At 33.3% G+C, this 144,179-nt stretch overlaps 6 protein-coding genes, 1 long non-coding RNA gene and 2 other non-coding genes across 13 annotated transcripts; 5 read left to right on the top strand and 4 right to left on the bottom strand.

Annotated features, from left to right (window-relative positions):
* Positions 1-6,873: 6,873 nt before the first annotated feature.
* LOC128187058 (uncharacterized) lies at positions 6,874-9,652 on the bottom strand. 2 transcript variants are annotated; one of them, XR_008244026.1, is made up of 4 exons: positions 8,928-9,652; positions 8,608-8,682; positions 8,195-8,329; positions 6,874-8,075 (listed from the first exon to the last, which is right to left on the bottom strand). It is a non-coding gene; the product is annotated as an uncharacterized LOC128187058 (long non-coding RNA). The 2 variants fall into 2 exon arrangements; XR_008244027.1 differs by having other exon boundaries at positions 8,222-8,329.
* Positions 9,653-13,945: 4,293 nt separating this feature from the next.
* LOC128187057 (A disintegrin and metalloproteinase with thrombospondin motifs 18-like) lies at positions 13,946-45,028 on the top strand. Its single transcript, XM_052857137.1, has 24 exons — positions 13,946-14,972; positions 30,284-30,335; positions 33,509-33,819; positions 35,409-35,568; positions 35,824-36,011; positions 36,115-36,198; positions 36,514-36,673; positions 36,895-37,000; positions 37,400-37,537; positions 37,940-38,093; positions 38,227-38,325; positions 38,603-38,751; positions 39,158-39,221; positions 39,325-39,436; positions 39,556-39,686; positions 39,772-39,895; positions 40,418-40,662; positions 40,892-41,021; positions 41,160-41,286; positions 41,661-41,868; positions 42,344-42,535; positions 42,643-42,843; positions 43,263-43,407; positions 43,563-45,028. The coding sequence occupies exons 1-24, from the start codon at positions 14,940-14,942 to the stop codon at positions 43,673-43,675; spliced, it is 3,426 nt and encodes a 1,141-aa protein (XP_052713097.1). The 5' UTR covers positions 13,946-14,939; the 3' UTR covers positions 43,676-45,028.
* Positions 44,328-51,641, bottom strand: LOC128187054 (kelch domain-containing protein 4-like). Its single transcript, XM_052857135.1, has 12 exons — positions 51,463-51,641; positions 50,654-50,745; positions 50,140-50,218; positions 49,690-49,788; positions 49,156-49,292; positions 48,754-48,846; positions 48,215-48,441; positions 47,910-48,055; positions 47,458-47,549; positions 46,684-47,173; positions 46,511-46,577; positions 44,328-46,129 (listed from the first exon to the last, which is right to left on the bottom strand). Exons 1-12 carry the CDS (start codon positions 51,571-51,573, stop codon positions 45,912-45,914), a joined length of 1,851 nt encoding a protein of 616 aa, XP_052713095.1. The 5' UTR covers positions 51,574-51,641; the 3' UTR covers positions 44,328-45,911.
* Positions 51,642-55,999, top strand: LOC128187056 (SRR1-like protein). Its single transcript, XM_052857136.1, has 8 exons — positions 51,642-51,869; positions 52,071-52,111; positions 53,185-53,273; positions 53,482-53,583; positions 53,742-53,840; positions 54,181-54,332; positions 54,749-54,794; positions 55,298-55,999. Exons 1-8 carry the CDS (start codon positions 51,730-51,732, stop codon positions 55,478-55,480), a joined length of 852 nt encoding a protein of 283 aa, XP_052713096.1. The 5' UTR covers positions 51,642-51,729; the 3' UTR covers positions 55,481-55,999.
* A 21,681-nt stretch (positions 56,000-77,680) lies between these two features.
* LOC128190676 (zinc finger CCHC domain-containing protein 2-like) lies at positions 77,681-98,323 on the top strand. 2 transcript variants are annotated; one of them, XM_052862807.1, is made up of 14 exons: positions 77,681-78,359; positions 83,553-83,610; positions 84,986-85,044; positions 85,477-85,548; positions 86,444-86,519; positions 87,033-87,081; positions 87,292-87,425; positions 88,014-88,076; positions 91,213-91,273; positions 91,803-91,959; positions 92,428-92,510; positions 92,737-92,999; positions 93,285-94,379; positions 94,590-98,323. In XM_052862807.1, exons 1-14 carry the CDS (start codon positions 77,859-77,861, stop codon positions 94,622-94,624), a joined length of 2,706 nt encoding a protein of 901 aa, XP_052718767.1. In that variant the 5' UTR covers positions 77,681-77,858; the 3' UTR covers positions 94,625-98,323. The 2 variants fall into 2 exon arrangements, with proteins under 2 accessions (XP_052718767.1, XP_052718768.1); XM_052862808.1 differs by having other exon boundaries at positions 77,683-78,359; positions 91,216-91,273.
* A 1,171-nt stretch (positions 98,324-99,494) lies between these two features.
* LOC128190675 (NEDD4-like E3 ubiquitin-protein ligase WWP1) lies at positions 99,495-128,532 on the bottom strand. 3 transcript variants are annotated; one of them, XM_052862804.1, is made up of 21 exons: positions 128,423-128,532; positions 123,863-123,943; positions 115,744-115,891; positions 115,377-115,501; positions 114,909-115,043; positions 114,154-114,180; positions 112,880-113,014; positions 112,437-112,608; positions 109,776-109,871; positions 109,386-109,618; positions 108,879-108,963; positions 107,639-107,767; positions 104,536-104,689; positions 104,220-104,308; positions 103,626-103,785; positions 103,328-103,461; positions 102,858-102,998; positions 102,405-102,525; positions 102,110-102,214; positions 101,808-101,904; positions 99,495-101,582 (listed from the first exon to the last, which is right to left on the bottom strand). In XM_052862804.1, exons 1-21 carry the CDS (start codon positions 128,508-128,510, stop codon positions 101,410-101,412), a joined length of 2,628 nt encoding a protein of 875 aa, XP_052718764.1. In that variant the 5' UTR covers positions 128,511-128,532; the 3' UTR covers positions 99,495-101,409. The 3 variants fall into 3 exon arrangements, with proteins under 3 accessions (XP_052718764.1, XP_052718765.1, XP_052718766.1); XM_052862805.1 differs by having other exon boundaries at positions 112,437-112,599; XM_052862806.1 differs by lacking the exon at positions 114,154-114,180.
* Trnat-cgu (transfer RNA threonine (anticodon CGU)) lies at positions 105,221-105,293 on the bottom strand. Its single transcript has one exon. It is a non-coding gene; the product is annotated as a tRNA-Thr (tRNA).
* Trnat-ugu (transfer RNA threonine (anticodon UGU)) lies at positions 105,599-105,671 on the top strand. Its single transcript has one exon. It is a non-coding gene; the product is annotated as a tRNA-Thr (tRNA).
* Positions 128,533-128,891: 359 nt separating the features above from the next.
* Positions 128,892-139,982, top strand: LOC128189592 (RNA-binding protein NOB1-like). The gene is made up of 8 exons (XM_052861251.1): positions 128,892-128,991; positions 129,128-129,260; positions 131,749-131,882; positions 136,855-136,923; positions 137,901-138,446; positions 138,683-138,780; positions 138,989-139,130; positions 139,722-139,982. The coding sequence occupies exons 1-8, from the start codon at positions 128,905-128,907 to the stop codon at positions 139,965-139,967; spliced, it is 1,455 nt and encodes a 484-aa protein (XP_052717211.1). The 5' UTR covers positions 128,892-128,904; the 3' UTR covers positions 139,968-139,982.
* Positions 139,983-144,179: the final 4,197 nt, after the last annotated feature.

The following is a 144,179-nucleotide window of genomic DNA, read 5'->3' as shown; positions in this document are numbered from 1 at the left end:
ATAAGGATTTTCTGGGCTCTGCAGAATTTCAATATAATGAAGTAATTTGGCAGATAATTTCTAAACTGCATTTGCTGCAATTTACCAGATACAAAAGTTCATTGATTGAAATAGAGACAAATTGTTTTGGTGAAAAAAAAACCCCTTTTAAAAACCCATCATTTCATGTGCGTGCTAGCATGAAAGTGAAATTCATAACATAACTTAAAGACAAGTCATATGGTTTTTTTTTTATTATGGTAAGTGGTAGTATGTAATTTCAAATCATGAAAGTTAATAGGGGAGAAACTCGCTTTAATTTAGAATATTAACATTAGCAGAGTCCAGTAATTTTTTTTATAAAATAAAAAGAAATTGGGCATGCATTCTGTGTATGTAAAATGGATTTAGGCTCTAGCTTGGTCATTTATTCTGATACCCCTTTCCTATGTTCTCCAGTTTAGATGGAGCATGCATTCAAATATTTGCTGCAAGATTATAATTGTAAGATTTAAGTCAAGGGGAGCTATGTTTTGAAATCTGAGAATTAAATGGTGGCAAGAATAGAAAAAAAAAGCTGAGAAAGTTTTAATTCGTTCTTACACAGGATTTTTTAAATGTTTCTGCTTCATAAATTTCCATAAGAGGGTCTTTTATTCTAAATTCTAAATCATAACACCTCAATTGCCTGGAAAAGAATGAACCTGGGAAAAATATTTTTGGACTTGGGTCAATATTTCCCCTAAAGGTGTTGGAAAAATATTTGAAATAAACTTTAACATGTATGGTATATGATGAACTTGGAATACAGAAGTAAGAACTAGAGCAGAGCTCGTGGCAAAGCCACGAGTAGGTCTTCCGTTGTTGCTGCGGGTTGAAAATATGTGTGATATGGTGTCAAACGATTATAATGACTAAACTTTCAGTTCTGCTTTTGTTATAAAAATGTGTTGTGATTGAAAAACTGAAAAAAGAAAGGAAGAAAATGGTTTAGGAAAACTATTTGTCGAACACAGTTTGTGTAATCGTTTCAAAAGTTCTTTAAAAAATGAGATGTTTAATGGCGAGTTAAATTTTCAAAGGGTAGCAAGCATTGTTATAAACAGTATGTACTCATGATTCATATCAGGAATTGTATTTTTTTAAACCGAACCTGCCTACAAAACACGTAACCTTTTCTATTGGATAACTTCTTTATTTAAATCTTTCTAAATTTTTGAAGACTATGTGCAAGTTGTAGAATTATTACGTGCTGACAAAATTTAGTAATTAGTCAAGATTGATGGCTTCCCTGAACTTTTCTACAGGGAAATGTGTGTCGTCCGATATTATTTAATGATACGAGTAGACTTGGACATTCAAAATAATATATAATCAGCTAAAGAAAAAGATCAGCGGGAGAATTTATGCAAAAGCGAGCATCTAAATTTTACACCAGATGGTGCTGTTTCATAGAGACACCGCTATGTAACGTGAATTAAATAACCTTATTAACAAAAATGAATATTACTTTTCTCGACAATGTAATAATATGCAAAATCTTTATTTTTATGTCAGTGGGTTGACTAAATAAATTGAAAAAAAAACTTCAATTGCGCTTGCGTAAATTGGAATTCTGGGAAGGAATTAGACAGTCCGTGTAAGAGAAATTCGAAGAAGTTATGAAACTGGTCAGTTTCTAGATCAAACTGCGCATTGATGTATTAAAGGACTATCATGGGTAACGTCTGTACCCGCGGTCCGGAATCTGTATATGCAGTCATACATTGTATGTACATCGATACACCTTTACCTCCCCACCTTCAGCCATACAAATTAGGGTGCAACTTTCATATACACATGCATAGTATTATAGTTCTGGAAACTATTTATCTTGTATTTTAATATATTGGGTATTCATTATTCAGCTAAAATTAGTATTCCACTGGCTGTAGCTAACCTTGTAAGTAAGTTAAGTTGCATTACAACCTCATAATACACAACTTCAATTAAAAGTTTTTTTTTTTTAAATCAATTTTCATACAATTAGCAATAAATAAAATCCCCAATAACTCACATCTATCTCACTTAAGTGTACCTTTGAGAAGCGCATATATATCTGGGAGGCAGATATGTCGCCATATTATAGTCTGCAAGTCAAGTGAATTATCATGGTCTTTAAAAGAAATAAGAAATCTGTCGACACTTGGAGTACTTTGATGATTTCTATGGCGATCGACTGCATTGCATAATGTAGTCGTACTTCCCAAGAAAAAAATTTCCTTTGACTTCAAACTTTTGATTATAATACATGATGAATTATTCTGTTCATAACTATAGAAGTTTAGCGTGTTTAACGGGTTAATTTATTAGCCAAATTCTCAGGTTACGATTTTACATCTTCAATGTGAAGATGATTGACTTCGAATAATAGTCTTTTTGTTTATAAAAGCACCCTTCCAACTGTTACTCAATTACATATGTTCTGAGAATCTTCGGTCGCACGTGGGGATTGAATTAACACAGACTGACCGAATTAACAAACGGGTGGGAAAATGAAACACGTTGAGGAGAAAATGTTACACATAAGAAAAAGTCACCAAAAATGATTTTCGACAGTTCTGGGGATCTTTTCGGCAATTTAAAAAAAAATCCAGCGCGAGCACTTGTCAGCGGGGCGGGAGGAGGGGGGACGCAGCAATGAGTTCGCTTCCACACTGAAACGAACAACCATGTAGAAAAGACTACAGAGCGATTAATATGTGACCGATAGAACCTAATCTTAAGTTGTTTAAAACTCATGTGAATATTCTTAAAATAATCATCAAATGCCTCAATTCTGGACAATTCAGGACATTATTTTATCGTGCTAGCACCTACCGCAAACATGTAACATGGAACTTTGATTATAATTTGATTTGATTTTTAAACTACCTTGTACGCTATCGTATAATTAAATCAATGCTTAATCAACTGTACAAGTAAAATAAATTTATCTTTTCATCTTAAACCTATATAATAGTTGAAAACACAATAAAATATAGTTCTGTCCGTGCAAAATATGAAACATGAACGCGTGATAAGGTACGTATAGAAGAACACGAGCCGACCGCGGATCACTTGTGCAGTCGCGCTGGATCTCCCCGGCCATGTGCGAGGGATGATCATCATTTAATATTTGTGGGAGGGGGGGGGGTTTAAATTTTTTTAGATATACAAACCAACCATTAATTTATGTCTGACGATGTTTCCGATTTGGAGTAATATCGTTCATTAATATTCACTTACACTCAAATTTTTAATAAGATAAATACTGGATGGACAAACTTTTATAACTTAAATTTAAAACAGTTCTTGTATTTACGGCTATATAAACTCTAACACGTTCATATTCATCTAAGTGTGCGTCGCGGTGTGCGAAACTTGTGTATTAGATAACCGCTAACCGCTAGGTAGTGCAGCCGTGGCTGATCTCCTCGACCGTGGATGAAGGATAGTTTACGTAAAGTTACAACGCACAGACACGCACAGCTCAGAACCCAGGAAGATTTGAAAATTTGCAGTATAATGACCATATTCTATCAAATAGAAGTTCTTTATTTTAAACTTGAAACCCACAATTGATCTATGTCTGATATTGCTTTAGATTGAAAATGACATAGCTTTTATTAATTAACTGAACGATTTCTGAAATGACACCTAATCGTTTAGTCCATAAGCTTTTATGTGTAATTAAAACTAAAACAATTCTTGAGTTTGCGGCTAAATAAACTCATATTTGAGAGACGCAACTCTCGTGTATTAAATAACCGCTGACCGCTAGCTAGGTAGCCCAGCCGCGACCATGGTTACCGATTTTCTCGGCTGCGGGCGAGGGAGAGTTTCGTTAACTTGGCCAAATTGCCGCGGGTACTGGTCAACACGTATTACTTTTTACCCTCATATTATGCAATATCCGAACACAAAAACAGTTTTATGAGATCAATAAAGTCACAAACAACATTTTTTGCAGCGACGCCCATATCGAAAAATTTACCGTTTTAGAGTTATGAGGCAAATACTTTTAAGGGATCTAGACCCCTCATTTTAGGGGCTAGCCCCTTTTTTATGGTATCAAATGAAAGCTCTTAATATTCTGCACAACTTTTGTTCTATATGTGACTAGAAAAAAATTACAACTAAAAAGTTATTGAGCAAAGATATAAGCAAAATTTAACATTTTTTGAAACATAAATTTCGATCTAATTTTTTAAGAAGTAAACGTGGGTTAATCAAACATGTAAAACTAGGAGGACAACGTTCAAGATGTGTACATTAAAGATTTGTAAATTAAAACTACTTGCTACGGATCAACTCGGAGCCTTTGCAGGTACACGAGACCCACTAAAAAAATATTCAAAGGGGAATAACTCAAAACTGGAAGTAGCGATTTCACAATCTTTTGTGCTATAGTAAGCTATTGTTATTTCCAATAAACCCTGAAAATTTGAATAAAATCTAACGACAAACAAGCGAGATATTACAGTTTAAAGAAACGTCTAGAAGAAAAAGAAGAAGAAAAATAATAATGAAGAATTTCCAACAGAATCAGTACAAGGTCTTCCGTTGGAAACGGAAGACCTTAATTAAGGAACAATTGCTGTTGTGAATGACCGACATTTTACACTGGTCAGTGAAATATAACAAAGTGCTGTTATTTGTTTATTTAAATTCCTTTAAACCCATTTTTTGCCAATATCTTTTCATGAAATATTTGGCACTTAAGGAAGAGACAGGTCATTAAATATGTAGAAGTGCAAAATAATTATGTGTATGTAGTTTTAATTGTGAAGTCATGTTGGATGAATGTAGTTGTGGAAGGTCACAGAGTTTTATTAAAAACTGAATGAATGTAATTAAACAAATTCCCGATTTCATAATCAGATAAGCTTTAAACATAAAAATTTATGAACTGTGTTATAGGGGAATCTTAAATAGAATCCAAGTCATAATATTCTACAACAGGGTTATGAATTTTTCAATATTTGCATGACCATACACTTAGGTGAAATTTAAGATGGTTGAAGTCTGGAGGAAATTCATATGACCAACAGTGGCGTCCACTGAAAAATCCATAAGCTATATTGAAAGAGGTGGGAAAAAAGCAATATATTTTTATGAATATTTTTTTTTTCAGGTAACATGAGATTCATTTAGTGTGGATCCTTGGCGTGGATATGTAGGGTCACTCTTAAGAGATCCAGGAGGTAAAAAGTAGATCGGAGGTCACAGGAGGTCAACAGCGTCCCCATAAATGTCCATCTAATAAGGTAAAGCTATCTTCAGGTGTAAAAACGTGGCACCCAATCACTCAGCCATTGTGTTCATTCATGGACATGCATCGCTACATTATGTTTACCCTTTAGTATTAAGTCAGACATGGAGTGCTGTGTGTACTGTAATTCTGTTTATAAACCACCCCATCTGAATTGACAGAGGAAAAAAAATCTGTTAACTACTTGATATTTTATTTTGTCATATCGTATGACTTATTGGGTTACATCGTAAACCAAGTTTTTTCAAAAATTCATGAGAGGTATTGGGTGTAAATTTGTATTTTTGGGTTAAATGCATTACTATTATTATTATTTTTCCTGCTCATCCTCTTCATATTAAAATATTTCTGTGTCATGACTTGGATAAAATTCATCTTGATAGGACAAACTAACATAGACATGCTAAGTCTAAGTAAATGCACATCAATGAAGCCCCCGGTGACTTGCAGAATGGAGTCGAGTATCAAGAGAATGAATGCACGATCTAGTTAATGAGATCAAAGGAACACAAGACAATGCATCTAGTTTCTCATGCCAAGCCCATCTATACTGGAGATCTGCAGACTTCTGTCTTGTTTATTGGTGTTTAGTTCCAGTGGGTAATGTACGATGTTTAGCTCACCTGGTTCAGACTCAGTGCAAAAGGTTTACAGTTCCAAATAATAGAATTAATTGCCCATTTTAAATAGGTATTGATGTGTTTATTTTTCGAGGACAACTATCCCTCTGCCCCTCTTGTGACATTGTATACCATCTTAATTTTATTTTGCTTTTTGAATATTTTTTATAAAAATTGAAGAGAGATTAGAATTACTGGTAATTTGCTTTGAATTTAAAATGGTTTTTACCTCAAGTTATAAAACTTTTAACCCATAACACAAGTTGCAATATATTCAGATAATGAAGATCATAACCACTTTCGAGAAAATGGCTTAATTATGATGTCATTTTGGATGAAATGCTACATCTATGACATAGTTTAACACAGTTTCCTTTATTCCATCGCACAGAATTAAGGTGGTATAGGACACCTGTCAATATTAATGTGGATACATGCATTAATACATTATATTCAAAATACTTTCCCCATACCAAAAAAAAGCACTAAAAAGTTATACCTATGAGCCCTTAAAAAAGTTACAAAAAAGTCATAACTAAGTTAGCACAATTTGGAACCATCTGATCAATTATGGTTCCAAATTAGCATCAAAAAGTTATACCTATATTGTAACTTTTTGCTTAAGTACAAAAAAGTCATAACTAGAGTGTAACTATTGACAATTTATTTTTTTCATAAAAATAAATAGGTATAAAAAAGTTATCAAAAAGTTATAATAAAGTTATCATTTAGGTACAAAAAAGTTACAAATTAAAGTTACAGAAAAGTTATCATTTAGGTACAAAAAAGTTATACATATAGGTGTAGAAAAGTTATCATTTAGGTACAGAAAAGTTACAAATTAAAGTTACAGAAAAGTTATCATTTAGGTACAAAAAAGTTATACATATAGGTATAGAAAAGTTATCATTTAGGTACAGAAAAGTTATAGATGTAGGTACAGAAAAGTTATACCGGTACATATAGTTACAGAAAAGTTATCATTTAGGTACAGAAAAGTTATAGATGTAGGTACAGAAAAGTTATACATATAGTTACAGAAAAGTTATACATATAGTTACAGAAAAGTTATCATTTAGGTACAGAAAAGTTATAGATGTAGGTACAGAAAAGTTATACATAAAGTTACAGAAAAGTTATTGTTTAGGTACAGAAAAGTTATAGATGTAGGTACAAAAAAGTTATCATTTAGGTACAGAAAAGTTACACAGAAAAATTACAGATGTAGGCAAAAAATATCTATCTGTATCATAAACTTCAGATAAAAAAAAAAACCAGGTACATGTACAGGTGTTATACTGATGTCCCTAATGTTGACATGAACTTTTCATCAAATTGTTTTTGCTCTTGAATAGGAATTTAAAATCATATCTGTTCATGTGAGTAGAAGAACACAAGTCAATGTTTTTGTTAATAAATATGTTTACTGAATTATATTTCCATCTAATGAGTATGCTTTCCTCCATTTCTTATGGAAACTTATAGTTAACGCCTTGTTAAACGATTGTTCGAAACCTACAATGACCTTAGAAAAATCACTGAAATAATCAGGATATCAATGCAGACTCACATTCCCATTGAAGACAATTTGGCTGTTTCTTTTAGCTAACGTACTGATGCACATTAAAAATAATATAGTAAATTTAACTTACTCTTTACAAACAATTTATTAATTTGTTAAAAGAAAAATGTAAATATAAACAATATAATGCTCTCTTTGACGATTCATGCAGGTAATGAAGGGAGCAATGATTGCAGAAAAAATTTACATAACTCGCTAATGCGGGTAATGTATTTTTTCTGCAATGTCGCTACATTCATATCCCGCATATGTCACCAAAGAAAGCATTTTATTGTTTACATAATAATCTCAAATCATTACAGACCCTATATGCAAGTTTTTTAAATAAAGCAATAATCTAACATAAAAGCATTTGGGATTACATGTGTGTCTAATGTTCTTGCTAAATTTGAATAGAAAGTTTGAAAAACATTATTTTGTAAACCAAAATTTGACCAAAACCTTCATAAAGCATGTTTTAGGTTAAATTCCTAACATATACTAGCATGATTTTGTTCCAAACATACTAGTATGATTTTTAAAACAGTCCTGGTTCTAGATGATACCAATGACCTGCAGTAATTTATCAGCAAACAACTGGATCTGTTTCTTGAATCTGTTCCTAAAATGTATAAAAAAGAATGTTTCATTATGGCAATTTCTTACTACATGTACTTTCATTGTAACTGTTAAAACCTTGACAACTACCTTATACTTAAAACAGAAAATTTTATAGCATACCAAGTTGAATATATATGTGACCACCACCTGGCAGATGAAAACTGGTTTCTGTTTACATGGCTGCATGTATTTCTATGGGAACGGTTGCTCTTGCATCTGATCTCTTTCATAGTATTATCCTCGTCCTCCATTAATCTAAAAGAAGGCAATAATATTTAAAACATGATACTGTTTGACAATTTTCAATATATGTAGCATAAATTATTATTAAATATCAGTAAAACTTTTCAATTCTCTGTTGACCTGGTACCCCCCCCCCCCTCCCCTCTAAAAAAAAAAGTCAACATTGATACAGCAGTTGCCATTATATTCTCAGATTTTTAATAATTCATTTACTAAAAGATATACATAATATATGGTTAAAAATTTAAAATCTGTATATCTTTACTTGATAAACACAGTCACACACTTACTTTTTTCATCTTGAATTAATGATGTATCTTCAATCTGGTGTACAGTCTGCTAGCTGGACTTGGTTGGGATTTTTTCTGCAATACAATGATACTCTTTTTAAAAGAGTCGGCCATAATTTGATTACATATAGAATGTACATCACTAGATATACATGGCTGCATAGGCTTTGATATAGATGATAAAATCATGCACTTCTTATTAGAATTCTAGAAATATTCCAAATGTAATTCATTTCTAAGTGCAAAGCAATAATATAGAAATTGAGATAAGCAAACACAAATGAATTATTCAAAATGACTTGTTTGTATATCAGACTTACCCTGAATGGAAATGGTCATCCACAACTAAAGCCATATCATCCAGGTCTTAAGCATGTCTATCTTTATGAAACCACTGCTTGCAGTTTCATTACTACATACAACACGCTGTGATTCTGCATATTTCTTGAAAAAATCAGGAAAATCTTCACAACAACTCCTGTCTTCTTTGCCCATTTCAAAATTTGATGGCGGAATGGCAATTGTCCAATCAGAATTCACGGAAGTCAAAGTTTGAAATTTTGGCCAATCACGATACAGCCAAGATTAATACCGGGATAAATCTTTAAAATTTATTTTGGTTAAAAAACAATATTATTTACTTAATATTATCTAAAGAATTCTGCATTTAATTGAAACAAATTTTAGTAATATTTTCTTTCCTTACAACCTGTTAGTTTATTAACCGATCATCAAAACTTGGCATTTCCGGTCTCAAGAGCCGCCATTTTGAATAATATGAGGGAATTTTAAAAACTAAATCAATTTAAATACCAATGCATTTTTACAATTGATGAATATGTAAAACCAAAAATTATAACACTTTTTTTAAATAAAACATGTTTCCCAAAGTTTATTACACAGTCCTTATAGCTATATATGCTGTTATAAATTACGATGAGAGATAGGCTAGTACTGGGAAAACATACAGATGAAAATAGCAGTACTGTTCTTTGTTAACAGCATGTCTATTAATCAAATATGTGAATAAATATGATGAACCCATCTCATAATAACAAACAATGCAACAACCCTCCCCAGCCCCCCCCCCCTTTTCTTCGCATGCATTCGATGTCGTGGGAAAATTCTGAATCTACTGTATTCCTTTATTCATGGGGTAGGCCATGAAAAGTTGGAAAAATTTTCAGTGATAATATAAAGTTGATGCTACCCCTTAGTATTTAACAGTGTTTAAACGAAATCGTAATATGTCTAATGATGTTCAAGAGACAGATAACAAAATAATGCTTGCAGGAGCAAAATAAAAAATGTCTGCTGGTCAAAACACACACATCAACTTTTTTTCTTAAACAAACATCAGTGTCATCACAGCACGGACTAATCATGACCTCTTTAGACACCCTTTACTGTTAACCTGGGATGTGTGTGCGTTCAGGCGGAAAGTGATTTCCTGTTTCTGCCTTATAAAAACAATAAAATTTTGGACAGGTGTTTGTGTTGCAATTGATGGACTGGATTCCCGTTATAATGGTTATGTCATTGTTTTCAAACAAATCTTAGTGATTTTACTACCCAGTGTGTGATCAACCTACATCTACCCCCCCCCCCCCCCCCCCCCCCACACACACACACTTATCGTGATTTTATAAAAAAAAAAAAAAAAAAAAAAAAAACAAAGTTATAACGATAGTTTATATTAGTTTTTAGATTTATTGTGATAAAAGTCTACTTTAGACTTGAACCTCTTGGATAAGATACACTTAAATTTTTAGTGTAAAAATGACAAAGTCCAAACACATTCACAAATCGACTAAGTTCAATGTAGGTACATTTTAGTTATACTGAAAAGTTTTTAAGTTCAATGTAGGTACATTTCAGTTATACTGAACATTTTCTAAGTTCAATGTAGGTACATTTCAGTTATACTGAAAAGTTTCTAAGTTCAATGTAGGTACATTTTAGTTATACTGAAAAGTTTCTAAGTTCAATGTAGGTACATTTTAGTTATACTGAAAAGTTTCTAAGTTCAATGTAGGTACATTTTAGTTATACTAAGAAATTTCTAAGTTCCATGTAGGTACATTTTAGTTATAGGGCAAAAAGTTTAAGTCCAATCTAGGTACAAAAAAGTTATAACTTTTATGTGCCTAAATCTTAGGTACATAAAAGTTACACTTTAGTTACAGAAAAGTTATGACTAAGTGTAACTTTTTTTTGTATGGGTCACCATTTTAGAATATTTTTAAAATTTTACAATGTGTTTTAAAAAAAAATAAAAAAATTATTTAAAGTTCAAGCAGTATTCGAACTCATGACTTAAAACTTTTGTGGTTAACACTCTTAATCTTTGTGCTACACTGTCATGTTACAAATTTGAGAAAGAAAAAAAATGTGAAATATTTTATTTCAATATTTATTTCGATAGGAAGAATGTCATAATATTGAGATGTCCCATACACACTTAATACAACCCTTATTACCTGTTTATAATTTTGCTTAAACATGCTGACATTTGGCACCATGGACAGTACAATTTTCTCCGATAGATGCTTCTAGTAGTATTAAGCAAGAAAGTGTGTTTCTTACCTAACGCTACCCCTAATGAGCCATCAAAATGACTGCCAATAGATGTGTTAACACCTAATTAGCCTAACGACTTTTCCACTTGTTTTAAATGCACTTGATGCACCTTGCCCACCTTCATGCAAGAATTTAAACCTTAGTAAGCAATTTTCTTCTTCAACAATGACTGAGTTTGATTGTTAATGAAGAGTGGTTCTTTTTGGGAATGTTAGCATTTCTTTACTTTTTCAAATTAATGTTACGTACACCAGTATACCGGTATATATGGTTACACGGTATTGAGTTTCTGTTTTCAAACTGTGGCTTACCGGGTAATTAATAATTATATCAATTGAAAATTGGTAGCAGTTATTTTCATATATATACTGGTACCATACATAAATGCATGAACCTGTTTATGATGTATATAACATTTATTTGATGATGTACAATTCTTTGCCAAAATCCAAGATTTAATTAGTATGCTAGAGATATCAAAGTCATAAGCATTTACATACATCCAAGAAAAATAAATAACTCCCAATTGGTCTCTATTATTTCTTGATGTGCAAGATTCAGAGTACAGCTATTGGGATAATCTGTGGTTTGATATCTACAAGCAGGAGTTGATGAAAACATCACTCTACGCGGGAACGCAACTATGTATGAACGTGTACAACTGATCTAAGATATATTGATATGAGAAATTAACGTTAACTGGCGGAAGGCATGTACATATGTACATGTGATTCACCCTCAAGTTAACACCCTTACCCCCTTTTCCCCAACCAACAGCTCGTGGCATTTGGGTCAAGGTCATTGTAATCTTAAGGACATTTGTTTGCTAATTTTGGAATGGGGGGGGGGGGGGGGTTTATGTAAAGATATTGGTAAAAAATCATGATAGTTTAAATCTGATTATTTTTTTTTTATCATATGACCATCAAAAGAGTGTAAGATAATCTTATAAATTTAGATATTGTGAATGTTCCATACAGTATCAAACTTATATGACTACAGATATGGTAAGCATATGCTTACAACAACTGGGCTAAATAAATAAATTGTTTTGAAAATAGCAAAATTATAAACTCAGCATTTTTTGTTTAAGTTTATTTTGAATGAAAATGTTTCTCAAAATGGAGTTACCCCATTTTTTTTTTTTAATTAAATGCTAAATTTTTCTTTAGAAAGGATTTTAAATTGTGCAGTATACAAAAGAGAAAGGAAAATTATATACATGATTTAAATGATGTTGGATAATTTATGGTTGCATCCAGTTTTAAAAAAGTACAGTATATATTACATGAAAGATTATTATACCGGTAGTTAAGAGGGAAGGGAAAGCTAGCTTACTTGAAATTTTGGGTGTCTTTAGATGTAAGCATCACTGCAGGGTAAAATTAAATGTGCCGTAATTTTCGGTTTTTCGATCGGTATAGAAGCTACCTGCATGCATCTTGGAATTAAACGTTGTCGAGAACATGATCAAAATTGCAGGTGTCCTTGTTAGGTTTGCTCGATTACAATCACTCACATCTTGTTTCTTGCTGCACTTTTTTTTATATAATGATTATGGTCTACCTAGATATGAAGGTTGAATTTTGATGTAACTTCAAGAAAAATAGAGAGAAGAGAGAGAGAGAAGAGAAATGCACCTGCTCACAACTTAGCCAAAAAAAGGTATAAAGATCTTTACCCTTCATTGTAATTGCAAGGTGGAGGAATTCAGGTGCAACATGGGAGATGAAATGATAAACTGATTTTCTGTTTTAGACTGATTTTTAACTAATTATTGCCCAACTTGAATCACGATATGTACGTGTTCAAGAACACTTGATCATTTGTGCAACCAGCCATATTGCAAGTCTGAATTACTGTCAGATACAATATATACCTTATTGCTTAGCAGATGAGATAAATGATTTGTCTTTAAAAGTTAAATTATTATCAAAAAAATATGACACTCAAATTAGTTTTTATCTATGAAACTATATAGAGGGTGTTACTTCCAATGATCAAACGATTAATAGATCTTAATGAAACATAAAACCTTCACACTTTGTCTGGTTTTTAGTGTAAATTAATAGGTATTTGCAATAATTACAAATATGCATAATTTTTTTTTCAGAGTTAAAATTTTTTTTTAGAGCATTTTAAATACATTTTAAACGTTTTTACATAATGATATATTCTACATGTGAAAGGTAGTTTAGTACATAAAATATGTCTACTCTCCCAGATCGCTTGTAGTGTGACAATGGACATCGAGATTTCTGTCGGACATTTTGAGAACAACCCATTTAGAACATGTTCTTGCTAACATAATTAGGTTCTCACAATTGCAGAAAAATATTTTGTAAATTGTGGCACTCAGAATAACGGGGCAATAATGTGCAATAAATTCCTCACTAAAGTGTATTATTCATTGAGAAGTTTGGAGATGAATAACAATGAATGCATTGGATGTCATTAGGATTAAAATGCATCAAATTTTAACCTGTTTAAATAACACAACATATATCCCTCTCTGCCTCGTATTTGAAAACTGCATTTGTGAAGCAATTTTTATTATTCAGTCGTGACAGAAATTTCTCTTGAGAGATATTTTCCTACCCTAAAAGAATAATAAAACTGTTTAAATCTTGTCTTTTCTCATAAAAAAAAATATTTTTTAAGGAGAGAAATAGATAATGGTAAAACTCAAAGGTAACACCCCAATTATTGAACATGGCTTGGAAATTGCAAGGTCTGCATTTCTCTAGCTCTGCTCAGCTTTCAAAATTGAGTGCACATGGTTTTTGTATATATGTATTATGAAGTTCTATACTCCTCAAGGTATGTGTATTAGTATAGTCTGAGTATCACAGAGAGCAAAGGTATTTTTTGTTATAGCTTCTCTGGCCCTTTAATAATTTTGACACTGTTATCAAATTTCTGTGGTATAAGCTACCTGTTGTTAGCCGATTCCTGATTGGCTGATGGCCTTTTACTATAATGCACACTTCTGGTGTATAGTATGAATTTGTTACATTTTGGACTACTTAAACTCTTGATTTTTCTTGTTGACTTATTAAACCTGCTGATTTGGGTGTTTGATTGTGACAAATTTAAGTGGGAATTATTTACATGATTATTTAATCCAGCAAACATTTTATGAAGTGCTGTAATAGTTTGTTTGTTCATATAGTAGGAGATGTATATGTGATGCTGCAGTTTTTACATTTGCTGAAGGAGGCTTATTTTTGATTGATGTTAAGACAGAGTTTGGAGCAGTTGTTTTAATGATTTGGTGATAAAAGAGTGAAAGAGATGCATTGGCAAATACCAAAATAATATGACAGAGGGCATGAAATTTGAAGAAAGTTTTCAGAATTGCAGAGATTAAAAAGTTGTCATTTTTTTTAATGGATGAAGAATTCTGAAGTTCGCCTGGCAGGTTATGATAAACATTAAGAGAGAGAGAGTGAGAGCCCTCTGAGAAATAGATGTATGCCAGAAATTAAATGTAGCCAAACACTTCTTACTGACAAAACGATTTCATTCATATCATGAGTAATTAATTGTAATTCAAGGTATGATACGAGAAACATTTGCAAAAAAACTCAGCATTTCAAACGAAAGAAAAACTGCAATAGAGAGAAAAGCTTGATAGAAAAAAAGAGAGGGGAATCTTGAAATCATAAAAACCAGATCAGAAAAATGTGAAGAGAAGATGTTGAAGATAATGTTTATACTATGAATGGATTATATGAGACTTGAATGAAACAATGATCATTGCAAGTGTGTGGAGTTTCTGCTATGTAAGTATATTCTTCTTATTTCCCCCTTTATTTTGCCTGCGTGTTAAATATTGCAATAGCTATCATGCACCGACAGAAGATAAAGTTGCATGTTTTATCTGATAGTAATGTTGTTAAGTATCTCGTAAAATATGTCACCTGATTTTCCAAGACTTCGTGAACCTTGTCAAGTCTGTTTCAAAGAACTCCGTAAAACGATTTAATTGTATTGCATCAACGGTGTACGAAAAAATTTTCTGTCTCCAAAACGGAGAGGACTGTTTAAAAGTTTAAGGTGACACAGATGTGACAAGTTTGTTTTAAATCTGTTCATTAAATTTTGTGCAAGATATTGGTGTAACAGTGTGCTTTCTCCTCCAGATAAGATGAGATATTGGTAATCCTTTGATCCCTGGTCTCCAAATCTAAAGATATTATAGTCATATTATTCCAGGGTAAATAGCAGTGTCAAGGTCGATGGGTTGTTAATTGGAATCCAACCATTTGATAGCCTTGCATGATCCTTAGACTTTTTATTGTGGAATTTAATTATCTTTACACTCAAGTTAATTGGTTTTCACAATTGTGTGTTCTTTTTTTTTTACCTTTATATGTTTGGCTTTGCAACATTTATGGAAACCTTGTGTAACTGTGAATGAAAACTTTTTGTTTTCTTTTTTCTGTCTTGCATGTATTCTCAACAATATAACAATACAACAATACAATATGATGACCCCTTTGATATGGAAATCTTATAATAACTTACAACTTAGTGTTAATTTATTAAAATTCATCTTTTCGGACCATGCATGATTGTTCTTTTAAAATTAGATTACATGGTACCAGCTAAAAATTATGAACTTTTTAAATTATTTTTAAAATATGATTTATGATAAATCAATTTGATAAAAATACTTTATTAGGTTGTTTTTTTTTATTTCAAAATTTATATAAAGTTTTTGTACAATTTTTGGGGACATCATATTTTTTATTAACAGTATATTATGCATGTACAATTGGTACTGGTTTTACAAGCATGACTAAACTACCAGTAGTGAGTTGAGTAAATAACCAATGGTTTTAAGTTTCATATTTTGAAATAACAATAAAGGTTATGCCATTTGACCTTTGAAGTTTGAAATTTTATGATGATATACATTTAATATTGCACTGTTAACTGGATACCATGCATACTTGTGCCTTTTATTCAACTTTTTAACAGACAAACTTGCAGCTACTGGTATACTTAGAAATGATAAGAAAAATTTGTATACCTAAAGAGAATGAAAATTTAGAACCTTTACATACATTTAATAAGGCTTTTACTATAATCTTGCATGGCAACTTAATTATGTAGCATGGTAGTATATTTACATGCTATTTTGCATTAAAAGACGATTTATAATGGAAAAAAGTAGCTAGTCTGAATGGTGCCATCCAAAATGTGCCTTAATGCAGTATTTGGGAGATTTGTCATTTGAAGTGGTTTAGAGTAAGCTTGTTTTATTGACCCAAAGAACCAAAGAAATCATACATTATAAGTTCACTAACTTAATTGTCTCCTTGATGGGCATTAGATGTAATTCTCTATGGATTTATTGTGTAGGTTTTATCCAAAAGAGGGGGGTGAAAGTGTCAATAGTTTGGATGATGTGTGGATTGGTTTTTGGGGGATTTGGATCATAAGAGTGGATTGGTTACAGTTTAGTTTGGTTGCAGTGTGATTTGGATGTAATGTGGTTTGGATTTAGTGTGGATTTGCTTCAGGTTGTGGAATGATGGGTTGTAGTGTGGATTTGGTGCAATGTGGATTGGTTGCAATGTGGATTTGGTGCAATATGGATTGGTTGCGAATTTGTTGCTGTGTGAATGTGTTGCAGTATGTTTTAGCTGTAGTGTGGGTTAGTTGCAGCCTAAATTGTTTGCAATATGGATAGGTTGCAAAGTGAATTGGTTGGTTGCTGTGAGTTGGTATGAATTAGCTACATTGTGGATTGGTTGCTGTGAGTGAGTATGAATTAGCTACATTGTGGATTGGTTGCATTGTATTTTACAAATACATACCAAAGTCCCCTCTTCACCTTTTCTGTCAGAATATATCATTCATATCTACAGACTGTAATCATGAACACTCATTCATTGAGAAAGTAAAAACATGTCCCAAAGAAGCTCAATGTGGAGACAATTAACACAATAGTGCTACTGTCTAACCAGTATCCACCAGAGAAACTTAATGTCAATACACACAATCCAGTGCCCTGTCAGGTCTGTCAATAACATAGGGTCTGAAGTACCATCCAAAACACAAAGTAGGGATCACACATTCAGGGACATTTAATGGAGAGATGAATGCAATATTTTACATTTATAACTCAGTCTGTAGATATAGAGACTTTAACTTGTATTTTCTTAACTTTTGAAGACACACAGCACAATTTGATATCTATGAATTATTATTAATTTGTAGTTTATATTAATAAGAATTGCAAAATAAAAATCTGATACATTAATGCTGGTTTTTTGTGCATTAACTGCTTTGAATTCATCCTAATCTACCCTTAAATCATAAGGTCAACAGAAAAGTGTATCATATTTCATTATTAATGCTTTGTCAGAGATCCATGTTTGAAGTTGCATTAGCAAAGAAATTAAAATGTTTGGCTGGGCAAGGAATTGAACTTAGGACCACAGTTTTCAAGTCTTCAACCACTGAGCTGTTCATGCCAATATCCATGATCCATTTATATAACCAAAACTACCTCATTATGATAGGGATTAATACATGTAAACCATGAAAAACAGATGTCACGATGATTTGGTTTTATTAATGTTAATCATATTTAATTCTGTTGATTAACCATTATTTTGTCACAGCATATCATTAGGATGTAATTTTGATAGGAATGTTGAATAAAGGTCAAGGTTATAGAAAAAAAAAATACTGAAATGGCATTCAAGAGTGAAGGGTGAAGGTCATATACATTTTTTGACAAAGTATATAAAGGGTCATGATCAGATGCAATTTATATGCACGTTAAACATTACACAAAAAAGGATTGTGTTCCTTGATGTATAGTACATGCAGCTTGTATTGCTTGTCTCAGCTTCATGCAAATACAAAGATATGTCACTTCCTTGCGTAATTCATCAATGCAGTAATTCATGGCATGAATGGGATGCTTCAGTGCAGAATATTGGAAACATAAACTGAAGAGTTTTTGCTATATAACAGATATTTTATGATATTCTAACAGCAAAGCAATTGGCATCTCTTGAAATGCTGAAAATTCCTCATATTTACACATAACACAATTAACAGGTGACTGATGCTGCAGGTTGCAGCAGCTTTGCAGCATGAATCTATATTGTAGTTCCTTAAACTTATGCAGTTCTACAAGCCTCAAATAAACTTCCTCAACAAAGCAGTAGGTAGTCCATAAATGTCAGCGTTTGAATTTTGTGAGCTTTTCCTTTCATTGGCACTTCATCATGACCCCTTCTTTACCAGATCATTGTCCAAACACACACGTTGGTTAGGGGGGTCTGTGAAACAATACACAGCAAGGTTGTGGCCAGGTGGTATTGTTTTATAGGGGAATTCCTTGGTGTGGTTTAGTCTTTCGGGAGGCTTTATTTACATCTCCTTGATTACAATGACGGAGACAACAATAAGGTTGCGTGCAGTGCTCCACAATTTTGGCAACTTGTCGGAATTTGTTGGAGGTAAATTTTCAAGACTTTGTTTTATCTTTCAAGGAAAAGTTTCCCATGTTGAATGAGGGCCTTTGGTTTGCATCATCGTTTTGCTGACTAGGAATTTTATTACATGTATTAAAGTTATTGTTATTGTTTGTTATGGCTGGTATTTATCATCAGTTATAGATATTTTCAGTGTTTTCTGTAAAATTGGATTGCTTTTAATATATTAAAGAAATTACAAGTCAATGGGTATTGGTTGATGAGTTTCATTGTTTTTAACTATACTTACACTGTCAATTTCTTTTGTTTGTCTATATAAGTATCCTAGGGAATGAAAACAAATTTCTATTATAAATTACTGTGATCTATGGGGTTTTTTTTATTTTGACAAATTAAATTTGTATTTGATATCATATGCGGGCCTCTTTAGTTAAGAATGGATATTGCAAATAAGAATATAAGAATGTTGAAGGAAATAGATAAAGTTCTTTATTACAAATCTATGGAATCTATGTGGTAAATTGATTTTTAAAAATTTATGTTGGCTTAGCTAATGCTGCACAAAGGCAGTCTGAAAAGTACTGTTAACTGTGAATTAAAGGTTTCTTACAATCTTTGGGTGCTGAAATTCAGGCCCAATGATACCACAGCGGTTGCTACATGTATCTCTGATAGCATTTTATATTTTTTTAAAAGGTTATTTTAATGTTTAATGTATTTGATTACTTTCTTCTCTAATGAATGAGGTTCAGTTGGGAAGGATGATCGCCAATTTTGATAACTTTTGTCATGCAGTATATTTTAATCAAATTCATGTGCATTCGGTCTTGTGTTCACTTCAGGTTTTTTTTGGCTTAAAAGTTAAAAGTTTTACAAAAATGTCAAAATAATTAATGAAATTTCTTTACATTGTAAAATTTATAGACTGGATCATTTATCTTGTAAAACAGAACAGGCTTGTGTTTTTGGGTGGCCTATAGCACTTCACACAATAAAGAAGTTCTTCAAGACATCTTTTATCTTTTTGTTAAACATACCTGCCACCCATAGAGCATTTATGCCATGGTTAAAATGCAATTGGTGTAATTGTAAATTAACTCCGTATATCTGATAATCAACAAATTTATATATGACCCCTGTCACAAACGAGATGCGCATCGACCCTTGTGTGACAACCACAGATGCAAACTCTATACGACATGCATTCTTGTTTGCAGTGTCTGAGATACTTAATAAAAACTTTTTATTGCACTTTAAAGGGGTTTTTGTCTACAAAAATGTTTCAGCCTTACACATAATCAATCATATTCTACTGGTTTTTTTGTAAGAGAGCATACAACAAAAAATAAGATGTTGCACAGATAACCTATAAAGGGGCCACCATTATTTTTCCATTGTACTGAGCTCATTGTATGCAATTAGCATTTTTTGCAGTTGACAGGGAAAATTTAATTTATCTAACTGAACATCATAGCTGTCTGACAATCTGCAGGTGTTGCTCAAGAGGCCTGTATAGCTCAACCTAAGATAAACGTTTCACAATGTGTGTTCATTAGATTAGAACAAAATATTGTATACATGTCATAAAATAACTAATGAAGTGTGAGAACAAGTTAACCGTGTTTATATTCATGGGAAACAAAGTACACTAACCTGGAGTGCTTTTAATAATTAGGAAATTGTAATGGTTTGTTTTGAAAAAATAATAAAAAAGTTGAAGAAAAAATTTAAACATTTTTTGCTCTTCTTTATATACTGATATTACAAGAGGCACTTCAAAATAAAAGATAAAAATAAGCATGCTAAATGTAATTATAGACAAAACTTGGTTATACATTGCATGCAGAGTATTGTGAAGGTGAGCTAAAATGTGCCACAGTGGCCGAGTCTGGGGGTGGTGGTCCGCGGCTGTCAGAACTGTCAGATGGAGGCACGCATTCATTCCCTTATCATTGTTACACAAAACTGGCTTTTATTGCTTTGACAAAATCACACAATATTTTATAGATGGGATTCATTTCAAATTATTTTAATTTAATGCAGGGGTTGTAATAAAATGCGTTTTAGCAGATTATTTTTTGAAGTCAGATTTTTTAATGTAATATATATAAAATATCCCGCAGTGCAAGGGGCTTTGGATTAGTTTACCTACATGCAAACAGTATTATGCCTTTGTGCAATATTAGTTTCTGCAGACAGGAAGTTGGATTATTATTGCAAAGCTGTGTTCTTTGATAAGGTGCGTCTGCACAATGCATATTCTTCTGTTATGAGGTGTTGTTCGAGATGAACTTCGAGTACAATTTTCTTTAGAGATACAATAGAGTGCTTTCAATGGTGCCTAATTCTCAGAAATTTTTTGGGGATAATAATTTGTAGTGTTTGTCTGCGATCACTGCACAAGCAAACTTGAAAATATTTCAGTTCAGAGAGGAATCCTTCAAATACGCTCTTCAGTTAAACTCTTAGATATCATAGCTACATGCATGAATTTATATTTTGAATTGAAAGTAAGCTTTACTGATATCAATTCAACTGTTCTCAAAAGTAAAATAACTTCAAATATTTTCCCCAGACAAATCCATGTCTAATTTTGATCATTGTCTGTGATACCATTCAATTTCCATTGCTCCCACAATGCATGTATTTGTATAATGGATCAGACATTTGCGCCATTTTTAGAGCAAAAATTAAGTTCAATTAAACCTTATCATTTTGTTGACATATAATTTTAATTTTTTTTCCATTGCAACCACAACTATTCATAAACTAATTATATCTTGAATGAGATTATTTAGTACCAGGATTAAGAGATTTTAAAGTTATAGGTAAAGTTTTTGTTTTGAAAGTAAATCTGTCTGCTAGTCATTTCAAATTTAGTTTAAGATTTCTTAATTCCATTGAAAAAGTTTGTGACTCGCATATATTTGGACATGGAATGAAAACTGCAGGCACCATTGTATGTGGCTAATGTGTCATTTTAGAAGCCAGAGGGGACAAAAATCAAAGTAATATTTTTTACTTGATTAACTTCAACCATGTTAAATTAATAAGATTAGCATTTTAATACAAGTGCATTCTCAATCCCCTATTTAACTTGATTGTTTAGTGAAATTCAGGGGAGAATAAAAATGGTATTGTTTGATTTGTAAATCTTCTAAACTTTTGGTGAACTTTTTGAAAAATTACTCCCTCTAAAGGTTGTGTGTGTGGCTGCACCCCCTGACTCTTACACTGGTCTGCTTGTCACAAACCAAAGACATCACATGAATTGATTTGCCTCAGAAAGATTTCACTGAACAAATATAAAAGTTTACATTTTTCTGTAAAATAACAAATGTTCACTTCATAACAGGCATTATTGCATAAATTATTTACAGAAAACAGGTCATTGTGAAGCTGTTTGCTACCGATCTTCTTTGATTACAAATACTCTTGCTTTGTTATTTGTTAATATACCAGTAAATCATAGAATCATATTTTTCCTTTGAGCCTTTACATATTTGAATTAATTGGCTTTCATGTGAGATGATTGCAACAAGGGTATTTTTCTGTGAAGTTCTCTCCATCATGGACTTTCCACACATTGTAGTGTCTTTTGGTTTGTCTTTTTGTTGGTGACAACTTTAATGACATTTAGGTCGTATACCTGTCAGGTGAGGGTGGTTGAGAGGGGTCCCTGGCACCGTCTTTTTATCCTAATTCTCTTTTGTTCCTATCAAGAAATTATTATGGTCTTTTTCGCACAGGGGCTGAGTTTTAATGGACTCGGTGTCCATTCTTATAAAGGCTTTTGATGCCGGTGTGTGGACATTTCCGGATGAAAGTTAATGTGAGATTCTGTTGATTATTGTAAATGTTTGATGTATAAACACATCTCTTAATCTCCTTTAATCATTTACAGGTAAATAAAAGCCAACTCTTAAATGCAGATAAAATCATTTCCAGTTACTGGTATTAGTACCGAGTTGCATGGTGCAAACACCTTTTGCACAAGTGCTTGAACAGCTAGATGAAAAATGCAGGTTTTCATTTTTTCTGTATATTTAAATTATAAGACTCGATCCATAAAAAATCTTGATTGATAAGTTACACATTTTTGGATATATAATGAATGTGTATACTTAAGGAGGATTGATATCATATATAAATGTAAATTGCCTTGTTAACAAATTAGGTTTAAGAGAAACTGAGTTATAAGGTTTCAAACATTAATTTTTATGACAAAAACCTTTTAAACACATATGGGCAAAACTTGGAGGATTGAGCTCAGTTGGTCTAACATATGGAAATGAAGTATGTTCACCTGTGACTTATAAAAACATTTATCTGAAACGATTAAGTGATTTTCACTAAACTTTGCATATAGATATTTGTTGAAAAAATAATGATTTCACAGGTGTGTTTGGCGTTTGTATTTAAATTCAGCCACATTTCTGATTTATTGTGGACTGTAATTTCTAATATTTTACAGCGTTTTTGTCGTCACTTTCAAATCTAGAAACTTGATATTTCCGAACCAACTTGTAGGCAGATTTGCCCATTTATTTTGTTTCATTAAACACTGATGATTTTTTTTGAGATATATAAAAACATGGTGACTGTAACAATAGAAGGTATCCGATATGCAGGTATTACCTGACTTAACCTCCTTCTAGAAAATTAATCAAAAAATTGAAAGGTGGCCATTTTTCATTCAGTTGGAGAGTAATATGAAAACCTCAAATTAAAAAGGAAAGCCGTCATGATTAATGTGCAATAATTTGATCTGCTCATTGATGAAAATTGGGTTAAAATCGTAGTCCTGGGTATTGAATTTCACGGATGGTCTCTCGAACGTTGATACCTGGGTGAGAATATCTTCTATAAATTGATGATAAGCTTTTCTCAATAGGTAGATACGTTTAATTCATAGACATATCAAATCCCGATTTATGAATGGCAAAGTTTTACATATTGCTGGTAAGTTGTCATTTACAGAAACCCACTTCTCAACAAAAATTTTACCTTTCTTATTGCAGCAGATTTTTTTTTTGCTTGCAAGACCCATCAGTTGAAAAATTTTGATCAATGGTTTCTTGTTTTTGCTAATAATTTTCCCATCTTTTATATTACGAAAAAAGCTAATATAAATAAGATGTAATTTTTAGAAATATTCTGAAATGAATACAGTATTAATTAAGCAGTTGACAAAATAATTTCTCTGTTCATCAAAGCAAGGTGTACTTTTAGAAAAGGCGTCTTTAACAGTTTGACAAACCTCTTTGGTTGTCATTCAGTAATTTTGTTCATTTTACACTGCGAGCGCGGGGATGAGGGGGAAATCTCCATCCCCTGTAGTTCAGAGCTTGAGTCGTCCTTAACATGACATATGTCACTGCAGATGTATTAATGTGGGATAGATGTCATGAAGGTGTTCAGGTGAAGTGGGAGACCACTTGTTAGGCTGCAAGATGGTGATGATGGTTCCAGGCGACAGAAAATCCACAAAATTATATCAGTGAAATTTTACGGATCTGTCAGATAAACTTTTTAATAGAATCAGATTCTAATTAAACCTTCAATTGTTGGGTTTAATTCTTGTACAAGACTCTTTGTGGTACATTAAAGCTGATGAATCAGAAATGTAAATTCATTAATATTGTGAGTATATATTTATAACAAAATCTAGGTTTTGTATTTTCTTGGTAGGGATCGTATAATGTGAGTTAGAAATAGATTGATTTCTGTAAGGGAGAATGTGTTTTTTATTGATAGATTAGTTTAAGTGAGGAATAAGTAACAGTAAAAAACTTAAAATTTGGTATAAATATGGCCTTTTAATGGAAAATTTGCACCTTAATATACCAGTACATAATTCTCAGCAATGAGGGTCACAGACAGAGAAAAGTGTGTAGAGTTTTTTGACATCAAATTGCCCATCATTCCCTCTTCACTGGAAAAATTATAATATATATGCCAAGTGTCCCAGGGATAAAAATTATAAAGAACCCAGTGCCCCAGTGACACAAGGAAAATAGATGTGTGTCTGAAACATCTGCTTCACCGTCTGCTTGTGTGGTCAATTACATATGTATGATAGGTTCAAGTTGTGTCATGAAAAAGATATGGTGATGAGTTTTTGTGAAAAATTGAAAACTTGATGTTGCACTTGGTTGGAAGTTTTGAAGGGGAAGAATCCCCCCTACAGATTTTTTTTCTCTGTCCATGCAGAGAGAGAGAGAGAGAGAGAGAGAGAGAGAGAGCATTGAACCTAATAAAATCACCTCCAGGAAAATACCTATATCTCTGTAATGTAGTTAAACGTATGTCTTAATTCAACTAATTAATAAGTTTATGAGTTTTAAGTTAGTAGATATGTGGAAATTCAGCAGTAAATGGTCTGGATTTTGATGCAGTTTTTGAAGAATTCTACCCGAAGAACAACTTTGCATTGTGTATTCCATTTTTGTATTTTACTTCTATTTAAATTATCCAAATCTCAGTTCTTTTCCTTTTAATTAACATTAAATATTCCCTCTAAATCTTAGCAGAACCTTTTAGTACATACTGGTATTTTATCATTCCATGTAAAAAAGAATATACACAGCAAGTGATATTAATCTATTTTTAAAATTGCAAATGATGGATCCTTCAGAGTTATAACTACCTCATAAATCCATGTTCACAATATTGACCCTCGTGTGGACTCTGTTTGACCCGTGTTGAGGACAAAGTTAAAATGGACTTCTCTGGTCAAATAACGATGTTTACTTGGCTAAAATATAGGAGCTCTTATACCATTGCTTGTATTCTTTTGATGACAGCCATTAATTTTAAGCAAAAAATCCTTTCCGGGACAAAAATTTATACCGGGCGATCAAGGAGCTCATCCTTGTGTTTGTCTGTCTAGATAAACCCAGAGGTCAGCTAGGGGAGAGGACTGGACTAGCGTACATGTACCGTCTGGTATGGATATAAGTTCAGATTCTTCAAAAAGAAAGGCACTATTGTTCTGGCTTGTGGATGCATTACAAGTACTAGTATTTGAAACTGAATAGCAAATACATACAGTTAAAAGTAGATGGTAATGAAATTGATTTAATTAGCAAAAGATATTTGAAAACTTTTGTGTGAAATCTGAATCCCCAAAAGTATAACATATAAGGAAAAAGTAAGGCACTTTGCAGTGTACCTTAAATTAATCCATAGTAGATATGGGTTATATATTATCCAACAAAAGGTTCAAAAACTGGATGTTAAATGTACTGCCTTATACATTATTTAATTAAGTCTTATTGAAGACAAGACACACTACACCGCCTTATGGACAAAGTGCATTCGGTTATTATATACCGGTATACATGTATCCTGTTACAGATGAGCAGATTCTAGTCCATTGTAGATGGTGTCCAGTGCCTTGCATTGACATTGCTTTGGAATCCACTAGGCAGAATTAATTCAGTGAATTGTCTCCCTTTCATAGACTGATAAACTTTTAAGATGAATTCAGTTCCAAAGAGGATGCTTGCTCAGTGTAACTATTCTCAAAATTTAAAATAATAATTGATGCGCTTTGAGCTTTGATATCGAAAAAGAATGAAAGATGGAAGATAGCAGTTTTAAGTTATATTACTTTGTTCTCAGAAAAAAGGGGCAGAGATGGGGGAGTGCATTTTTTTTTTCAGTCAAGCCCATTTCTTAGCTAAAATTGTTATGGTGTACCAAAGACCATAAACTGTTTTCAGGGAAGTTGCAGTAACTACATGTAAGAAGATAAAAAGGAATTTCTGTAAGAAAGAGGATTTATTAAGTTATTTATAAATGCATGTATATAAGTGCACCTCCACAGATTTGGGGGTTGGGAGTCTTGTAATTGTCTGTGTAACATGGCAGGGTATCAGAAGTAATTTTATCAGTATGGTGTAGAAATGTTGTTTTAACTGAGTTCTTTAAACATGTATCCTCCATTAAAACAAACACAGGCAGTGGGTTAATGTCCCCCCGAGCTGTGAAAGCTCACTCCTGGGGGCTGGTTCCTTTGACACCTCGGATGTGTTGTTAAATAAATTCTTCAGATAAACAAAAACATTGGCACGTGGCACTCTGTGGCGCACCGTCTACTGGCTGCTGACTGGGTGGTTGATGAATGGTGGGAGTTGCTGCAGCAGCAGATTTTATGGCTGTATGTCTTATCAACAGTTGCTTCCCTTTGAAAAAAAAAAATAATTGGAATTACCGGTAATGTGTATTGAAACTCATAGTGCTGTCAGTCCTCAGCCTCAGTGTTTAAGAAAAAAAAATTAGGAAGCTTAAAAGCTGGCTTGGTTGTTAACAAAGCTTGCTATAGCTGTCTTCAGAATTTCCAAAATTATTAACTAAAATTCAATTACAATTTAATTTTCACTGAAAGGATATATCATATTCAAGACATATTTAACTCATAATTCAACATGACTTCTATTCAAAATTCACGACCCTTGAATTTGGGCACATTGTCAAATCATATGTTCCTCTCTTTTAGTCTAACTACCTTGTAATAGTATTAGGATGGGTACAACACTGAATATTTTGTAATATTAACAGATGCCCACTAATTGTGTTAGTCAATTTTCCTATAATTCTTACATCATATGACTCCCTTGTAGGTCAGCATGTGGTTTTTTCAAGATTCCTGTAAAAAAAAACCCCAAATCCACAGTAACCCCATTTTCAGTATTAATGAGATTTGGAACTGGTTTAACAATCTGTAGGTCTTCATCCATCTGTGAGAGATATTTAACATCCTTTTGATTTATAGTTTTCAGTCTCAAGCCCTAAATTCATAGTCTGAGGAAGCGACTTGACCCTTTTACACCAGCAAAGAAAGAGAGCTATACTCTTTTCATATGGAGAGTGAATATAAACAATAGCTCGCTATATATTCTTTGTGACATTTTAATGTGTTTGGGGGAGGAAAGTGGGACATAAATTTAATACTTTGAATCATTAAGGTTATATATGGCCAGTTATGAGTTATGATCATAGGTTATTGTACAGTGAAAAATGGGCTGTGACGTGTGTATGTAGAATATCGCGGAGATGTGAAACAGATTTGTTGAAGTCAAAAATATTTCCGGAGGTATTTTAGTTGGTCACACCAGCGAGATCTGAAGTAATCCCCACGTCTGTTATGCGCCCTTTTAGTAAAGCAAATTCCAGTCCCAGATAGGCATGGCTCTGAGTAGCTAGTGAAAAAATATGACACTTTGACATGGACAGAAGAAAAGTGAATGTTGGACTTAATCTCGTGTAAATACAAGCATGAGATCTTCAAAGGAGAGCAGTCCAGATAAATTGTTTTTTCATTTTAACAAGATTATGCATTTGGAATCATAAAGGTCAATTGGTCTGTCTTCTAGCTCTATAAAAGCCAGCAGATAGGCGAAAGAAGAGGAGGGGACCCTTTAATAAGTGAAACATCAGATGTTTAGGAAATGTTCTTAGATTAAGTGTAGGGGGGCGACTGGGATAAAGCAAATAGAACAGGGCACTATTGCCTCTGAAAAGAGCATGTTTTGAAGTCCACAATTCTATTATTTCAAATATTAAAATTTGATGTATGACCTTTTTTGAAATTGTAAGGAATTTAATTAAAAATTTTTAAAAGAGGGAACATTTCCAAGTCATATATCTGTACTAGCTGATACAGGGTTCTTTGAAGATCTTGGATATATCAGCATTGGTGTATCTCTCGGATGTATACAGCTCATATACAAGATTATGAAGCCTTCTTATCGCTGTATGTTGCGACTTCATTGGAATATGAACTTCAATTACCTAACTGAGGATTATAATAAGTTTTTGACAGTCTATGTATTTTAATACCATCATATCTATTATGCTCCTCTGTAGCTAATATATGTAAATCTTCATGCTTATGGGGTTTGGAGTCTTCTATTACACTATAAAAACTCTGCTAGGCTGTGATTTTTTCGAGATACGAGTATAGTAATAATATAAATCTTTTTACAATTATGGGGTTAGATTTTAGCTCTTTTGAAGAGATATGGTATCATTTTGCAATATATTGTACAATTATTTGTCTATAAATCAACCAAGATATATGAAATAATCTCGCTACAGAGTATATCAAGTTAAGGGGTATACTATCTGAATTGATATGGCCCGATTATACCAACACCAGATAACTCCATAATGCTATGGTTGCTATGTGGTTTATATACCCACCCAGTTGCTCATAGCTTAATGTGACATCTGACAACATTACCAGCCATGAAACTTGAAATATTAAGATCTAAAACAGGGATAGAGTATTATGAATGAAATTAAGATATTAAGATGTTTGATATTTGAACTGACGCCTGCACGGAAATCAGAATATCCAGACATTAACTATGAAGGACCATCCCGAGATTCTTTGAAGGCATTGATATATCGATCTAATGAATGAGATTTTTAGAAACAATATGTTTTTTCAACTGTAAACCCCCTGAATAAAGAAATCTTAATTGCCCATATGGAACCTCCAAAGTTTGAGTTAGAAAGCACATAATTTACTATGAATACAGACCAATATTATTCACCGATATCGACACAACCGTATAGAGTTTGAGGGATCTTCATCAATCTCTTGTTTAAGGTTACATCATTGCTGATAGAATGTCTCCCGTTCCTGCTGCGCCTATGAATGGATTATTATAAGCCTTGTTTCATTTTCAAAGAGCGTGGTGTCAGCGTTGATTGAAAAAGGAAAAGAACATCATTTTGAGTCAAGTGTTCAATTGTCTACAGGACTGTCTTAATTGCTACTTGGAATCTACTGATGTAGTTTTCTGTTTCAATTAAAGAAACCTTTGATTTTTATGTTCGGTTTCTTTTTTTTTTTTCTTCTTTTTTTTTCTAGTTTGGGGGAGGGGTACTCAACAGTCATGATATATGCCCACAAAGAAACATGTAACCTGGTTATGAAAATGAGACTTCAAGAAGGAGATAGAGAATTTGAGCATCTATTTATTGCAAATATAGACTTGACATTTGGTTTCTTCCAAATCACCTTATTGCTTCAGGGTGGTATAAGTTGGTAGCACAGGGGAACGACTAAGCACTTTATCAGCAGGGTATTATGGGAAACTTTCTTTTGATGTGACAAAAGATAGGAAAACAATATCCCGCATTCCAGGATACCTCTAATTACTCCGGATAACATATTAAGAAAAAAAAGAGCCATCATAAAACATCCCACCTTATCTCTGCGTAAAGCCTTAGAATTAATTTTGACATGGCCCCAAAGTTTTTGCACCTCCAGTTTGCACCAAATGAATTGTAAAACATGCATGCTTTTCTATAGTGCTGCATGTGCACTACCACTGGTTGTCATGTATAAAGATCGATAGACAAATTGCGCTTAGTCAATGTCTTTTCAAAAAATACCGGAGCCATGTTGGAATTTTTTGGTTAATCCATTGGTCTACTAAACAAGCCTATACTAATTGTTCCTAAGACATGGTGACAAATTATGATCAAAAGTCCCCAGATTTCTTAGCGTTTTGTCACCTTGTTCAAGAACTGTATTTAAACTGTATAGTCATGCGTTGCCCTACAGTTTTTGGAGTATGGCAAAAACTAATGCATTCTTGTGTTTCTTTTTTCAGATATGTACGTTTATGAAGGTAGCATTAATCTCAGGGGCCAAAGTCAGTGAAGGTACAACAGCTTTTTTTCTTCTTAATTTATTTTTCTCAATTTATTTTTTTTGGTATTTCACAATGGAAAATTGATCTCAGAGCCCTTAATTCTTCTTTTCTCGAAGTCTGACATTCCTTAACTCTTGTCATCTCCTCATTTTCTCTTAATGTGAAAAGATATGTCAATCATCTAAATCCATCTATCATTCAGTAACTTGATGCAGGAAGACAAGACCAGATCACACGGATAACAGGTGTCATTTGTAAATCGTTTTGTAAATCGCGCCCGACTGGCTTGTCGCTTTCATCACTTCGATTAAGCAGCCTTTATGCTCAAGTCACCACAACGTTTCGCCTTATGTAGCATGTCTGGTCAAGCAGAAGATTCCGTGTGGCTGTGACTGTCTAAACCAATTCTGCAATTTTCAGCTCTTTTCTTCACGAACATTTAATATCAAAGGGATTAGCTTTAAAAATTGAAATCATTTTTATATCAAAATCATTCGGAGTGTGTAAAGATTATACCAAGATAAAATAATATCCTTGAACATGTCAAAAAGACAATTAATTTTTCCTTTTCAGAATAAAAGAAAGTAAAGTTTGATTGACATTTTGAATTGGAAAATTGAATTTTGATGATCAATATCATTTAAAAACAGCCTTGAAATCAATTTTGGATAATACAGTTGAAATCTTATTATGTTTATTGTCATCTTTAATTTGCTTCTTTTGAATCTTCAGTACCCCTTAGAAATTAGAAAATAAGGAGGTTATTACATGTATTCATTTGAAAAATGTAATTTTTTCAAATTGATTAATGGAATACCGGTAGTCTGATTCAGATGATGATATGTTGATAACAAACGGATTAATTTTAGAAAAATGAAATAGGAATGCCAGTTTTATATATGTTATGTGTTTCTAGAACATGAGATGAGTTATATCTCCAAAAATCCTTGTATTTTAATGGTTGTCCCACAGCTTAAGGTTTTCCAGCTGTTTGTCCCTCTGTAATTAATATTTCACTTTTTTCATAGAAAAAGGTTAGCTGGATTCAAGGTTAAGAGCGCATAGTTCAGACCTCTATATGAAGTAAAGATAGACATAGAACATAAGATAATAAATGGTCAGGATATTAGAATCATGTAATGAACAGTTGCATTTTTGGATTATAGCAATATATCTAGCTGCTGTTGAAATAGTAAAAATTTGCTTGTCCATGAAAATTTAAATGTTGTAATTTCTAAGCACTATACAAATTAATTGTAATGAATGCCAAAGTCAATTTTATTTTCAACAGCAGTACCTAGTGAATTTAGCATAAAAACTTTTATATTGCTTATACATTATACATATAAATAAAGTTTTGATATGTTGATATTAAGGAGTTGAGATACTACTGCAAAATTTGGTCAAACAATCTCTAGAGGAAATATGTGGCTTATAATACAAATTTTGTCTGGATCAAAAGACACCATTAAGATTTTCTTTCCCCTGCAAAAAATCTCCCTCTAGAGAAAAGTTTGATCTTCCAACCGACTGTGAAATTGGATAATCCATTCACAACGGTGATCCATAAGTCACAGGTCCAAAAGATGTTGAAGTTTAGTGATATCCAACACTAATCCTCCATTAATCTACCCTGAAAAACTTGGATTACCATGGAAGAAGGCTATGCAGAGATGTTAAGCCATTGATACTTCTTCATTACCGTACAGAGCAACTCTGACTGCAGGCTTGGCTTTGAAGGAAGTTACTGTTTGGAGTCTCCCCAGCAGGAAAGGGATCAGTTACTCACCCTCTCAGGCAGAGTTTTAAAGGCAGGGATAAGATGTATTGCGGAAGAGACATAAACTGATATTTAAGGGATTAAGCTTAATTGATTAGGGGCCATGATAGATATCTTTTCTGTGAAAAAGGAGGAGACAAAAACTTAATGTTTATGTTAAAATAATGTTAATAGATTATTGATAAATCTGATTCAGAGACTTGCTGATAAATGTGCATGTAGTGAATTGGAATTTGTCTGTTGTATTTTCGAAAGTCTCTGGGTTTGAATGGGTTGAAAATGCACTGAAAGTCAGCTCTTTCTCTTAGTATTGAATACCATAATCATTTTGGGGACATGAGTGAAGAAATAGACTTAATTCTAGATACTGGAAAGAACAGAGATACAAATTAGCCTGTATCAATTATAGCAAAACAGCAATATTTAATAAACATGTATATGATAAGTTATGGTAAATTTTATATGGATAGAAAGTTAATGAAAAAATTGAAAAAAAGAGACTCCTACGAAACAAGGTCTCAACAATAGTCTGTTTTTGCGAAGCAGACAAGGTGCAACCCATCTGTGTTACTTTTGACAGTTCTGCAGTAGGTAATACTTGCTGATGATGAGTGCCATATCTACCTGTTTATGCTAGCCTTGATAATATTTATAATTGGCCTGAGATCATGAAAGAAGATTTCACAGTGTGAAAAATGATGTTTTGAAATATCCATCAGCAAAGAATATGTTGTAGTTGTTTTGAATTTACTCATACTGCCATAGACAATGGGGGCAGAGGAAACCTAAAATATAAAGTTTATGTCTTGATGTGTAATTTGTTTGAGTTTTTGAGTAAACCACAAGGTATTATTTGGGAGCGATTACATAAATTTCAAAGCACTTTAACGACCAGCAGGTCGAGACAAAATAAGTTTGCTTCAGAAAGATTACACACAAAGCATATGATCATTACTAACCATATTTTTACTCAAACTTTAGAATTTATTAGAATAAAACTGCAGGCTTTTAAAAAATACCTTGCCTCGAGATCTTTGTTACATGTGATTCAGAAAGCCTTTTTCTGCTACTTAAGTCACATTTTTGTGGTTTATGAGCAGCATCCTCAGACTATTTGAGCTAAACTTGTAGACATGAAAAGGTGATCTTGAGCATATCACTACTGAATTTGTTTGAAGTTCATGACATCTTTATCTTTGGGCTTTCCTCAAATGCACAGTGGGAAAGAAAACCCTCCTTAGGTTTGTGGTTTGAATCCTCTATGCATTGAGGTTTCCAAGATAAAAAATGAATTATAGATGATTGCATCTTTCTTAATTATTGCAAGAAAAATTTATGTGTTAGTAATTGTTTGTGAGGTGAATGAAGAGTAAAGATGTTATGATATTTTTCCTCCATTGTAGATTACCAACTTGTCTTTCCCATTATCGTTGACCATAATGGCAGCTTCCTCTCACACTGGAACAGTACTCACAGCTCTCAACATCACAGATCAACCAAACAACTTCATCTCAACATCACAGGCTTCAACCAAACATTCCGTCTCCATCTTCATACCTCATCCAGTATACTGGCTCCAGGCTTTAAAGTGTACTATCGTCATGGTAACAGTAACCATAGTAACGAGGCTGAAGAGCACTCTAGTGGCTGTGAATTCAAAGGAAGACTGCTGTCTCACTCCACCGAGGTAGCATTATCCTTGTGTGGAGGTGTGGTAAGTTTCCATGCAAGGTACTGATTTAATTCAAGCATTTTTAATTTAATTTTTTTAAACTGTGTACAAATGATTCTTTCTCTATGGCAAATATTGGGTAAAGTTGCAACATTGGTCAAGTGGAATAATGAATTACCCAAGTTTCTATGCAGGTTAATCATTACCTTTACTTAATGGAATAGAGAAAGTCTAAATTGTTACTTACCAAATGAATGTTTAAAATTAAGATTGATCTCTAAATTCAAGGCAGTCAGACATGTTATTGCTTTAACTATTATGAATTCATTGCTAATTGTGCTAGTTTCAATTTCTCCGATTCTTTTACAAGTCATCAGGTCAAAGGTTATGGTTTTAGAGATGTAGGTTCTCTTTTGAAATACATATTGCATAAAGTTTGTAGCATTTGAGAAATATAATTTCTCGCATACTTGTGAAACTAAAACAAACAATGCTTTGATCTATAAGAGGTTCATAAATGCAATTTTGATTTTGAGTTTTCTTTGGATGAGACTGCTCAAGAACAGTACCTTTGATCAGTATCGTTACATGTATAGCTTTTGACCATGACAATAGTCCAAAGTATTTCTGTTGAATCCGCATGGAGGTTTGAAGAATTAAATTGATCTTGGGTATTGTGGATTAATTGATTTTTCATTTGTTTCCATTGACCATGCCATATTTATCAAAAATTTTCTTCCTTGGTACCAGTTTTTCTTATAAGGCTTTTCCCTCACTAAGTACCTGCTCATGGCCTTTCCTAAAAGTCTTAAACTTTAAAATCAAAGATATCTGTTAATCATGATAATAATGATTTACTTTCACCACAAAAATAAATTTAAATCCAAATATTTCCCATAACTTTATGCCAAGAAACATTTAAGAGCATTTTATCTTTGTGAGATAAATTTTCGAGAGCACTACCGTATTTAATTTGTCATCAGTAAAAAGTACAGAAAAAAAATTAAAGGGGCCAAAAAATGCTGAGAACCCAAGACATTCCTTCTTGATGACAATCATCGTTAAAACCAAATTTTGTGGGATTTATGATCTTTGTCAAATTACTCGTAAACAGCCAAACAAAGGTCAACAACTTAGTCAGTGGAAGGTTGTCACTTTTTAAGCGATAGTTGGTGGGTAGATAAACATGCTCCTTACAGCTGCAAACTGTTTTAGTGCACCCTAAACACCCCAAACTTACTGGGACCTGAAGTATGTTAGATATTTCAATAGATAAAGGGTGATTAGCGTACCCCTTTGAACTTGATCTGAGATGGCCCCATTGAGATAACCTGCATTTGGAAAATTGGCACTGTTGAGTATCCTAATGGTTCTACAAGTGTAATTTTTAAATTTCAGTGAAAACTCATAAATCAGACACACTGTACATTAGCTGTTAAGATTCCATGTGTTATTTGAAAAAGAGACGTACACATGTCAATGAAAATAGGGAGCATTTTTATGCTGTTAAACTAAAGTAAAAAATAGAATAGTCTGACTGCTGTAATTTTAGCTGTAAAGAGGCCAGAAATAACAGATATTAATCATATGAAAATCTTGTTATAAAATACTTTGTCCCATTTTGCTTGCAGACAGGAATTTTGAGAACAGCAGATGATGATTATGTGATTGAGCCTCACTCTGAGACAATGCCACTACAGAAGGGAGCCACAGAATCTCAGCAAGCCCACATCATGTACAAACGCTCCACCATAGCACAAAATACTCCTCATTTCTATGATAGCCAAACATGTGAGCATTTACACAAAATTGTGATTATTGTAATATTCCTTCCAGTGTATTTATAAGCAGACTGAGGCTGTTTGGCAAATGACAAGATTACATTTTCTTTACTCTGTCTCCCTCCTTCACTTTTGTGCTCACTCTCTGGATGCGTCTGTCTGAGAGAGAGAGAGAGAGAGAGAGAGAGAGAGAGAGAGAGAGAGAGAGGTGGGTGATTTGAATGAGGAACAATAAAATAAATTTCCTTTTTTCATGTTTCAACAGATTATCCACATCATGAAAATACCAACAGATATTTTAATCCCACAAGGAGGAAACGTCACTCCGCAAAGCGAATTTCCCGAGGTGTGCGGGAGAAATCAGTGGAGATATTAGTCGTTGTAGATAAATATGTATATTGGAAACATGGAAGACAAAACATCACAACATACATACTCAGCATATTCAATATTGTAAGTCAGATATTTGTATTTTTCTGAGTTTCTAATAAAAACCAGATAAATTTAATGGGAAAGAAATGTACCCTCATTCCAAGAGATTCTCTTTGTTTTACAGGTATCTCAGTTGTTTCAGGACAATTCTTTAAGTTATAAAGTTAACATTATATTAGTGGGACTCATTGTACTGGACAATGAAGAGGTAAGATTTATCAACTGGGTCATTCATGTTTTATAAAATCTCTCTGAAAATTTGCCAAAATAAAGAAAAAAGAAGAATAATTTCAAAATTGATATTGCGCATAGTCGATTTTGTCGTACGTGATTTTCATACATGTAGGTGGAAGATCATTGGATCATATGATTTGCCATATGATTCACATGTGATGCCTTTTTTCATGGTTCCCTAATGAATCCAATCATATGATTCACATATGATACACATACACATATGTTGATCATATAGGCAAAGTTGCTTTGTTATTCTCTTTTAAGCATACACTCTTGTTTGTTGTAGCCAGGACTTCATATTACTCATCATGCAGATAAGACATTGAATAGTTTCTGCCAGTGGCAGGCTGTAATAGGGGGCCGTCGTCATCGGCAACACGATCATGCAATTCTACTGACCGGCCTTGACATTTGTGCTCACAGAGACTCACCATGTGATACTCTGGGTAAGGGAAAAAAATGTATATTAAATTGAATATTTTCAATAAAATTGATATTTATGTAGAGAAAATTCTCATGTATCAAAGAAACATAACCTTTTACTGGGAGATCAGTCAAAAGTTTGTATCGAAGATTCAAAAGGAAGTACCATAAATGTGTTTGTTTAAAATTATTTGAAGTGCCATTTTTTCATTTTAAAATTTAAAAAAAAACAATTTTGCCGTAGGTTTTGCTCCGATCAAAGGTATGTGCAACAGACTACGGAGCTGTATTGTGACGCAGGACACAGGGCTCTCTACTGCATTCACCATTGCGCACGAGATTGGGCACAAGTAAGTGGAACTGGAGTAAAGGACTTTCACTCAAAGTTCTGCATTTCATGATCCAAGCACAGGCACTTGTTTCTGTGTTGAAGTGTACCCTAATAGAAATTCATGTAGTTACACCCTTGCGTTAATATTATACAATGGGGTAATTACTTTAGCATGTGAGCCGGTACCCATCAATCCATGGGAAGAAGACATGTCTGTTAAACTCGAGCAAGAAAAAATGCTTTTTTTCATAAGTTCATTATAGATATTATAGGGGTTTAGATTTACTATTGATCATATATTAAAAATTATACATGTATTATAGCTGAGAACAAAATTTCTTTAGGGCAAAAACATTTTATTAAACTGAAGTTGTATCCAGAAATAATTTCAATGAAATAATTTCTCATTTGCTCATAGTTTTGGAATGTTCCATGACGGTACAGACAACAACTGCCACCAGAGTTCAGGGACCATCATGTCCCCCACCCTCAGCTCCAAGACAGGGACTTTTACCTGGTCCAGGTGTAGCAATGAATACCTGGCCCGATTCTTCAAGTAAGCTAGCCATAAATAGTACACCCTCTTCGTGTATGAGCTAAATGATAAAGATTCAATTGTTAATGCCAATAATACATGTAATACATCATAACATATCATTTTTAAAGATTAATAAATTAAAATAGCTTTATTACTGATTTTCATACTTTGGAATCGGTATCATTTGTGGTGGCTCAATTTCCATTGTTTTCTTGGGTATACTCACCAACGAATTAAGATCCCCAAGGAATTGTGAAACAAATCTTGTACAAGTGAATCCTTGAAATTATGTCACAGTGAGCCTCTTAAGAATTGATAATCCATGAAAATTGGCCCCCATGAATTAAAATGATTCCATAGTATATTGTACATGTATACGCAAAGAAAAAGCCTTGCAAACGTATCTTTTAAAAACGACAGCACTCTACAATCGGACTGCCTGGCAGATGAACCAGTCCGAGTGTCCTCCCTTAGATTCCCTGACAAGCTTCCTGGCCAGATCTTTGATGCAGACACTCAGTGTAAATGGCAGTTTGGACAGCATGCCAGACTCTGTATCTTTGAATTTGGAAAGGTATTCAATGGAGTTTGGAATAGATAAGAATGACATTATATAAAGAACTGAGTAAAGTACATAAAATTGTTGAATTAGTACATGTACATGTATGAGAACATGGGATATATGAAGTTGTTCTTTTCTTTTTCAGAGAGAAGTCTGCCAGAAGCTGTGGTGTTACAAAGGAGGTCAGATGTGTGAGACCAAGTTCTTGCCGGCAGCAGACGGCACGTCATGTGGTCATGGTATGGTAGGTAGGCATAACTTCCTCTGTAAACACATGTATAGGTAATTTTGAAATGGTAAGATATAAATTTAATTCATAACACAGCCACTCTGCTTAATTCTGAGTCAGTAAAATGTAACTATGATACATTATCCAAAAAACACTTTATAAGGTACAGTATTCTTTTGACTGCCTAGAATCAACAATGAATACCGGTACTTATTTTGGTGTTACATTGCTATAATATTGTGTTATTTCAATGTGAAATTGGTGTTAGATATTGATTATTTTGATGTTACAGTGGTGTAAGCAGGGTAAGTGTGAGTCCTTTGGCAGACGGGGCCCGATACCTGTGGATGGGGGTTGGTCTGAGTGGAGCCAGTGGTCCTCCTGCTCCCAGAGCTGTGGGGGCGGGGTCAAGCACCGCTCCAGGCGCTGTGATAGCCCAAGGTAATTGTCACATAGCATTGAAAATTTTGGAGGGAAAAAAAACAGGTTAAATGAAGTTATGTAAATAGAAGTTTTTCACTGGTAGGAAGTAAAAAAATAAGTTGATGCATATTTTACAAGTCGTTGAGGAAGAAAATATTACTGGATATAGGGTTATTTTCTCCCATCTACCCTTGAAAACAGTTTTGCTCTGGCTTGAATTCACCCAGACACAGTGGTGTTTAAAGAGAAATAAAATGAGACATTGGAATTCGCCCTGTCTTAAATTTGCTCGCTGACAATGAGGGCAAAAGGGGCGAAAATAAAACGGGGGTGAATATTCCCTCCATTCAGTATCTACTGGTAAAATAACTTCAGGTGCACAAAGATCGTTTTGTTTTGAGTGATATTGTATTATTATTTACAGACCACAGTATGGTGGAAAGGTTTGTCCGGATGACAAAGAAGCTCATAAGATGTGTAACTTGCAGGTAAATACCAGTAACTACATGTATATCCAGCCACTGATGGTTATAGTAGGACTGTTTAAAGTTCTTTAGTGGACAAAAATCAGAATGCAACAATCTTTTATAGGAGTGCCACAGGAGGATAGAGGAGCCGAGAGAGGAGCAGTGCCGTGCCTACAACAGGATACCATTCAGGGGCAGGATGTACAGGTGGACCGCCTACACACAAATTCATGACGGTTGGTAAAAGTAACCAACAATGTATTTTGCATTAGAACCAATATCTGTTAATAAAAAAAAATGATAATACCTTTAGTTAGATGATTCATCATTTACTCTGGTATACTTAACTTTGCAGTGAAAGAGCAGTGCAAGCTATACTGCCAAGCAGATGGCTATAACTTCTTCTACGCATTGTCGGACGAAGTAAAGGACGGGACCCCATGTAATGATCACTCCAGTGATATCTGTGTGCATGGAAAATGTCAGGTAAAGATATCATCTTGAATGTTGAATGGATTTCCTAAAACTGTTAAAGAAGAATTTTCATTAACACAAAGTCTTTTTGGTTCAGCATGTGGGCTGCGACTACATTGTGGGATCCACTGCCTCTAAAGACCAGTGTGGGATGTGTATGGGAGACAACTCCACCTGTAATGTGTTTAAGGGCCATTTCAAGGAACAACCCAGGAGAAATAGTAAGAAATATTTAATTGGATTTCTTATTCTAAAGATAGTGCAAAATATGACTATCTCAAGATTTAAACCTTTGAATCCAGTTTTATAATTTGTCATTATCAAAATTTAGCTCCTTCCTCTAGACATTTAATTGTCGTTGTCATGGTTAATAGGGACCAGATTGACCTTCTGCAGTGAGTGTACTCTAGCTGATTTATTATAATTTTTTGGACATTGGTTGTATCAACAAATTCTTTATTATTAGAACAAATACAAATAAGAAGATACTAATTGTTATTAATTGATACATATAGCTAATACTATAAGTGTAAAATGCATCTTTTCTTGGTCATTTAATGCCCTGTATTCTAAATAAATTAATGTCTGACATAACCAATGATAACAACTAACTCTTGTATAAAAGAAGCAAGAATTTTAATGGTGGTAATTTTATAAGGAAGGGAATAGAGATCAAGAGCATCTCTATTTTTCTGAATTGAACCACAGGCAGTTTCATTCCTTTGATTTCTTCTCCTTTCTAGCCTATTTCCCAGTGGTGGTGATCCCAGGTGGTGCCAGTGGACTGGTTTTCTCTGAGGCAGCCATCACCCCCAACTACCTGGCCATCAGAAATATATATGGTAAATACTACCTCAACGGAAATTGGCAGATGATGTCGGATGGGGTGTACGAGATCGCAGGAACAAAGTTTGTCTATGAACGTAACTATCGGGAACCAGAAAGGCTAACGGCTGAAGGTCCAACTACACAGGACATTGTTCTAGAAGTAAGTATCAAAACACTTTACTTTATAAAGGACTTAATTCTCCTCTCTAGTATATATTGGACAAAATTCTCTTCTCCAGTATAGATTGGACAATCAAAGCAGACATCAAACTCTAAAAACGCATGCATGGTAATGGGAAATTGAGTTAAAATTCCCTGCATTAGGTGGTTCGAAATTAATTTTTTCTGTGTGTTTTCAGAATTAATTAATTTGTTCTGTGTGTTTTCAGATTCTGGTGCAAGGTGTGAACCCAGGTGTATCCTACAGGTATACTCTCCCCAAAGCATCCACCTACCCGGTCATCCACAATTACACATGGACTGCGAAGCTCTCTGATTGTGACCAGCCATGTGCAGGAGGCAAGTAGGGTCTAAATGATTGACATTGACAGAACTCATCACTGTAGTCAAATGAAATATCATTTACCTTCTTAATTGACACAATCCTCGTAATTACACTGAATTAGAGGTTAAGTATGTGGTACGTTTTCCTTGCAGGCAAAAGGATATCTACCGCGCATTGTTACCGTGGTGATGGAGAGGAAGTGTCACCTAGGTACTGTGATTCGAGATCGGGACCTCAGACAGGTGTGTCCGCCTGCAACATCCATCACTGTGCTCCAAGGTGAGGATTTTAGTCGGACTTATCCACTCATGTTAATTAGTTTCCGAGATAGATATTCAAGCAATTATCAACATTTTACAGTGAACATGGCGTTATGAACTGAAAAATTCTCTGCTAGCATATACATCATGTATTAGGGAATAAGGTTATTAAGTGCAAAAATAGCACATCTTTTTGTGCACACCAGTAAATTGAAGATGGAACTTCAATTAAGGAACTTTAGATCTATAGCCTGTCAACCCAATTTTTCTGTGAAGCTACAGCTCTGCAGCTTTAATATATAAAGTGAGGGTGCAGTGGATATTCTAACATTGCCTTATGTATAACCAGTATACATTATAGAATTCTCGATCTGATCATAAGCTCTCCTGTAGATGGTACACAGAGCCCTGGAAGAGGTGCTCTCGACCCTGTGGGGCAGGGATACAGAAGAGGAAAGTCTACTGCATGCAGAAAGTCAGCCAATCAGAGGACAGAAGAGTCAGCAGACGGCGATGTGACAAACGGCTCAAACCAAAGAAGAGGATTCCCTGTAACACTCAGGAGTGTCCCCCTGCATGGTTCGGGGGAAAGTGGTCACAGGTACACAACTTTGCCAATCAGAGCATAATGATTATATAAATTATTCTGTTTCCTCTTACATACTCTGACGGTTGCATTGAATAAAATTCTTTATACGTGTACTCATAACTACTGTATACGGGAAATATTTGCCCCCTTTTTGTTTTTGCCCCTTTCGCCTTCGTATTTAAGACTGGGCAAATTCTAATGTCTCATATTATCTCTGTTTAAATACAACTATGTATGGGCGAATACAATACAAGGCATAGCTGTTTGCAAGCATAGATGGGTGAAAATTACATGGGGCAAAAATAACCCCATATACAGTACCTCATTGGTTGAAAACCACAGTTGATTATACTTCATTGTTTTCTCAATTACATCATGATGGAGTGGGAACAAAGTGTAATCAACTGTGAGTTTCCAATGATGCCAATGCTTGAACTGAACATACTCTAAACATCTGCAAGTAACCAGTATTTACGCAAATTTTCAGTGTTCTAAAACATGTGGCAAAGGAGTTAGGACTAGGGAGGTATCCTGCCGCAGTAGGACGCTGAAAGGCTGGGTGATCCTGTCAGACAGCTTCTGTCAACACAAACCTCTCCTGGCCAAGACTAGAGGGTGTCGAGTGAAGAAATGCCCCCCTGTTATAGAGCATCAGTGGATTCTATCCTCCTGGTCACAGGTAACCAATCAAAATTTACAACACATCATACCATATGTGTGTGGTAATGACACATGTAAAATATTGAAAATTGGAATGAAAGTTTATTGGCTTTATTTGTTGTTTAGTGCTCAGTAAGCTGTGGTATGGGAACAAGAGACCGTCTTCTCAGATGTGGAGAGAGGAGAGATGGACAGAGTTGGAAAATGATGAACCCCAACCAATGTAGGAATCTCATCAAGCCAAACAGTTCCCTGACCGAGGTCTGTACGACAGCAGAGTGTCCAAGACAACCTAGCTCTTACTGGAATGTTTCACCCTGGTCACAGGTAAAATATTGATGTAAATCTCATCATATACTACACAGTCTTGCAAGTGAGTACATCAACATTTTGTGTGAAATAGAAGAGTATAAAATCGATGTGTGCATATACCCATTGCACTGACTCTTATTTTTCTTACAACCACAATGTATTCAAAACTCCATCAACTAAGATGCTTTTATCCAAATTTTTAAAAAATGAAACGAAAGTATGATGCAAACATAAGTACATGTAGTTAACAACCTTTTCCAGTGTACTTTGTTTTCATTTATTATTAATCATTTTACATGATTATTTTGCATACAATGTATTAATGTTTTTATAGTGATATTGAAACATTGGCTGGAAACAACTGTCATTCACCAGAGCTTTACATTACATTAAATGTTTATATTTCCTCTGAATGTGAGTTCTTTTCCTTTCAGTGCTCAGTAACCTGTCACCTGGGTGAACAGACTCGATTGGTCCATTGCTTGGATAAGGTCACACAGGAGTTGTCCTCTGATTGTAATGATACAGAGAAACCTGACTCTATTAAACTCTGTCTAAGCAAGCCTTGTCCGAAACTAGGTCTGTATGTATGAAGATCTCTCTATAATGTCTAAATAGGATTTTTCAAACAAGATTGATCTCGAACTTTGTGTTTTACATTGCAAAATATTATTATATACATGTAAAACTTTCCAATATTATAAAGTTAACATTCCGATTTTTTACCATTTCAGATCCAAATTGTATAGACAAGTTTAAATGGTGCTACCTAGTTCCAAAGCACAACATATGCAATCATCACTTCTATGGGAAAAAATGTTGCAAGTCCTGCAACAGCAAGAGATAAATAATGCACCTATTGAAACATGTACTATACATGTATATACAATGAAAACGAGCAGCCATAACAGATCTGTGATAGGGTACTGCTAAATTTAGTGTCCAGACAAACTAAGGTATTAATTTACTCGCGGAAAACCAAAAACGGTGTCAAATGGTATTGAATTGACCTGGTTACATTTTGATGACGTTTCTTGTGCCAGTCTTCATTCGTTTCAATGGTGTAAGCAGTTCATTGCTTCCAAAGAAAGTTGAATTGAACTATGATTTTGGTGTTTAGAATGATATGATGGAATGAATGCATTCTTGGATGGTTCTTCTGACTCATTGCAATGATTCTCTCAAGACAGAGTACATCTCAGGCTATATACTGAGCTCTGTGCCTAGAGATCTAAAATGCCCTCAACAAACTTTACAAAAACATGTACTGAAAATATAAAATCATTTGATTCAGGACTCATCTAGCTCTGCTGGAGTGCCATACATGTATGTATATATATTTTTTAATAGTTTTGGTGCCATCCTCCATTTATATTGTACTGATTTTTATCAAACATACATATTGTTTTTTAGCTGAAGTTGTGGTAGAGAAAAGTTCACATTGTATTGTGTTTATTTTTCTTCTGCAATTTTTTCATACGCATCAATGCACAAATATGTCTATTAACAAACTTTTATTGCACATCAAAAGCTTTATGCAAGATGTATTTTTTCTATGTTTATATTGCCTAACTAAATGCATTGTGGAATATTTTACTGTACATTCTTGACAGGTCTTACATGTATATGCAACCAATACTTTTAATTCAGGGATTTTTAACATCTTTTTATTACATTATACCTGATGACAAATACTCCCTGTGTAATCATAGACAATCTCATTTTATAAATCTTTTTTTTTTTTTAAAGTAATATCTTTGCATGTTCAACCAACTTCATTACCAGTACAAATGTACTTGTTATGTGGGTCTGAAAAATATGTGCAATAACAAATCTTCAATACAGTTTGATAATATTTTCTAAAATTCATTTACTCAAGTTTCCTTCTCTTACTTTCACCCCAATAAAATACCTGTATTTTAATAGGGAGTGGCATTGTTGTCAAATTGTGTATCTACATGTACATGCAATTTGGATATTAATCTTTGATCTACCTGTGGAATATATACCGGGTACCATATTTCTGTGTATATGTGAAATTGATGAGAAAATATGAATTGTAATGATATCTGTATAGAATTCAGTAGGGAATCAAGGAATACATGTCCCATAAATTGTTGGTATGCAGAGGTTGTGTCCCCTTTCATAGATTCAAATGGTCTGTCCCCTTAGTCTCCCTTTTATGTCAATTGTACATCTTTTAAAATAATATAATACGAATATTATTCAACATTTTTTACATCAAAGGATACATGTATTTCAGTGTGTGAAATGCTCTTGTGCATGCCCATTACATTTTTCATATTAATGGACAATTTACAGCTTTTGAATGGGCCTACTTTACAAGTTTCTCTATTTGTATAGTTACACTCATCATATACAACAGTGGCTAGAAATGGTGTACAAGAGCATTTAAATGTCTTTAATTACGGTAGATATTCAACATTGGATTTTTTTTTTAAATCAAACAAATGTTTGCCTTATATATTCATTTCAAAAATAAAATTCATACAGTAATACCCACTGGGTTCCAACTAGAATAAATAAGATTTCCCAGAGAGCAAATTAAGAACCTCATGTTTCTAATTTTGATGTCTGTGTCATTATGCCAAACAAAGAGATGTTTTGTTTTAATATAACATGTAATTGTAAATGTTTTTTTTGTTGTGAAAATTTATTGAATATTGTTTATACTAGTATATGCTTTGTAATAGTTTATTAAAATCAGTTGAATTTATTGTTAATCATGCAACATTAATTTGATACACGTACATACTGTTTGAAATACATTTATTTGTAAATAATAACTGATTTGGATGTATGTGTTTGCTTATGCACATTCTGTATAACTTTCATACTTTTGTATAAACAATGAAAGAATCAATCAAGCCTTCCTTGTGTCATTTTGCATTTATAAAAAAATCAAGGAAAAAACAACCCACATTTGCAGCCATATTCTTTTATAATGTATAACGTACAGCATGACATACAGCATCAAGCTAAATTTACGTCTACAAACGGACTCAGAGCTAACAGAGTACTTTATTGCACCAAAAGTTTCCCCCATATTCCCAGAATTCTGTTCACCTCTTGACATATTCTGCACACATTTCCTTAGCAAACTTAGTAACAGTTCTGGTTGTAACTCGCATTTCCTCATTTTCGAAGTATTTTTTGGATTGTTCAATCCAAAAGTCTTTTGTCCTTTCGAAATACTCCTCCATAGTTTCTTCATCATTCTTATTTGGCACTTCACAACCTTCCAGGATGTCGTCAATATCATCATCATCATCCGATGATTCTAGAAAAAAAGTGATACAAAAAAAAGTAAACCTGAGTATATTCTCTACTGTAAACAGTTTCTAAAAGTTGTAATTATAATATAAGCAGTATTTTTAACTCAATGAAATTTTACTGCAGTGTTCAATTATCTGGTTTAGACATCAATGAAAAAAATACAGCTATTGTCAGACTATCAGCAATTCATCTTATCTTGGCAAATAATTGTTTGCAGTGCATGTTGTTTGTTCACATGATTTTTAAATATTCTCGTTTACTGATAAATATTGAAAAATAACTCCGTTGATATTTTTTATGTAAAATTATAGAATTTCATTTTAAACCATCATCGTTCCAGATTTCAATAAATACTTGTAACAGTGCTATCAAAACTTCTACATACCCTCTTCCTCATCTTCTCCACCGCACGCTTCCATTTCTTCATCCGAAGAACCAGAGTCATCCCATACCTAAATCACAAACGACATTATCATAGGAGTGAAAACAAAACTAAAGCACACACAAATTCTGTGTCTTTTTAACAACAAAATCTGAAAAAATGTCAATCACACCAACCAGTTTTGACTCATCATTTTCTATCAGAACATTCCATTCCTCCATTTTGTTTAGATCTAATGAGTAAAAGTCTTTGAATGTGAATTGTTTATCTCCCCTCTCAAACATTCCACCATATAGGAAGAGCACTCCGTTCTTGACAGCCATCAGAGTGCCCATCCTGGCATGGGGCTGGAACACCTGCACTGCCTGACCTCCCTCCCCCGTTCCTTCTCCAGAGGTTGATCCAAGAGCTGGTCCTATTTTGACCTGGAACACACCATCATCGAACAAGGTATTGGTGGCTCCCTCTGACATTTCTGTGTCTTCTGCTCCTTCAATGTTCATGTTTCCTACTTTCTCTGTGGTAACTTCCATGGCCTCATCTCCTCCTCCATCTTCTTCTTCATCTTCAAAATCCTCCATTTCCTCTTCCATCCCATCCTCATTTTCTGCTCCATCTTCCTTTTTCCGCCTTCTTTTCTTCTTTTCAGTTGATTCTCGCTTGCCTCTATACAAAATATTAATTGGTTGCTGTGCATTTCATTAAATATTATGCATATGTATTACATGTGCTGTACTTTAACTCCAAATCAAATGAAAATCTGCTGTTAAGAAATACAATTATGTGAACGTTTCTACCAAGAAATAACCAGTGCACAACTATGCACTGTACATGTAATACAAGTACATATACATATAAGTGTAGAGTGTTGTACTGACATAAATGTAATTTTGTTGATCTAATATTTTGATAAAATAAACCGGTCATACAGAAAACAAATAATTCAATACCTTAAATTCACCAAATACCATCTGTTTTTCTCCATATCTAATAGATAAAGTTCACAGAAAAATTTTCCCTCTAACTGTTCTTCATCTTCTTCCTACAATGAAAACCAAAATTACATATCCTATTGTAATCTACAATGTATATGTAAATTTAATGATTGAAAATTTTTGATACCATATTAGTTTGTATTAAAACACATAAACATTTACAAACCCTAAAGTAAAGTACTGAATAGAAGAAATATTTTGCCCCAATTTGTTTTTGTTCAATTTCCCTTCATTGACATTAGACTATTATACAACTGGGGCTAATTGAAAACAGCAAGTTACTTCTCTTTAGCCGCAACTGTCGAAGGGTGAATTCAAAATGGTCCTTTATAACCATAAATGGGGAAAATAACCCTAATAATTTTGTGTGGCAAAAAAATTTGTGTGCGTAAAACATATTATAGTACCTCATCAAACACACCACCAAAACAGAATGCCCTGTTGCCAGGAGCTACTGCACAGGACAATCCACATCTGGGAGAGGGCCGAGCCCCGGACTGCTTGGCGTTGACCCATTTCCACTTAGCAGGGATGGTGTCGTCTTTGACCTTTCCTGTAGAAATTGAATAAGACTTGGAATTGGAAAATCTTTATTTCCATACTTGGATTATTAATTAATTTCATGTTTGTGAGCTGACATACTTTTCTGTAGGATAATCTTGATGACTTATAAAATATTGGTACAAAAAGACCATTTTGTGTTTATCCTCACCTTCAGGCATCAGTGTTGTCATGTCGACGTGAGTGGTGCCCTTGTCTACGTCCCTCTTGACCTTCTCCTTGCTGTATCCCCCATACACCGTCACCCTGTAACTGTCCGGCATGGCGGCCATGATACACCCCGACCGCGGAGCAGGGGGGGTTCCACTAACGTCTAACTTGGTCCAGGTGTAGTTCTCCACATTGAAGGCATAGATGTCATTGAAGTACTTGTAATCTCTGAACGAGAACAAAAACTTTCTTGAGTTATTACTCAATTTTCTGGGGGTTTTATTTCTTTCTTAGTATACCTTAATATAATAAAAGGATCTCAATGAAAAATTCAAAGACAGAGAGTCACATATTGAAATTGCTGCAAATCAACATCATTTGAAGTCTGTAAGTAATAGACTTGACCTTAACATACAAGAATTAACTGACCTTTTTTTGTCTTATAGAATTTAAGAACTAAATGAAAAAAATTGCAATAATTTTGGTAAAATTTATCAGCAAAGAATAATTGATAAAATCAGTGAGATTGCTATTGCTAACCGGGTGTTGTCATGGAAACCACCAAACACGATGAGGAGTTTCTTACACTGGACCATCCTGTGACCGCTTCTGCTGGAGGGACCACCTGGAGAACTATATACACAGAATAAACAGAACCAATTAGATACATATCACCTGTACACACTTCATGACTTTGAAAAAAACTATTACTGTATAGTTCAATGTAACAATGTTAATCTTTGAATAGTAGTACATGTATAAGTAATAAGGTAGCATTATTGGAAAACTCTTGTTCCATAAATTCCACATACATGTATTATTTTTGTTTATGAGAAACATAAATATACCGATATCTAAAGGAATTGATATGAAGCCTCTATTTTTAGTTCAAAGAGAGATAACTTTATTATATTTATCGATTAACTTCTTGTAGAGACTGACTTGATTCTCTCCCAGTATTTGTTCTTGATGTGGTAGACCCAGAGCTCCTTGTAGTGATAGAACTGAGACTGTGTGGGGCTGGCAAACTCTCCCCCAAATATCCACAGCTGTCCCCCATGTTGTCTCAGAGCCACTGCCTGGATCAGCACAGATCGATTAATGACTTAATACTGGTACAGTTTGTCAAATATTTGCTATTTTCTAAATTGAAAATCTAAGAAATCAAAAGAGCAGGTAGGAAATAAATATAAACAAATGTCTGATTGTCATTAAGAGCATTTAAAAACATAACACAGGCATGGACACATCTGTGAAGGGAAAACTACAGATTTGAGAAGTACATGTGGATAAAATTACCAAAACGGGCATAATCTCTATCCTCATCCAATTCCAAGAAAATGGTTGGCTAACCATATTGTTCAGACATTAATTGCCTAGTTGCTAGAACTGTTTTAATATAACTGACATCCAAACTTAAAAATCCAAAAATTCTAAGTGTCTATACATACTACTGGAAATCTGTGTATAACTGACCTGGTGAGAGCTCCTAGGAGGAGGGGCATTGGGTGCAGTTACTTTGGTCCACTCATTCTTCTTGATATTGTAGAAAAACAGATCATTGTACATGTACATCTGGATAAAATAAAAATGAATATATTAATTTTCTACTTATTTTCTACTAAACCAGTATTAATTTATATATGTATGATGTAACTGTTTTTTACTGAAATTTATAAACAATTATAATACCAATGAAGCAGAATAAAACCAGTGATCTACTTTTGGTTTCATCTATTTTCCTGGGCATCTATTTTATTCGATTAAAGTGAGATTCACAGTTTCAAAGATATTTCTGGACAAAGGTCCTATCAATACAATATGATAACTTGAAGCAATTTTGTGACTCGACTAATGACCAAATAAAAAAAAAATCGGAGTTTAACAAATGTATAATTTGCACCATGGCATGGTCGTTGAGTATACCTTGCTTCCTGTCAGAAACTCCCCACCAAACATAATCAGTTCCTCTTTGTCTGGATGAGGGGTCAAGGTCATGTTTGATCTGAAGGTTTGAAAATTATTATACATATAGATATAAATGTAATCTATACATTTACATGTATATTGTTCATTGGTAACAAAATATTTACTTTTATAGTAAGTACATACTGTAGATTCCTATTTATACGCAAGGAATTAATATTCAAGTGAAATCGCAATAAGCGCCTAAAATCTTGCTTTTATTTTTTGGACATATGTAAAACAAATGAAACTGGGATAAAAAATTGACATTCGTGATTTTATGTTCTCGCGATTTGATGGAAAACAGCTGAATCGCGGAATTAAGTACTCGCGTAAAATAAGGAATCCACAGTATAAGTATATTTCTTATACAAGTCATAATAAACAACAGAACTTAGACAACGAAATTACTCAGAGAACCTCAGTAACTGTCCAAATTTACAGTTATCATAGGTTATCATATACAGTACAATACCTTTCTGAAGGTGGGTCACACTTTTCCTCAACATATTTTGTCTTTTCTTGGTCTTTTGCATGGAATTGTGCAATCAATGTTTCGATGTCATCCTGAAAGAAGAGTAAGATTTCTATTTATTTATCTTTTTTTTATTATTGATTTTTTTAATATGCAGATTAATTTAATATACATAAAATAACTGCAAACTTGATGCTCTTAATAAAGCTTTTTCCTAGTAACATTAATATAAAACAAGTCTTAATTATATGAATTTGGGATAGAAAATTAATTTATACAATTTATAAATTTCATCAACAGATTGGCAAGTCTAAATTAAAGGAATCAATTACATTGATATAAATTGACACACATGATATTAACTATGTATAATGAACAGAAACAACAGCAGTATTGTGAGTGAGAAATACAGACTCCCAATAAATATATCTGACAAGAATATTAGATCTAAGTAAATTGATTGGAGCCCCAGCCAGTCTCCCTGTAACATGAGGGGGTATGTTATGGACTATTCTCTTTTAAGAAGTGGACACACGTAGCCTTGGATGAAGGCTATGCCTGTCAACTTCTCAAAAGAGAGTATATTACTATGTTATAGATATAGCATAAACTGCACATTATCGACGAGTTGATAATATTTGTTAGTTAGGTAGGAATCATGGACTTGCTTTTATCGTGGTTCGATCTACACTAAACTACAGAAATGAATTTTAACCAATGCGGTAACATTTTAGACACATGCAAAAACAGACTCAGTCACTACCCGGCCATGAATCTTATTTATAGTGACAATCACTTATCCTTGTTACCTCTCCTTTCTTTGCCAACTCCTTTTTAGCCTTTCTCTCTGCCTTCTTCTCTGTTTTTAAAGCTGTCTTTTCCTTCCCTTTACCCTTTTTATCAGCTTTCTTCTTTCCCATGATGCGACTGGATTTACAAATCCAATATGCAACATGTGCAACGTTAAGTCCAGGTTTGTTCAATGCTTATAAAAACCACATTAAAGTACTTTGCAAGAAAACTCTTAAGAGACTTTAATTTTCCGGAAATAATATTTCTGTCATGATTCAAAGAAAATGGATGGCTTCCAAGTTGTTTCACGAAAGAAGAAAGGGAAAAGAAAGAGTACTGGAGCATCGGATATTTTGGTGAACACAACATTGGTTTCAGATGATATTTCTGATACAAATTTACGAAGAAAAGTAAACCTCGCTAGGTAACTCGAATTTCCTTTATTTATATTTTGAATTTGCTCTGCACTGAGTTAATCGTGTTAATATATTTGACACACAGTATTATCTTTTATTCTTTAGATAAAAATTGTCAGAAATATATGTGTAAGTATTTGTGCTGATTGTACACTTTCAAGTACATTTATGTACATTGTATTTTATTAAGTTTTTCTTTCAATTTTCAGAGACTCAATAACTTGCACAGACTTTTATACTGATTTTAAAGGTATATCGTTTCTGACCATAGCATACAATATATAGATTATTCTTGATATTTTCAATAAAAAAATTATTTTGTATACAAACAAGGTATGAAAAATTTATAAATATAATTCACAAATGTGATGAACAATCACTTGTTTCTAATTATAAAGCTTAAACACTAGCTGTTCTAAGATAGTTATGCAGTGCATTTTCTTATTTTATTCAATATTCATAAATACCTCAGGGTTCAAATGATGTTCATGCAATGTTCCTTCAAAAATATGAAAATTCCCAAGATTTCTATTTTAAAACGCCCCGTCTAGCATGTCAGGTTTAAATAAAGGCTGAAAATAAAAACATGAAAAAGTCTACGGGGATTTTGCATCGCAAATGGCATGAAAGTATTCCGAATGATAACGTTGAAAAATTGCACGAGATGTACTGAGTACTTTTGAATGGAGAAAAGATGTTAATAACATTTCCCATCATAAATCTCCATGAGAAAGTTAACTCTTTTCGTTATGATGTGTCACTGAAGAAATCTTGGAATTTCCCCCTTTCATTAATTTCAATTGTACTCATATAAAATTGACACTATTGAAAGGAATGTTTGTTTTCCTATGATATCGTAAAATGTGACGAAAAGATATTTATAATTATCTTGGGACAGACTACAGTATTATCATGAATGTGATACTACTTTTAATAAGGGGTAGACATGTATGCTAAATGCTTTATGTCATGTAACCAAAATATTATACAACCTGCAAGCTTCATTAAAGTGCTACCTATGATGTATCAAAGAATTTAGAACACTAAAACTTGATCCTCATTGAATGTAATTGTACACTTTTTTTTTTAATTTATATGCAGTATAATCGAATACATGCATTCCAAACAAGCTTGCTAACCACTTTCCAGTTCTTTCAGTACTTTGATTCTCTTAAGGCAATGCATTTTATTTGGATAAAGGGGTCTCATACAATGCCCAGAGTGAAACATAATTTTTTGAAAAATCAATTTTTATTTAAAAATCAGTTTCAATGAATAAATTACTCAGAATATGTAATTTTGCTTAGATAATTATCATTGCAGCAAAAATAAAGGAGTGTTTGAATAAAGTTCCTTGTATTCATCATGAGGAGACAACTGAGAGTCAACCAAAGGATCAAATACAATATGTGGTATGTATATTCTGTTTGAAAGTATGTGTATTTACAAGTTCAAATTTATGATTCATTTAAGGCAATACAATGTATATGCTAACTGTGCTGAAAGTGTTATGTTAAAGAATGTTAAATACTTAATCCTTATCAATATAGGTATAAACATGTGTGAAGCAATTATATAAGTATCAAATTGAAGATATTTTTTTTTTTATCTTGAAACTAGGTTCCAGATGAAATAGTCTCTTATGGACTTGGAAATTTTGCAGAGTGCTTGATCGCTAGGTATCAGCTGGCACTGCTTGTTGCATTGAGAGATGACTTACAGGTACGTACATGTAATTTATTAACAACGAAGTCAGTCTGAGGTTTTTAATTACTGGACGATACAAATAATTTTTTTTCACTGCTCAAACATTAAATGACGGTATTGTTTTACATTTCAATTTTTGAAACTTTTGTAATGAAAAGCTTTGATCATTATAGGTTCCACCAAACAGTGTACTGCTCTATGATCCTAAATTCCTTTCTGTAGAAAAAGATGTATTGACAAGTTTTGGATTTCAAGTTTTGAAAGAAAATGAGGTAAGGGACTCATAAGCCATAAAATTTAATGGAGAGGTCTATTTCAGAGATACATTTAGTGTTAATGGGCACAATTCAGTGCCCAGCTTTGATAAATATTTAAGGTCCATATGATGTTAAACAATATGTCAATCTGAAGAATGTACTTTATGTAAGAGGAAGGAGTATTGGTAAAATTTTATGATAATTGTAAATATGATCGTGTTATATATTCATATTGAAAAATGTATACAATTCAAGCCTTAGATTACCAATTTCGTGGTATAGGACATGCACATGTTGTAAATTGTTGGACATTTCAAGTGTGTAATTTCCTTGGACTAACTTGCTCCCGTAACAGGAAGCCAAGAGATGCTGTGAGAGGCCGACACTGTTCTACATGCCTCACTGTGGGAAAAGCCTGTACAACAACCTGCTGTTTGCCAACTGGAGTCCAGATAGACTGTGTCACGTTGTCATCATAGGAAACAGCTTCACAAATATGGTTCAAAAGTCAGTTTGTAAACATACTACAAATATAAGGAAATTTCTATATACAGTTGAACTTTGATTAATCTCAATCCCTGATATCTCAAATACAATGGGTATGTCGAAGTGATGATTTGTAAGTCCCAACCACTTAATTTTGAAGTAAATTATCCTCAATATCTTGAATACACAGCTTTCTCGAAGTTTTTTTTAACAGCCCTATCTAGTTCGAGATAACAAAGTTTCACTGTGCTTCAGTCTCAAATGATATTGACCCTTCTAAACTGTTTCTGATCATATGAACTACTTATAATTCTTTAATTTCCGGGGGTTGGGAGGGAGGGTATTTTAATTACAAAGACGTCGTTGCAACAATTGTATTGCCTTTATTTCAGATTCATATTTTAGAGATAAATGATAATGAAAATCTTTTCTTTCAGTTTGCCTAGTAGTACATTAAAAAGGTGTGCACCTTTGGTAATGAATGTAAGTTAATTGTATTTACTATGATAGAACCATTTTAACAAGAGCTTGGACTTTGGGTAGTTGTGGCCTGTCTATTTCATTGCTGGCCACTCAGCCATGGCACTTTGAAATCAACAAGATTTGTCTGGCTTTTAAGCTAAGACTACACAATTGGTGCATATTTCACTTGAAACCGCATCATTTTTAACTTGTTTTGACACAAGAAATAGATAGCTACGTCTCACCGAAAGTCCAAGGTCTTGTTAAAATGGTTCTAATTGCTTTACAAAGGACACTGGTATTGAATGTCAAGTGTGTTGTTTATTAAAATTTAAAAAACCTGATAAATAAATGTGTAAGTGAGCTTGATGAAATAATATTATTCTATTTTTCCAAGAATATTGAATGTCAAGTCTGTTTTGTATGTGTCTGTAGTTATTTAAAGACTGATTATGCAAATTAAATGAGCTTGATGCATAATCCCAACTAAAAACAAATTTATTAGTTTGATTTGTTGATTTCAGATTCAGCCATTCACAGAGGAGGTGGTTTTTCCTGGGAACTTCCAGTATCAGGACGTTTTTAATGACACAGTTATCCATGTGTTTCCGAAAGACAACCTTTCAAAAACAGCACTGGAATTTTGGGGAGATTGTTCCACACCTACGTATGATGAAGATGATTTGGAATTTATACCCAAATCTTAAAAATAAACATGTAGACACACAAACTCAATAAAACTACATGTAAAATTATGGGTTTCCTTTTCCCAACAGAGATTAAAAATCTGGACATCATTTGCCAAAAAAAAAAATGAAAATGATTACATGCAACCAAATTAATTTTTTTTAACTTAATGTTTAATTCAACTTAATGGTACCAATAGAATAAGAAAAATAGTTGACTTAATTGTGAAAGAGTTAGTTTTATCAAAAATGTGTGTGTTAAAGATTTTAGATTTAGACTTTAGGCCGCACCGAAAAAAACCTTATGAAGTTTTACAATGTAATCCCTCTGTCTTTATATTAATTCAAATATTGTCAACCCAAAACGTAAAAGATTTGTGCAATTTAGGTAAATGTATCATGAATGCTTTTGTTATCGGAAAACTCCATGTATATAAAACTTTCCTATTTTCCCATTTTGACCCATTTATATGTATATAAACGCATATTTATTGCTATGTATATGCATGTATTTTAAACAATAAAATACAATCTAATTTCTTGTTTGTCACACATCTGATGTAAAAAGTACTAATAGGTGAGCGATTAGATAATCTAATTATTACTTTTTGTAGACAAAACTTTTAGTCATGAATACTTCTAAGCGGTGGATTATATGTTTTCTACTCTTTCTGATTTGTAAATTAAAACAAATAAAAATACAAAAAATAGAGCAGAATAGAACAGAATTTTCTAGGTGCAGAAAATTTGAAATATTATTTGTATAAAGTGTGTGGGTCTGAGAAACACAAAAATAAATTGGTGTGGCCTTAAATATTCACTGAATTAGATCTTTTAATATTGATCCGATATTAAACTGATTCAATTTTGGTCCAGTAAAAATCGTTGTTATTTTGACGTAAGTTAACGTTTAACCAAGATGGTGTCAATTGAAAGATCTTAGTTACATGAATTGTCGTTTTAACATAATTAAAATTAAAAACATTCCCTGGACTTACTGCAATAATTTTTTCCATTCAAATTTTGTGTTAATTTTACTGCGCCATGTTATCTTCCCACTAGTGATATATGGAACCATGTGACGATGTGTTTATAAAAACGGAACGGAAAAAAACTTTTAATTGATTAAAGACATGTACCATTTTTTTAAATTACCGTTATTATTATGTATAAGTGTTAACAATTGAGCAAAAACGATAATCAATAAAGATGAACAATGAATTCAACAAACTAATTTCCAACGACACAGCTAACTCAAGATGATTAATAAAACCAAGTTTTTTAATGCTATTTTTAACAATTTTCTGACCTCAAGCCTTAGAGAAGTCGATTTAGATGATAATTTGGGTGCTCTGCTTCAGAGAAAAAATACCGACTAATCGTCGAAAATATACGGTACTAACAATGTATATCATTTTACAATCCTTAGATACCAGTATTTGGACGTTCTTCTCATTCTTTTGATATTGATTAAATTTTTATTACCGATGGATTCAAAGGAATTCATAAGAGTCAATCGAGGTTGATATTGTAATTTTTATTGATATTGTTTAATTTGTTTTAATGCAGTTATAGAGATCGCTATTGATTAGGGTACCGACATTTTGTGTACAATATCACCTATACATAATTAGTCTGTCTCGAAATTTATTAGTGTCGATATCGATGTCGATATCGTCATTTTATGTACGATATCGTCGATTTCGATAATATAATTGATTTTGCAACTTCATCAGTGTGTGCCGATATCGATGTCGATATCATCAAGTTGTGTGCGATATAATCGATATCGACATTATAATCGTCATCATAATTGGTCTAGCATTTTTCAGAATTCGATATCGATGTCGATATTGTCATTTTGTTGTTGATATCGTCGATATCAACAACAAAGTTGGTCTTGGACATGTATGAAGAATCTAGACTACTAAAACTCAATCTTCTTTTAATGTAATTGTTCCCTTTTTTCTCTTTTACAAAAGATTATTTCTTAATATGAAATTTATATGCAGTACATGCGTTTACATGTATTCCAAACAAGCTTGCTAACCAGTTGCTAACCAAAGTTGGTCTTGGACATGTATGAAGAATTTAGACTACTAAAACTCAATTTTCTTTTAATGTAATTGTACACTTTTTTCTTTTACAAAAAATAATTTCTTAATATGAAATTTATATGCAGTATATGCCATTACATGCATTCCAAACAAGCTTGCTAACCACTTTCCAGTTCTATCAGTACTTTGATTCTCTTAAGGCAATGCATTTTATTTTGATGAAAGGGTCTCATACAATGCCAAGAGTGAAATATAATTTTTTGAAAAATTAATGCCTATTTAAAAAAAGAATAAGTTTTAATGAATAAATAACTCGAATATGTATGCATATCATTACATCAAAAATAAAGGAGTGTTTGAATAAAGTTACTTGTATTCATCATGAGGAGACAACAGAGAGTCAACCAAAGGATCAAATACAATATGTGGTAAGTATATACTGATTACTGTTTGAAAAGATTGGTATTACAAGTTCAAATTTATGATTCATTTGAGGCAAGTGTTAATTCAAAGAATGTTTAATACTTAATCCCTATTAATATAGGTATAAACCTGCGTGAAGCAATTAAGTTACAAATTCAAGGTATTTGTTTTTATCTTGAAATAGGTTCCAGATGAAATAGTCTCTTACGGACTTGGAAATTTTGCAGAGTGCTTGATCGCTAGGTATCAGCTAGCACTGATTGTTGCATTGAGAGATGACTTACAGGTACGTACATGTAATTTATTAACAACGAAGTCAGTCTGAGGTTTTTAATTACTGGACGATACAAATAAACAATTTTTTTTCACTGCTCAAACATTAAATGACAGTATTGTTTTACATTTCAATTTTTGAAACTTTGGTAATAAAAAGCTTTGTATTGTAGGTTCCACCAAACAGTGTACTGCTCTATGATCCTAAGTTCCTTTCTGTAGAAAAAAGATGTATTGACAAGTTTTGGATTTCAAGTTTTGAAAGGAAATGAGGTAGGGGACTCGTAAACCTAATGTCAATGTTTAGAATACATTGACTCATGAGAGTTAGACAAGGATAGAATGTAATCTAATTAGGATTAGAACTTCCATCTGTTCCCCGTATTTGTTACGTCGCATGGACGTAGACCTGGTAGCGTGTAGCGTGGAAGCGTGAAAGTCCATGTGACATATCAAAACTGGGGAGCGGATGGAAGTTTTCATTTTAAAAAGATGGGGATAGAATCGAGAGGCCTATTTTAGAGATACATTTAGTGTTAATGGGAACAATTCAGTGCCCAGCTTTGATAAAGATTTAAGGTCCATGTGATGTTAAACAATAGTATGTCAATCAGAAGAATGTACGTTATGTAAGAGGAAGGAGCACATGTACCAGAACATGCGCGGATCTAGGAGGGGGGGGGGGTTGGGTTCCAACAGTTATTTGAGTTTTCCGGAAGCGAGGTGGGGGTGGGAGTCCAAAGCATATTTTTGGTCATTTTATTTGTAAATTAAAATAAATCTGAATTTTGGATCCGTGCATGCAGTGTAATTTTATAATACTTGTAAAATATAATGGAGTTATATATTCATTTTGATAAACAATTCAAGCCTTAAATTTCCAGTTTCATGGTACAGGACATTCACATGTTGTAAACTGTTGGATATGTCACGAGGTTTTTCAACCTTTTATATATACCACCTCTATACTATAATATACAGGTGTATTTTATAGTATAGAGGTGGTATAAATAAAAGGTTGAAAAACTTCGTGACGAGCCCCTGTGCCTTAACAGGAAGCCAAGAGATGCTGCGAGAGGCCAACACTGTTCTACATGCCTCACTGTACAACAACCTGTTGTTTGCTAACTGGAGTCCAGATAGACTGTGTCACGTTGTCATCATAGGAAAGTCAGTTTATAAACATACTAAACATACTACAAATATAAGGAAATTTCTACATACAGTCGAACTTTGATTGATCTCGAATCTGATATCTCAAATACAATGGATATTTCGAAGTGATTTGTAAGTCCTAACCACTTAATTTTGAAGTAATTTACCCTCAATATCTTGAATACACAGCTTTTTTGAAGTTTTTTTAACAGCCCTGTCTAAACAGCCCTGTCTACTTCGAGATAACAAAGTTTTACTGTACTTCAGTCTCAAATGATATTGACCCTTCTAAACTGTTTCTGATCATATGAACTACTTATAATTCTTTTATTTCTTTTAGGTTGGGTTGGTTTGGGGTGGGGGGTATTTTAATTACAAATGTATTGCCTTTATTTCAGATTCATATTTTAGAGGTAAATGATATGAAAATCTTTTCTTTCAGTTTGCCCAGTAGTACATTAAAAAGGTGTGCACCTTTGGTAATGAATGTAAGTTATTTGTATTAACTATGATAGTTGTTTTGCGAAGGACACTAGTATTGAATGTCAATTGTGATGTCTATTAAATTTTAAAAGTTAAAAACTTAAAAAATAAATGCGTACGTGAGCTTGATGCACCAATATTATTCTATTTTTCCAAGAAAATTGAATGTCAAGTCTGTTTTGTATGTATCTGTAGATATTTGAAACCTGATTATGCAAATTAAATGAGCTTGATGCACCATCACAACTAAAAACAAATTCTATTAGTTTGATTTGTTTATTTCAGATTCAGACATTCACAGAGGAGGTGGTTTTTCCTGGGAACTTCCAGTATCAGGTTGTTTTTAATGACACAGTTATCCATGTTTTTCCGAAAGACAAACTTTCGAAAAAAGCAGTGGAATTCTGGGAAGATTGTTCCTCACCTACTTATGATGAAGATGATTTGGAAATTATACCTAAATCTGAAAAATAAACATGTAGACACACAAACTCAATAAAACTACATGTAAAATTTTGGGTTTCTTTTTTCCCAATAGAGATTAAAAATCTGGACATCATTTGCCAAAAAAAAAAAAAATAAAAATGATTCCCTGCAACCAAATTAATTTTTTTTAACTTAATGTTTAATTCAACTTGATGGTACCGATAGAATAAGAAAAATAGTTGACTTAATTGTGAAAGAGTTGGTTTTATCAAAAATGTGTGTGTTAAAGATTTTAGATTTAGACTTTAGGCCACACAAAAAAATCTTACGAAGTTTTACTATATTAATCCCATAGTCTTAAATTAATTCAACTATAGTCAACACAAATCTATGTAAAAGATTTGTGCAATTTAGGTAAATATATTAAGAATGCTTTTGTTATCAGAAAACTCCATGCATATAAAACTGGCCTATTTTCCCATTTTGGACCCATTTATATGCATATAAACGAGCGATTAAATAATCTGATTATTATTTTTTGTAGACAAACTTTCAGTCAGCGCATGAATACTTCTAAGGGGTGGAATATATGTTTTCTACTTTTTCTGATTTGTAAATTAAAACAATTCAAAATACAAAAATAGAGCAGAATAGAACAGAATTTTCCAGATGCAGAAAATTTGAATTATTATTTGTATAGTTTTGCTTAAATATGAGTGTGTGGGTCTGACAAACACAAAAATAAATTGGTGTGGCCTTAAATATTCACTTAATTAGGTCTCTTAATATTGATCCGATATTAAACTGATTCAATATCTTCCCACTAGTGATTTATGGAACCATGTGACGATGTGTTTATAAAAACGGAACGGAAAAAAACTTTTAATTGATTAAAGACATATACCCTTTTTTACATGATCGTTATTATTATGTATGAGTGATAACAATTGAGTGAAAACGATAATTAATAGAGATGAACAATGAATTCAACAAGTTAATTTCCAACGACACAGCCAACTCAAGATGATTAAAACCAAGTTTTTTAATGCTATTTTTAACAATTTTCTGACCTCAAGCCTTAGAGATGTCGATTTAGATGATATTTTGGGTGCTCTGCTTCAGAGAAAAAATACCGAATAATCGTCGGAAAAATACGGTACTAACAATGTATATCATTTTACAATCCTTAGATACCAATATCTGGACGTTCTTCTCATTATTTTTGATATTGATTGAATTTTTATTACCGATGGATTCAAAGGAATTCATAAAAGCCAATATCGAGGTTGATATTGTAATTTTTATTGATATTGTTTGATTTGTTTTAATGCAGTTATAGAGATCGTTATTGATAAGGGTACAGACATTTTGTGTACATTATCACCTATACTTAATTAGTCCATCTCGAAATTTATTAGTGTCGATATCGATGTCGATATCGTCATTTTATGTACGATATCGTCGTTTCGATAATATAATTGATTTTGCAACTTCATCAGTGTGTGTCGATATCGATGTCGATATCATCAAGTTGTGTGCGATATCATCGATATCGACATCATAATCGTCATCATAATTGGTCTAGCATTTTTCAAAATTCGATATCGATGTCGATATTGTCATTTTGTTGTTGATATCGTCGATATCAACAACAAAGTTGGTCTTGGACATGTATGAAGAATCTAGACTACTAAAACTCAATCTTCTTTTAATGTAATTGTTCCCTTTTTTCTCTTTTACAAAAGATTATTTCTTAATATGAAATTTATATGCAGTACATGCGTTTACATGTATTCCAAACAAGCTTGCTAACCACTTTCCAGTTCTTTCAGTACTTTGATTCTCTTAAGGCAGCTCATTTTATTTTTATGAGGGGTCTAATACATTATTACCTATAGTGATATATTATTTAAAGATTTAAGGTCCATATGATGTTAAACAATAGTATGTCAATTAGAAGAATGTACATTATGTAAGAGGAAGGAGCACATGTACCAGAACATGTGCGGATCCAGGAGGGGGGGGGGGGGGGGGAGTCCAACGGTCATTTGAGTTTTCCGGAAGGGAGGTGGGGGGGGGGCGGGAGTCCAAAGCATATTTTTGGTCATATTATAATGTAAATTTAAATAAATCTGAATTTTGGATCCGCGCATGCAGTGTAATTTTATAATACTTGTAAAATATAATGGTGTTATATATTCATTTTGATATACAATTCAAGCCTTAAATTTCCAGTTTCATGGTACAGGACATTCACATGTTGTAAACTGTTGGGTATGTCAAGGGACTAACTTGCTCCCTTAACAGGAAGCCAAGAGATGCTGCGAGAGGCCAACACTGTTCTACATGCCTCACTGTGGGAAAAGCCTGTACACCAACCTATTGTTTGCTAACTGGAGTCCAGATAGACTGTGTCACAGTTTCATCATAGGAAACAACTTCACAAACATGGTTCAGAAGTCAGTTTGTAAACATACTACAAATATAAGGAAATTTCTACATACAGTCGAACTTTGATTAATCTCGAACCCTGATATCTCAAATACAGTGGATATGTCAAAGTGATTTGTAAGTCCTAACCACTTAATTTTGAAATAATATACCCTCAATATCTTGAATACACAGCTTTTTTGAAGTTTTTTTTAACAACCCTGTCTAGTTCGAGATAACAACGTTTCACTGTACTTGAGTCTCAAATGATATTGACCCTTCTAAACTGTTTCTGATCATATGAACTACTTATAATTCTTTAATTTCTTTTGGGTTGAGTGAGGGGGGGGGGTATTTTAATTACAAATGTATTGCCTTTATTTCACATTCATATTAGAGATAAATGATATGAAAATCTTTTCTTTCAGTTTGCCTAGTAGTATATGTACATTAAAAAGTGTGCACCTTTGGTAATGAATGTAAGTTAATTGTATTCACTATGATAGTTGTTTTGCAAAAGACCCTAGTATTGAATGTCAAGTGCGATGTTTATTAAATTTTAAAGTTTAAAAAACTTAATAAATAAATGCGTACGTGAGCTTGATGCACCAATATTATTCTATTTTTCCAAGAATATTGAATGTCAAGTCTGTTTTGTATGTATCTGGAGATATTTGAAACCTGATTATGCAAATTAATTGGGCTTGATGCACCATTCCAAATAAAAACAAATTTATTAGTTTGATTTGTTTATTTCAGATTCAGACATTCACAGAGGAGGTGGTTTTTCCTGGGAACTTCCAGTATCAGGATCTTATCCATGTGTTTCCGAAAGACAACCTTTCGAAAATAGCAGTCGAATTCTGGGAAGATTGTTCCACACCTACTTATGATGAAGATGATTTGGAATGTATACCCATATCATAAAAATAAACATGTAGACACACAAACTCAATGAAACTACCGGTACATGTAAAATTTTGGGTTTCTTTTTTCCCAATAGAGATTAAAAATCTGGACATCATTAGCCCAAAAAAAAAAAAAAAAATAATGATTACATGCAACCAAATTAATTTTTTTAACTTAATGTTTAATTCAACTTGATGGTACCGATAGAATAAGAAAAATAGTTCACTTAATTGTAAATGAGTTGGTTTTATAAAAAAAATGTGTGTGTTAAAGATTTTGACTTTATGCCACACAAAATTAACTTATGAAGTTTTACTATATTAATCCCATTGTCTTAAATTAATTCAACTATAGTCAACACAAATTTATGTAAAAGATTTGTGCAATATAGGTAAATATATCATGAATGCTTTTGTTATCGGAAAACTCCATGCATATAAAACTGGCCTATTTTCCCATTTTTGACCCATTTATATGCATATAAGCGAGCGATTAAATAATCTTATTATTATTTTTTGCAGAAAATATCTTGAATAGACAGCTTTTTTGAAGTTTTTTTTAACAACCCTGTCTAGTTCGAGATAACAACGTTTCACTGTACTTCAGTCTCAAATGATATTGACCCTTCTAAACTGTTTCTGATCACATAAACTACTTCTAATTCTTTCATTTCTTTTGGGTTGGGTTGGGAGGGGGGGGGGATATTTTAATTACAAATGTATTGCCTTTATTTCAGATTCATATTTTAGAGATAAATGATATGAAAATCTTTTCTTTCAGTTTTCCTAGTAGTACATGTACATTAAAAAGGTGTGCACCTTTGGTAATGAATGTAAGTTAATTGTTTTTACTATGATAGTTGGGACACTAGTATTGAATGTCAAGTGCGATGTTTATTAAATTTTAAAGTTTAAAAAACTTAATAAATAAATGCGTACGTGAGCTTGATGCACCAACATTATTCTAATTTTCCAAGAATATTGAATGCCAAGTCTGTTTTTTATGTATCTGGAGATATTTGAAACCTGATTATGCAAATTAATTGGGCTTGATGCACTATTCCAAATAAAAACAAATTTATTAGTTTGATTTGTTTATTTCAGATTCAGACATTCACAGAGGAGGTGGTTTTCCCCAGGAACTTCCAGTATTTGGATGTTTTTAATGACACAGTTATCCAAGTGTTTCCGAAAGACAAACTTTCAAAAATACCAGTGGAATTCTGGGAAGATTGTTCCACACCTACATATGATGAAGATGATTTGGAATTTATACAAAAATCATAAAAATAAACATGTAGACACACAAACTCAATAAAACTACCCGTACATGTAAAATTTTGGGTTTCTTTTTTCCCAATAGAGATTAAAAATCTGGACATCATTTGCCAAAAAAAAAAATAATTACTTGCAACCAAATTAATTTTTTTTAACTTAATGTTTAATTCAACTTAATGGTACCAATAGAATAAGAAAAATAGGTGACTTAATTATGAATGAGTTGGTTTTATCAAAAATGTGTGTGTTAAAGATTTTAGATTTAGACTGTAGGCCACACCAAAAAAAACCTTACGAAGTTTTACTATATTAATCCCTCTGTCTTTAAATTAATACAACTATTGTCAACACAAAATGTAAAAAATTTGTGCAATTTAAGTAAATATATCATGAATGCTTTTGTTATCAGAAAACTCCATGTATATTAAACTTGCCTATTTTCCCATTTTTAACCTATTTATATGACTGTATATAAACGTATATTAATTGCCAAGTATATGCATGTATTTTGAACAATAAAATACAATCTAATTTCTTGTTTGTCACACATCTGATGTAAAAAGTAGTAATGGGTGAGCGATTAGATAATCTAATTATTATTTTATGCTGACAAAACTTTTAGTCAGCATATGAATACTTTTATGCGGTGGATTATATGTTTTTTTACTTTTTCTGCTTTGTAAATTAAAACAATTCAAAATACAAAAAATAGAGCAGAATAGAACAGAATTTTCTAGATGCAGAAAATTTAAAATATTATTTGTATAGTTTTGCTTTACTGTGAGTGTGTGGCTCTGACAAACACAAAAATAAATTGGTGTGGCCTTAAATATTCACTGAATTAGATCTTTTAATATTGATCCGATATTACACAAACTGATTCACTTTTGGTCCAGTCAAAAGCTTTCTTATTTTGACGTAGGTTAAAGCAATATGCTGTATTTTTTAGAATTTTATTTTGCTGCAAAAACCTGCTAGTATGATACGTCTGCATGTCAGTTAAACTCTTATGATAAAAAAGGTTTGAAAGAATCATTTATTTTCGTAAGATGAAAGATTTCTCTTCTAGGGAATATTTTGTACAGAACGACAATAATTCAATTTTGCTTCATTTAAGGCTTCTTTACGGCTTTTCAAATAAAAATATGGCTGACAGAACTTTAAAAACCATGATATTTTTGTCATCTAAGTAGAAAATAACATTTTTCGTTAAAAAAAAAAATCAGCATGAAAATTGCAGCTCATTAACCAAGATGTTGTCAATTTAAAGATCTTGGATACATGTATTGTCGTTTAGCCCTTTTTATCGATACTTCCCTATCGAAGTATAACTCACTGGTCAATATATAAAGCATGTATATAAAGCGAACAACATGGAAAGAAAGAGGTACAAGTTAAAAATAAAATACCGTGCAATGGAACGTGCTTAAAATCTCTTTAAAAACATAAACTATAAAAATTCGAAATATGTGCGAAACTAACGTCATTTTCATCCAAAACAGTCATGACATTTGACGTAAGACCGTAAATTAAACGCGTCTGCTACGGAAAGCATTGACTTGAAGTTCTAGTTTTTTAAGTTAATTGAAAATAAGTGTTAATTAAATCTAATTGTCGAACCTATTAAACACCTTTGTGTGAGCCTTTGGTTACTAGTATTAAAGTGATTTAGTTATTGTATTTTTACCATGGATATAGAAGCCTGTACCCATAATATATTATTTTAAAACTTAAATGAGTTTGATGCACCAGTCAAATATTTTCCAACTAAACACAGATTTATAAGATGATTTGTTTATTTTCAGATTCAGCCATTCGCGGAAGAGGTGGTTTTTCCTAAGACCTGGGAACCACCAGTGGCAAGATGATTTTAATTACAGTTAGATGTATTTGTGTCCGTTGTATTTCCTTCAGATCTTTGATTTGATTGGTTTGGGTTCTGTTCTAAGACAGTAAGATCACATGAAGAGAAATATTCGTCATGAAGATCGTATAATCTTACTATTACATATAAAATGAATTAAAATACGAAGGTGTTTATACAGACCGATAAAAGTATGACCACAGATGGATTTGAACCAGGGCACAGAAAACATCCTGTGTAAAGGCCCTGTAAATGTCACACCAAGTTGCGTTCCCACGGCGTTGTAAAATTCATGGAATCGCCATAGGATCGCAAAATTTAGAAAAAATGTACTATTTTATTTAAGTTATTTGCGGCGAAGTTGAAAGTACTGACCATTTTTTATTACACTGTAATACATATTCCAGAGTTAGGATCAATACAATCCTGACACTTCCATATTTTCTTGTTGTTGAATTATTGTTATATGGTAACGCTAATTTATCTGAAAGTGAAAACAACAATATTTTTTACCTTGTCCAGAAATTTCTTGTTGAAAGTAAAAGGTTCTGAGTTCGCCTGTTGTTTTACTATAACTACTGTATTACATTAAATACCATATTTGTATGTACCTGTATGTTCACAGATATGTAATGCTTATTTAGAGCTACTAAGCCACATTATGGTTCAATATTAATACATGTTTAAGTAACCTTAGTCTATTAGTATAGACATTATCTATTGGTTTGATACAATTGTCCCAATACTCAATTCCAGCTATTCTTTCTTCTTCCGTGTACTGTTATTGTAATATGTATGATGAAATTTACTAAATTAATATTGTTTAAACTAAAAGTTTACAAGTAGAGATGTCACGGCGTCCTGAGGGCGACAGAGGCGTTCTTACGGAGCTCCCACGGCGTGTTACTGAGTTTCCACACAGTTCTACTTGGCGATTGACTGCGCTCTCGCTGAGCATCCACCGCGCGCTCATAACTTTCTAGGAATTTTTACCGCGCGTCCACGGCGTGCTCTGCGCGCTGACTGCGTGCACAATACCTTCTTTACTTCTTTGTAGGTAATGTTAATTTGTACAATTGTATGGGAAACAAACAAGAATTTACAACTAGTAACTATGAAAAATGATAAAAAAAATTGTTTTGTTTTGATGAATAGGTACACTGTAATTGAAACGTAACTACTTCTAATTAATCTGTGAAGGACTAGAACAAAGCTCTTTGTAGTCAGGTCTACAAAAAGATCCGTTATTAGTTGTTAGAAAACATAGAAAAGATGTGAAAACATCAGAACCAAATGGCATGAATTCCATCTACTTCCTTTGATAGGTCCTGGAATATTAGCAAATTTTACTTTTTACATAGTCATCCACATCCAGTTTGATAGTTACTACATCGCTTGCTATTGTACAACAGCCATTGTTCGAGTTTTCGTGGTCTGGAAGACAACGCGCTAGAAACGCCGTGGGAGCGCGGTACAAACGCTAATAAACGCAGAAAAAACGTCAAGAGATCGCAATGAACGCAGCAACAGCTCATTTGGGTCGCTGTGTGAACGCAGCCAAATGAAAAACGACTTGTTCAAACGCTGTGAATGCGCAATAAGAGCGCGATAGAGACGCAGTGAGATCCCAAAGGACTCCGAGAGGTCTCCGTGCAAGCGCAATTGACTCATCACTGCGTCTACACTGCGGTTAGCTGCGTTCTATAGCGCGCAAACGGAGCTCTCGTGGCGCTGTTGGAGACCTTACGGCGCTGTCACGGCGACCTCACCCCGCTTTTACGGCGTGTTCATCAGAACGCCGATCCACGGCGCGTACTTTGTGCACGTTCAAAGTGCGCGCCGTCGCATGGCGTTCTAAAATGTTCCAGGCGATCCCACTGCGACGAACGAAGATGCCGTTGCGTAGTTACGGCGCTGTAGGAGACTCTGTTGCGTTTACCTTGGTGTTTTACGTTATTTAAGGACGCAGCGGGATCGCCGTGAGGACGCAGTTCCGGTGTGACAGGGGGTTTCATAGCCAGCGGTTTAACCTACTGATCTATCCAGAAGTTACTCTTAGTGATGTAAATATAGACCACTGTGATAGAAATCAGTTTCCGAATTTTTGTCGGTTTTTTTGCAAAATTCAACCCCAGGGCCGGGGTGCCCTTAGCTGCAGGTCTGTAGCTCCCGGTCTGAAAAAATTCGGATGGACGACCTGGGAGCTACAGTGCCTCCCATAGTAAAAAACTGCAATTTACGGCGCACAAAAAATTGCGCTAGTTTTGGACTGATTTACCTTATTTTCACACAAATTCTTTGAAAACAATTAGTACCATTAAATTCTTCAGACAATTTACTACTGATATTGTTACTTTACTTGCCTCTGACTTTCTTTGAAACATGCTAACCGACCTCGGAAATAAAGTATATTAATTCACGTCGAGATCGAGAGTCGTCCATCCGATTTTTTTCAGACCGGGAGCTACAGACCTGCAGCTAGGGTGCCCTTAAAAAATCTATCTTAATTTATTCCTTTGAACAAAACTTATCAAAATATATAAGACTGTTTTAGGGGCATGAAGGATATCTAGGCTAATCAAAGTACAGAAACACTGACGGGAGTTGATTTTATCGATTATCATTTATTTTAAAATCAACTTATCTTGCGTGCCAATTAGTTTCTATAAAAAAAATAGTCTGTCCCAAGTTATTGCTTCCATCAATTTTTGATGATTTTTTAATGAAAATACACATACCTGTGAAAGAAATACAATTGAAATCGATGAAAGGGAATATATCCAAGATATCTTCATTGAACAATTATCCCTTTTCATTCATAAAATTTCACAGGAACGAAAACAATTTTCTTACGGAGATTTATAATGGGAAATGTTTACATCTTTTCTCCATTCGGAATACACTCGGAATATACCGCGCAATTTTTTAACGTTATCATCCGGGCTTAATAATGGCTGATGCAATGCAAAATCTCCGTAGACTTTCAATTTTGGGATGTGTATTGAAACCTGAAGCGGTAGAGGGGGCGTTTCAAAACAGATAATCTGGACATTTTTCATATTAGTGGATAAACGTATTTTTAGCACAAAGGTATTTATGATTATCGAAATATCAAGCAAAAAGTGGTGGAAGCAAAAACTCGGGACAGGGTTTTTATAGTCTGTATTTAAATTACGCACTCTTTTATAATATGAATTTTAATTAGACTTTTCAGACAAGATTTTTAGAGAAACCCCACATGAATCATGTGTAATATTTAAAGATAGATTTCAAACTATGTATTAGTAATCGAAACAATTCTAAAAATTGTATGGATCCAAGCACTCTCGATATTGAACTCCAGTTTCGTTCAACCAGACGCTCAGCTGTCGTCTCCGTTTATCTCCGACAAGCAAGAGAGCCTCTCTTTTTGTCGAAGATTTACGGAGACAGTCGAGCGTTTGGTTGAACGAGACTATATTAAACTCTGGCGTAGGAATACATGAGACTACATAAATATCTTAATTGTTCTTATTATATAAAATCTTACTATTTTCAAAGTGTTTATAGATAAGTTTCCTTGAAAAACAATGCTTCAGGATACATTACATCGAATTTTTCTATTATATTCAAGAACTAAGATTTGTCAGCGGTGATGATTTGTGCTTAGGTCCAAACACTGTTTCACTTTCGGTTTGCCATAGTGACTGCATAGGAGAGTTGATTAAAATCAACTCCCAAAAACCATGCAGAAATATGCAATTTTACTGAGAGAATGATGTTTTAGCCTTTGAAGATTAATAATAAAATTGCAAGGGAAATATTATAGATTCAAAATACAAATTCGAATAATTTAGAAATATGTACAATAGAAAATGACAAAAAAACTTTGATTTTCAAAAGTGATTTTTTCCGGGAAATCCATCTCCTCTATAGGTCGACTTAATTGTTATTCGCAATACATCCTTTCAACCCCAATTGACATATTTTTACTACACGGAATAAAAAAGGCAGCTCTGCTCTGTGCTTTCATGGTAAACCATAGCGCGCTTTCGAATAGGAGTTTCTGAGAACTATTAATCTTGTTTCTGATAAAATAAAGGTAGAACTGCCATACTTCAATTATAAACATAGCAATTATAGACTTACGTCAGCGCAATGCTAGACGTAGGGTAATAGAGCCATGGATTTCACAATTAAGATTTCTCTTACCATAGAGATGTTTCACGCCAAAAATGGTAACAATTGGCCTTGTTGTTTTCAAGAAGAAGTTAAAAATGTAAAATTGTTAACAAACGACGCACGACGACGGACGAAGACCAATGGCAATAGGTCATCTGAGTAACTAAAAAGTTACATAAAAAGTTGAGGTGTGGGAGATTACTTTTGAAGGGTTTTATTTGGATTAGGCATATTTCACAACTGTAAACAATAAATGGAGGTTACCCACCAGCTCCCTCTCCCCCTTTTTTGGTTTCATGACCTCCTACTTACATGGAAGATGAACCAATCTATTGATCTCTACCAAACCCAAAACTGTTTTATGTTTTATTTAATTATTTATTTATTTCAAATAAACAAGGGAACGTGCATTCAATACAACACATGGATTTACCTTTATACCTTTAGATTGAATCCTCACAGAACGGCGATAGCCCTCCCCCACCCCGCCCCTTTCTACATGCAGCTGTGAACAAAGAAAAGATTGTATCCTGTAATTTAATATTGATTTTTTTAGTATAAGGATTCATAACCAGTCCTTGCATCTTCAATACCAACAGAAAAGCAATTGCATGTATAGTATGGAACTTGCTCAGTCATGAATTATCATGCACGTAAAAGTGTGTGTATGGGGGTTGAACTATTGTTTGTTAAAACCAAGAGAGAACAGAAATCATTAGCAGCCCCCCCCCCCCCCCCCCGATGCTACCTGCCTGTCTATATCTTTAATTTGTATGAAACGGTGTAAATTGTTTATTTATTATATATTTTTTTAATATTTTTTCTTCAAATCTGTAGCATTTTCTTATTAGCGATATAGGTAAAACAAGTCATCTTCAACGTATATTTCATTAAAAAAACAAAACGCATAGACTACAAATTGAAATAAGGTATTGTTAATAGCGTTATTGGCTGTATATTAGGTGACATCTTTCACTTTGACGTCTCTTTAAAAATTACTGACCGAGCTGCATCATGCAAAAGAACATCGGGGCGTACCACTTGTCGGAATTATCCGTGTAGATCATGTCCAATTTCATATTACATGCAGTTTTCTCGATATAAACATTGTAGATACATATTATTTATATTCTTGAAAACATCTGTTTTCAACATATATACATTTATTTCATTTTACATGGTTTATTTGGATAGATAGGTATACAATTATAAAAACACGGGCACTTGTTTCTACGATGAACTTGACCCCATAGTGTTTTTCATCGCAGAAACAAGTGCCTGTGTACAGTAACCCTCGCTGAGAGCTTAAATGTTGCGTCCTTTCAAAATCTACAAAACTGATTCTAGCGCAGTTGCAATGTCATTATAAACATTTTCATTAGTACCTTTTGTTGATTTCTTTATAAAAACATAGAATTTCATATACGTACTATATACCTGTTTTTTTTTAAAAAACCAATTGTAAAAGTAAATTTGAAGTTTGAAGTATTGTAGCAATATTGAAAAGGTTTTATGGTCAGTTTGAGAATATATTATTGCTTGTACCTAATCGTCTCTTTACGGTATGAAATTTTCTAAACAAGCAAGGCTTTAGCTTTTAAGGATTACGTTTACTCAGGGGCGAAACAAAAATCCACTAACAGGAACGAAAAACGACTTATTCTACATTGTAGCCCCACTATTGTGGTTCTATTTTTCACTTTCAAATAACTAGGTCAATGACCTACTTTTTCTGCTAGTGACCTCTAAATGTTTTTTGAAAAAATTGTCAAAATTTGTCAAAATTGTCCACCATTTTCAAAGTTTTCTCTATTTTGTAATTATTAGAAATAATAAAACAATTTGTAGGTTGGGAAATGATAACATACGAATAGCTTTACTAATTTTATATATGACTGAATCGTTTTAAGCTCATATTTTAAGTTTAATTTAGTCCGAATTTCCTCTATCAATTTCCAAGATTGTACCCATTTTATATCGAGTTTTACAAAAAACTCACTAATAGGAGCTCTAAACCATTCATTGCCTAAAACTATTTTTGTTGTCTGTATTATATTGACATTAACATTATATAAGGTCAATGATCAAAATTTCGAGATATATTATCTTGAATCGATTTTATGTATTTTAAAGATTTTTCCAATCGCTTGCCAGCCAATGATATAAATTTATAGACGAGTAAATACAACCTAAAATATGTAAAATGATATGAAAAACATATAGAAACTTAACTTTTGCAATTACATTGCAACAGAAAGTTTATAAGAGAAAAAAAAAATGAAAAAATTAGTCCGAATTTCCTCTGTTTTAATATTAATCTACCTTTGTCGGAGCATATCTTCCTCATATAAACAAATCATGGATATCAATATCGATATTTGTTAATAACGGTGTTATTTTGTGTTTTTAGCTCACCTGAACCGAAGGTTCAAGTGAGCTTTTCTGATCACCCGTTGTCCGTCGTCCGTCCGTCCGTCCGTCTGTCTGTCCGTCCGTCTGTAAACTTTTCACATTTTCAACTTCTTCTCAAAAACCAATGGGCCAAATTTAACCAAATTTGGTACAAAGCATCCTTATGGAAAGGGGGTTATAAATTATTAAAATAAAGGGCACAGCCCTTTTCAAAAGGGAGATAATTGCGAAACAGTAAGTATAGGGTGCATGTTTTTAAAAATCTTCTTCTCAAGAACCACTGCACAAGAAATACCAATATTTACACAAAAGCTTGTATATATAGTGAAGATTCTAAATTGTAAAAATTGTGACCCTCGGACCAAAACTGGGGCCCCAGGCGGGGTTCAAAGTTTAACATAGAACTACATATGGAAAATGTTTAAAAAATCTTCTTCTCAAGAACCACTGCACCAGAAATGCCAAAATTTACACAAAAGCTTTTATATATAGTGAAGATTCTAAATTGTAAAAATTGTGACCCTCGGACCAAAACTGGGGCCCCAGGCGGGGTTCAAAGTTTAACATAGAACTACATATGTAAAATGTTTAAAAAATCTTTTTCTCAAGAACCACTGCACCAGAAATGCCAATATTTACAAAAAAAACTTGTATATATAGTGAAGATTCTAAATTGTAAAATTCGTGACCCTCGGACCAAAACTGGGGCCCCAGGCGGGGTTCAAATTTTACCATAGAAATACTTAGGAAAATGTTTAAAAAATCTTCTTCTTAAGAACCACTGCACCAGAAATGCCAATATTTACACAAAAGCTTGTATACATAGTGAAGATTCTAAATTGTAAAAATCGTGACCCTCGGACCAAAACTGGGGCCCCATGCGGGGTTCAAAGTTTAACATAGAAATACATAGGAAAATGTTTAAAAAATCTTTTTCTCAAGAACCACTGCACCAGAAATGCCAATATTTACACAAAAGCTTGTATATATAGTGAAGATTTTAAATTGTAAAAATTGTGACCCTCGGACCAAAACTGGGGCCCCAGGCGGGGTTCAAAGTTTAACATAGAACTACATATGGAAAATGTTTAAAAAATCTTTTTCTCAAGAACCACTGCACCAGAAATGCCAATATTTACAAAAAAAACTTGTATATATAAGGAAGATTCTAAATTGTAAAAATCGTGACCCTCGGAACAAAACTGGGGCCCCAGGCGGGGTTCAAATTTTACCATAGAAATACATAGGAAAATGTTTAAAAAATCTTCTTCTTGAGAACCACTGCACCAAAATGCCAATATTTACACAAAAGCTTGTATACATAGTGAAGATTCTAAATTGTAAAAATCGTGACCCTCGGACCAAAACTGGGGCCCCATGCGGGGTTCAAAGTTTAACATAGAAATACATAGGAAAATGTTTAAAAAATCTTTTTCTCAAGAACCACTGCACCAGAAATGCCAATATTTACACAAAAGCTTGTATATATAGTGAAGATTCTAAATTGTAAAAATCGTGACCCTCGGACCAAAACTGGGGCCCCATGCGGGGTTCAAAGTTTAACATAGACCTACATATGGAAAATGTTTAAAAAATCTTTTTCGTAAGAACCACTGCACCAGAAATGCCAATATTTACACAAAAGCTTTTATATATAGTGAAGATTCTAAATTGTAAAAATTGTGACCCTCGGACCAAAACTGGGGCCCCAGGCGGGGTTCAAAGTTTAACATAGAACTACATATGTAAAATGTTTAAAAAATCTTTTTCTCAAGAACCACTGCACCAGAAATGCCAATATTTACAAAAAAACTTGTATATATAGTGAAGATTCTAAATTGTAAAAATCGTGACCCTCGGACCAAAACTGGGGCCCCATGCGGGGTTCAAATTTTACCATAGAAATACTTAGGAAAATGTTTAAAAAATCTTCTTCTTAAGAACCACTGCATCAGAAATGCCAATATTTACACAAAAGCTTGTATACATAGTGAAGATTCTAAATTGTAAAAATCGTGACCCTCGGACCAAAACTGGGGCCCCATGCGGGGTTCAAATTTTACCATAGAAATACATAGGAAAATGTTTAAAAAATCTTCTTCTCAAGAACCACTGCACCAGAAATGCCAATATTTACACAAAAGCTTTTATATATAGTGAAGATTCTAAATTGTAAAAATTGTGACCCTCGGACCAAAACTGGGGCCCCAGGCGGGGTTCAAAGTTTAACATAGAACTACATATGTAAAATGTTTAAAAAATCTTTTTCTCAAGAACCACTGCACCAGAAATGCCAATATTTACAAAAAAAACTTGTATATATAGTGAAGATTCTAAATTTTAAAAATCGTGACCCTCGGACCAAAACTGGGGCCCCAGGCGGGGTTCAAATTTTACCATAGAAATACTTAGGAAAATGTTTAAAAAATCTTCTTCTTAAGAACCACTGCACCAGAAATGCCAATATTTACACAAAAGCTTGTATACATAGTGAAGATTCTAAATTGTAAAAATCGTGACCCTCGGACCAAAACTGGGGCCCCATGCGGGGTTTAAATTTTACCATAGAAATACATAGGAAAATGTTTAAAAAATCTTCTTCTCAAGACCCACTGCACCAGAAATGCCAATATTTACACAAAAGCTTGTATATATAGTGAAGATTCTAAATTGTAAAAATCGTGACCCTCGGACCAAAACTGGGGCCCCATGCGGGGTTCAAAGTTTAACATAGAAATACATAGGAAAATGTTTAAAAAATCTTTTTCTCAAGAACCACTGCACCAGAAATGCCAATATTTACACAAAAGCTTTTATATATAGTGAAGATTCTAAATTGTAAAAATCGTGACCCTCGGACCAAAACTGGGGCCCCAGGCGGGGTTCAAAGTTTAACATAGAACTACATATGAAAAATGTTTAAAAATTTTCTTCTCAAGAAATGTAATGTTACAAGGAACTGCTGTTCAGGTGAGCGATGTGGCCCATGGGCCTCTTGTTAAAATAACTTTGGACTTCAGATATTGAACTTTGTAAAAATATTTTTTGAAATCTCAAACCCTGAGTAGACGTAATCCTTAAGGAAGGAGTCTTTTCTGGTTTTCGACTTGTCAAACGTAAATTTGATTAATTGTTCATTAAACCAAGATGAAAGGAAATTAAAATAGTATATTTTTCTATCTTTTTTTACTATCATACAACGTGGCATAGAAAAAGTGATCAATGTTTAGAATCTAACAAGGACTATATTTTTGGCGTAATATTGGCGTAGGAAAATTTCACATGTTTCGCAATTCAGAATTGCTGCAGATTAATGAGTCTATTTTAGCATTTTAAAAACAATAACATTATTGTTGGATTTTTACTAGTGTAAACTAATGATATGATACTTTGGTCTCAGAATATTTTTTTAAAATATGATTTGCCTATCAAATTACATTTTTATAAGCTTTTTAATGCGCCCATTCTATACATTGATCTTTGTGAAAAAAAATCACTAAAATCAGTTTTTCTCTCAACTTAAATGGTCAATATATTAGCTTTTCTGTCAATTCATATCTTTATATAAAGTCTTTACAATATATAAAAATCAGAAAAATTATATTATTGGAAGCATAAAAAAATGATCAAAATTTCTACAAAATTTGAGAAATTTAGAGGAAATGCGGGCTAAGCAATATCAATTTTAGTATAAATATTTATTCCAATTTAGTACAGTAGTACAAAATGATAGACATTTTGATATTCTATCATTTCATTAAAGAAAAGAATCCTCAAATCTTAAACAAATGTATACAGAACAACAAAGAGCTACACTTATTTTTATCATCCTTTACGTTGAAGAAAAAGGTAGTGACCTTGACCTGACCTTTATGCGAAAACAAAAAGGTCAAATTTGATTAAACTGATCGAATCATACAGTAATATGATCCGTTTGATTGTGTCAAAATTTCATGAATTTCTTATTATAAGAAGTATGTTTGATAACGAGAAGACTCCTTCCTTAAATTCAATACACCCCCCCCCAAAAAAAAAATCAAAGCAAAAAACTGAAATCGCTAATGATTCTGCACAATTAATTAAGAGTTATATTAGATTCAAGGGGTCGCAAAGACATGTATAAACTAACCATTACTTTGTACCAGTACATACGCCCCTGGTAGAAAAGTGAATTTTGTATGTAAATATTACTGTTGTGGCGCACCATACTTACGTAACCGTAAGTAAGTTTTGTTGTGTAATTTTTGCAAGTAAAAAAATAATGATTATTTCATTCTATATATGAAATTATGTAGATTCGTAAGAGATCAAATGCTTTCACCAAGAAAAAAGCCCTGAAAAGTTAGAAAAACTGAGTATGAGTTACGGACTTGTAAACTATAAGGATTCTGATTGGCTACTATAGAAATGCCCGGATGGCTCCATATCCATGTTTTTAGGAAAGTGAAGTGCAATGGAGAATGTTTCTAGGTCCTGATATTGATTGACGATTGCATTTTTCCGAAGGGAAAAGTGTACCTTTTTCTAATATGATTGGTAAAGACCTTGATGAGCTATGTTACGAATTTGGGACATTGAGCCCTCACCAAAGAATCGACGTTCTAAGTGGATTGCTTGAAATGTGTTTAGGCCCTGAGCTTCGATTTATCGGGTCTGTGGTCGTCGATTTGTGTAAAAAAGATTATATTTATCTCAGGGAACAGGAAAATAAAGCGAATAAACCAGAAGAACTAACATCTTTAAAACAGAATCCGACAGACATAAAAAATTTACAACAAACTATGGCGTTGAACTTGGCCTTGTTGCATACTGACAACACTCACTGTGCGAGTATTGTTTTCGATATCTTGGAAAATAATATGAAACAAGCCTTCTCGATAACGACGGCTACCGAAAAAGAAAGTGTGGATATAATACTGTTAGTGCTGACGATGGCAATGAGACATCCAGCCTTCACGTTTTACCAACGAACTGAACTGTATAAATATTACATGTGTGTTAAGAAGCAGTTGGAGAGTGTTTTGTGCAAGGTAAGGAACCGGAGTGACAGAGGTAGTATCACGTTACAGCAGAAAATGGCGGAGTCTGCTGCCTGCCATCCCCCCTGATGCTGTGTTTACTCTTGTATATATGTTTGCAATACCAACATGTTACTATGGATTCTACAAATGCCGATTATATGCTGATATATAGTGTTGATATGTCCCAAGCACGCTGTCCTAGATAAATCAATGTACAGATTGTTTTCTGTACGGGCTGTTAGCTGTTGATGTAGAAATTAGTTTTTATTTCATGGAACCTTTATTATTAGTTATAGTAGCTTTAAGGAGACAAGAATTGTATCTGGGTAATGAAGACAGGAAGATGTACAAGCTGTCGTTTTCCTTTTTAAATGGTGTAGATGGGTGAAAAAGGGGGTGGGTGTGTAGTGAAAAATGATTGCATTCTTTGTATAAGATCACTGTTTTTAAAAAGGAGAGGTTGTTTTGTTAATCATCAGTGGATTTATTACACAATTAAAATTTGATCATTCATTAGAATGAATTTACGCATTTAGTTTCACAGTGAGGTAATATTACAAATCCTGTGCCATAAAAAACCGGTATAGATTTACGATTGTATAAAAACATTAATCAGTGCTATTAATATTTCCCTATTGATCCAAATACACATTTTAAAAATGAAAAGTAGTTTATTCATATACCCAAAAGAATTGTATGCTCTCGCTATTGCACAGTTTGAGAAGAAGGTTATCATCTAGTTTAAATAGTTTGTCAATTACCCTCAAAGTCCATTCAGTGAATAAATTGCGGCAAACCTGTCTCATTTGAAAATTATATACAACATCGTTGACGTTTGAACAACTGCCTGTCTTCACTGCAATTTTTTTGCAGATAAAATGAATTAATTTTTATCTGAAATAAAAGTCGGAGTTTTCCAGTTTTACACGGAATATTGGAAATGTATTGCTAAATGGAATGGGGAACATGTAATATAGTAGTCTTTAAATGTCTATCATTTAACATCATTACATACTATTAATAGCCCAGAATTAGATCACTTGTGCCACTCGTGTAAGATTTGGGAAAAGAATCAAAACCTGTGAAATTCAAGGTACCTGACAACTTTACCCTGAGGGTTATGGAAAAAAGGCCACTTTCATGTTTTCAAATTTTATCTCTAATCCCAGGGCATCTATATAAATTAACAATGTGCATTATATCTGTACTATTAGTAAAAGAAAGAGTGCATTTTGTTTAAGAAATGAAGTTATGATCTTCAGGCAGAAGGTTACCCTTTTCGAAAATTAAAATCTATAAAATTTGCATGGTAAAATTACTGAAAATATGGCCCCCCACCACCCACCTGGATAAAAAATTCTGGATCCACATCTGTGATCTTTTGAGACAATAGTTGGCATACTATGTAGATTAAGATAAAAGCATCAATTTTAATTGTACCTGTCAAATTTTACAAATATTTAGGTGGATTTCCAATAAGCTTTCTTGGAATTTTAATCATTTGTCATTTTGAAAACGTTAAGTCAAAGTGCCCTAAAGGCCAATTGATAAAAAGTTTATTTTTCTCCTGTAAAACACCATATGTTCATTTTTTGGGGGAAAACACAGAGAAATGAAGTTATTTTTTTTTTGGGGGGGGGGGGGACACAGAGAAATGAAGTCATACATATATTCATAACATAGTGACCCTGTTGAAAGTTTCTGCCCCACCCCCTCTCACCCTCAAAAAATTATTACTGCCTCCCTGCCCCACTCGGCCCAGTAGCAACTATTACTTTTATAAGTTTTATTCTTATTATAAATCTATAATGCATATTAATAATGAGTTAAAAAGACATATAAATAATTAAATATCGACACAATTATTAAAGGTTTGTGGCTTTGAAAATCTAATACACCAAACCAACCTTGCCAAGGTCTTCAGACCATTTACTGTAGCTTTGTATGAGGACTTGTTTAAATAGAATCTAAAATTACATGTGTGCTTGTTCTTAGCCAGATTATCAGAAGATGTACATGAAAGATATGTAGGAATTTCAATGTCAATTGACATGCGGCTTTTGATAAAGGCATCAGCATCAAGTTGTAACTAAGTCTTAACTTCATGAGAATGTGCTGACAGTGACCTAGATCCCCTCTTGAAAATCACCCACATGCTCATCATTCATGATTATTCAATGTCATTTTAATATGCAGTGAATTGGTAGTTTTCAAGAACTGATGACTTAACCTCAGATTGTTTTCCCAAAGGGTTTTAACATTGGAAACATCAGAGAGAAAAACAGCCTGTGATTTGTAAATAAACTGACCCAGATTGATGCACTAGTTAACACACACAGACACAGCATTGATCATATAGCATTACACTGGTAAACTGGTACTGTTTTCTTAGAGGAACGGAATAATCAGACTACACATGCATTAAATTATTACTCTGTTTTCTTACACTCTTCTTCCCATTGATCAAAAGGGGGAAACCTGTTTAGATTAGAGAGGGGGCTACTAAGATAGAAACTAAAGAAAATAGAATTTCACTCATATCCTTCAGTGTTCACTTTCTAACATACACTAATCTATTTTACTATATAGTACATGTATATACCGTTTAAGGCCATAGCACTCGCCAATGTTTGTGAACCACAAAACACTGTAACAGGTTTGGAATATTTCTCTGCTCATTCATCATCACAATATGTCATCTCTTTAGCATCGGCTCCTTTTTGATTGGCTTATCAACTGAACTCCTTTTGATTGGCGTTTATTTTGGCTGAAAAATACAAGTAATTTGGGATAAAGATATATATATCTAACATATTACCTGGGTTAGTTTTTAAAGAGCCTGAGGTATCACAAATGCTTGTTATTATCATATATGGGTTTTCATTACAAACTCTAAAGTTATCAGGAGAAATGTAGAGGATTGTAGGAAGTGATATGGATGAAATTGTTTTATAATATACCCAGTAATACATGTATTTATTTTTTTTTTAATTCAAAAGTGTGAATATGAGGATAAAATCACAAGCACCTGAAAGAGAAGTCAAGTGCAATATCTCATGACTGTTTATAAACTCTCTGTGGTTCAACATTATAGTAGGTAAGTGCATGCAACAGAGATTGTGTTAGTAAGAAGACAAATTCAGATCATATCATTGCCGCAACACAACAAGGTCCTTGAAAACCACAATTACTGTTTGCGTATCACTGGCTTCACATTCACAGAGAGAGGCGAGGACATTGACCCCTCAGGGCTCGTAAAGGGGAGACTGGGGAACCATTGATTGCACGATTGATGCAATGTCCATCCAAACAGCTCAGAATTCATTATTGATGTCCAGATTGAAAAAGTATTTTGAGTATTATTCAGAAATATTCAAGGATTTAGAATTCATTCACGTAGTATTTTAGCTTCTAAACCCTTCATTATTACAAGAAAAGATGAAATGAATGGTTTTTTTTTTTTAATGAAAGAGAAATTATCCATTTGCTATGCTGCAGTAGTAAATGTGTACAAGTATTGTTTGCAAATTGATAGTACTTGAAACAATCAACAGAGTACATGTGTATCATTTTTAATGGGTTTAATTGACTGTCCTTAGTTCAGTGTTTGTATTCTGATGGCTTCTTTTTTTCTGCCCACACATGCACCAGAATTGTTGAATTCATGGCAGTGCAAGAAGGGTATAACGATAATTAACTTGAATATTCATTTATACAACTAACATCAGCACATAAACTACACACATCTGACAGAAATAATACACTGTGAAATAGGAAATGGTGCATGCAAGAATGAGACACACTTACAATACATGTGTATTCAGAACAGATCATATGATAGCTATTTATAGATACGTGATACAGTTGTCTGTTGTTATATATGGCTTTTGTTACGATAAGAGATATAAAGATCATGTACATTTAGAGTAGCTTCTGTGTCAATTTAATTGCTGTTTTCATGGGCCCTTCTTCCCAGATTTTAAAGCAATTGATGCATGTACATTTCAAAATTAAATAAAAAAATCACTACAATATTTCTTGAAAATATTAGGGAAAGTATTAGTATATATAGATTTTGCTTGAAAAGTGCTTTTAAATGTAGAAAAAAGACTGTTGAGTTTGCTTGAAAGGGTCAGCCCAGTTTCAAGATCAAGTTTTAGCATCCTAGGAGCAAATCTCTTTTGCTTCGATTTTGTAAGTTGATAAGGTGTTAATTGAGATCTCAAATGCATATGGATACATGACAATAGATAGTACATGATTGTACATGTACCGGTTTATTGTATTGATTTTTTAATGCAAGATGTATCAGTATGTACCAACCCACCAGACATGTAGGAAGAAGTCTATATTAGGATCCCTTCTTAATGTTCTTGTCTTATCTGTGTAAATTATCGTATTATGTAAATTATCGTATTACTATATTCTCCATTTATTCCACCCAGACATATTCCTATAAACTTAAAGATAAGTAAGAACTAAAACGCACTGGTAAGAATACATTTATATTATAATTAATACTCAAATGTTGTACTGATAAGGAAAATTTAGTTATGTTTAAAATATTGACTAATTTAAATGTCTCTAAATTACTGATGTATTGTTATACCGGTATGTCTGTCTTGACCTGGATTTTTTTTGCTTTCTCTAAGGGTTTGGTGCATTAAATGATGAAAAAATGGTACTTTTATATCATTTCATAAATGACAGTTTAGACAAGAATTAAGATACCAAATCACCTGGCAACAGGAAACTTGTTCTCATTAATCATTATAAACTTACCGAACATTAATATGGTAGGCCTTTTTGAGTTTGACTGTATCATTAAAGTAAAGATGCATTGATGTGCAATTCTTAGAGACTGATTCTTGTTGGGTAATTTATTTGAAAGTTTTTTTTCTCTTGTTTTGAATTTTAAAATTAATCAGAAGTGAGATTTATTAGTAAATCATTCAATCCCAGGGTCCCATTCTAACTAGGTTTAATTCTCCTTTGAACCCAAAACATGACACTGTTCAGCAACCTCGAATGACCTTTAAGGTCACCTGAGTTACTCAGTGTGACCTTATTTGATCCATCTTCAGTCTATCACTAGTTCACTTCAAACACTTAAGAATAGATGCTTTGTATTGCATGTTACAGTATTGCATACCCTTAAGCTTAATTTAATGTTGATGTCAAATACTTTCTCTTTCGTTACAGGTTGATAGTGAAACGCGCCAAGAGATGCACACAGAACCAAGGTTTAACCAGGAAGCAGGTAAAAAAAGCATTTTATTATTACCTCATCAATGACCTGTACATGTATGTAAAGTGTTTTGTGTTTACTTGTATACCTACATGTACATATACAGCATTCTATTGGATAGCATTTTCTCATGCTGGAGTTTATTAATGTATGAGAATGACTTGTTGACTTTTGATGTAAGGTAGCTGATATATCTTGCTGGTGGAAAGAAGATTATCAGAATATTTTTTAATACGTTGGTGATATGAAAAGTTAATATCTTTGGTAGTTCATGTAGGGAATGCAGGTAGTTGGCATTGCTGAAAATATACACATTACTTACTTACACATAACAAGCATAGAGGGGTCACATATTTTTTCTGCAATGGTTAATGTAACTGACTAACTGTCATAGTTCATTAGAGCAAGTAAAGAACAAACTTTTCTGTTTATATTTACATCCCTCTTTGAATCTCTCTTAGATAATTCACGTGAAGTGAGTTTAGTCTTAAAAGGAAGGTAGTATCAGTGATGAAAAAGTTAAATAAGAGGAAGATCGAGCTAAAAAGTATGTTGTCAAATTTGTAGAGTCTGTCAATTTTTATACTGATAAAATATGAATTTTGAATGGAACCAAAAATAATCAATGAAAATTAAAGGCATATGAAGTAATCATTATTTATTATAGGTATTTTAAATAAAAATGAACAGTTCTTAAAGGAAGTCTTTTTTAATCAGTTTTTAACAAACATCCTATAGGCAAAAGTTTATTTTGCAGTTTGGTGATTCAGTGTTCATACACAAAATACACTTGAAAACTGGTTAGATCTAGCTGTAGCTTTATGTATTGATTAGTGACTGCTGGTCAGTTTTCATATGAAAGGGAAAAAAATTCTCAATTGATGTACCTGTTATGTATATTGACATACCTAATTTAATCTTTTATTATCAGATCGTACTTTCTACTCATTCTCACTAGCGCGTTAATATCATAACACATAATTTTTCAGGTACATTTGAATTTTGATATCAGAGAGACTGTTTTTTATTGTTGAGGTTTTTCATTTGTGTGAACAAGTAAATGAATATTTTAAAAAGACTAAACTATTAAAATAAGAAATTTCACATGTTTGCATTGATTTTTGGTCCTATGAATTTGTGAATTAACTTTTTATGATTATTGATTTAAGTCAACATAAGATTGGTTTAATTTATAACATTGTGAGGTTTTATGGTCACTCTTTTCCCTCATATATTGTTCTGATAAGGCAGTAAAATATGACATACAATATAGGGGGAAAATAAATGATATCTCTCTCCGTTCCAGGAAATGTCTCTTATTTGAATTCTATTTTTTTGCGATGGTGAGTTATAAAGTACGGTAATTGTGGCATATCTTTACTTTCAGAACATATATGTAACCTAGATGTGGTAAAAGCAGAAAGAAAGCGGGAGTATAAAATACAGGTAGGTAATTGCACTGTTGTTTCCACCTTTCAGGTGTCCTAGACAGGTGACAACTGGGCTGATTAGAATATTGGTCAGGAAAGGTACAGGGGTCAATGTTAGATTAACATGACTCCTGAAATGACAGAACTGTTTGAGTCACCATCTTATACAACCATAAATGGATTAATAGCCATGGCTCTACCAATATTAACAGTACATAATTAAGACAGACTATATTGCCACAACAGAGCGTGATAGAAATGAAATTTTCATCACATAAACAGTCCACAATTATTAAAGATGTGTGGAGTTGTTTGTATCATCACGTGAATTTACATACCAGGATTGCAAGGTTGAAGTGGCTAAGAAACTCGAAGACCAACTCATGATCTCCGGAACATTTAAAAAAAGTAGTTGAAAGCATAATGAGAGTCTGTTTTCTTTTTGTAGGTCACATGGCAAAACAACATGAAAACAGAGGTGCTTAAAACCTATCAGGATTTTAAGGAATTTCATTCAAAGGTAAAAAAAAAAAAAATCTCAGACAGTTAATTGTTTTCTTAATTACCTTTCGCTGCCCCATAGAATCTTCCCAGGAGATAGTTGATAATCTGCACTGTTACGTGTTTCTACTGATAAATGAGACAGTTGTTTTGATTAGAGTTTTTACACTCTTTGTTCAGTTTATTACTCTTGTTAAGTTTCTGTGGTTGAAGACAGAAGGGTATTGTAGTACATGTATTAACATAACATTAAACAACAGACATTTTTTTTCTTTAGTTCAGAAGTTTTAATCTGTTTTGTTAAATGATGATGTTACTGAATAATGACAAGGCAGCTTTTTAAAAAACCCAATAAACCCTGAATTTTTCTTTCATGGTAGAAAATTTTTGCTATCAGACTTTGTTGTCATTAGCATCAACAGAGACCAAATTTTCTAAACCTTTTAAAATTTTTATGCTGCAAACCATTTGAACAAATACAAATGACACTTGACCAGGATTGAAAGATTTTGGTTTAGAAATTAAAGTTTGGATTGGTCTTGTCAGACTCCAGTGAAAGTTCCAATCAAAGTAAAATTTAAAACATCGAGCCTTAGTCATACGGTAGCTGAATCAAATTCCATCCTACACAGGATATAGGTATTGAAGGGTAGGGAATTATTGATTGATTGATTGTAGATACAGACCCTGAAACGTGCTATTACATCAGTTGCATGGTTTGGTTCTGTATGTTTTTTGAATGGTTTGGTTCAAAAAACAGTATATACAGTTCTTTTCTTGCACGGAACGGTACGGTTCACTTTAGAGGTGTAGTAGCATGATTCAGGGTCTGTACTTAGATGTAGATGAAAATGATAAGTACCGGTAGTTAAATCCAATTTTCTTCTTGCTCAAGTCCTTTCGATTTTTTCCAGCTTGTGAAGCAGTTTCCAGAAGAAGCCGATTTACCAAGACAGGATAGGAAGCTGCCGTTTTTCTCAGGAAACCCAGGTACAATGTTTACATCACTTCTTCAGTCCAGTGCACAGTGCTCAAGTAGCACTCTATAAATTTTTATGAAATAGTTAATTAATAAGGGTATCGATCGGCGTGGATTCTCTCCAGTTTTTAATCCTTTTAAGAGACTGCTAAATCAATATTTCAAATCAGTCAGGAGGAACAAAATTGTTCATGCATGTATTGTACAAATGTTGAATAGTTCATTTCAATTACAACATGAACTATTACTTAAGAATTAAGACATTAACAGGAAAATCAATGTTCTTTTATTTTTGGAGATATTTTGAATCATGAGCATTGATAGGTAGCTACTGAATTGAAAAATTGTGTCCTATTTCGGTATTTATTCCAACTACAAGTACCGAAAGAAAGGCGAATAATAAGCTCAGGTCATTAGCAAGTGCTTCTGAATGTTTTAGACATATGATTGAATTTGAAATGCTTGTACTACTATAGGGTAGATATCAATAGGCTTTTAACTAACTTGTTCTGATGTTGCAATAGGTACAAATGTCACAAAAGAAGATGAGCAGACCATAGCTCAATACACCAAGTGAGTCTTTGGACATTTAAATTTTTTTTTGAAATATGCATTGAAGAAAAAAAAATAAGGAATGGAGAATTAAGCATTGAAAACCCGTACCAATGTTTAAATCTCCTTGCTATTTTATCTATTTAAAGATTTAATATTCCGTCCACAAAAAAGGAATTTAAGATTTGATAATTGTTAACTTGTTTTGAAATGTTCTTTATGGTTTAACAGACATCTTCTGCAAATGCCAAAGCCAATTCTGGATAGTGAACTTGTAGTCAATTTCTTCAGAGGAGAGAATAATGCTAACAAGTCTTTAAATGCAAAGTCATCTACCCCAGTGAATGCTACTACCGTCTCAAAAGGTCAGTTTCTAACTGTTAAAATGAATTAATATTGTAGATTCCTTATTTTACGCGAGTACATAATTCCGCAATTCAACGATTCTCCATCAAATCGCGAGAACATAAAATCGCGAATGCCAAAATTTTATCATAGTTCCATGTATAGTAGTTAACATGTGTCGGAATGTTAAAAGCAAGATTTTAGAATTCACGAGACGGGCTTCTCGCGATTTAACGCGGATATTTATTCCTCGCCTTTAATTAGGAATTTACAGTAGTACATGTACTTCATTTTAGTCCGACAGCCAAAGAAAATAACAATTTACACTAATGATAAAATGGTCATATAAATTAACATTCTAAATGAGTATGGAATTAAGAGTTGCACTGGAGTTGCTCAATTTGAAGTATTATCAGCCTTAGTTTGGTAACATTTGGAATTAAAAAAAAATGGGTCTACTGTCAAAAATTCCAATGTAATAGGACAAGACTAGGTAGGATTTTGATTTTATAAGAATGAGTTATTAACACAATGTACATTACGGAAGTGGTCGATATTAAGGTCAGTGTGAGAGGATTTTGATCGATTGATACTGCTTGTTCTTCCAGAAGCTGACACTGTGATAGGGTATCCACCAGTCCAAGTTGTGAACAGCCCCAACCCAGCTGATGGTCAGTAGCCCTCAAAAACTCCTCAATTCCGTTATTTTTATGGTTTTTAGCTCACCTGAGCTGAAAGCTCAAGTGAGCTATTCTGATCACATTTTGTCCGTCGTCCGTCTGTCCGTCTGTCTGTCCGTCCGTCTGTAAACTTTTTACATTTTGAACTTCTTCTCTAAAACCGCTTATCCAATTTCAACCAAATTTGGCACAAAGCATCCTTATGGGATGGCGAATATAAATTGCAGAAATAAAAGTACGATCTGTATTCAAAGCGGAGAAAATCTTGAAACTGTAGAAAAAGGGGGGTGCATTTTTAAAAATCTTCTTCTCAAGAACTACCGAGGCAAATTCAACGTAGTTTAGCATAAATTATCCTTATGGGAAGGAAAATATAAATTGCAAAAATTAAGGTCTAATTCAGTTTCAAATCTGAGTTATTACGAAAATAATGATAAAGGAAAGGCGTGTTTCAGCTTCGGTTCGGTTCGGCATCCGGTAAAATGGGTAGGCAAGACTTGGCCTGGTCAAAACAAAAGATTGGCAGTTATTAATCTGCCAATCTCATTAAAATTTTAGGATATTTGATGGACCAGTTATATTTGTATTCGCTGTAAATATTGCAGCAAAATAATGCGTATTTGGAATTGACGATTGCCGATCTACCCCGGCTTTTATTTTGCCACGGCCCGGGTTTGCATACCCATTTTACCAAGACTCGTATTCCATACTTCTAAAACGAGGTTCTTTGTTTAAAGCAGCCATGACATTATACGAAAAAGGGTCGATCTGACTATGATGAATTTGCTTGTTTATGCAACAGTTCGTGTATGAAGGGAAATTTTTGAAACATGCAAAATATATTGGTGCCGATTTTGTGAAGTAAATTGAGGCTAAATATTTCAATGCGTTGACAGATTTCACACATGACGTTGGTGTTAGCAAGGACTGATTTTCGTTTCGTATTCATTATTTATGCTTTGTAATTTAACCTGGGAACTCTCGTATTTCGTGATTTTTACGTATCAATTCAAACAGAGACTTCGGTAGATCAAACAGTTAACTCTTTACCTGCGCAAATTAAGCAAAATCTGATGTATCAAAAAAGTACTGAAATACAATTCATTCTATCGGTAATTCGGCATTATCTTTTGCGTAATGGTAGATTAATGCAATAGGTTTTGTTGAGATCGATGCTCGGAATTTTCTCGAGTTTATTCAGTTTAAATAGAGTTTGATATCGCTGAAGGAAATATGTAGGTATATATACATGTGTATATATGATTCATTTCGAAAAAATAAATTGTGTTCTTTATTTGTTATAGTGCATGCATGTTTCTTGCGTTTAATTGTTTACAACTTCTATTTACTAACCATATTTGAGTGTTAAGCTTCGAATTATAAGCAATTAAGATACAGAGATTTGCTCACAATTCTATGTTTGTACACAGATCTTAAAAACTAAAGATTAAAAGAGTAAAAAATTTGTCAATATTTATTAAGAAAATTTTCAAAGTCTGTTCTTCCAGAAACCAATTTTAACAACTTATTGTATTGTAAACTTAACCTTTTTTCGTCATTATTACTCCTACTGTACATGTGATCCTTGACTGTGTTTGTGTACATTTGTATAAACTGATTTTGAACCTTAAATACCAATGAACTGGTCTTGAGTGAATAAAAGAATTGAAAATCTTAGGCCATTCTTTTTTTCCATTTTAAATGCTGAATAGGAAATACCAAGTTAAAAATCTTAAGCTGAATGTAATAAAGTCATGTCAACAAAATATGACTCAAACCTAGGGAAACTGTGAGCTCTGTATCTTGCTTATAATTCTACGATTGACGCTGAAATTTTGGTTGAACATTAGAAATTCTATATGAATTAGAGTATGTTAAATACTTGTACAAAAAAAAATTAAAGAATGATATTCTGTATATACCTACTCTCTGGGGTCCCCTCATTATACAATAAATAATGTGAAATCTACATCAATTTTGATAGTTTTTCAGACACGAGTAAATAAAAACGACATCTTTAAAACAGTTTCCATAGTTTTGACACATTTCTGTTATGGGGATAAAATAATTATCGCTATTCCTAAGAAAATATCACAGCGGAAAATTATCCTGGTTTGTACGCGAGGTAAATAACAGTCATTTAATTATAATGGAAAACAAATTAAATTTTTGAATGTTTTAATTTGAGGAATTGAGCACATTGAGGTACAATTTTCTTCTTCACATCTATACATGAAGGATTTTTTAAATAAAATACAATAACTATTATATATTTTTTTTAAATACAATAACAAGTAAGTAGTTGATGAAACAAATGTACCTATATGCTCCCATATATTTTGATCGCTTTACAAAGTGTGTGTGTGTGTGGGGGGGGGGGGGGGGCAGAACGAAAATATAGGGAATTGGAAGTTAACAACTTAACAGTGTACCCCTACCAAATGTTTAGTTTTATATCTTGCGTAGGATTTTCTTATTCTGGTAAAAAATAGTATTTCATGAAGGTACAATGTCAAAGATTACGTGTATGCAAAAATAATTGTAAAATTCGAATACTTGACAATATTTATTTTTTGTTATTCTACCGAGGGACCATATAACACAATATCTTTTGAACGCCAATTGTTGCTCAGGTGAGCGATGTGGCCCCATGGGCCTCTTGTTTAAATAATTTTAAAAATATTGCAGAAAAATTTAAGAGATACATATTTTAAAGCTTTCTGTCCAAGGAAAAAATATGATGTTTGATATCTTTCTGTTTTGTTAACTATGATTTTATCAAGATTTGTTAGACATCAACTTTTATTAATTTGGTTTTGAAAAAGGGTTTTTGGAATCTATCAAATTGAAATTTTTGAAAACAGGTTTTATTAACAGGACCATCACAGTCCATGGATCTAAATTTTAAAGTTATATTTTACTTAACCTACATTATTAATGCATTGACTATTCATGAAACATCAATAATTTTTAATTTTGATGATAGAACTATAAAAAAAAAACTAAAGAATTTGATTGTTACAGCAATTTTATAACATGTTGAGCTTTGCATTGACATATCAAATTGTCATTTTTGAAATTACATTTACAATGCAATACAGTTTTAAAATAAATCATTTCTCTTTAGTAGAACCCCAGCCCATGCAATCTTTGGCTCCCTTTCCAGCCAGTTGTATTGTAACTCAAAGGTAAGTCTACCTTTACAGTAAGGTATAATTAACTCAAAGGTAAGTTTACCTTTACAATATGGTAAAATTAACTCAAAGGTAAATTAACCTTTATGGTTGGTAAAATTTACTCAAAGGTAAGTTTACCTTTAAGGTTTGGTAAAATTATATTTCCTAAAATCAAATTCATTTATATTGTCTGTGTGTCTGGTTCTACCCATACCTATTGAAATACTGTGGAATCATTAAAATTCGTGGTGGCTAAATTTTTGGTGGTATTGGTGGGTATAGCCCTTCCCCATGAATTTACATCCTCAATGAAAAAAAAATTAGAAAGAGTATTCTTTTTTACTAAAAAGTGAATACTGACGCACCCATGAAATTAAATCCCCATGAAAACGTAAAAAACCAACAATCCATGAAAATTGGCCCCCATGAATTTAAATGATTCCACAGTAAAGTATTTTACACCCTTTCTGTGTATTTCTTGGACAGTGCTATAGCAATATCTGGGGAACTACCAATATCTGGACGAATTATTTTGTTTCAGACTTCCTCCTTTCGTGTCTCCCAGTCATTCCCCTCAGTCTGTCAACTTAATGTCTCCCAGCAGCCGCTCAAACACCCCGGAGGAACAAGAAGGCACCAATCAGATCAAACAGGCCAATGTCAATCAGAACTGTATAGAGAAAGCCCCACCCATAAAAGTAAGTGAAGTAAATATTTTAATTTGTATATATAGATAGCAACTCATAGAAGTAAGCTCTGTCCCTAAAAGTAAGTATTTTCATTGTTTGTATAGAGAAAGCCCCACCCCTAAAAGTAAGAATTTTCATTGTTTATACACAGAAAGCCCCACCCCCCTAAAAGTAAGTATTTTCATTGTTTGTATAGAGAAAGCCCTGCCCCTAAAAGTAAGAATTTTCATTGTTTATACACAGAAAGCCCCACCCCCCTAAAAGTAAGTGGAGTAAATAGTTTAATTTGTATATATAGATAGCCACTCATAGAAGTAAGCTCTCTCCCTAAAAGTATATATGTAAGAGAAAAAAATGGCATTCGTTGTTCAGTTGAATAGAGAAAACCCTATCCCACATGAGCAATTATTGATATCATTGTCATATTTGTAATCAATTTGAAGTTTCTACATATGATGTCATGTTTATCAACTACAGCATTCGAGCATGGATGAAAATGGTTCTTTGGCTCTAACTCAAGAACAGGCAGCTAATGTGCGGTTAGGACTTGCATTAAAAAGGTACCCAATTTTTTAAAAATAAAGTAATAATATTATTTTGCTTATGATAATACCCAGGATCTATATACATGTACTGTTTTTATTTGTTGTTTTGTGCAGTTCATTTTATGTACGTGAGTGTTTTGGGTGCAAAAAAATTAAAAAACATGGAATTGAATGAATTAATTACAATTTCACCAAAAAGGAAAGCAGCTTAAAAGAACACATTTTTCATTTTCAATTTCAGAGACAAACATAGCAACGGTTTGATAGACAGTTATCAGCAGATACCACAGATCTGGAATCCACAAATGATACAGCCACCATTCCAAACAATGCCCCACCCCCCAGTGCAAGTATTACAACCCCACCTACCAGCCAGCCAGACCTCGACGCGAGACAGCTCTCCCTCGGGCTCCGACTACTCTAGCCCGCTGCAGAGTCCTTCACTCAGAAAGAAAACTGTGATCGCTAAAGAGACGGACAGTTCCTCAGAGGAAAACGAGAAAGGTAGGTATTAGCAAGTTTATGGCAATAGTCGTTAAAATTTGACTTATATGATCTAGAATTGATATGATCCTTTGAATGGAAAAAAAATAAATAATATTTTCAAATTTACTAAAATTATGACAAAATTTTAAAAAAAATATTTTTTTGTTAATTACCGTAACCAAAATGTTGAATAAATGATTTGATTCTTGATATGAAAAATTTTAATTTGTTTGGTTTAAAATTGACTAAAACGACAAAGAAACGATTCAATGCTTTAAATGGAAGAACATTTTTTTTTTCCAGAAAAGACCCACCAGAATGGTTCACCACATTTACGTCGACTTCACAAGACAATGTCAGGGGATGGATATTGTCAGGAAGGGTATGAAGTAGGAGGCCTGGTCGCTTTGCCAGGAGGATATCAGTCCGACCCTTCCACGGGATATTACCCTGTGATAAACCCCCAACGCCCATTAAAGGCACAACCAGCACACACAAGCAAAGCAATCCCACCCAACAGCATCATTAATATGCCTGGAGACAGTCTTGGTTATGGAAAAAGGACCCAAGTTGCTAGCATCCCAATAGGAATGGCTCCATCGATTCCACGGTCCGATGCTTCCACAATGACCTCTTCATCTAATGTGACCTCAGTGACCACCCATTTGGACAACAGCGGGAAATCCCGCATCCAGTATCCGTACGCAATACGTCCCGTGAGTGGACACCGGACGTTTGTGTGCTCAGTGACTAATTCCACCTCTGTGACCATGTCAAATAGCAACAGCATCACTTCCTCACCCTCCGTCAACGGCTTAAAGCCCCAGATGACTCACTCTCTTTCTGAGACCTCCATCTCCAACGTCCACTCTCAGGAGCAGGCCCCGCATCCCTCAATGGGTCAGCCACAGACCATCCCCACCTCCACCCCCAATATGCAGCACCTGTCATCACCGGCACACTCGACATGCTCGAGTTGTGGATGTACAGGGAACTCAGGAACTTCTGCATCATATCCCTTACACTTCATACCTAGTCAGATGTTTCATAGCCAGCAATTATTTCCATGGACAACCGCTATGACACATTCGACCAATGGACTTATTCACCATCCGTTCATACCCCCATATCACTATCAGCCCTTCCAAAACTTGAATGGTGTAGCTCATCAGGAGTACCTGTTGAACAATCATCATCATAACTTTGTTCACACTCATGGTATTCCTCTAGCAGGCCCCACTGGAAATGCTCCAGGACCAATCATGAACCAGGGCCTGCAGAGAAGTAATAGTATTAAGGAACACAAGGAAAAACCAAGGGTAGTCTCCTGCTACAATTGTGGATCTCATGATCATTTAGGCCATGACTGTAGTGAAAACTCAATGGAATCTATTCTAGGTAAGTCAGCATACATACTTTTGTCTGTTTTGAGGTAATGTTTCCCATATTTTTATCTGTTAGTTTCTTTTTTCAAGAAGTAAAATCTTCTATTGACAAATACTCCTCTTTTAATGTGTGTTTTGTTCTATTTGGAATTTTCATATTAGTGTTTTTTATCACAGTTGCATAAATGGGAAATTATTACACTTTAAATTGCATCTTTTTTAGGTCATTATCACTTGAACTATGAACCGAAAGAGTGACGAGCAATGATATATTAAAGCAAAAATATAACTCATGTTTACAACGGGAGTGTCCATAGTGCAGCCTCTTAAAGGGCAGTGGAGTGTGGCAGTGTTGTTCCGCTTCACTGAACTTGCCAGTCATTTCTCTGATGTTTAGGATGGCACGAACTGTCTCTTGTACAACATACCAGAGAGGATAGATACAAATAACCACCCATTGCTCTTCTATAAAAAGAAAAAAAAACAGAGCATAGCAGACCTTCTGCATCTTGGAGATAGTGGAAGCAGCTGTTGGTGAAAGAATGGCAGATGGACAGCTAGACACAGGTGGCAATGCCATCTGATCTTTGACGTTGTGGTTCATTTTTTTTTTTTTTTTTTTTTGACACGACTTATGTCATTAAACTAAAAATTATATCTGTGCCCTTGATGAATATATTATTTTTAATGGAAATACTTTTGTACATTATAGGTCAAATGTTTTCCCCAACAGACAATACTTGTATCAGTGTTGGGTTGTAGAGTCTTTTAAATATGTTTAACTCATTTACTACCATTGTCTTAATTCAGTTACAAGACCCTTTTATGTGGCCCCCCCTCCCAAAAATCAATGATTGGTTCATGGTATGCATTTTTGTCCCATTATCTACACTTGGATATTTTTAACTTGAATACCATATTGCATAGTCATTTCTTATCGCTTGGCTTTAAGGTCAAAATAAAGTTTAGGTTCTTGGTCATTTTTAGAATTCAAGGTCAAAGGATCTTAATAGTTAGTAACAGTGACGAGCCATGTGGCCAAGCTGAGGGAGGTATTGGCTCTACCTGCTAATTACAAAACCAAACCTAGATTGAAGTTTAAATTTCTTTTTATTGAGGGACCTTGCAATGAAATGTATATTATTTGGGATAGGTCAATGAATTACACAATATTTCAATGATATTTTTTTCATACGTCATGATATATTAAAAAATGGCTGTTGTATGGTAATTCAGAAAAATGTGGTAAATTTAAGGAAAAGGTATTGTATGGATTTAGACACAATTTTTTTTTTTTTTTTATAAAATAAGAGTTCATTGATATCATTTATGCAGCTATTTGTATTCGAAATTTCTCTTGTGTGATCTCAAGGAAGTGGTTCTCATCAGAAAATTTCATCCCAGCTGTCCACCATCTCCAGATAGAATCATGTGCTGATAGATTCATGGACTTGCACACCACTTGGAGACTGGTATATGTTAAGATGCATGAAGTATCTATTTTTGATATCTTGTAAAATACACATTGATAGAGAGAGAGGACATAAGAACTTGCTCGAGTTTCTCAAAATGCATACATTTTCTGTAAATAATTTTATGTCATGTTGATTCATATAAACCATTGTATTAAACGGGATTTTTTTTTTAAATTCAATATTGTATAAGCATTGAGATTTTCTACATGATTATAACATGTTTGTACCATATAAGATTTGATAGTCATGCTTACTTTATTGTGCTTCTGAATGCATTTACATATGATTTTTATGTTGGTGTTGATTTTGTACGATTTGGAAGTTATTTCTGAATTTTCATTCTGACTAAATGATTTTTTTTAATTTTTTGCTCAATATTTGATCATTACATTGAACCAGGGCTATATAAACATTACTCATTTTTTGGGATTCTGTTAATAATGGTAGGTAGTAGAACTTTCCAAAAGTAAAATCACAGTAGACTGTAATATGTAAAATTAATAGCTGTATTTTTCTTGCAAAACTTTAATTTTATATAAATTTTATCCATATAAATACAATGTATATATTTAAGAAAAAAAAACCCAAACATCTACCGGTATATGAATTCAAGATCAGGGTAAATAATGAAATATACTGTAAACCAATTTTTATTCGTGGCGACTTTATTTCGCAATCAACTGTCAATAAACTGGTTCGCGACCAAGCCTTATCTAAACCTGTATTGTTATAAAAACTATAGACAAAGGATTGGTTCACAGCGAGAAATATTCGTGACGACAAGGCTCTCGCTAACCACGCAAAAAATTTCTCGCATGCGAATAAAAGTTGGTTTACAGTATCTGTAGAACAAAATATAAGTGAAGGGAAGTGCAAACTGCTTTGAAAGCTTTGCCCAATATTTTTGTCTACTGTAAGAATTTTAAGAAAGGTTTAATTAACATTTATTTGACAAATGTGAATTTTTGTTTGTAGTTTGACCTAATTTTTGTTGGTAAGAGAGTATAGAACAACTTAAATACAGTTTGAATGGATGTGTGTGTGTATGTATGTGTGTGTTTGCATTTGTTTGTTGTTATGATTACCACTTGTTTTACTTGTGATATGTTGCCATGGGTTACATGTTATTTATGGTGCTGTTCAGATTTGCACAAACTTTGTTACTTGAGCTGTGCCTGATTGGGAAGAAAGAAACGGAGCAATGACACCCTCTAATTCTTACCTCGGGCAAGTGTTGGCCTTTCGAAAGGCACGTGTACTTTTTGAGTTTTAGGGGCTGCAAGTCAGGTGGCATTTTACGTTGTCCTTATTTATTGTACAATATTTTATTTTGATCTTGTGATCTCATTTTATAGGCCATCTTGTTTCATTATTTGCATGAATGATGCTCTTTTTTTCTGTCACTATAGTACATTTTAATTATTCCATGTTTAAAGATTTAAAAAATTAACTTGCGTTAACAATGAAAAGACGGCAGATACCCTCACAGTAGAAATGTGCGAGAAAGACATGAGATCCTGTGTTACCTGTTTTGCTGCTATAGGTAGAATTGTGTAATGCTATTATTATAGTGCTATGTGTTTCATTGAAGAAATGGCAGACTACATCTCCCTGCTGTCGATTGGAACATCATCCGAGTGCATAGAGTTCGAATTAATTCTGCAGCACATCATCTTTATGTTTTATTGCTTATATTTATCATTGTTTTATAATGCCAAACAGAAGTGTTTTACACCTTAGGTTGAGCCAACAAACAAGGGGTTGTGTAAATATTCATTTTGACGAAAGTATCACTCGGATTGTGTTATGTAATGGTGCAAATAATTCCTTGATTCATCAGTGAACCATTTATACATGTATTTATAACTTGCAAGGTTACTTCATATTTGGTGTCAAAGAATTTTGAGAAAGTCATTTTTATGCTCTAAAAATATTTTCATGCATTGTTATTTTCTTGCTAATCTTTATTTTTAAATTTGGAGCAAGTTCTGCCAGATAAGTCTTATTTTTTTTTTTGCAGAGTTAGCCTTTACTTGTGAATTAATACTTGTGCCATTTCAATACCTAAGCAGTTTAATGAATATGTAAACTATATGGTTAGTAAAAAAAATAGAATTTTGTATTAAGACAAAATTTGAAATGAATTATGTGTCCATTTGATTAAGAAATGTGGAGTCCCATTGCCCTATTATAGATTGAGAATGTATATGTATTTAAATATGTAATGGGAATGGGTTTACGTCTGTTGTACATGTATAACCAAATTATACGCAACTTTCAAGACACATTACTTTCAGTGGAAATGGATATAGTGCAGAAAAACAGCAGAACATCAGCCCCAGCCCCCAATTCCTATTTCATCTTTTTTAATGTCATTGTTACATGCAGATTTTTCTTTTAATGCATTCATGTTAATATTAAATACTGATGAAAAAAAAAATAGGAAAAAATGAATATGTTAATAAAAATCATTAAAATTGGATTTGTGTTGGAATTTTATTTATTTATTAGATCATTTTCAGTTGCATGGAATTTCAAGTTCATAGGCATGGAACCCTGCATACTAGCTAGAATGTACAAGTATAGAATCCCATTTTCTTCCGATATATTTCATCAGGTACATGTGATACTATACGATTTAAAATGAATGTTCGAATATTTGTTTTTTGTGAAGTGTTAATTCCGATTTAATTCCCAAAATCACATGAAAGACGCCGCATCAATCTGCATGACGTCTTATAACAACGTGTTGGAGGCATGATTTGTCTTAATTTTTGTACTTGTCGATAGAAAATTGAATTATAAGGAATATAATAAAATGCAAATTATAAGGAATATAATCCAGTAAGTCCTAAATAGTACATTGGATGGAAAAATTTTAAAGGAAATTTGATAGCTACAGATGTAAACTGGGTTAGAGCAGTTGATATTTCTTATATGCCATGATTTCACTGATCATTCAGCCTAACCTGCCCCAACCACTTTTACTGGAAACCATAGAATATAATCCCCAAGAAACTTCAGTTGTGTACATGATTATGGTAAGTCGAAATGCAAGATAATTGTACACCCACCTTGCTCTTACAAGCAGTAAGCCTTCTTATTGATCCTTTGATGAAGCTAGGGGTAATAAAACATTTTGCTTTTCTTTTGTAGTAGTTGGAGCTACATGGACCGTGGATATCGGCCTGGGTAGCTCAGTGGTAGAGCTCCTGACTAGAGTTGCAGGGGTCCCGGGTTCGATTCCCGGTCCAGCCATATGTTTTCGTTGTATTAATATACTCATTCCTCCTTTCCTACTACAGATGGTGCCGTGGCCTTCCTTGTTCAGGCATATATATGTAAATAATAAGTCCTGACAAGGTGAACTTGTGTTGTGTCTTCAGGGTCGAAGACTATTTAAGGAGGGAGGAATGTAGTAGTTGGGGCTACATGTACCGTGGATATCGGCCTGGGTAGCTCAGTGGTAGAGCTCCTGACTAGAGTTACAAGGGTCCCCGGTTTGATTCCCGGTCCAGCCATATGTTTTCGTACTCATTCCTCCTTTCCTACTACACTTTATTAGGTAGCCCTTTCTCACCACAATCAAGAAAAACATGGAGATTTCCTGTTAAAATATTTCCTGACTAAATAACCATCAAATTACAGATAGATACAATCTCTGCATCATTTTATTTCAACAATCTTTTTTTTTAATCATAAAAACAATATAAAGTATACTATAAGAAGGTCAAATTGTTGGTAATTAAATCAAAGGGAAGCAAACACACGCCGAATTAAAAGGATTACTTATATTTCTGTATATGCATGATAATAACATCAATACTCGCAGTATAACCATATTCTCAAATACACCACGACCAACAACAAGATGGACTATTCTTGTGTCTATATAAACAGAAGTGTATTCGAGTGAGAAGATAATCAAGTGTTTCTATAACATGATAGATGGACATAGTAGCCTGCAATAAATAATACATATAAAATAATCTTTCTTTTTTTTTTTTTTACATCAATTATATCAATGAAAACAGACAATATTGCAATACAAATGATAACAACAAGGGACAACAAGATCTGATGCATTTGCAACAAGAATTGATTTTTCACACATTCAGAACACATACATGCCTTTTAATAAAAGAAAACTTGTTTTAGAACGATACATGGGCCTATGCCTCTGACTATTAGAAGGATATGTAATTTTTGAATATGATATACATTAAATTTTACAATGATTTACAGTATTTCAATTCAAATTGTCTGTGTAAGTCTTTGGGATTCTGCCAATTTCTGTGGTGGAAGACGCTAGCTATGTGAATTCTTACAAAGCTGACTGTTCCATAATATGAAAACCTCACTTAATCCTCAGATAAGCTGTGAACCATTGCAATACATAGAGAGAGAATGGAGTCCATGCATTATCTTCCGAGTACCAGGGTTAGATAACTTGTCTTTTATTATGAAAACAAAAACTCATTACAAATTAAAATAATTCACAAATTAATCTCTTAACTGGTGAAACAGAATGACTGTGTGAAAAAAAAATGTGGAATGAGTTGCTATATAGATAATGAATCCCTGCTCTAAATGGGGGTCAAGCGCCTAAAGAAAATACCCAGACACCACATGCACACAACATTGGGAAAGTTAAAATGCTGTTTTCTTACTAGCCTTGAGACTGCTGCATGTTAACCAGGGAATCCATCTGCGACAAATTGTTCCCACAAGAAACATACTGAACCAAACGTAACTTACAATTTTTTCAAAATGTACCTCAAAATACAAAAAGATAAATACATGTATATACTGGTAGCTATAGTGAAACTGTAACTGAATTTTCCCTTATAATTATGGTATCCATTTGAAGCCTATTTCAGTAAATTTACTTAACTCAATTCTTCTAAACTATCCCCCCCCCCCCCAATAAAAATCTGCAACACAAAGTCAATGACCAACTGCATGGTTTTTGACGTATCACAGACGATGCAGAGCATTTATAAAATGCTCCATTTGCAAATACATGTAAAAAGCGTAACTGCAGAGAGGAAAGTTCCCATTACTGCTGACAGGACAGTTTCCAGGCAAATCTTTGAGCAAAGCTCGAGCCTCACATATCAATATTTGTAATTTATACATCTGTATCATCTTACCCTCCTGTCCCCAATAATGTCTTGTCTTTGACGTAAGTCATAATGTACATTTCACATACTTCCTTATTCCGATTCACAGGAAAAAAGTTTTTTTCCAAAGCCACAAATATTCCACAAGTTTCATCAAACTAATTGCAGACATCACAATCATGATTCAAATAAAGTCCAAAAAAAAAAGTTGATAAACATTTTAAAATGAATATATAAACAAAAACGAAAATACCAAACAGAAACATGAAAATTTTCACAACAAATAACCATCTAAAAAGAATCTTGTTTTGTTTCTGTTGATAGAATTGAAAAGGGGGGATAAAGATCACAGAACATAATAAAGTCCAATATCAATGTGACCCGAGGCACACAGTCCAGGTCTGATCTGAAAGACTCTGCCACAAAGTCCCACAAACAGCTGCTGTTACTCCTGCCCGAAACCCTCTGTCTCTTCAATTGCCATCGTTAATTTTTCCACTAATTGTTCATAACTTCTATAAGGAGGTAAGTCTAGTCTATTGAAGCAGGTGTGACTCCTGGGAAGCCAGGTTTCCTTGCCCACTTTTTCTATACAAAATCTCTGTGGACCATTGCTCCCTGAAAATCAATGAGAAACCATTCTTCATTTACATGTATCTTAGGCATAATTATGTTTCTGTTTTCAAGTGGAAAACTCAGTACATGTAGTTTTTAATTATAAATGTACTGTAGTACTAGTATTTCTAATTGTTTAAAATTTACAGGTTTGTGGTGATATTGCTTAAAGATTTTTCTCTCGAAGAAAAGTAAATTGAATACAATTTCATGTACATGTATACATACCCATCAATTCTGCAAAACCCCCTACTGGGAGTCGACAAGTTCCAGTGACAAACTGTAATAGACGAATCTTCTTCTCGTTGTCAATTTCCCTCACAAACTGAAGTAAAAATACAATTTACAATTATATCAAAATTTCTTCAACTTTTGAGTATTTTTTTTTACTTGTCCTTTGTTGATGTCAGATTGAGAGATGCAAAGAAACATAAGATATAATGAAACTTTGCAGTGGAAAAATCCCCTACAAGGATTGAAAGCATTATTAAAATAAGTACATGTATAAGTCTGTTGATGTTAAGACTAACCTTCCAGAACCACATGACCTGTTTGGAGTTCCTCTGGTAATGCCTGTAAATCGTGTTCCTCTCCCAGTCATCCACATCCATTTCTTGCATACCACACAACATCAGCTGTTGAAAAAAAAATTACAGTTGTAAACTACATCTCTGATTTCAGCTTCTACATGCCTTACATTCAAATCATATATCAAATATCTTTGTCACACTGTATTTCTACAACCTGCACCCAAAATATCTTCTTCATCAGAGACAAATAGACAACCAATGGTGTAAGACAATAAGGTGATAAACATGTACATACCTCCAGCTCCCTCTCATCAAAGTACTGAAGCCACTGAAGCGGGACCACCTCACTGAAGCCGTCCAGGAAAGCCTTTGATTGCTCCTCCACCCCTCTTGAGAATCTCCAATTAGTCATCAAACTATAAAGAAAAAGACAACATCAGAAATCCTTGTTTGATCGCATTAACCTTAAAAAAAAATCTACATGCAAGTTCTGTAGACAAACTTTTACTTGTGTGCACGTACAATTCAGCAAGAATTGCAAGGGCCATCATCCTGTGAAAACTTACTTCCACCAACCAGTCATTCTATGTCTCTTTCATTCATTTACATAAAGCTTTATTGCAAATATTAATCGTCACAAACAGGTTCATCAGTGGTAATTAAAACTTCCAAAAAAGTCATCGCCAATTAAAATTGTTTGATGTACAATACATTTAGAGAATGACCTCCGACTTTGAAAAGCTCTTACTCGATGTATTCCTCCTTGTTTTCCTCTGTGACCTTGATTTCAGAGCCCCCCTCTTTCAGATCATGCTGCTCCACTTTCCCCAGGACTTCAAAGTCTGCGGTAAAGAACAACTCTAACCCACACTCCTCTATGTTGTTATCCCTGAAATCACAAATCATAAAATGCCATGCAGAAGAAAGGACATATGGGTACAGAAACAAGAAATTACAGATCAATTCAATAAATACAGCAGAAAATTGCACAAATGTAGTATAAATGTAATATCTAAAATTTAAGGTTAAAAAAGAAATAGAAAACATGAAATAAACATGCTATCACTGTACATTATATAAAATCCCTGATTTAAAAATTATAATTTGAATAAATTTCATGGCATAAACTGTAACTCAGAGATAATCTTCTAATTATTGACAAAATTTATTTGACTGAGTACCACATGGTCTTTTTATAATTTGTTTCTTTTCAATTACCTTATCCACACAAGGGAGTTGTAAAATTCAGGATCGATCGTTTCTATGTCCTTCAAGTACAATTTTTTGCTCAACATCCTCTTGTAGAAGGGCAGGGTAAAGCCGCTATCAATGAACTTTCCATGATAGAGTGCCTGAAATTCCATATCCTCTATTTAAAAATCATACAGAACTTACTTTTTCAAGATATATGTATATATTGGAAGCAAAACTTTATTTGAGATTGCTCGGCCCCCAGTCAATAAGAGTACCGGTACATGAGAGATTGACTGTGATATGTCCAGTACAGTGCCCTCACCATTGCAATGAATCTGCCGATGAACCGGAAGTACACGAGGTGGTCGGGATTGACGCTCGAGGCTGCGTTAATCTGCAGACAGTAGTTACTGGTACTGGCATATTCAAACAGGCAGTACATGGGATTGAGGACATCGTGAGACAGGTGGAAAAACCACTCCCTGAAGCACAGACATAAGGACATTATCCAAATGTGTAGGCACAAAACATCAAAAAGTCTTTTATTATGTACAGGTAATGAAGTACATGTATTGTCATGGGAATAATTGCCATAGAGTGCTAAAAACAAAGCCAAATTTGTGGTCATTTCAAAATTATCAACTTAATTATCTGTTATCACATGTACATGTCTACGCACATTTATATTATTTCTTTCTCAATTGATATTTGTTTGAATCCTTATACATGTATGTTTATTACCAGTATAATGTTACATAACAACACATTACCCTTTAAATAACTAATTCAGTGATTAATATATTAACTATATACTAAAAACATGCTAAATGTCCAGATGATTCATACAATCACCCTGCAAGACGTCATGTATCCAGTTAATACTACAATAAACCAATGAATCTGGTATCATAACTACCTTGCTACTCCACCATAATCTAAACCCTCTTCTCCCTTGAATATAATGTACAATCTCCGCCGCAAATCAAAGGGTTGCAGTCTCATAATCTGTCAATGGTAAAAATCAATTGCATGTGGGTTAAATTAAAATACACTATTGTAAAAATTATCAGATTACTTTTTTGGCCATTATATTTTTAAGTTTTAAACTCTACAGATAACATTTTAAAGTTTGACTGCAACACATTACTTACAGTACCAGTGCTTCAAATTAAAAAAACTTAATAAACAGAACATCTGCATTTTATACTGGAAAATATGAAATGAATCATTACTTGTTGAAACGAGTCTTCAAACAAATTGTCCCTCGACACTGTGATTTTTACATGACCTGGCAGGGCATTGGAGGTACAGAGGTATCGGAACTGTCCGAGTTTCCATCGGAAACTTCTCTCATACTGTAAAGGCACTCCATAGGCTCCTTTTGGTCTGAAAAGTAAGATCTTCTGTTGAGTACAAATGATTATACAAAAACTATACCTTTTTTGCATTATGAATACTACTTACTGCTTGATGAATTAAGACAGTATTGGAGGTACAGTAATAATTGATCAATTTTTTATCAAGCTAAACCATTTCTGAATGAACTTTTATGGTTATGGGCTAATTATTCAACTTGCAATCTTTTGTTTACATGCTTAATTTTAGATTTGCATTGTACTTGGACTGAAAGGGGGGGGGGAACTAAAATTAGAATATTAAAAAAAAATTGTAAAATTGAATGATAAATCATGTTCTGTACATGGAACCAACATGTACATGTTACCAAACAATTTTAATTTGAATGTAACTTAGTCTGTTATGTCATCTGTATTTGACACATTCACCTCATTTCCAATAATAGTATTTGTTGATTTGCTTTGTGAAAAAAATAAATATCTTTCAAATTAAAAAATCATGTGATTGATATTGATACACGAAAAAAAAAATTAAAAACGAAAAAAAAAAATGTTTCTCACCTGCCCCCAGTGAGAGTCGAACTCACGACCCCTGGTTTACGAGACCAGTGCTCTAACCACTGAGCTATAGGGGCACCCACGAACACGGAAGGTAAATTTAGTATAAACGGTTGTTAAATAATACGTAGGTTTGTTTTTACCTGTCATGTACCTGTATCAAAGATTACAGATAAATAGGTATCTATAGTTTTGTAACCATGCAAGATCAATTCTCTGCATAAAGCCTGTTTTCAATACGGCCTTTCGTGACGTTCGTAATGATACACGTTGCTATACGGACATAGTTGTGTTATGAGTCATTCACACAGTACTTAATCAATAGAGCGTACAAGCATATAGAGGTTTTAAAAGCAGATTAGTTTCTCGTATATGTGTGTACGCCTCCATAGCTCAGTGGTTAGAGCACTGGTCTTGTAAACCAGGGGTCGTGAGTTCGATCCTCACTGGGGGCTGCAGGGCCAATATATTTTTCGTTTTTTAGTATCTGACGTAACAGTATCAAATTTTGTCAATTTGTACCAAAATTTTTCGACTTTGTATGAGATTTCTAAATTTTGCCATCAACGAGTGAATTGATACTCGGTTTCATTCGTTTTAACAATCTCCAACTCTGCTCAAGGTACAGACAAAAGAACGTAGATATATGAATAGTAAAATGCATGTACACATTCAAGTTTAGACCCATATACACAAACCTTGAACATCCTGGTAGTTTCATAACATGAATATAGCATGAATTAATTGGTGGCTAGATTTGTTGTGTAAAATTCACATTACTCTTGAAAAAAATTATTCAAAACCAAAAGATAATTTTAGAAATGGAACAGTTCACAACACACATAACACATAAATATGTGTCAAAATGAAGGAAATGAGTGTCAACTTGTAGACATATCCAAAATAAAAACAAAAACACTGCCTGATCAGCCCTTGATGTCCAAGCTGACATATATTAAAAACATCATTTGGGAATGATTTATATTTTGCTTTTGAAAAACGAAATCTGTTTGAAGACATTTTAGAGAATCTGCATGTGTATTTTAAAAACATGTTGTATGTGTTTGGTACATTGTAAATGTACATATTTGTCACTGTGGAACTGATTAACATGGATTATGATAACAATATTTCTTTTAAAATCTATCTGGTATGTGTATGTTGTATTTACAAATCCAGGTAATTATATTTTATATAATAATAAAACAATCTTGGCTCAGGACAGTTTAAACACTATTTATTGGGGTAATAGCAGAGACATATAAACGTCCCTGGTAATCATTTCATTTCATTTAAAATCATTTAAAATTTCATCACAAAAGGAAACTGTTTGTGTACCTACTTTTATTTGAAAACATAAATTTATTTAATAGAAATATAACTAGAAATGTATCTTGAAATTCTATGATGTAGCTTTAAATTCTATGATAAACCCTCAAATGGTAAATGACATGGCTCGCAATGGTCAGGCGTTTGTCTTTCGCCTCGTGTTCCATTTGTTAGGGAAATTAAAGTATTTCTCCATGCATTACTCAATGCATTATATTTCACACTGAATGTTGGTGTACTTTGTAATATGTCATGTTTTATAAAATCAATTTTTGTGGATTTCATTGTAAACATGACTCACTTTCAATATATCAAGAGCAACATTTTTATGTATCCTTGAAAGACTGACTTTCGGTAAATCAACAAAAATCAATTCCCACAAATTTTAATAAACCACAATGTCTAATTAATTTTTAATTTTTTTAAAAACATTACTATCATCTCAAGCCACAGCCAGGAGTCTGCATATACCATACCTTTCTCCTAACAATGGCTGCTCGCTCTCATACAAACTGCTTTAGTTGTACATAAACTGCTTCACTTGTACATCATGTGTAATGTAGCTGTCACATCAATTCAACTTGTTTGAATTGTGAAAGTATGTTTGTGCATCAAAATAAATAACCAAGGCCTTTGCTCCATTGGTCTACATTTCAGTTGGTTTAGAAATATTTGTCAACATTATGCACTCATAGCCAGTGGCCCATGTGCTAGTGTGTTGTACATTTTCGCCATGGTTGCGACAATGCCTTTTATTGAACCTTCATAAAACTTACCTCGTCAATTGAAATTCATGATGGTTTGATTTGCAGCTCTAAATCTGACTTACTGCTTTTTTGCAAGATACATATATTGCTTCCTTCTTTAACGTTGTTATATACAGAGAAATCTTCCCCTTTTGCAATGTTATATGCTATAAAAATGTGTAACGTTCCAATGCACTGACAGATATCTTTCCCTTATGTATGTGTATGTTTATCATGTTTCATTGTCTACATCGTAAGAGCACTGTCTGTGTTATAGTTTGCTGTGTTATACCCATGTAGCTCTGCAGTGTGAGAGCCCTATTTGTTTTTAATATGAGAGTCCTCACCCTTTGCCCTGGCCGCCCCGCGGGTCCTGGAATGTTGTGGTCTTTGTGTTGTGGTCTACAAAGTACCGGACACCGTCGGCTGTATACCTCATCTCCCACCCCTCAGGCAGGGGGTCCTCCTGGACAATTCTGTGGGGACAAGATTTGGAATCACTCCATCAATAAAATGTACAGTAACACAGAAATGCAGTGGATAGCACCCATGTGATAAATGTTAAATAATACATTTGAATTACGTCAAATGGATTTTGAAATGATGTTACTAATAGAATCTGTCGTCTCAAAAACATAAAATAAAATGGAATTATATAGAGTTAAAGTCTGTCCCAAGATTTTTATGCCACACATTTGGGCGATTCTTAATGAAAATTTATATACATGACAATAAGAAAAGTGCTATTGAAATAGATGAAAGGGAAAATTTCCAATATATTTTCATTGACACATTATCATTTTTCACTTGGAAAAATTCACATGAACAAAATCCGTTTTCTTACGGAGATTTATAATGGGGAATATTTACATGTGTATCTTTTCTCCAATTAGAAGTACCCACGCACAATTTTTCAACATTATCATCCAGGTACTTTCATCTTTTTTGCAATGGAAAATCTCTGATTCTTGGTAGACTTTTTATTTGTAGCCGTGTATTGAAACCTAGCTGACATATTAGAGGGGACGTTTCAAAGGGTAAATCCTTGGGATTTTTTCTTTCATGAATATCTTACCAAAGTATCAAAACCTCATGTGATAAATGATCCGTGTATGTGATAGTTAACAAAGACAAATGTGTTTTAATTGAGGCTTTATAACATTCAAGTTAAAATTTATTTGCAATAAGTGTATAGGAATGAATGAACATGTACTTATAAATATAGCAAACCAATTTTTAAACTCTAACATACTGTATAAAAGTTATTTCTCAGGCAAAAAAGAGGAAACACGTCAATATTACACAATTGTTATTCAAACTGGTATTTCAATTCAAATTGTGTATTTTTAAACTGGTTCTGTACTATTTCAGATTAATTAGATGATTTAGCTCATGCATTTTCATTAGCATGGACCAGTATTTATTTCCACATGGAATAAACAATTGTAGTGGATCATTGCCTTTTAGGAATACAAAATGACCCAGATATTCCTGTACTTGGTTTACAGTACATTGTCAAAGAACGAAAGTCACAATCCAAGTGATGGATTTTTCATTCAATGAAAGAAGTGACATCATTAGACTTACCCTTGTGTCCTAGGATCTTCCCACTGTGTTGTTCTGTTTTTGTGGTTGACAAAGTACACACGCCCATTGGGATCTATACGTTTCTCTACAAGCATATGGACAAAAATGTTACGCAGCTCATCTCTTATAAAACAGAACATGTTGTTGAATTACTTAGTTGAAAGTTGAAACTATGTGTAGGTTGTTGAAATTGTGTGTAGGAATCTTAACAAAAAATACCTGGTATTTAATTTTTGAGATTATCAAATTACGTGGAATCATTATAATTAATGGTGACTTAATTTCGTGAACTTTGTGGGCCTCCTTCATCCAGGAATTAATTTCTCAACAAAACGTAACATCAATTCATTAATCATACAAGCAAAGTCACAAAACAATGTCCCCAAGGACCACTGAATAATTGACAATCCACCCAAAAATTGGACCCATTGAATTCTAATGATTCCACAGTAAACAATCTGAGGTTGAATAGAGGTGTGTGGTTTGCAGGAGAATTGAAGCAATTACCCCATCCTTCCGGTAGAGAGCCCAGAGGGTCATTATCTGGAGTGACCTGTTGTGGATTGGGGAACAGAAACCGGTTCTGTAGGTGCTCCAGCTGAATGTTGCGGTTGTTGCGGTGGTCCTGCCACGCGCTGTAGTTGTTTAACATGTCAGTGTTGGGTCTCTGCCAGGTCGTGGTGCGGGTGTTGTGATCCACATAGTAAACACGGCCTCGCGGGTCCACTCGCCTCTCCCAGCTATAAAATTATACACAAACAGATGGATAATTGGCAAAATCAGCATTTTTTTTATAAGGGAGAGGGCAAATTAATTATGTTTTCCGAATTAGTGCAATATCTCAATGTATCAAAATACAAATATATATTTTTTTTCCCTTCTTGTTTTGAAACTAACCCTGGAGGAAGAGGTTGGGGTCTCTCCCAAGTTGTAGTTCGAGTGTTGTGATCAACATAGTAAGAACGACCATGGGCATCAGTTCTCATCTCCCAACTAAAAGTAAATACAGAAAAATGAAAAGGGGAACATTTTCAAGATTCCTCAAACTCTTTTTTCTTTTATACATTAAATAACAGTTACAGTGTATACACTGTCAGTAAAAAAGGCCCTTTCTAGAGATTCTGGTCTTTTCCCTGCACTCCTTTCTTTTTAACATTAAGCTTCATATACAATGTGTGACAACAGTCTATTACAGAATGCTCTCTTCTCTGCAATACTTTCAATTTAACATTAAACTATACATGCATATTTACTATCTCTGATAACTGTCTATCAAAGATTACTTTCTCTGCACTTATGATTTTTTTTATCATTAAACTACAGTTACAATGTGTGAAAACTTTTTATTGAAGACCTGTCTTCAGCACTACTTTCTTTTTTAACATTATAGAGGACCTGATGGTTGTGGGCATTTTAAAGCTGCATTGATCTCCCTTAGAAGTAGAGCTCTAAATAAAAATATAGGAAATTTTTCTTTACTACATAATACTATATACCGGTAGCTATACAAGTCATATCTTAATTTCAGGCAGATCTAATGGTTAATTTGTTGATCATCCAGACTCCTAAACTACAGTTACAATGGGTTATGCTTGATTTTCCAAAAATGTGTACATTGTGCACCAGTACATTTTCGTAAATCAAGTTCAGTGGTGTAGCGTGTTGGTGTTTTCCAGTACATGTACTAAGGAAATGGCATGTGTTGTTGGGAGCACTGAAACCATATAGTGGCAAAATGGTAAGATTAAAAATTTGACATATGATTTTAAGTAAAATAAGATTAGAAGTAACACATACCGGATGATAGCCTTTACATTTGAGATGTATTAACCTTATTTCATTTGTTAAAAATGCCTCCAGACATAGCTTAACGTAAGATCCTTAGCTTTTCCTAAAACGTCATATTGATATAGATTTCCATACACTACACTGTTTAAGTGCACTTGATAACTGTCGTTTAAAGATTATTATCTGTACTACTTTTTTTAAAATTAATTCACAGTTATTCAACGTATTTTTCTGTTTTCTGCACGACTTTCCTATTTAACATTAAACTACAGTTATAATGTGTGATAACTTTCTATAATGTGCGATAATTGTCTATTTCAGATTAATATCTTGTGCACCTCTTCTTTAACATTAAAGCTGACATGAATTCATAAATACGCATTATTTCCCTTTTATCTCCGACTACCGCCATATTAGTTGTCGATTTCCATTGTTCTGCTCATCGCTACACACCCCCTATATAAGGCCGAGAGCACTATTCATGCTTCACCGCATTCAGGTATTTCATTCACCCAAACACATTACCTTGGACGAAAAGACGTGTAGAAATACGTCTGGAACAAAAATAATATGACAACCACTTCACTGGCAAGGCATATCCAATGAATGACGAAACAAGCAGACTGAAATCCAGCCACAGATACTTCAAAAATCCTCGATAAGTGTAGACCGTTTTCTTGTGTATAATATAACATCGCACATGCGCAAACTACACACTGTGGCAGATCGAGCAATGTCAATGATCGCATGGATTTTTAGAAACGGAGCGTGTTTGTAGGAACGAATGGAAACGATGTTACGTTGTTACTTTCTTGGATTGACTATCATTTAGCTACAGTGTTGGATGTACTGCCGCTGGGGTTTTAAAAATGATGCAGACGTTATGCATTCTGTATGAACGACACACGTGTTCGATGTGCATGCGAAGTAAGGCAGCACTCTATGTGCAAAATATTACGGATACCTTGGAAAATCTTTCAAAGAATAAATATATTTTGTATTTTATTGATAGTTGATTCCTTTCTTATTTATTACAAACATTTTACTACATTGTGAAGTTCATGCATTCAGAAGTCCGTGCAACCTGAATGCCTCGATCAAAAAGCAACCGACCGTAACTTTATCAACCGGTATATATACCCCAGTGACAGTAGAGGAGCGATCAAAACTAATACGGCGACCAAATACTTTTATGAATTCATGTCAGCTTTAAACTATGGTAAAAGGGTCATGGTCAAAATTTATTTTTCTATTTTTATTGCTTACAGTGCTATAGTAATGTATTTTTAATGATCAACCAAATTTAAGAGTCAGTCATAGAGTTAAATGCAAGATACAGAGCTCACAATTCTTTGTTAAGAACACAATAGGCTTGTGCAATGTTTTTGTTTACATTGATTCAATACACAGGTAAACATTCTTTTTCAAGCTAAATTTTCTATCTGCTAATTTGTTTTGAACATAAATAATTAAACAACTCATAGTGTTTGTTACAATCACTTTAAACCTAAATGGTAAAACCCAGAATTTTTCTTTTCAACATTCAAAATGTCCAAAAACAAAAATGTCCTTAGCTTTGCTTACATAACAAAAAATTGTGAGCTCTGTATCTCCTATATATATAACTCAACTCGACTGACACTCAAATTTTGGTTAACTGTTCGCAATACTTTACTGAAACATTAAAACGGAAAAATAAATAAATTGTTACAATGCCCCCATTAATTTCTTATTTAACATGAAATTACAGAGCGTGACAACTGTCCATACCCTGCTGGGAGGGGCTCAGTGCTGTTGGACTGATTTTGCTGGGCCTGTGTGGGGTGACCCGCTGGCCCCGTCTGTCCATCAGACTCGTCTGAATGGGTGGCTCCTCCCGTTCCATTGGTGGCGGGTACTGTCCCATTCTGTTGTGCCACTGGAGTTGTTGTACCTGAAGAACCTAAATAATATGAAAAAACAATGGAATCTCTGTACACTTTAAACACCACATATCAGCCAAGGATTAATGTCAACATTGGTTTGCTGAAACTCATATCTCCTTTCTGATCACATTCTTTCAACAGGCTGTTGCAGTAGATAAACTTTGCAACATGTCTTCACCAAACAACGGCCAACTCATTTCTAATCACATTCTTTCAGTAAGCTGCATCTTTGCAGCATTCTATCACAACAACATTAGGTCCTATGATGTCCACAGCTGGTTTACTTACTTGCTGCAGCAGAAGCAGTGGCCCCAATGGCGCTGGCCGACCCTCCTGATTGGGTGGTTCTCTTGGGGGCGGGAGGAACTGGAGGGGCCCTGCGATTCCTGGAGCCCGATGCATTGGAATTGTTAGGCACTTGTCCTACAGAATACAGAACATTCAAATGCATTAGAACAGATGATATATGTAATGTGGTTAACAGCATCAATGCAATAAACCATTGTTTCTTTTAAAATCTTAACAATTACTTTTTACAATCAATAAAAAATAATAAATTCCATTTGTTACCTCTAAATTACAGTTTTAAAAGTTTTGATATATTTTGTAGACTATCTGTTGTAATTTTCTTTGAGCTTGTTGAAATTTTAATCAAAACAAGCAATTATAATAAGTTATCTCTAGTGTATTGCAGTTATTACTGTCAGCATTTCATGCAAAAATAAAAAGTCATGTTGATCCAAATATTTTAACATCTTTCTCAAAAACATTCATTACATAAATAAGGTCTGTTATGTTGCAAAATTAATATGACATTCTGCTTATTCTTATATCATGCCAGAAGCAAAATGAGCAATCACAGAAAAAGGCTTGTAAAACCATGCCTTATGATTACAATTATATGTACCGTAAGAAAGTACACACTATTTCTCAATGTATACTGTACTTCCCAATACATTGGATGTGACCTGGCAGGGTATGATATTCATCTTTATTATTCTCATGAATCCTTTGCAATATGCACCCCCCCCCCCTCCCAAATGTAGTATGGCTTTTTCACACATTGTTTAAATATACAACCATTGTTACAAAGAGTATTATGATTTAAAAAAAAAAAATCAAATCTAGGACTGATGACTAGCAGATTGTAAACTCTTCAAAAGAGCTTTTTTTTTTAATCTGTATGTCAACATACTGATAATTTCCATCCACCACTTGTTTTCATTTGATTTACCTGAAGACAATGAAGAGATAACACAAGTCAATATGTACAGAGATATGTGTGGGATTCACAACCTGCTTCAATATCTCTTTAATCTTACATTAATACCATCCCCAAAACTGGAGAGCCATGTAATCAAATTCAATTAAGTCAATATCACTGCTAATTGGTTGGTTATCTTGATTACAAGATGCATAGTTGTAAGAACAGCAGCATCAGATATATAAAGGAAGAAAATGCAGGCAAACAGAGAGAGAGAGTCATTATTCTGTAACTGGATACTGGAAGATAAAGCCATTCTACACATTGATTATCAGATACTGCAGCTTGCTCTTCTCACCTCTACTTTTCTTGTCATTACGACTAGCTAAAATCAGGCACAGTAATTATAGTTAGTCCTTCGTGTAAGAAATTGTTTTCTTTATGATAAAAAAAAACCTGTCACGATTTCTTTCCTAAATAGCCTCCTGGACGATACCAATCATATTCTTCCATTGTTCAGTGATTGACACATTTAGCACGTATCACAAACTATTTAACCACAGAAGATTTCAAATTGGGGGATTTAAATTCTTTGTATATCAAATATCAAAATATACGTGACAGATATTTCACACACATTATCCTGACTTTGTAATCATTAAAAAGATCAAAGAAATCGTGCTTTTTGAACTTTTGTTCTGTGGGGATGGGTTACTGTACGGTAATTTCAAATTTTGTAAATATAGATACTCATTAATATAAACTCAGTTTATAACATGTATATAAACAGACTAATTTTTTTCTCTGTAAACACAGTAATGCTGAAGTTCCATGTGCAGCCTGTGATGTAACTATGAGTAAACATACACATGGTAAACCCCAGGAGTAAATTAATCAAAGGCATTGACTTAGCAGGGTCTGTACACGATCTATACACAATGTACTCAATTATTCAATGTCATAACTAACACAAGCTTCCAGATGAAATGAGAAATAAATTTTCCAATCATCATTAAAAAAACAAAATATCATCTGCAAAACAATACAATTCTGTGCCTCTCCCTGGTTACATTTCTACGGTACATTGACTAAAACGTTGCACAATCCACTTACCATTGGTCTGCCTTCTTTCGTTTCTCTTTGGAAACCGTGTCATATTCACATCCATTCCATTAAAACTGAGACTGACTTCTCCAGTTTTCCCTTTGGCATCCAGTTTGATTTCAAAAGACTTGGTCAGGTCATTTACTATCAAAAATTAATGAAATTATGCAAATCAAAATGAAACAACTGAGCTCATCAGTGAATTATTCTTATCATATTGATTTTGAACCTAATATTTCATGTGGCAGTTTTATTATCCCTAGTTAGTACATATGATAAATTTTTAAATTAAAACTACAATGGAAATTATCAAATTACCTCAACATTTAAACTTAAAGCAAGTGACTTTTCCCCTACCCCCTCCCCAATCAACACAAATTTAAATGTAAAAGTACCGGTAACCGTGAAAAAAAAACCCCACCACCCTGTATATAGTATATTTTATATACTTTGTCAAATTGTGAGGTGGATTCTTACATTTTCCCTGGTTTTCCAGCAGAATATTGTACAGCTCAATAGAGCTCTGACCCAGCAGGGTGGGGGCCCTGATGGTGTTCTGACTCTGTACCCTCACATCTAGTCGGGAGTAGGGGGTGACCAACCTGAAAATTCACAAGCCAAACAATATCACGGCTATGTACATTTAGTCCATGGTACTTGTATTAAATTTCTAATTGATTTTTCAGTTTTTCATCAGCTCTCTAGAACATATCACTTTTTAAAGTAAAATTCAATACATCATATCCAATTTCAATAACCATGAAATGAAATAAAATACATTTAGTTTTCTTCATTTTACTTCATGCTCTGTACGTGTCAGAGCATGAGCTATTATTTGACTTACAAAGTGAAATCATCATCCCATTTTGGATTTGTCGTCTTTTTCTGGGCATCAGTCTTTCTTGACGGCTGACTATCGACGCAGATTTCGACGAAAGGGTCCGGTTTAGAGGAAAAAACACCACCACTACCTGTGATCTTGGCCGAGTTGACTGGAAGAGAATTAGAAATGAATAAATGAACATACACTAATTCACTGTTTAAATCAAATGCAAAATTCTGCATTTAATTCAAGTCACAATGTCAACACCTAGTTTAATGACTATAAATGAATTGACAAAAAATATGGTACATGTAGTTATGGAGTGCATTAAATTACCAGTAAATCTAGTCTAATCCAGTAAAAAACTTTTCACTTTGAATACTTTTCAATTCAAATACCATATTTCCAGTATTTTTAAATAAATTTATTTTTGTCAAGGACATTGGAATATTAGGTCTTGAAATGGCAATGATCATCCATCAGGCTCTTATAAAATCTTAATATACTGGTACTGACTCATACAACTACTTTGAAACAAGATATCTGTGAGCCAAATGCTCACTAGTACAGCTGCTCTGATGTGTAAAATTTAACAGGAAGTTGACCTCTGATTGATACAAAAATAGATCCCACCAAATAGCAAGTGTACTAAAAAATCAAGCATCTGCAATGAATAGTTGCTGAGAAATCTTTGTTTAAAATTTGTTTAAAAATTTAGGGTAAAAAAACCCTGGCTGAAAATCGACATTAACAGGAAGTTGACATCCAATTGGTAAAGAAAAAGATCCTACAATATGGCATGCCTTAGAAACAAAGAATATCAAAATTTCCAGGACCCAAAATGAATAGTTGATGATAAAAAGGGGAAAGAAAATTTTGTTCGGGACAGACAAACACACACATGGGTAAAACAGTATCTCCCCTCTCCTTCAGAGCAAGGGTGTAAATATTGCAAACCAATTTTTTCAGCCTACAAAACTTTCCTAAAAATCATAAACCCCCCCCCCCCTTTTTTTTTTACAACCAAGCAGTAAAGTTATCTGCTACAAACAATTTTAATACTGGTAAACTGTCACAAATATAAGTGGTTTACAGTACCCGCATTGATGATTTGAAAAACAAACAAGGAAAAACAATCAGTGTCATGTCTTCTAAATCTGGGAGATTTCAATTTTACTTCTTCTACTAGTATTTGATCTCTCTGATATACATATTTCTCAGTGTGAACAACAAAATAGGAATACTCAATTAAAAAAATAATTTTCAGCCAAAAACAATTTCTTTTGTTTTCGTTTCGAGAAATGTACAATGGTATACTAGATAACAATGAAAATTTGAATACTTCAAGTAACAGAGGATATGGAAAGTTTAATATTTGCAGTGAATCTATAATAAAGGTCAAATTATCATATTAATAAAAAGATACAACGATGGAGTTCTTATCAGCTGTAGATATCTTTCAACTCCTATGACATGATTTCGTTTCATTTTCACCTGGTGTTATGAAATTCATGGCATTAATAAGATGTTATTAAAGTGCTTTTAGGTTTCATAACCTGTCCCTTTAAACCATAAAAGTTACAGAGTTGAAAATCTAGAATAAGGCATAATAATAATCTATCAGTAAACACCCAACTTGTTATTTACAAAATTTGTACCATCCATATATTCAAAACTTTAGGCTTTTATTATTATAAGAAAGACTGCTCAATGATTGAATTTCTTCTTCCATCAAATAAATATCTTCATGAAGCATGAATTCTAAATAGGGAATATAATTCTATCATTTAATGTACAAACACCCCCTGTCAGCCTGCTATTAAATTATGTCCTAAAAAGCATGTTAAACAAGTCTATAAATATAATGTTTCTCAGGAAATATCATTTCACTTCTCTTCCTTGATTTATCAATAGAAGAAAAAGGACCATAAAAATGCATTGACCCATTGCAGTGTATGTTACACAATATGCAGATGTACTTCCTTGTAGCTACCTTACTGACATTTTTTCTTTCTTCTTTTTTTTTTGCTAGTTGATCGACTGACATAAGGGGACGAACCCAACAGAATTATAGCATTTATTGATTTATTTTGGCTATAATGATCCATGCCACCACTGCTGAGCATAAAACATGATTTAGAGGGCAAAAACTAACTTGACACACAAGGGGTAATCAATTTCTTACAGAAAATCATTTCGAATATGTAAATAGATTATACAGTAGCATAAATATTTACCTAATACACATATATATGTATTAACTATGTGCACCACATTCTAGGTCTGGACTCGACTTAACTTAGACCTACCGGTAGTTTATATGTTAAACATTATACTTCTAAAATTATTACATATCTTTGAAGCTGGATATTCTTCCATAAACAAATCTTTAATATTAATGATTTAACAACTTCTGAATCAGTATAGTATTGATGTACTTAACATGTAGAGCACAAGGAATGAAAATTTTATGATATCTACACAAATGATATGTCCAGGAATCAATAGCCTGAAGCGCTTGAAATTACTTTACAATGTTAAAGATTACTTAGTTTCAATAGCCCTTTGGGCAAATAGGCCCAAAGTCTAATTTGCCAGTCCATATTCAAAATTTGAATTATAAATGAGGATGTGTTGACTATAGTGTAATTCACTAATTGACTGTATTTTTCTAAACAAGGTGCATTTATCACATCAGGGTTTTTAAGCCTCAACTACTCAAACTAAACCATCTGCAATGCAATATCCTATTAATATGATGAATAAAAAACCTACTAGTAGTTTTGTATAATACACAACCCCACTTTATACCAGGAATTCCTGGAAAAAAAAATATTTTAAAAACTGTCACTCTTCTTTCTTTTTCTTGTTTTAGTAAATCGTGTATCTCATTCTATCGAATTTTTTAACACCTTTTTCATGCTACATAATCCTGTGCACTGCAGCCATACTTAGTTGGTAGTTATAAATATACCCAGATGAAAATCACAGGCACCAGACATACATTTTTCTTGTAATAAAAATAAATACAATATAACTACTTTAACACAAGGTACCCATTGCCACCATTTTTGATTTATTTCAAACTAACACATCAGGTGGAATTTTTGCTTAAAACTCATCAGTAAAATTATTTTGTGATCCTCTCTGTCTCCCAATCTGTCATTCAACATGAAAGCTTACAACCGATTCAACCAAAATGATGCGACACACTTGTCATTAATAAAAATAGCCCCTCAATTTGCATCTTCTGATCCTCAGATAACAAATTTTAATGTAGCTTCTGTGAGAAATCTATGGGTTCTCCCCCAAAGATGGCGGCCGATGGACATAACTTTTGTAAAGTGTGGATTGCAATTGCAACTTCTGGGTCCTTTTTGGCAGAGCTTGGAAAAATACCTCAAATGTATTAATATGACCGGATGTAAAATTTTTATACAAAATGGAGCCGTTTTCCATCAATTTAAGAATCGGCTAGACAGCCGATTATGTCTCTTCTGTGGTATAATTTAGGATATACCATTGACTTAAATAAAGTCTAGCCCACATCCGAACAGATCGTAAAATGTGTTGTATTTATATCAAGATTTATAAAAAAAAAAGGGGGGGGGGGTCGTCATTGACGCCTATGTTATACAATATTAGCGGTGTTTTTCCAAGCTCTGCCGTAAAAAGCCAGAGAAGTTGCGATGATTGGTGAGGATTTGTTTACTTGAGTTGTATATTTCTCATCCATCATGCTATATCTATTGTGTTCAAGTAATTTTCTGCTGATTTGAGAAATTATTTCAAAGTGTAGCGACCAACCTTAAACTTTGACCTGAATTAGTCTTTGACAGCACATAAAATATATATATCAACTTGAAATTAAAAGTAATACCTAGAATCAAAGAAAATACAATACAGAACTTATCTAGCGATCTATGATGCTATTCTGCACATAACATTTGGTTAGTTTCTGTTTTCTTCATTAAGTTTCTTTTTTATCAGACAGTCTAAAAAGTCTAATTAGTTTCAAGGATTTAATGATCATATCATTTAATTTTCAGTTATGAAAGTTAAATGTTGTTGCAGGTAGTACATGTACATGCACTGTATAAAGTAAATAACATTGACAATGCCAACCCATCCTCAAGTGAAAATATCAACAGTCTGAATATTATTTAAAGTGAGACCAAAGTGGAGCTTTATTTTTCGTGATTGGTCTTTAAGTGTTAATTGAATAAAACATAATGTCCAACTAGACATCAGGGTTTGAAATTAACAGTCGCCCACTAGCCATCTGCAACCAAGTTTTCGTGTGGGCGATTTGTAAATGAAATTCCAGGGGTCCACATGGCAATTAAACAATTCCTGATTGCCAACACATCTTTTTTCCAAATTTGTCCGAATGTCGTATTTTCATTTAGGTTGATTACTCAGACACTTATCTTTACCTATCTTCACTGTGAAGCCTAAACGTCTTGATGATCAAGTGTATCCAGGAACATAACTTTCAAAACGTCTAACTGATTTTGGCATTGTTATAATATTTCCATTTATGGCTGTATCAGCCAATCAAAAGAAAAGGTTCTTATTTTAATAGGAGATGGATTAACCAATACAGATGTAAAGGAACAAGAAGACTTGAGGTTGATTCAGAAGACTTGAGTTATGAATTTTAGAAAATGAAGTGTTTAAAAATTTTAACAAAAATCGAAATTCAATATGAATGAATATATATGTACAATGGCATTAAAAGTGTGGGCAACTAAATTTTGATGTGGGCCCCTGGAATGACGAAGTTTAGTAGCCCACATGGCTAGCAAAAAATTCAAGTTAGTTTAAACCCCTGGACATGCTGTTTGTGCAGACCGGAAGTGACGGACGATCTTTGTATTACCTGATCGGCACTAAAAATTCAAAAATATATTATTCCTGAAAATTTCAATTTTCCATCTTTAATCGTTATTGAGAAAAAGGGAGAAAAAAATCATTTAAAAAAAAAAGAATCAAAGGCCGGAACGGCCACAAAGGCGTCGAGCTGACATTTTTTTCTTTTATATAGAATGATACCAATAATTTGAATTTCTGTACTAATAGTCATATCAAATGATATTAGACTTAGAATAGAAAGTAAATGAATTATGTTTTCTGCTGCTTTAAAAACAAAAATCAGTATATTTTCTTATAAAATAGGTAGTGGTGCTTTTTTAATACAATAACTCATCATAATTGCAAAAATCGAAGAAATTTCAAAGTTCAAAAATAATTTGTTTCTTTCTGCTTCAAACAGTCTTTGAACAACTTTCACAGGTTCATAATTTGAATACATTAACAGTGTGTCCCTAATTATAATAATAAAACATACATTTATTTACTTCAATTCCCGTTTGAAACAAGATTCCCTATGGTATGGCTGTTTACAAACAAATCCACAACATGTGCTATCTAAAATGCTCGACCAAACTAACTGCATTATCGAGTTTATTTTTTGCAACGAAATTACTAGATACGTTTATCGCTTACATTTACTTTGGAGACCGTGCCCGATAACAAATAAATTTACATCTAAAATGTTATTTCTATCGGGCACGGTCTCCACTTAAAATGTAAGCGATAAACTAAAATAATATCTAGTGAATCTTTACACTTAGGCCTGATTGTATTCATCCGCCATTTCTTGATTAAGCAAATTTATTCTTATGCAATGAGTTGTCAATCACCAGGGAGGCAAAGTTGGGTTTTTTGTACACAATTTAGTTGAATAAATGGGAAAAAAATCTTGTAATACGTTTAATACTTTTAGGAACTTATTTCTTATGCGCATTTAAAAGGCGGTGCAGCACATGAATTTTTGGACGATTGCCAATCCAGACGATCGCTAGAAGGCTGCCGAGCATTAGCTCGACACCTTAAAAACGAACATAAAGGCCGACGGAAGTGACATCATCAACAAAAATACACGTGATAAAAGACCTTGATATTTTGTATTATTTGTGAAAATTTCATAAAAATCCGTTGTAGCGTATTCGAGATATTTGAGTTTTAAGAAAAATGTTAAGAAAAAAAAGAATAATAACTAGACACGATCTCGTTGCGAGCAACGAGGAGGTCTTCCGTCTGATTTTAGAATTTGAGATATATGTTCGATCTTGAATTTGCTATTTAACAGCTAAACATGTTTTAAAATAGAAAAACAGGGTCTACATTATATTAGGTCCAGATACTATTTTGTTTCAGGTGTAAGATGTTTGTTCAAGTGTTTAGAAATTTGTCACCGTTCTTGAGATATCTGAGAAAAAAACGTTTTAGGGGCCGGTCCCTTATCTCCTCATTTGGGCCGCTGAGCCAAATTTGAAGGTTGTATGTTTTTAAGTACACCATTTTGAGCATCTTTTCTTTAATACTGCATTTCAAAATATTTTTCCTTTTTGAGATATAGGTGATCAAAGTTTTGGACTTTTGACCCCTTAAAAACACTGTGTAATTCATGAGAAATTCATTATATTGCATGGGTACATAACAGTAAGATAAACATTTTTGCTTCTCTAACATATTGCAAAATACCCCTCAGTAAAGAGCTATAACTAAAATACTTTACACCTGTTTGGGTCCTTGATTATAGGGGCCAGCCCCGTTTTGTTGGTATTAAATGAAAGGTCACTTAAAACTACACACACCTTGTTCAACAAGTGCTTACAAATTCGTTACCATTCTTGAGATATCTGATAATTAAAAGAAGATTTTAAGGGCCGACCCCTTATCTCCTTATCGGGGCCATTTAACGAAATTTTAAGGGTTGAATATTGTTGAGTACAGCATTTTGAGCATCTTTTCTTCTATACTGCTTTTCAAAATATGTTTCCTTTACCAGATATAAATGATAAAAGTTTTGAACTTCTGACCCCTAAAAATCCCTAATTACGTCATACATGGGGAAATCATTATATTGTATGTGTATGTATAAACAGTAAGATAAACATTTTTGCCTCTATAATTTATCACAAAATATCCCTCAGTAAAGAGCTATAGATATAAGACTTTAGACCCCTTTGGAACCCTGGTGTTAGGGGCCAGCCCCTATTTTTTGATTTTACATGAAAGCCCTTGTTAATTATTACAATATTACTTATTTTACATTACACGTCTTAATAAAATATTTCTCAAAAAAGAGATAAACAAAGAAAACCACCAAAAATCATGACTTTTTTTAATCTCAATTTTTGGGTCCAGGCGAGCTTCAAGGCTTTTCAAAATAAAAATGATTTAAGACCTTCATGCACAACATCAGTCTTTTGCCTACCAACCCTGAAAATTTCAAGTTTATATCTGCAATAGTTAAAGAGGAGTTCCACCGACAAAATACCCCTATAAAAATCATAAAATCGACGATATATCAAAAACGGAAGTGATGTCATCAATGAAATCAATTTGCAACAAGGTTCAGATCAATACCTATTAGATCTGAAAGTTTCATAAAAAACAAATTAGCCGTTGCTGAGAAATGGCATGCACAAAATTTGTAAGAAAAAAAAAATAATAATAGGGAAAAAGAAACCTGAGAAAAACAATAAGGTCTTCCGCTGGAAATGGAAGACCTTAATAATAGTGAAAAATAGAGAAAAAGAAACCTAACTAAAACAATAGGGTCTTCCGTTGGAAACAGAAGACCCTAATTATGACTGGTTTATATCATATGGTGGCAGTAGCAAAAATACAGAACAAAAAATAAAACCATACAACCATAAAAGTGCATCCTCCCTTATTTGGATTTACATTTAACAGCTATTGTACATAAAATTGCTCTCAAAGTAATCTTTAATGAATAATATCCAAAAAAATGTGGCTGCCTTAAATTGTAATCTTATCCTCAGTATCCCTTGGACCCCCTTCGGCAATGTATATGATATGACCCTCTCCCATCTGGTTGGGAGAGAGTTACGTGTACATGTAAACATTCAGCCTAACTTAACCATTGCTGCAGATGTTTAGCGACAATGATGTGCACAGAATGACCAAAAAAACTGAACAGTTTCATAGAAACTTGTTCAAATTTCTCTAATGTGGACTGTCTAATTTCTTCCCAGAATTCAAATCTATGCAAGTGCATTTGAAGTTGAATCCTTAACATAATTAATCAGCCCTTGGCTTTCCTTACCTGTCACTTTAAGCTGTGAAAACTGGGGGTTTGCAGATGCAGCTGATGCAGCCTCTCCCATTATATAATTATCATGCAAACCTGAAAGATGTATTACAAGAAATTTTATTAATCATTGTAACTCATAAGAAATAATTGACTTTGATTTTACTTTTACTTATAGAATTATAATGGCAAAATTTGAAAGTAATACATGTAGTATATATACGGTACAAGATTGGAGTTTGTATTGTAACTAAATTTCACATAGATCTGTTCTATAAACACTGCTTCTCGCCTGTGATACTACAATGAGGTTAAAAGTTTCTATAAATTTGAAAGCAGATGTGTTACGCATATCAAATTGTTTTTCCATTTGTTGACCCAGTAAATACCTACTTCTATAGTAATTTACCCAGAACACAAATCTTTGTTTTTCTTAACACAATTTTTAAAACTTGACTATGCATGAGCTAGGGCAGGATAAAAACAGGATAATAAAGCAAATAAATTTGTGTCTACATTTCAGTATTTGGTATCTTATCTTGTAATCTTTCTGTTTTATTGATCTTGTTTGATTCTGAATTATTCAATAAATTTCCTTCAAAAATTGTTGTTTACTGTCCTCAGTCTGACTTCATCATGGTTATAGAATCAAAATATCAATGACTAATTTCAAGCAGAGAAGTTCAAAGCAACATTAGTGAGTACTGGTGTGCAACCAGTTCCCATCAAGTACCATATCTCGCCGGTGCATTGTTACATCAATTTTCATTATATTATTTCATATGTGCTGACGTTTCAAAGCACTGGTGAGAAATGGTACTCGGTGAGAACTGGTTGCACACCAGTATTTATTAAGAATATGAAATAAATAAATGTAGATTTGATACACTGCAATGGAATCAATTTCAAATGTGTAAATCGCAGGGAATTCATATCCTTGCATAAGCATTCAAATACATAAATATGCCACATGACACTCTTCTATAGCCAAAGATTTACAATCAGTTACATTGTAGAAGAGCGGCGTTGATATTAAACCCTTGAATAGCAAATAGATGGTCAATTTAGTTGGAATAAACTTCCCTTACCAAAATATTGACCTTCTGGCAACACATTCTGGCATTATTGCAGCAATACTGCAGCAACATTCTGGCAACACATTGCCGCAATGTTGCTGCAGTAGCGTTTTTCGTATGCAAATGAGATTGCGGCAATATTGCCAGAAAGATGTTGCCGCAAAAGTTTTGCCGCAACATATTGTTGCGACGACACCTTTCTGGCAATACATTGCGGCAATGTTGCTGCAGTAGCGTTTTTCGTATGCAAATGAGATTGCGGCAATATTGCCAGAAAGATGTTGCCGCAACAACACCTTTCTGGCAATACATTGCGGCAATGTTGCTGCAGTAGCGTTTTTCATATGCTGCGGCAATATTGCCAGAAAGATGTTGCCGCAAAAGTTTTGCTGCAACACATTGTTGCGACAACACCTTTCTGGCAATACATTTGCATAAGAAAAATGACATTGCAGAAATATTGGTTAAATGCATTTTCTGTCCTCTGGCATCAATGGTACAATATATGCAATATTTATGAATAATAAATGTATACAGTAAATCAGTCATGTATATTATATTAATCTACAACCAAAATGAAAAAAATTCTTTAATTGCCATTACAGTTTTATTTTTTTAAAGATGCAAAAAGGTTACAACAAGACTAACATTTTGCATTACATTAAATTTGGACTTTTCAAAAATAAAAAATAGTTTGTGATTACACAATATTAAAGAAGTAAAAAAAATATGTAACATGCACAAAATAAGTATTGAATTAAAAATATAATGTATTATATAATAAAATTAGAGACCTGAAACTGGAATTTCAACATGCTTATAAAGGACACCAGTTAAAATTAATAATCTTTAAATTAACACAAATATGATGAATAAATCATGATGAAACTTGACTAAAAGTACTCAGCCAATCAGTGACAATTTGGTGCTGCAGAATAACATGTATTGCAGTTTGATTGACACAATGCGCACAGACGGATTGACACAACGCGCACAGACGGATATGGACAAAAGTTCACTGTTTACCGTAAGCAAAGCTCAAACCATGTACCGGTAGTTCACAAGTCCTGCACAACCACTTGCTGTATTACGATTGATCAAGGCATTTGTCCAAGGCATTCCAAATGTCCTTTTTTTGACAGTCTCGTGGGCATTCTGATTTCACACATAAACAATCACAAAAACAGCTATCAGAAGATCACAACAATATCCACTTTGGAATTCAGCACTGTTGTGTATATGTTCCTCTCCATAATCTTAAACAAATTATGCCATCATTCTTTTTTGGTTGCCAGTTGCACCATTCATTTAATCAGTAAGGTGACAGCTTTTTTCTTCAGGTCTGTGTAACCCAGGGCAGACCTACTGGGAAGATAAATGGATTTCATATGAGCACATTGGCAATTGTTTTCATATTTTAAGCAGTTTCAAGGGGGGTCGGTTCAGACCCCCTCCCCCTTCAAATTTTTTAAATTACATTATAAAATTACCAAAAATATGCCTCGGACCCCTTCCCCTGGCAAACTCAAATAACCGTCGGACCCCCCCCCCCCCCCCCCCCGAATAAAATTCTAGATCCGCGCATGCCATGGTTCTTAAACAGTGTTGAAACCATTGGCGCAGTCTTTCGGTTTATTTTCTTATAACAAACATGTTTAAACTGCCATTCAATGAATATATTTTTATTGCTAAACTTACTTTTTCAAAAACGTGCTCATGCAGATGGTGGTGGGGATGTCAACACTCGATTCGTTCACTCAGATTCGTCCTCAGTTCAGCCGTTGATTTTTTTTTACAAATAAACACACCATTGACAGTGGGTTTTTTAACCTTGTTTACAGATAATTCCCGTATTTCATTCATTTCACCATCTCCAGTGATTGCAGGAGGCTCGATGGCAGACAACATGGCAGCTTCGAATGTGAAAATTGGCGGCTAGCGATTTGATCGACCAATCAGCGCGCGCGAAACTTAACATTGAAACGAAAGTAGAAGTGGAAACAAACAGCATACGAAAATTCTTAATTCAACATGCATCGAGCAGTTTATATACTCAAATCTAAGTAGACTGATATTTTAACTTAATGAAAAAGAATATACCGTTACAAAAGAACAGACAGGTGGGTATTCACGTAAAACATGAGTTGGGGGGGGGGGGGGGATTCAAACTGTCTTTTATAGTGAAACATCGTAATTATAACCATGCATAACAGTTATATGCCATTGAAGAGAATATCACTGGATTTTTTTAATTGAGACTTTCTTAGAATAAGACTTTAATCATAAAATATTTATTAGATTTAATTTTTTCGACTTATTATTATTTTTTGGGGGAAAAACATATATACAAAAGCAATTCATGCAATTATAATTGACAGATTTAGACTTGTGCTGAATGTGTAAAATTTTATAAGTCTAAATTCTGCTAAAGCTTTTGCAAGCTCGGTAAGCATTATAAATCAGAGGAAAAAAGAAAAGTTTGTGGTAAACTTCTGGCAAATTTTGAAGTGTTATAACTGAAATCATATCTAAATAATTGACAATTTTTTAACCCCCCTCCACTGCTCGGCTTCTCCTTAAATTTTAATTAAAGCAGATTTAAATCAAATATGATGCCTAGCAGTATTGCCAGATCGAATTTTATATTATTTATAAATTAGTTCATGATTTAAATGATCAAATACATGTAGGTAGATGTTACCAGAAAATTATTTCTGGCAGTATGATACTGAGTGTAGCCAGAATATTACCAGAAGTCGTTGCAGCTAGTGGCAATATTCTAGGTGCATGTTAATATAATTTTTTACAGAAATAACTCTAATAGTATTGCCAGAATGTTGCCAGAAGTTATTGCCGCTAGCGGCAACACTCCAGCAGTATTGCCAAAATGTTACCAGAAGTTGTTGCAGCTAGCGGCAACATTTCACTAGTCTCAAAATCTGGTTTCTGGTAACAAAAATGTGTTGCTGCAATATTGCCGCAATATTGCGGCATTGTTGCAGCAATAATTTTACTTTGGTAAGGGTTACAGCATCTTGTTACAATGTCAAGTCCAAACCAAAACCCATTAGAGACACCATCATTTTAATGATAAAATGTCCTATCCAGGGTTATTTCTTATATTCTTAAACAGTTCTATAACACTGTCTATCTTATAGATTGCACCATTTTGTAAAAAGTGTTTGATAAATTGATGATTATTTTGCATTATTGACATCGAGTTAATCAAAACAAAGACAACCGATATTTAAACATTTTCTGTTAATAACAATGGCTTGTTGGTTTTGTTTCTCTAAGTTACAACAATGTATATGTTATTATAAGGTGTGCTTTTCCTTCTAAATGTAAACATGGTATGAAAATGTGTGAAATGTCTGAAAGTTGCAAAAACATTGCTTGTAGATACGTAAATCGGCACAAAATATTACAAGTTTAATGTTAAATAAAGCTTTGATTGTTAACGGTACAATATTTCTTATCAATTCTTTCAGGTACCCACTTGTTTTGATTACTGGCGACGTCAGAGAGCAGTGGCATAGATATGGTGTTTGGCAATCACTATTTTGTCCACCATAACTTCTGATCATGTGACCTGTGACGTATTATTCTATGAAATGAAAATCAAATAATTTAATATATTTTTACATTTCAATCAACAAATTATATCAATCCAACTATAACCAAAAAATAATATTCGACCTTTTATGTAATAAATCAGAATCATTTAAACGTTTAATACCTTAAAACATATTATGAAAAACCCTAATAAACGGATATTGTTAATGCTATTTATATTTTAAACTATTTGTAAAAGAAAGTTGGCATCGTGTTGCAGTTAATCTATCGATATAAAACTTTTAGTTTAATTCAAATCAAAAGGTCAGAAAATATTACTAATCTCTTAAGATAATTAAAAAAATGAGGGAGACAAATGATCATCCAAATTTATCCGAAAAAGAGAAATATATAATACTGACCTAGATGGAAAGCACCTGCAACATGTCAGACAGCAAAATAAAGCACGTTGTGGCCGATTCTGGGGCATTTATCCGTAACGCTCCTCTTAACGTAATTGAGATTAAAAGCATTTTAGAATAACGCTGAAATTAGATTTATAGCTATACTAAAATTCTATTTATTTTGACATTTGAGATAAAATTTGTTAACCTAATCTATTTAATCACTCGGCTGATCATCTTTTTAGAGCATTGGAGAAAAAATATACACAGTACCAAAAGTTGTCAACGAAATCAAGGACAAAGCCACTTTACAGAGACTTCAATTTTTACCATATCAACTTGTTCCCAAAACTCCAACACCAGAATGCATAAAAATAGGTAAAATCAAAATATTTATCAACCAGAGACATAAATAACTTGTTATTTAGGTCTCTGGTCTCAACCCTTAATTATTGTCCCTTTTGTTCATTTTCTGAATAAATACACAAGATTTACTTGAGTGTACAATCAGAGATGTATATACTAATGTGATTATGTCTCTGGTACAATGTAGCCCTTTATTTGGTGGTTTTACTCCCTTTTGGCGACACAAGTACAATAAACTTGATGCTCCTCAACTTCAGATAAGTTTATATAGTAATCTGAAATGAATGAAAATTGATTTTCTGTTTGGTAGATAAATATTATTATTACCTACATGCACAGTAATTTGAACAATGAGTTTAAACCTTTTTAAATGTAATGGTTGGGAGATATAATTTTAAGTTGACTTATGTGTCCTAGCTTTTCAATAGCAACACCAATTTATTTGTCATTTTTGAATATATATCGGAAATTCATTTGATAGATTTGTACATCACTAAATTCAATATCATAGTCTGTCATAGGTTACCATTTTCATCACTTTTGGTTGAGTCTTGATAAATACACAGATCTGACAGCACAAAAAACCCCATATGAAATCAATATATGACAAATTTAAACAAAAAAAATTAATCTTTCACACACTCCCTCTTAATAAACCTGAAACAAGGAGAAATTTGCAGGGCCAAAAAATACATTTCATGAAAATATCTATGTCAAGTTCGATTTTTGGTACAATCAGGCAAGTTTTGACAGAGTTATGCCCCTTGCACTTTTAAAAAATTACAATTATTTGCAGTTTCTGTTCATTTTCTTCACAGAAGTTGCACCTACTGAAATAAAATTTGGTATACAGATTTATCATATGCATATGTCTAGGTCAAGTTTGATTTTTGGTACGATTGAGCAAGTTTTTAACGAAGTTTTCCCCCTTGGTCTTAAAAAAATTCCTGACACCCTTGACTTGGGAAAATGGATATTCCTCTCAGGGTTTGACACTAAGGCACGTCCGACCAACTTTGTCTAGTAAATGATAGGTCCGGTCGGGGTAAAATGTCTGTGTACTAGCCCGACTGGTCATGTGAAAAAAAAAATTAATGTGCACATAACTTTAAAAGTACCTTTTCCTATAAAAGGCATAAATTCTACAAACTACCGTAATTTAATTACAACCCAATGACTAACCTAGGAGTTGATGTAGGCGAAATACTCGCTTTTTGATCGGTTACTTCGCCGGAATTTCCTCCGAAAGAAAAGTTCAAGTCACCCTGTACACTGAGTTCACAATTGTTTATGTTAACCCAGATGCAATTAATTAATAATTATCTAATTCTAAAGACATCTTCTCAGACTAAGTTAACACCTGTTGTGATTAATAAGTCAAAACGGGTGATGAAACCACATGCTGTGCAAAACAATGTTGATTACTTTTAGGCTAGACCCAGTGTTGATATTCCAGTTGGTTGGTAAGTTGTAATTAGTTAATAACTCTGCCAAATTAATTCTAAATTATCATAAAGTTTGATTACAGTTATCTTTAAAAAAAGAAGATCCTCAACATATGAGTTGATTAAATTGAATATTAAATCCGGTTTGAATGATTCATTATTGGTAAAGATAAACCAATACAATTAAACAGAAAAAAGTCTTTAATATTTGGTATTTGTTGTTACTTTTAGTTTATTTTTGTCAAAATTGGTCAGGGCTAGTGGTAAAGCTGTCAGGGCTAGTGAAACATTGCTGAGGTAGCCCAACTGGGCTAGTACAGTAAAACACGGTTATAGCGAACACGCTTATAATGAATTGACGCTTACATCGAAGTGATTTTCATTCCCCGTGACTATATTACATGTTGTAAACTTGACGAATATAACGAATTACGCTTATAACGAAGCAAAATCGCCCGTCCCTGGCGCTTCATTATAACCGTGTTTTACTGTAATTCTAAAACTTAATGTCAAACCCTGCCTATGAAAGCTGGAGTCTAACAATGAATATGAGTTTCCTTAGTTTGAGACTGTATGCAACATTAAAACAATCAACATTTTGTTTTCATAAGAATCCCATGAATGGATTTATGTTAAATGAATCATAGAAAATAGAGATGGTACTTTAAATTTGGTTTAAATTTATTAATCTCTAATTTTTAAGATGTTTTAATATATAAATATCAGAGAAAACTGTTCAACTTTCATCTCACAGTTGCTTAGGTTTTACTATTTCTAGTCAAAGCTGGAGGTTAAACATGAAAAGAAAAATTACTGGCAAACAAATACCAGTATTTAAGTCATTCATATGAAGGATCTAACACAATTTCCATCCGATTGTTATTTAAAAATTAAGGGAAAAAAACACTGAAAATGATTTACTAGTATGTGGTACAAGTGTTTTTTTTCTTGATGATTAATTATTATATTATCATAATATTATTAATATTAAGATATTAACATAGCAGCATTAGCTGCCTCTTGACAACCAATAAACTAATGCCATTTTTCAACAGTTACAGAGTTTTCAAAGAAGACAGGGGATTACAGAAGCTTGTCAGCTGTGGATATTCAAGTGATTGCACTTACATATCAGCTGGAGAAGGAAAATGTTGGAACAGACCACATAAAAACTGTGCCTGACAGCAAGGTCTGGTACTAGTAAACCTGAATTTTATTCATTTTACAAAGATTAATAAACAATTTCTACAACTTATATTGATATCTTTCGTTGGCAAGGATGTTAGTGCAAGGGGGTCATTGGTACTGGTATTTATCTTACCAAACAATGCAAAGTCATATTGGATAATTAAGTATTAACAAGTTTGTAAGTAACAAGGCAGTCAATATGAATCCACCCTCTAATCCTTGGATATTCATGGCGAGTCTTGCAAATGCTTACAGATAGTGGGCCAACTTATGGAACTTTTCATATTCTCCTGAATATTTATCATTCTTTATTCACCGATGAGAAAGCAAAACTTGGTTTTTGGAAAATGTGAATCACATTATGGAAACATGCCATTGTTGATAAATGCATGTGTATGCATAAATGGGCTTGGGAAGATTTCCTCCATGAAAATGTGAAGGAGACAATCGAGATAGAGCATGAATTATTCATAAAAATGTGAAAAGTTTAATGAGTTGGCCCAAGGTCAGTTAGCATACCCGGTATGCAAGACTGGTCATGGATATACCTGTATAATGGTACCCCCCAACCCTTTTCACTGTATTGAAGTCCATAAGTAGATCCAGATGCACAATCCCTGCAATATTTTTGAAGATTGGAAAAAGTAATAACTAAAATACAGGGCCTCAAACAAAAACTTTAACCTAGTCAAGACGCCAATGCCATCTCTGGGGGTATAGCATAAGTTTTTCCAAACTTTGTCTCAGTGCGCTAAAAATAAGACCAGTATGGTTTTTTTCAACTTTTTATTTTTCTTCTTTTACCAGTATTTTTGTTAAAATTTATATTGACAATCTGAATTAGTCATATCATATCACTGCCTCATTGACATAATTAAACATAATATTGTATTGTATCATAGGACACAATATTTTATTGTATAGTAGTGTATTGGTAAATATTGTATCATAAGATACAGTATGAAATTTACATATAGTATGATTATTTTACAATTTTGTGTCATATGATTTTATATGATATTGTGTCAAACCACATCTCAGTATCCAATATTTTATTAAAGATCATTAACTATGATTTTCATAATAAAATAAAGGTGGTCTAGTGATGGTGAAGCCTCATGTTGGTGAGCTTTGTAATCTATGATTACCTATCTTGAAGGTGAGCAGTAAGAAATATAGAGAGGGGGATTTCAACAAACATGCTCTAGATTTCATGTATTACAGTAACAGGGTATATTTATGAATTTATCTCAGTTTGAAATATATATACCGTACGTACATGTAATAATATTCCAGCTGATTCAAAACTCTTTAAAAGCTTAGTTTTGTTATTGTCTAGCCTAGCAGCACATCAGCCTATGCATGACTTCCTTTTTAATTTCTCTCTTTGTTTCTGAGAGGTTTTCAAACATTTATCGATAATAACTAATAACTGAATATAATACCATTGTTTTTGTGAAAATTAAGTCTGAACATGTAAATATCTTGCACGTAATCAAGTTAATTGCGTCTCTAAGAAAAAGATCATAGTTCTTATTAAGGTGGCTCTATACACCCACAGTTTATTCCAATTTTCAATCGAAGACCACAAAACATATACTTATCAAATATTAAAGTGATGATAGGGATACTCTAGATATTTTTAAAGAATTTTTAAATGTTTTTTCGTGTTTTTGTAAAATATTTTTTAAAAGATAGCTATTAACAAATTGAGAGAAATTTTTTTGTCATATGATGGATATTTCCTTCGGACACATAAAAAAAATATAACACTTTTTAACATTGTTATTATTGTAATTTTTTTAGTATTTCCCCAAAACATAATTTTTCATATTTTCTTACTCTGTTGACAAATTATCTGAAAAAAGTTGCTTGATGTTATAAGAAAATGTATTTTGATAACTGTGACATAAAAAATTGAATGAAAATCATTGCAAATAAACACAAAAAATATTTATTTTGGTATGAAAGTTCCTCAGGTAAGGGTTATCGTTCCTAAGTTCCAAGGCCCAAACACCTTGCGGACTTTTCATTTCTGAGTTGAAGAAAATTTCCTAAATATAATGTTGGAATGATAAAATACATACGTATTTCATTATAAGCCTGTAAAAGTGAATATATTTGCTTTAATGAAAAACTAAGTCAACTAAATAAAGGGGAAAATAGGATTTATGTATCTCAACCTGAGAGAAATTCAAAGCAACCGTCCCATCCCCTTAAGGTGGTAAGGAACATCTTTAGATATTAATGTGCATTAAAGTATATTATAACTGAAACACTTTCACCGGTTTAGAATTTTCTTTCACAGTATTCAACCAAAAGAATAGGTTTTAGAAAATTTTGGAAAGTTAAAAAAATTTATGATTCTAAACGGGAATCGAACTCATGACCTACAGGTTTGTAGTGAACCCACTAACCCATTGTGCTATGGTGTAACATATTGATGATGGGAAAGAAACTATTTAAAATATTATAATTGATTTTATTGTTTATTTTGATAAATAATACGACACAACGTGAAGGTGTCACATACCACATTACTTGTAAGTAATGAATTTTCCAATTATCAAATTGAATCAGATTCTATTCATTTAACAATTTTTTCAAAAGAGCGGTCCCCATACAATTCGCTTCAGTTTAAATCAGCCAGTACCGGAATTATATGCTTCCAGATTTACTTTTTTGCATACTGCGTCATCAAAAAGTGGTGTATAGAGCCACCTTAAAGTGGTATGGGACATCTGTCAATATTAATGTGGATTAAAGTGCATTAAAATTAGAATACTTTCACCGGTTTAGAATTTTCAAATTTTACACTATTTAACGAAAAAAATTGCTTTTGGAGAGGTGAAAAATGTAAAACCCCAGCTGGATATTTGAACTCATGACTTACAGATTTGTAGTAAACCCTCTAACCCACTGCACTACGCTGTTAGGTGACAATATTGAGAAAGAAACTACTTATATAATTGGACTTCATTTTATTGTTTATTTCGATAAACAATTCTTTGCAACAAGGTCCTATACCACTTTAAGCTTTTTAATTAAAGTAAATGATGTTTTTCACACTCTATAATCATCACTATTTAACTTGTATGTTTATACCTTACAGATAATAGGAACAAATTTTTCGAATCTATTATTAATCATGATTTACTTTGATAAATCTTAAATTGTAGCATGTGCTCATAGTGAACCAGCTAGGAAGCTGGTTAGAGCATCTAGAAACTAAAACGCCATATGATGATCCCCATCAAACAAAAATAGAGATACATGTATAATAAGATGTAAAAATATCCAGACAGAATTTTTTTTTACTTCTTATTAATCAAGTTTTTAAAAACAGCATGTGAAAATAAAATAAAATTTTTTTCTCCTAAATTTTTTACAATCGTTTTTTAACTTTCAAATGGTGTTACAGCTAGTTGTTTATTAAGTCACACAAGTCGCATTAGTTTTCTTTAGGGTTTTTTCGTTCTTGTGTGTTGTCTGGTTACATTTGAACACTGTCAGCTTCTTTATGGAACTACAAGGTGCATCTTAAATTTGGTGTGACGTTTTATTATGAGAACTAGATTTGTGACCCTTGACTTCTTGACCCTGGGTCAGGAGTGCTTGTGTTGTTTGGGATTAAATTGGTTGGAAGGGGTTATGACTGGACACATAACAAATATGCATTAAGGCCTAAAAAAAAAGTTGTGTGTTTAGGGTAACCCGACCTAACCTACAAAAATACCATTTTTAGATGTCTGTTTTTATCCGATTGTGAATTTATATTATTTATATTAAAAAATCCGTTTTCAAATATGACACAAAGAAACATTCTAAGGATTCATGCAGAAAAAAATATGATAAAATAAAAAAAAATCCTTACCTACCTAACCTAATTTTTTCATGAGTGTTACCCTAAACACGCAATTTTTTTTAATAGGCCTAATCTTAAACACTGAATATTTAGATATTTAGCATACAATCTTGATATTTATGGTAATGTTGAGCATGGGGTTTATAACAAAATTTGAAAATTCGTGACCCCTTAATCTGGGTTTTGCATAGGAGTACCTCAGAGATTGGGGGGTGGGGATTATTGCTCCAAAAGTGAATATGTAACAGTTCTCTTAAAAATCCTCTCTAGATATTGAGTTTATTTTTGATGCATAACTTCATTTTGAAAACTAGATGATCTTGATTGAGTCACATATTTACCCACTTGCTTTCAGCAGAATCATGGCCATTTGAAGTTCAGGGTTTTTAATTTACTTTGAAAGGAGTTTTTTTTACCTTTGATTATTCATTAATTTAATGAATAGATTCCTAATGAATGTTGATACTTGATAAATGATGCAATTGAGGTGTCATATTCAAGAGTGGAATCATACAAGATATTTTGATGCATCCATTTGGCTGTACTGTGCCTTTATAAACTGTGAATCTTTGCTAAGTTAAATGTACTTTAATTCAATCGGAAACTCCTAATTTTAATTTTATTGCTCTTTGTTCATGTAAGAGTGATCTTAAAATTAATATTTCACTCTACATTTTGCAGGGTAAGACACAATTAGTAAGATTTAGTTAAGTAACATGTATGTTTACTTAAATCAATTACAGTCAAACTTCATTTTCTCAAACTAGATGGGACTGTTTTAAAAACTTTGAGATATCCGAGTATTTGAGATACTGATGGTAGAATACTTAAAAAAAAGTTTTTGGGGCTTACAAATCATTTGGACATATCCAGTGTATTTGAGAAATCAGTGTTTGAGATATCTTAGTTCAACTGAAGCAGCAGTTATTTCTGTTCATCCTCTGTTGCCTGAATAATTTGGAAGTATGGCATATAATTTTCATATACCCAGTAATTTTCTTACTCTGAAAAACATTTTTTTATCAATGTATAGAATATTTGGTAATGAATTATGTTAAAAATTCCTTGCATACAGACCAAAAACCGATATTTTTGTTTTTTAAATTAGATCGAATGGACAGCCTCCAAAGCCATGTTGGAAAAGCCAACGTCAATTGCGGGGTTCTACCTTGCGAAAGTAAGTCATTTAAGAATCTAGAACAAGTTACTGTGATTTTCAATATCATTTGGTGCAAGTTAGATGAGTTGAAATGGAACAGCCATATTAACATGTTATTTAGTTAGCTTCCAGGACAAAAAATATAGTGTCAGACACCTTGTGGAGAAAAATCTTTTTAATAAGGAGTAGATATATATTAATGATTGTTTTTCAAAAGTACATATGAAGTTGGTTATGTAAGATTGAAAGTTTCATTTAATCTTACAAAAATAAATGTACTCAAAACACATGAAGACATTTGTATCTGGGCTCATGGCGCATATGAAGTTGCAAAGTGTATTCATAGAAAATGAAACAGCGCAGATTTCCAATGCAAACATAAGGGGAAATATAAACTGAATTTAAGTATATGATAATATACTTTCAATGACAGCTAGGTCATTTCACTAGATTTCATAGATGATTTCTTTTTTTGATGAGTTACAATTGATTACCATAAAAAATAGAGGAAAAGATATTTGATGGATGTGAATACATGTATTTCTGTATTATTTGTTTATACAATGCATATGGTGAAGATGTCTGCACATGCTAATCATGCCTGCCCGCATAGCAACAATAACAATAAAACAAGTTATTAATGGTGCCCAAAAACTGAATGATACTCTTAATATGACATCATATTAATGTTATGGGAAATGTGTCTTTTTTCTGATAGTTTATTGAACATACATAGTTTCCTATGTGACCACAGTTACCCAATAATTTTCTTACAAATTAACAGGAAGTTAGATTAGGGTACAAGTACATGTACTTGTCAATGAATTGAATTGGTAAACAGACACATCAACATTTTGGCTTATCCCAAATTAATTTCCAGGATATAAGAACAATAAAGTGATATTGATAACATCAAATGTTAAAAACTATCAAAAATATCATTATTTAAGAGTTTGCTTTTTTTTTTTTAATTTATTCCCCATGTTTTTTTTAAGGGAAAAAACAATAGTAGAACAACGTCAGAGTCTACATGCACGTCCGACTTGCCGGACCAACAAGAAGCATCTAAAGAAAATTCAGATGAGCCCAACAACTCATGCACCTGTCCGTCCTCAGCTAGCGACCAATCACAGTCGACAAATCAAGATGGAGACTCTAACCTAACAGAGGCAGAAAACCAGGCTGTCAAAGAAAGAGGTGATGAAGAGACTGTCAAAGAAAGAGGTGATGAAGAGACTGTCAAAGAAAGAGGTGATGAAGGGACTGTCAAAGAAAGAGGTGATGAAGGAACTGTCAAAGAAAGAGGTGATGAAGGGACTGTCAAAGAAGAAGATGATGAAGGGCTCACTGTCACAGCTGAGATGCTGGAGGAAACAGAAGAAGATGAAGGGATCGAGGAGGATGAAGAGGAAGAAGAAGATGATGATGATGGTTGGATAACGCCAAGTAACATTACAAGTCTAAAACAGAAGATGACTCATGCTGATCAAGAGAGAGTAGCTGTGTGTGTTGGATGTGTGACCACAGACTTCGCTATGCAGGTACATGTACTATACTTCAGGTCCTATCTGCATCTTTATCTAATATTTACATTTAATTGTTGCATCATCACTTCAATGAATTGTAAAGGGAGACTATTCAAAATATATGTATTGGACAAATGAAATCTTTCTAATTAAATCACCTGAGTTTTGGGTTTCATTTGCATGTCTTTGCACCTATATATACATGTACCAACACTTTCCATTATGACCATATTATGTTTCCGTTTTTTCAGAACGTACTGATACAGATGGGGCTGAATGTGATATCTGTGGATGGGATGCTGATCAAGAGAGCTAAGAGTTTTGTACTCCGCTGTTTTGCATGCATGAAGTACGTTTGTTTTAAAACAAAAATTAAGATTACAATGTATATTTTGAAAATTAGTCAATAACAATGTTAATTGAAAATAACTCTTTTGATTGCAATCATAATTAGATGCAGGTACTATGTTTGATTCCATCATAAAAGACAAGTAAAAAAGGGAAGAAAATACATTTTTACAGTGAGTGCTTATGAAATACATGTATTTCGTTTTCAGAATAACTAAGGATATGTTAAAGGAGTTTTGTCCTTACTGTGGAAATAGAACATTGCAGAAAGTTTCTATGACAGTTGAAGAAGATGGCAGCATCCGATATTTTCTTTCCCGCAGGAAACCAATATCAACAAAAGGAATGAAGGTAATTGATATTTTCTAAAATACCAAAACTCTGTTCCCTGTCATAGTTAATTTCATGGTTTAAGTTCATTCAATACACTTTAATAGCTGTTCATTGTAAGGAAGTATCAAGAAGCGTGAAGTTACTTGTATGTTTCTCAAATTCTCTGATTAATGATGTTAACATATGCCTAAATTGATGTTCATTTATACATATCATTTTATTTGATATCTATTAAAACCAGTTACAAAACATACATGTACTTCCAAGGTTGTTAATATCAATGTGGTCCTTGGGCCTCTTGTACTCTTGTTACATTTTAAAGGGATTAGCCACCTATTGTGTATTTTATTAAATTGGTAGGACAACAAAAAAACTGTATACACTGAATTTCAACTAGGTTGAAGACTAAGGTCAAACCCCTTCCTTAAAAAATAATTTTCATTCTGTTGTCCTTCCTAAAGCTGTTCATTCAAGATGGTCATGGTACTTGTTACAAACAAAATTCGATTAACATCCGTAGAATTTTAATTTTTTCTTAAAGGAAAACAGTTCTATCTTTTTTTGACTACATTCAACCATTTAATGAAGAAATGATATTTCTTGAAACAGCATCAGTTGCCATTGCCCAGGGGAGGTAAACACGCCAGCAACCCTATCCTCGTGGAGGACCAGCCCCTTCCCCAGCAGAGAGCCGCCAAGAAAAAGCAGCAACACATGGATGTGTTCGACCCTGATTTTGTGGCCGGACAATCTCCATTCGCTCTGAATGACATTACCAGCCGAGCGGCACAGCTAGGAATAAGGAATAATCAGTTTAATAAACGTCAACAGAATAGACATGGAAGAAGGAAATAAAAACTTATGATTTTCTTTATTTTGTTTTTAATTGATAATTATTTGGTCATAATGGTCAATGTAAACACGCCCCTTTTATCGATTGGTCGAAATCTACAGCGGCCGAAACTGACAAGAAACTGATAGGAGTGAAATTGACATTTTTTTTATACATAAAGCACAGGGAATAATTCACTATATTGGAGCTCCACCTCCGCCCCGACTATGGCTTGAACTCACAACCCCTAGAACCAATTCCCCTAGAAATAAGCGGCCCTCTGCCATCCATGCAAGACTCGATCAACATACGCGGGTAATAAATATTGGCTCTAATTTGAGATCACAAAAAATACCAGAAGGCCTTTCCAAGACGTGATTATCCAGGATGACGGGACACAATGGTGTACATGCAGATTTTTTGGTATTTGTTTTACCGAAAATATTGTATAATATACATACAAACAAAATAATAATACAGGGTGTCTCATAATATCTGATACCATTTACCACTGTTTACTCGTTAAATAAATTTTTTTCTTTAAATTATAAAATATTTCCTGATCATATTTGAAATTTTATTTTCTGATAATATACCGTAATGTCTAAAAGCGATTTTAAATCATATTGTTTGCATTTGTTGTGAACCTAATACCCGTATACAATGTACAAGTGTTTTATAACAGACTGAAATTAAAAAAAACCCCGTGATCAATAGGCGACTGTTCTGTTTGAATTCAACATTACTTATATTTTGATTATTTTCAATTTTGATTTTGTGTACTAGTATATCCCATGTAACTCGACGACTGCATGACTGTGTAACAATGCCTTTCTGAAGCATTGTAACGATAAAAACGAAGACTTTTTTTGGACTGAAATCGTGACCATGTAAGTTCTTTTGTCAATGGTTTTGGTTAAACATACAGTTTAATAACATGGCTGAACTGTTAAGAGAACTGGATGGGTTTGGCAATTTCTAGACTGTATTTATTTCCTTTAGAAGAAGAGCTCTGAAGATAGGTATAGAAAAATGTTCGAATTTAAAATCTGTAATTTGTGAAGTTTTTCTTTACTAAATAATAGTTTAAAGATAGATCTAATGAATAATTTGTTGACCATTCAGCCTCTTTAGTGCTTAAGATTAAAACATCATCTAATAGTTATTCAAATAAGTAATCCCTATATCAAGACATTAATTAATTTGAAATTTGAATTTAAAAAACACAAACTGTGATAACATTTGTAACAAACTGAAATATATTTCTTGCAAGTATTGTTACAGATATTCTGTACGACGAAAGGAGGGATTTGTTATCGACTGAACCAATCACTCGAAGCACGAAATAATGGGGATGTCTTGTTTAATATCTGCTAATTAATTCAAAAGCCAATAAAAATCGACCGTCTTTCATAGCATCGCAAACAAAAACTATTAAAATGTTGAAAGACTTTGAAAAGTATCTTAGAGTCATTGTGTAATCAGAAAAGACAACATAATAAACCAGCTATGGCAATTGTCCTTCCACGACAAGGCAGGACCTTTCACATGGAATATGTAAATGATTTGGACAAGACAGAATTTCTTGCGTATACGAAGTACTGTGGAGGCCAACATTCATTTAAGGAAAAGTTGATTCAATTTCATCCCCGGGTGGAAACCGTGTGTCAACGAAGGGTTGGTCACATGATACAAGACATTTATTTCCGATGACAGTTCCAAGCAAGTATCTAGGAATGCAAAGGCCCCTTTGCAAACAGAATTGAAGAGAACAAGCTGACGTTGAAATGACTTAACATATCAAGATTGATCACACAGTTGTGATAAGTTGTATTTCTAAGTTGTATATAATGATGTTAAAAAAAGATTCATGCTATATTTAGCATTTCTTAAAATATGATGTTTTACTATAGTAATCTTATACGTTGTTATTTGTAAAAGTGTTAAAACATGCTTTCGTTTGTTTAAAAATGCATTTGATGTAAATTCTTTTTAATAAAGAAATGAAACACCTTAGTATCTTTTCAATGAATTAAAGCTAAAAAGAAATTAGTTTTAAAAAATACTGTTGAGTTTGCCAATTAATAGATTTGGAAAATTATTATCTAAACTATGTTTGTTATCGTTAAATAGCCTCATCATCATTTTATCTGCTTTATGAAATACCAGTTATCATATTTCAAAGAAAACTGGAATCATAAATACTAGTACTTTGAATTTTTAATCTTAAAGTAGTAGTAATCAAAAATATTAATAATATTTGAAGCATATAAAGTATAAACAAAAATAACAGTACGAAATGACATCCTGTTTTTAAATTGAATCTCATTGTTCCTAAATTACAAAAAAATATATAATTATTTGTAAGAAAACTACTTCTAAAGTAATCGATAATTAGAATTTGACTAAAACTTGCACGATCTGTACATGGACATTAAATTTTAATCAAAATATAAGATAAAATAGACTTCTTTTGCTATAACAACAAAAAGGTCTTATAAATATGTAATAATCTTCATGATATTGCTTTCTTTCATGTAGAAAATTCATGGATATAATATTAACAGTGAAGGAAATTCTAGAGCTCACTTTCTTGTAGAAAAATAATAAGAAAAATTAATTTTTGGAATACTTCGTGAGACGACCAGAGGTTTCACCAATTCAAAATATAAATGAAATATTTAATTTTTGTAAAATAAAAATAAAAAAAAAAATCATTTTTTAACAAGAGGCCCAGGGGCCACATCGCTCACCTGAGCAACAATATCCTTAATTCTGATCAAATTAGCATTACAGTATCAAAATATCTTGACAACTAAGTACAGTAGATCTTGCTAAAAAAAAAAAAATTGAAAATCTGCCAATTTTTATCCACCTCTTTTTTTTTTGGTAAATACCAAGCCCCTTTTGTTGTTGTACCTGTAAGAAGATTTTTCTCTATTCCTATATCCCCCCCCCATTTCGTGGCCCCACTTTCTAGGGAATCATGGTTTCATCAAACTTAAATCTGCATAACCTGTGCTTTCACAATAAGTACTGAGTTTTGGACCAAAAACTTTCCCAGAATATTTTTAAAGGTTTTATTTATATATTCCTATGTAAAAATTCATTCCCCATTGTGGCCTCACCCTACACCTGGACTATTATTTAAACAAACTTGAATCTATACGATCTGGGGATGCTTCCACTCAAATTTGGGCTTTCCTGGCCTAATAGTTTTGAGAAGAAGATTTTTAAAGATTTTCTTTTTAATATGTATATTAAAATTAATCCCCCATTGTGGCCCAACCCTAACCCTAGGGACCATGATTTGAACAAACTTGAATCTACATTATCTGAGGATGGTTACACGCCAATTTGAGCTTTCTTGGCCAAATAGTTTTTAAAAGAAATTTTTTAAAAGATTTTCTCTATATATTCCTGTATAAAAAATTACCCCCAATTGTGGCCCCACCCTACCCCCGAGGACCATAATTTGAACAAACTTGAATCTACACTATCTGAGGATTCTTCCACTCAAGTTTGAGCTTTTCTGGCCTAATAGTTTTTGAGAAGAAGATTTTTAAATATTTTCACTATATATTTCTATGTAAAACTTGATCCCCAAATTGTGGCCCCACCCTACACCAGGGGACCATGATTTGAACAAACTTGAATCTAGACTACCTGAGGATGCTTCCATTTTAATTTGAGCTTTTCTGGCCCAATAGTTTTTGAGAAGAAGATTTTTAAAGATTTTCTCTATATATTCCTATGTAAAACTTGATCCCCCTATTGTGGCCCCACCCTACCCACAGGGACCATGATTTAACAATCTTTAATTTACACTTCCTGACGATTCTTTCACTCAAATTTGAGCTTTCCTGGCCTAATAGTTTTTGAGAAGAAGATTTTAAAAGATTTTCTCTATATATTCCTATGATAAAATCCATTCCATGTGAATTGTATGAACCTAGATTCAATAGAATCTGAAGTGATAGATCAAGAAATTAAAAATTTATTGAACATGGGAGCTATTGTAGAGGCCAGTCATGAAACAGAAGATCAATTCTTATCATCTATATTTGTTAGGCCAAAGAAAAGTGGTGAATATAGAGTCATTCTGAATTTGAAAAAATTAAATGAGTATGTAGTGTATCATCATTTCAAAATGGATACTTTTGAATCAGCAGTTAATTTGATCAAGAAGAACTATTTTATGGCCTCAATCGATATAAGACACGCTTATAATTAAA

The sequence above is a fragment of the Crassostrea angulata genome, chromosome 6, assembly GCF_025612915.1.
Source record: "Crassostrea angulata isolate pt1a10 chromosome 6, ASM2561291v2, whole genome shotgun sequence".
NCBI classification, from domain to species: Eukaryota; Metazoa; Mollusca; class Bivalvia; order Ostreida; family Ostreidae; genus Magallana; species Magallana angulata.
Note: the sequence above shows the minus strand (reverse complement) of the source record. Positions and strands in the feature narration are given on the sequence as shown.

Bases quoted from the DNA above. Each gene is read 5' to 3' on its own strand.
- LOC128187054 (XM_052857135.1), bottom strand. From the start codon at position 51,573: ATGGGAAAGAAGAAAGCTGATAAAAAGGGTAAAGGGAAGGAAAAGACA. The intron at 48,847-49,155 runs GTCAGTCTCTAC...CTGTGTATATAG, and splicing joins AAATACTGGGAGAGAATCAA to TTCTCCAGGTGGTCCCTCCA. The intron at 47,174-47,457 runs GTATTGAATTAT...TATTTTGTATAG, and splicing joins TGGTATTTGGTGAATTTAAG to AGGCAAGCGAGAATCAACTG.
- LOC128189592 (XM_052861251.1), top strand. From the start codon at position 128,905: ATGGAAAGCACCTGCAACATGTCAGACAGCAAAATAAAGCACGTTGTG. The intron at 138,781-138,988 runs GTACGTTTGTTT...TTTCGTTTTCAG, and splicing joins CGCTGTTTTGCATGCATGAA to AATAACTAAGGATATGTTAA. The intron at 139,131-139,721 runs GTAATTGATATT...TTCTTGAAACAG, and splicing joins TATCAACAAAAGGAATGAAG to CATCAGTTGCCATTGCCCAG.
- LOC128187056 (XM_052857136.1), top strand. From the start codon at position 51,730: ATGGATGGCTTCCAAGTTGTTTCACGAAAGAAGAAAGGGAAAAGAAAG. The intron at 52,112-53,184 runs GTATATCGTTTC...TTATCATTGCAG, and splicing joins CTTTTATACTGATTTTAAAG to CAAAAATAAAGGAGTGTTTG. The intron at 53,274-53,481 runs GTATGTATATTC...TCTTGAAACTAG, and splicing joins AGGATCAAATACAATATGTG to GTTCCAGATGAAATAGTCTC.
- LOC128190675 (XM_052862804.1), bottom strand. From the start codon at position 128,510: ATGATCAGAAGTTATGGTGGACAAAATAGTGATTGCCAAACACCATAT. The intron at 107,768-108,878 runs GTAAGTCTAATG...TTGTCCCCACAG, and splicing joins GAAGATCCTAGGACACAAGG to AATTGTCCAGGAGGACCCCC. The intron at 101,583-101,807 runs GTATGTATACAT...ATTGATTTTCAG, and splicing joins GGGTTTTGCAGAATTGATGG to GGAGCAATGGTCCACAGAGA.
- LOC128187057 (XM_052857137.1), top strand. From the start codon at position 14,940: ATGATCATTGCAAGTGTGTGGAGTTTCTGCTAT. The intron at 14,973-30,283 runs GTAAGTATATTC...TTCTTTTTTCAG, and splicing joins GTGTGTGGAGTTTCTGCTAT to ATATGTACGTTTATGAAGGT. The intron at 38,752-39,157 runs GTAATTGTCACA...TATTATTTACAG, and splicing joins AGGCGCTGTGATAGCCCAAG to ACCACAGTATGGTGGAAAGG.
- LOC128190676 (XM_052862807.1), top strand. From the start codon at position 77,859: ATGATTGGTAAAGACCTTGATGAGCTATGTTACGAATTTGGGACATTG. The intron at 83,611-84,985 runs GTAAAAAAAGCA...CTTTACTTTCAG, and splicing joins AAGGTTTAACCAGGAAGCAG to AACATATATGTAACCTAGAT. The intron at 93,000-93,284 runs GTAGGTATTAGC...TTTTTTTTCCAG, and splicing joins CTCAGAGGAAAACGAGAAAG to AAAAGACCCACCAGAATGGT.